We start from the raw sequence: 103,503 nt of genomic DNA on the forward strand, positions 1-103,503 counted from the left end.
CTAGCATGTGTCTCCACGAGGACGATTTCTAACTACAGGAAAAGGAAACCCACCTTGGTTAGGCGCTCTGGTTACATTTTTCTCTGAATTTTGTTAGCAGTCAGTCCTTATCGCATGTGTCATCAGAACAAAGTGAAAACTTCAGAGGAACTACTGAAGGCTAAAAATTCAGAAGAGGAAGTGACTTTTTAAATAAAAAATCTGACAATAATAGAGAGAAAAATCCATGAGAAAATGGCAGACACTGTTGGAAAAGTGATCTAATTCTCATATGGACAGCCGACTATCATATAGACAGCCAACTGCAAGTCTCCATGGATGTCGGGTGAACAATTGCTTTTTCTGCCTCTCTGTTACTCAGAAATGCTCTCCTGGTTTGAGAGCCCAAACCATGACAAATGCTAATTATCTAATCTTTTTTTTTTCTTTTTCTTAGAATGCATCACTTTTATTGTTTTAAATCAGTCTTTTCCATTTGCCTTGATAAATATAGCAATTTAAATCTCACTTCTGAGCAAAGCCCATTCCAAATTCTTCATGTTCTTCTATACCAGAAGAAACCACAGATTATTTTCTGTTTCTAACATGAGGTGCCAGCACATAAGTCTGAACAAATGGTTTGCAAATCCTAAACAGGATTTGATTCCGTTGAGCTCTGCTTCCTCTCCTGGGTAATAATATGAAAAGGTTTCTACGAAGGGTTTCACACTTTCTAAACCAAACCTGCTCTTTAGCCAACCAGATATTTACAGAACTGATCCAACGGCTGCTTGAAACTCTTCCTTCCTACAACCCACAAACCTCCCACCAACTTCCTTGACAGATGATACAGTCCAAATTCAAACCCTGCACCTTCAGTATCACACAGGCCAAGCTGAAAATTATAAAACTGTATTTTTTAAAAATGTTAAAGCCAAACCCAAGCAGATTCCAAGACAGATGATCAGAGAAGATGCTCTTATGATAAAGATTAGAGATTTGTCTGCATGGAAAATCTTGTTGCACAGTCTTGGGCTGTGCAATTCAACTTTATCATATATAGGGCATAGCCCTGTCTACTTCCTCCATGCACTGAGAAAAAGGTATTTGCACTTGCCTTCCTCCCCACTCCTCCAGGTGTGAATTCTGCCACTCCATCATAAAGTTGTGACTTCACACAGCAAGTGCAGCTGCGCAGCTTTGCCTGCGATTCACTAGCCAGTTTTCTTTACCATAACTGGTCACGAGCTGAGAAAGTAACCACAGCATCATTCAGAACTTTGCAGAGTGCTGTACTTTGAGGAGTACACAACATTACATGATATGATATACAGATGCACACCCATCTTATGAACTACAGACATCAGAAGACGTGTCATTTGAGAAGTCTTTGGGTGTATGAAAGAGCAGAGCAGTCACTAGTTCTCCGTAGGTGATCAGGGAGGATGGTCTTGAGATAAAGACTGGCAACTTGTAGTTATGTTATTCAACATCAGGGTCTGCTTTTTCCACATGCCTCCTGCCCAGTGCAGTTCTTGGGCTGTGCAGTTTAACTCCAGTAAAGCACAGATGATACTGCTCTGCCTCCCAGAGATGTGATAAAGAGCCATTTATTTCAAGATGGACAAACACCAAGGCTACAGTGAAGGGGCAACAGAAGCAGATCAATCTTGTCTCTCACTCTGCAAATTTAGTGCAGTTGAACAACTGCCCTCAATACAGGGAGAGAGGAAATAAGGCAGAGCTTCCTGGGGCAAAAGAAAGACAACTGGGAGAGCCTGTTCAAGGAATGGGGAGGTAAGAAGGGGATGGAGAGGGATCAGCAGCACAGAGTCTATTAGAGCTTAAATAGGAAGGTCACCAACAATTGATTTTCCAATTAGCAGTTTAATGAATGGTAGTTTAAAATTAAGTGTGCACTGCTCCACCCTCCAAGGTGCTTTCTTACCCCTCCATAATTCCTTCCAGTCACTGGCTGTCCTACTGTGGCGTAGGGCAAGAATGAAAGCCCTGAGAGCAGGCTTGTCACACTGAAAAACAAAGCTTGTGGGGGACATGGAGGGAAGGGATCCTAGGGAAAATGGTGCTAAGAGTCAGAGCCGAAGTGGTAGGGGGACATGGGATTGTTAATTTTGGGTGGAAATCATGAATAATAAAACCATGTTTTTGACTAGCGTTGGAGAAATGAAGGCCTTCAGAACTGGAATTTCCCTGTCCTGCCCGACCCCACAAGCTCAGGACTGGGGTCAAGAGGAAGCTGTGCTGCTACAGAGAAAAGGACATTTAAAAATTTTGGTTAGAAGACATGAGTGATAGGATCTGCATTTTTTTATATTCACAATTACATATCAAGATTAACAACCCTACTTAAAAAAATATTGATGGCACCATAGGGACTCAAGTTTAGCTCAGGTATTTATTTATTTTTCCTTCTATGTCTCTTCTATCTGTCAAATCTCTCAGGTTGGCACATATTTTTTAAAACTAAGTATCTCACTATTAGGACCAGGCCTATATGTAGGCATTGTCTGTATATCACAAATGCATTGAACCTAGTGCCTACGAACACCAGCAAAGACACCATCTGAGGGCTGGCAGACACTAGTGATACAATACTGGTACTGTATTGCTGATTCTCTTTGATCACATCACTGCAGCAAGTTAAACGCAGGTTTCAGTGCAATTCTATTAATTGTTCTCCAACAGCATTGGGGCAAATAGTACATATACACATCATTTGGGCTCTGTGCTTATTTCCTCTTTGCCACGATGATGGTTCTCCATGCTTGCACTGTGTTTTTTTCTACTTTTGTCAGATGTCTCAGGGCATTGATTAGCAGCAGCATGATGCTTTCTGGGATTTTCAAGGCTGCCCCAAGCATCTCCATCCTGGAGATTTTCAAAATCTGACAGGAGAAGGCACTTACCAATCCAATCTAACTTTGAATTTGTCCCTGCTTAGGCAAAGGGGTTACACTAGAGACCTCCAGAGTCCCTTTCAACCTAGACTGGTCTGTGATTCTGTGATGGCTACTTGCAGGCATTTTGGCCTCAAGTAGAGTTACTCCCATGACTGGGAGCTCCACCCTTTATCTGCAGGCCCAGAGGGGTAAGAACTGCAGCTTAAAATTCTATCTCAGGACTATGAAGAACTGAATCTAACCCAAGTTTCAGGTAATTAGAATATTATATCAGGGAAGCGTTTCTGTAATTTTAAAAGCAGCCATGGTCCTCTCCAGAGAAAAGGCAATGGTCTGGAAAGGCAATATGCCCCTCCATCCCCTTCCTTGATAACTAAACATTGTCTATATCCAAAATGGCTCCATAAACCTCCTTCCTTTCTTAATTATGCAATGCTGCAGAAAGTTCAGATAGTGGAAAATAGATACAGCTAATCTGCTCAGCATGATATTATGCAATGCACTGTGCCACAAGGTCTCCTGAGCTAGCAACATCCAAGCTGGGGCCCAGGAAGATCTGGTGTCAGCACTGTAGACCCCCTGTATTGTATTTCAAGATGTCATCAGTAGTTACAGAATGCAACCCACATGCTGGAGGAAATAGTGGATGCACATCTTTTGTTACCAGACGCTGACACCTTCAATTTGTTTTGTGTGAATAAACTCGTTTCACATCCAGAAAGCCAAGGGGCATGCCATAAGGCATGGTACAATGCCAGGAAATTCTCATGAAAACAAACAAACAAAACAGTCTGTTTGTGGCTCCAAGGCATTTTAACAGACCCACAGCAAACCTGGAAGGAGACAAAGCCCCTGCTCTGCAGCTTTCAAGTCAGCTGAAGGCACCTCAAAAGACCTTTCTTAGCTGCCATATGGGAGATGGGCTGATTCATTCCTTGCTAGGCAGGCCCACTTCCCAGGCAGTACCTCCTGCGCTGAGATCTGTGTGGGTCCCAGACAATCCTCCAAAGAATATGTGAAACCGCCACTGTGACTGTAAGATCCGGAGTACAGCTATGGGTACTAATGGCAGCATAGCCATTTGATTACGATTGATGTATTTGTGGCTCATGCTGTAGTCAGTCTTGTGATGACATGAAATGTTTCAGAACTCAGGGGTTATTTTTAGCAAAAAGCAACATAAAAAGGGGCAAGGGAGAAGAGCTGAGGTTTCTCCTGGGCATGGCTTTGTGACTTACAAAGCTCTGCTAACCCGCAAAGTCAGAGACCTTTGCCTCTCCCACACAGTATTTGCAACACTTTTGCATTAACTGGTAATTGAGGAGTTAGCAGTGCTTCACAAAGGTAAGTAGGAGAGTTGCTGCCATTCAATGCCACGTATTAAGTGAATGAGAAACTAACTCCAGAGGTGAGATACTGGGCTGGGGCCAAATTAACAGAATCGACCTGTGATGCAACACCATCTTCTCAAGATTTGTGGGCAATGGGTGTGGAACAGGCAGCTCCTCAGGAATCCTTGCTCTGGTGGTTACAAGCCCTCTTCTCGCCATCTCCTTACCCAGTGATTCCAGCCAGATTTCTAGGGCTGTTCAGCAAGCACGCTCAATTCCTTACTGGACATGTATAGACTGATGTTTTTGAAGGCTATGCTGTGGCTGTTTTTTGTGCAAACAGAAAACACCATGTCCCTAACAGCCTGGAAATGTCTACCCAGATTTCAAGTCCCCAGTCCAAAAGCAAAAATAGCTATATAGCCAAAGTAAAATTTTCAGAAAATACAAGTCAGGTCCCCAAAATCAAAGGGTTTTACTGGTTCTGGTCAAATTTAAGGGCCACAGTGCTCTGGCTGGACTGAGCTGCTCATTCATTGACTTTCCTTGCCCAGACACAAGCAAATATTGAAGGACTGCTCTCCCTTCTTACCCCAGTTGACACTTGCACTGTATTCCTGCGGCCCCATATCCTCTTGTCCCACCACCCAGCTGGTAACTGTGTAGTCAACACAACTCCCATTCCTGTATTAGCTCTGCAAGCTGCCCATTAATTAATTACAAAACTGTTTCTTCCTCTTTTCCCTTGCTTCCCACACTTGGCCTTGCTTTTTGTTTTGGTTTTTTTTTTTTTTTTTTTTATTTGTGGTGAGGTTTTTTTGCTTCTTTTTCTAAAAGCTTCTCTTGCTATACAGCTTCCTCTGTGCCTTGCAGGCCTCCTATGCAGTGCTCTCTGCTACTTGCAGTTTTGTCTGACTGTTTACACAGGGCTCTCATGGCGCACAGACATCTGCCACAGTAACATGACTGATCTGAAATAAATAGCATTTCACCTGTGAATTACATTTGAACTAAAGATTTCAGAAACAAAGGGGATGGATTATTTTATACACTCAGTCTTGCCAAAGTAATCAAGCCTTTATATCATGACTCATGTAGGTTAAAAAAAAAAAAAAAGAGCTATCACTAGATCAGTAACCTTTAATTGCTTTTGTTTCTCTAATGGAAATTTTTCACAGAATCTGAAAACACATCCTTGTGATTTGCCATGACAGGGAGTGCAGCTTACTGTAGACACATGATAGTGTACTGAAGGCCCACCTCACTCTCCTGCCCCCCATCGTACACCACCTTTATGGTCTCCCAAATCCCCTACTTGTGTGGAAAAAACAAAATTAGGAGTGCAGCTGTTCGGGTTGCCTTGCAGGGTACCGATAAGCCACCAGCACACCATCCGACAGGTTCTTGCGACCTCCCAGCCGATTTTTGCATCCTCAACGGCACTGCAGATCGGGTTAAGCCACCGTCAGGTTAACTGGAAACCTCCCCGTCCCTGAGCAGTGCAGGAGCGGAAGAAGGACGCTGACACCTGGCGGTTAAACTCCCTCATTACCTCTGCCCCGGAGGGTCCACTCAGCGCCGCCAAGCGCAAACCCCTTAGCGGTAAAAGTGACTGTTTCCCGCTAAGCACCGCAGTGCCTGGAGAGCCGGCGCGTCCTCCTGAAATCTCGCTCAGGCTTCAGCCCTTTCCTGCCAGGACGACCTGCAGGAGAGGGAGCGGGACGAGGACCAACCGCCGTCCGGCAACGCCGTAACCGCCTCACGGCCACCGCCAACCTCCCGCCCCGCGCATGCGCCGCCCACCCCATACCCCCCCCCGCTCGAGCGCGTTGCCATGGTGACGGTTGCCGCGGTGTCGGCGGCCGTTACAGCTCCCTCACCGACCCGCCCGGCCGCGCCGCGCCGCGCCCCGACCGGACCCCACCATGCTGCCCGCCCGCCAGCCGCAGGTGGCCGCGGCGGCAGCCCCCGCCGTCCCCTACAGCTACTGCAGCCGGCCCCGAGCCCTGCCCGCCCGCCCGAAGTACCGACCGCCGCCGGGCGCCGTCGAGCCGTGAGTGGTGGTGTCCGGCGGGTCGCGCCATCCAGCTCCGCGGCCTGCGCGCCCCGACCGGGCACCGCTGCCCCCTCCTGCCCTTCTTCGCTCCTTCTCCCTCGCCGCCCTTCCCGTGGGAGGGGAATCCTTCGGGGGAGCTTGCACCTCTGGCCTTTCAATGGCGTTCTGGCTCGTTTGAGGTGTTAGCGTACAAGTTGCAGCGCTGTAACCACCGCTATCTGTGCTTGATGTTGCAGAGAGAAGGAACCTGTTCGCTACGCAAACCTCATGTATGACAGGAGAGTGGTGCGCGGCAACACTTACGCCCTTCAAGTCATACCTGTGGTATGTTTTTTATGTAGATCATACTCCAGCTTTGAAAAGTAATAGGTAGGGCAGGAAAACTGTTCCTCATTAATAATTTTAACCACTGAGGTTGTAATTTTACTTAAAGTATCTCACACAGTCACAAGCTCTCCAGTTAAACTAGCACGAGACTGGTTTCAGTCTTTCTTCAAAGTACTTGGCTTCTCATGAACTTCTGTAGTTCGGATTATTTTTTTTTCCCATTAGGTACTTGATTCCCCCCCCCATTTCTTTAGTGTCTTGATGACTGACACTGCATCATCTGTTACTGTATGCATCCACAAGTGGTGTAAGTGAGAACAGCAGCTCTTGGGAAATGAATTCTTGCAGTAGACTTTGGCTTACCCTTCTAAACAAGCAGAGCTAGATGGTCCAGCTGCTTGTGTGGAGGCAAAAGTATTTTATTTATCCTGATACAGTAGTAAATGTTTTAGTGATATTTTATTTTCAGAGACTATTTCTATGTAGATACTTTGATCATGTAAGAGTTTAAAGCCGTCTGTATTTTTGAAAGCTACTTTGTGGTAATAACTTTGTGTTGTTCAGTAGCTGTTTCTTAGAGTGAATTTCACTCATGTTCTGTTTCAGAAGTTCGAAAGTGGTGTTCATTTCAATTCAATAACACAGTACTGAATATAAAAGTTAGTACAAGTTTCTTTTGCTTCATCAGCAATAAAGAACCTACAATTTTTATCTAGCAAACAATTCTGTTGATAATATAACTAGATTTAAGTCCACTTGACCTTCTTTACCTAGAAACTCTCACTTGTCAAGTGCAACGTCCTGCACCTGGGGAGGAAGAATGTAAAGCACCAGTATAGGTTAGGGGCGGACCTGCTGGGAAGTAGCTCTGAGGAGAAGGATCTGGGGGTTGTGGTAGACAGTAAATTATCCATGGCCCAGCAATGTGCCCTTGTTGCCAAAAAGGCCAATGGAATCCTGGGCTGCATAGGGAAGAGTGTGGCCAGTAGGTCGAGGGAGGTCATTCTCTCCCTCTACTCTGCACTGGTGAGGCCACAACTGGAATACTGTGTCCAGTTTTGGGCTCCCCAGTTCAAGAGGGACAGGGAACTGCTGGAGCGAGTCCAGCAAAGAGCAGCTAAGATGATTAAGGGATTGGAGCATCTCCCTTATGAGGAAAGGCTGAGAGAGCTGGGACTCTTTAGCCTGGAGAAGAGAAGGCTGAGGGGAGACCTTATTATGGCATACAAGTATCTAAAGGGTGGGTTGAAGGAGGATGGAGCCAGGTTCTTTTCAATGGTTCGCAGTGACAGGATGAGGGGCAATGGGCACAAGTTAGAACACAGGAAGTTCTGTTCAAATACACGGAAAAACTTCTTCACGGTGAGGGTGACAGAGCACTGGCACAGGCTGCCCAGGGAGGTTGTGGAGTCCCCTTCTCTGGAGGTTTTCAAGACCTGCCTGGATGCATTCCTGAGTAATGTGCTCTAGGCCATCCTGCTTTAGCAGGGGAGTTGGACTAGATGATCTCTAGAGGTCCCTTCCAACTCTGAAACTCCGTGATTCCGTCAGCAAGAATGAGACATTTTAATATACTTTATCTTGCAAAGTTCTGTAAATAATACCCACTTCCAAATAGCAACTGATTGCTCTTAGTGTGAGATGTCATTAGTGCATGCCTGTAAGCAGCTAGTGTACCTTATTAGTTTCGTGCCCTACACTCATTAAGGTGACTGAAAATTTAGGGTCAGGACCCAGAAAAGTATATCTGAAATGCTAGGTTTGTAGCATTAAAATCAAACAACCACCTTTGCTTTCCTGTAGAGAGAAATGAGTATCATATCCAAGTACAAAGTGTAATCTGCTTTGTGGGTTTTTTTCTTTTTCATCCCTGCTTAGAGTACCCAACCCAGTCCCCTTGAGATTCAAAGGCAGAGGGAGGCACAGAAAAGAGCACTGGCTAGAAAGCGTGCAAAAGAGCAAATGCAACCAAGAACACCTGAGCCTGTGGAAGGCAGAGAGCATATTCATGTGCAGACAGGTAAAAGGCTGGTTTTTTAAAAAAAAATAATCTGAAAACAAAACCTTGCTGATTTATATTCACTTAGTAAATTGATAATGCAGTTGGTAGAATCACATACAGTTAAGGTTAGAATCATAGAATTCTAGAATCAGAGGTTCTGTAATCCTTTCCATTATAACCCCTTATTTTTAGTTGTATTTAATAAACTTGGCTAATTAGTGACATTTTCCCAGAGGCTCTGTTTTTCAGTTTCCAGTGTATGTTCTTGAACAGTAATCAAGACTTCTTCATTTATTCCTTCCTTTTCCAGTATCATCAGAGAAGTTTGGTATATGCTTAAAATTTTGCTTAAGAGTGCAGTCATATGTAATAATAAAACTACTATTAAAAACTGGAGGACACACCCTAATTTAGAATACTAAACTGCCCTATTTGTGGGAAAACAAATTTATTTGTAGGAAAACCAAATTTTGGCAGTGGGGTAATCATGAGGTGAATGTAATGTATTGCTGTGCCCTCTGAAAATAATTTTAGATCGGACTGACTTACAAACTGGGAAAACAGCTGTGTTACATGCTAATCAGACATGGTGTTTGGCCTCTGGATGTTTCCTCTCCCACAGCCCCGCTGAACCTCCTACACCACCTCCAATGCACACAGCAGCTTTTCACCATTTGAATACTGCTGGACACAGAAGGAAGCTATCTAGTGTGAAAGTCTTGGTCTCATATCCTTACCACTGACTAGTGCAGATAATGTTAAGTACTCCACAGACCTAGGCTGGCCTATTTATCTCTGCAGCAGGAGACAGATGGTTATAATTCAAATCAAGCACATGTTGTTATAGATGTGTGGTTACCTCAAAGCCACTTCTGGTGGGGTCAGAAGTTGTTCTTTAAACCCAACAGATCCAGTGTTCTGGTTTGCCACAAACAATGGAGAAGAATATGTTTTCAATATTACTCGTAGTAGAGTCAGTCATTATCCCTTTTTTGAAATTGTCCTATCCCGTTGACTTTACCAAGAATTGCTTATTCTGCAAGGTGGGCTGAAATGGTCCAGACTCTGACTTGTAACCTACTAAGTGACATTCCATTTCAGACATAACAGAGAACGTGGCATCAGATGGCCTATGCAGCAAACTGATTTATGTTTTAAGTTGAGGTGTCTTTTTGAGGTGTCTTTTTTTTTTTTTAACTTTATTGAAGACATTTGATTGCACTCTTTGGATATAATTCACCCTGTACAGTCATCAAAAATAGTTGAGAGTTAAAATAAAAAGAATCCAACTTACAGCAGTCATTGTACTTTTATTTCTAGAGCTGTATTTGGAAGAGATTAGTGACCGGATAATAGAGGTTGATACAGAGTGTCAAACAGATGCATTTTTGGACAGACCAGCCACTCCACTCTTCATACCAGCCAAAACAGGAAAAGATGCAGCCACACAAATAGAAGAAGGAGAGGTATGAAGTGAAGTCAGGTCTGCAAGTGCTGTCAAACTGTGTCTCCCATACAAAACGCATTTCTGATGCAAAACTGAGGCAGAAGCAGAAAGGAACTTATCCTCACAGAACATGCAAAAGAAAAAAAAAAAGGTCCCCAATGTCTGCTGTGAGGTCAAGTGCAAAATTAAGGAAGATGCTTCTCCATGTGTACTCGTTCTGCTGCTTTCAGCTAAGGACTACAATGTGGAGAAATGTGCCTCCCTGTAGAAATAGTGTCCAGCTCGAGAAGGGGCTGGGAACCCAGAGATGAGCAGAAATAGGGTCCAGGTGAGGGCTCTGCTTCTCCCTGGCACAGTGGCTGCGGTAAGGTGTGTGGTGTCTCACTCCAGCCCACTCATCCCTTAGCCCCCAGCTGCATTCATGCTTCTTCCTTTGGCTGACTCTGGGCCCCCACCTGCACTTCTCAGGCCTGCCTTCAGCACAGGGGCTTTGTTCATCCTCCTTTTCTCCTTGCCAAGATGCTAAGAGCGATAATGATCAAGAGACATTTATCTCTGTTTCCCTGACTCCCATCCTCAGCTGTTTGACTTTGACGTTGAAGTCAAGCCGATCCTGGAAGTGTTGATTGGGAAAACAGTTGAGCAAGCTTTGCTGGAAGTCATGGAGGAAGAAGAGCTGGCCCGGCTGTGGGCACATCAGCATGCCTATGCAGAGCTGCGTAATGCAGAGCTTGCTGAAGTGCAGCGCCTGGAAGAGCAGGACAGGCGATACAGAGAGGAGAAGGTAGGACTTCCTAAGAGCAAAACAGGCCTGTCTGAATGCTCATCAGAAGAGACAAAACCATTTCCAGTACTGAAAGACAAGCTGTGAAACAAGCTGTATGTGCCCAAAAGGGTATTGTCAAGTTTGACATTCCTTAAAGCATTTTAGTGCCATACAGCTGCACTCTGCCATTTGCTCTCGTGCATCAGCAGTGCAGTCATGTTCCAGTGACCTGGTGTACTTGGACACCTGATTGAAAGGCCAAACCCAACAGTACCCTTTGGACCCGGTGCAGCTGTTACTCAAGCCTTTTCATTATAGTAACTGCTAAATGAATAGTCACAGAGCTTGAAAGTAAGAGAGGCACCTCCTAGTCTTTCACGCCCAATGCATGCACTACTGCATGTGAACGCATACCTCTCACGATCTCCAAGTATTAAGCTGTATTAGTACTATGTAGTAAATAGAAAGGGCAAGTCTTAATTACTCGCTATTCATCAGCCTTATATATTTGGGGTTTTTTCCATGTTTTCCTGGACCAATTTGAGTTTTAACCTCTAATTACATCAAATATGATATAAAATTGGAAAGATCAAAAGTTCAGGAAATCCTGACCTAACTTCATCTTATTCCAAGGCCAATGATCAGCTTTATCTGCAATAATAAAGCAAAGAGTCATGACATCAATGCATATTAAGGTATCAGAGAAGGGTTTCATTTAGCCAGCTACAAGGTCCTTATTTTACTGACTTGCCAAAATCAGAAAAAGTATACCAAAGGAACGTGTTTCCCTCTAGTCCTTGTGTTTTTTAGTACTCCATTGATTAAGCACAAGGTTGCTTTGAAGCACTTGTTCACGAGAAGTTTTTGTGAATGTTAAAGGCCATGAATATTGGTACTCTTATCTTTGCTATTTATCTCTCACACTGTGATCATTCTTCAAAGTCTAGATCAAAGGAGTAATGGCTAAAGGCCTGAAAGTTGTACATGCAATATTGTCTTGACAGGAACGTCGCAAACTCCAGCACATGCAAATGCTGCAGAAACAGAAAGAGACCACAGAGAAAATTGCAGCTCGGGCATTCGCTCAGCATTACCTGGCTGATCTCATTCCCTCAGTCTTCAACAATCTTCGTGACAGTGGATTTTTTTATGACCCTATAGAAAGAGGTTTGTATTTTATTTTATTTTTTTAATATGTGAACCGAGCATTATAAAGGTCAAAACAACCATAAAACATAGCTTATTGTCCTATGATTTAGAATAATGTCACAAGACTTTATTCATTTACACATGTGGCTGAAGGGATAGTTTCCAAACTAAAATTTTTAAAACAAATATTATTGGTCATCTGTACAAGTAGTAAAGAATAAGCAAGAGCTGACCGTGTTACAGTGAGAAGAGGTGCTCTTGAATTGAAAGGAAATAAATGGGTGGTTAGGATTGGTAGAGCAGAGAGAGAGAGAGATCCAAACTGAAGTAAATGTATATTGATAGGATAGGCAAAGAAATTTGTATGTCATTCTGAATCTTTATTGATTATCAGAGCAATAGATAAATTAGTCAATTATAATTAAGCCCTGAAAATAATTTTGGAGTTGTACATTGGTGACTTCTAAACTTTTGGAATCAGCAGCATTTCTTATAGGCTACCTTCTTGCACCCCACTTCCCCAGGCAATGCCCAGGTGCCCAGACCACAGCTTGAGAATGGATACACTCTCTCTGGAAGGAGTCATGGGGTAAATGCAGAAACTGAGTGTATTTTGCAAACAGGGCAGGCTTTGGGACCACAGGGTTCAAAGAGCACAAGAGGGAACAAATGCTTTCAGCAGGCCAGAAGCCAGACGTCTTTGGAAAGCAAGGCAGGAAATGTTATTCTTCTGACTTGTTCAGGGTAGTTATTCTCATCTCACTAGAACATTACTGTGTGTCTCATCTGTGCTAGCCCCTCAAGGGTGCCAGCCCCCTTTGAAAATCACGAAAGCTGAGAGGACTCTGGTCTACATCCATAACAGTGAGGAACCTCAGTAAGAGAGGCAGGAGATAAACCCAACACCACCCGAGAGATTTAATCTGGCTCTTGCAAAGCAAGTGTGTTTTGGCATGGGTGTTCGTCCCTTAATGATCATAGCAAATCAAATGAAAAAAAAAAAAACAAGATCCAATCACTTATCCTTAATAAAAAGACATTTTATTCTTTCTTTCTTCCTGCTAAATGCTTACAGATATTGAGACAGAATTCCTTCCGTGGCTGATGACAGAAGTGGAAGAAACACTAGAGAGGAAGGTTCTGGGGAGGACAATGCTTGACTGTAAGTTACTGAATCCTGGAGTGTAATCTGGGCTGCCTGATGTTCTTGATTGTTTTTCCCTAGTCAGAACAAATATCACACTTTACAGGGTCATTGTGAGTTAAGGTAGCAGGTGTCATTTTTAGCAAGAACTCCAAGTACCCATGGCTTTTTGTGGTGTTTGGTGGTTTTGGTTTTGGTTTTGTTTTTTTTAAACTATATTAAAACATTTTTAATGTTGGAAAACTACTACTACATACATCTAGGTAATTGATTTTCAGCTGAAATCATGTTAGTTTCAGTCATGCTGCACTACTCCCTCTCTGCTGGCTTTATTCTGTTTGAAGTGTGTTGAGGCTGGGACATGCAATACATTTGGCAGAAACAGAATGGTTAAAGAACACCAATTGTTTTCTCTGCTATCAAACTTTTATTTCTGATGTGTTACACGGCCATCATTGCTGTGCTGTTCTCTGTAGTGTGCCTGATTGTGCCAGCGGGAACAGAAAAGCTCATCCTGTCTACAGCTATGCGTATACTATGAAAGTCTCCTAACTTGTTTGTGTAAGCTCCCTGAGCTATGGGGTAATATGTTCATCCTACATGAAAGGAGAAGGATAATCATGGGCCATGGTTGACTGAGAAGTCAGGTGACCACCGCTTTTCATCAAAACAAGGGCTTACCTCCTCAGCAGTCAATAAACATGTCCTTGCTTTTGAAATAGATTAAAATATCAGCTGTCTTTTGGGGTAGTTCAAGCTAAGCATTCAGGTTCTTTTATTGGTCAGTCTTCAGAGGCCGCAGTTGAAACACCTGAACAATCCAAACTCTGTCTTGTGTAGAAACACAAAATTATGACGAATGCATGTCCGCCATGGTGGTCCTAGATCAAACCACTTTTTATACTCGTGTTACATCTTTCATTCCTGTAGTTTTCCTCCTGCTGTGATTTTGAGTTTGAATTACAATTCTGTTTGTTTCCTTTGGGTTTATTTTCAGTTTAACAAGGACCCTGAATTTTCTTTGTTGGGGTACAATTTGGATAATTACAGCTGGTCTGTTCGGTATTTTATCCTATGATATATGTGCCTGTATGTATACTTAAGGATCACTTCTTCATGTAGGTCTTCAGGGGGGAAAGAATTTTCTCTCCTTTTAAGTAAGAAGTGTTGTATGTGACTACTGAATAAACATCCCAATGAGAATGTTGCTGCAGGACACACTATTGATAAGAACATCTATCGTATTCCTGTTAAATCTTTCTGTTTAATTTTTTAACCAGATATTGTGGTCTTGCACCACTTCTAAGACACACAGAGCATCTGGAGCAGGCCAATAAGCAATATCAGCAGCCCCTGTTTTGCTATATACCCTCTGTATTTCCTGACTTAGACCAAATCACACATTGTTGAGTAAACATTATATCTGCAAAAGGAACTGCAAATTGGATTCTCCAAGTTTTGTAGAGGCAGACACAGCCTTGGCTGAGATAGTTTGTGGCTTCTTCCCCCCCGCTTACACAGAAGCATAGGAAAAATCTCTAAGGATCCATTTTTAACATATTTGAATGAAGATGCTCCTTAAAGAATTTATTTTGTTACTGTCCAATAAAAGAGCTGTGAACTACAAGGGAAGCACCCACGGTGTAAGGCACCTATGCTTGTCCTCTCAGAGAAGTCAACCCATGAATTAACAGTGAAGCTCCTCTTTGTACTTGTACATTGTCCTGTTTTCTGTGTTAATCTTATCTTCCTTAATTGTTGGCCTCTATTTTTCATGTTTAAATGATGTAAGTCATTCACTCATCAAGAGTGCTGATTATTTTTTTCTGTTGTGTTCTTTGATTTGGAAGGGGTATAATGTTTAGAAAAAATTACGAAGGCTAAACAGCAAAATAATAAAAAATAGGTGCTTTACAGCTGTTTTTCAGAAAGAGAAAATCTTTTGATGACTTGCATAGTTCCAGTATTTCCCACTGCCAAAACCATCATGCTGTGTGGAGCCTGGCTAGTCCTTGTTCCTGGCGGGATGACCCGCTTCGGAAGTGAGGAACGACAGTGAGGAAATGAACAAAATAATCTAGGTGCACCCTTTCAAATCACTGCTTTCAGTGTAAACCGCTCATTTGGCTGGAATTAGGCTACCACAGCAGAGATTTTTTTTTTCATTCAAGTATTCTTTCATTTTTAGTGTTATTTTGTTTTTTTTTTTTTCCTGTTTAAGAAGTTATAGGTCAGTAATACATAAAGTAATCTCAAATTATAGTTTGTTTTTTTTCCCCTCCATGTTTGTTAATGGTGGCTTTCTCTGTTTCAGCCTTGATTTGTTCAGTGGTTGAAAAACGCTTAGATGTGTTTAGCCATAAACCTCTGTCTGATCAGACAGAGGCACCTGCTGAAGAGCCCAGGCCAACAGATGCAGCACCCCAGCTGGCTGGTGAGACAGATGCTGCTGACCAACCAGACGCAGAGAAAGAAGAGACTGACCAACCTGTTGCTGAGGAACAGCCTTCACATCGCATCTCTTTCCAGTTAGAAGAATCAGATCAAGCAGAACCAGAGGATTTGGAAACTGATTAACAAGCAGGCAAGTCATCAAGTAAATGGAGATGAATGGCTTAGCTGAAAGAAGAAACAAATTCCTATCCGTTTACAAATATTCTGCCTTAGCCATGCTGAAGGATGAACCTAAGCAACAGCAGAGCATTAAAGCATGTTTTTCATATGTTGACATTGCTGATTTCAGGCTGTTAGAATCAAGACAGAGGTTACTAGTACAATGAATGGCAGTGAAATTCTATCCCCTTCTACAAAATCCAATCCATCAAAAGCCTGGGATGTTTACAGTTGAAAAGTAATGCTGTCCCCCACCCCATGCTAGAAGATCATGAGAATGACATTGAGACCGTCCTAATAATAACCTTTGCAAGTGCTTTGATAACGTTCTCAGAACAGAATTTCCTTACTTTCCCTATTTTGAAAGGTAACTGCTATGGCACTTAAATTAATTTCTTTTCACTCATGTTTGGCTCTCCTGAAAAACTTGGATGGACATGTTAGCAGGTAATAGAGCAAATGCTGTTGTTCCTGAAGCTCTTCAGGTTCAAAGAGTTATCTGCCACTGGGAATTTCTGCCAGTGCAAAATCCTCCTTGGCCTCCTGACTTCTGGAGCACTGGTGAGGGGCTGGAGCCATGTGCTAAGTCCAGCCTCAGTTTTCTTTGTAATTGTCCTTTCCTGATGAGTCACTGGAAATGGTACCAGACATGACTGACAAAATGTGCCTGCACTGCCACACGTGTCTGTGTTCACAGACCAACTCCACAAGTGGGGCATTCCCCCTCATAAAAGTACATCTGTGCTCCATTGCAGCAACATCATTTCCTTGCTAGCTGTGCCTGTGGAAAAAGCCTCGCCTTGTCCAGAGTGCTTTGTGCTACCTCTTCTCTGCAGGTTGGAGGAGATGTGTGCTAACCCAGCAGGCCAGATCCAAGTCTGAGTGGGGTGTCAGAAATGACACCTGTAGAGACAAGTACCAGCTTCACATCTCATACCCTCAAAAGGGATATCCAGACTTTTCACTGGAGCACTTGCACGTGTGGCTTCACAGGCAGACCCTGCCTTCCCTCCATCCTGGGTTGGGACATCCAGTGATAATCAGGGCAGCTGTTGCTTACACAGAAAAGCTCCCTTGGAAGGTGTCAGATATTCACCTCTCTCTGTAGGTAGTTGAAAATCAGAAGTAATGAGATGTAACCACCAACAAATCCACTCAGTGATTTCATGTAATATGAATGTGTTAAAACTGAGTGTCTGGAGCCACATAGTACAGATTGTAGACAGACACAACCATGGATGCTTTTCAAAGCTGGAATATTCCCCTGTAAACTCCTCCTCTGTTTGCTAAGTTGACAGTATTTCGACAGTGTGCTTTTTTTTTTTTCATTTTTGATTGCTTCCTCAAAGCATCCAGCAAAATGTGTTACATGTATGAAATTAAGATAATCGGTGCTCACTACATCTATCTACAAGTTTCTAAGAAGAATTTATTTTTATGCATATGACTGGAATTGAAGGCTTGAAATGAAACTCTGGTGTAGGCATTGAAGTCAGTGGGAGGTTTACCTCAATTTCAGCAGTAGCAAGATTTTGCATTTTTTTTTTTTTCCCATGATGATGGAGACTCCTGTCATGACTTCAGGTAAATCGGGTAAATAACTTCAGGTTAATTTTATCTAGAGAAATAAATAGGCTTTGTGACATGATTCATGAGAATTGTAAATGTTTCCGCTCATTTTTGGGACACTGTATGTCAGTTCTAAGGATTCCTCATTACTGAATGATTGTTTTGTCATGTATTTACAGGAGACTTAGCATAACCTAGGGGATTGCCATGCATTATTCCTGAAAAGATTCAAGCAAAAACTGACTCAAATATTTTGTTTTGGAACATTACAAGAGGAAGGTGATCACCTGGAATATTTTCATTTTTGTCACTCCTGCTTTGTGTTTGGTTGCTAGAAAATTTACTTGAAGTGTTGAATTATTCTATGAAATAGGTTGTGGCATTATTATGTATTCTTAAGTTATTATAAAAAAAATTAATTGTATGCCCTGCATTTTTACTTCATTAGAATGTATAGATACACCTCAAGCATTGTATATTGTGGTAAAGCTTGCTGTAACAGGTTATGTTTTTATGGGGCCATAGAGCCAAGAAGCTTTATACTACATTGGCAATTTTTAATTAATAACCCTGTACTTGAATTCAGCCCCAGACATGGGCAGGTTGGCAGAGAAGGGGATCCCTTGCATCCTGTTGGTCACTGGAGAAGTGGAAAACCATGAGCAACAGTGAGGAGGGGAAGAGGGATATGGGGTAATGGCATAGCTGTCACCTGTCTGGGGTGATGCCAGCAGACACGCAGGCCGTGTGGCACAGGCCTTGCTGCTGGAAGGGTGGCTTGGGGGCTGGCATGCAGGTGGCTAGAGGAAGCTAGCCGAGCCTGGGGGCGAGCACCACATTCCTCACACCACTTCCCCACAGGGCCCCTTCCTGATGCCCTTCCCCTCCAAATCCTTTTTCTCTGGTCTGTGTTCCCAGAAGGCGGGTAAGGCTGTGGGGTGGCCAGCTCTGCACCCACAGTGGCATGGGGAAGGCCCGGGGGTCTGTAGCTCCACTCCCTGCTCAGAACCACAGCAGCATCCCTCCAGTGTGTGTGAGTGCAATGAGGAGCAGAGACGGGACAGAGGGAGACTGTGCTGCAGACACTAGAGGGCAGGACAGGCCACAGGAATCTGACTGCGGAGACATGTAGAAAGACACTGATGTCACCTGTTTCACACCCTGCACCAGTGGTACCTGTCTGGACTTCCCTTCTCTGATAAACCCCAAAGGCATCGACCTTTTGCAGAACCTTCTCGTAACATGAGAAGTTAACACGTAGGGTCACCCAACATAGTCCACACTAAGATCATAGAATCATAGAATGGTTTGGGTTGGAAGGGATTTCTAAAGATCATCTAGTCTAATCCCCCTGCCATGGACAGGGACATCTTTCACTAGATCAGGTTGCTCAAAGCCCTGTCCAGCCTGACCCTGAACACTTCCAATGATGGGGCATCCACAACTTCTCTGACCCTCGTGGGTTTCAAGGCTTTCTAATTGCAGCTGCTGAGGGTTTCCATGTCACTGCTCAGCCCTGGGCTGAACCGTTTCAAAAACTTCAGCAGAACTGTTTCAGCCTGTCCTTTGAATGAGATTGGAGGAAAAATACATTTTGCTGCCTATATTCAATCAACTTTTCAGATGATAAGCAACTTGATAAGCAACTCTTAACACATCTGTGTGCTGGACCCAGGATGCAGGCTGCTGGGTGTTTTCTCCCAGAAACATAAGTAACTGGTCACAAAGTTCATTTTGGCATTGAACTGTGTCCAAAGGACTACTTGTATCATGGAGGAGTTGAGCTGGTACCTCTTCTAGTCATGCCTAGGCTGGGTACCTGTCAGTAAAAGCCTCAAACAGTGGTGTGTGTGTGCAGTGAGGGTTACTATCTTTGTATGTTTTTATCAAAAGCAGCTGGTTACCATATGACTGCATCCACATGTTTTCCATATATTGATTTCTCTGCAAAGAGCCAAAGCATTACTCCAACAGCCAGCTCAGCAGTTTAGCTCCATGTTTACTTCAACACCCACTTGAGAAGTGGGAAAGGCATTGAGACTTACTGCCTGGCCCTGATTCGGTTTGGGAATCCTCTTGATAGTGATGGACTGAACTGGACTCTCCACGTTTCTCCATTGCACACTGACAGACTGGCAGCATTTTGTTGAGAGTAAAATTCATGGCTCGTTTGCTGCTGGCAGAAATCATGGGTTTCAAAGACATGCAGAGAGAATGAATAAAAAGAATGCACCTATGAAAGTATTTGCTGTCTGGCTTATATGCATGTGTTAAACATGAACCTCACCTTATCCATCTTTAATGGCTACAGCCTTGGGAATCCACAGAAGCTGTATTACTTTTCACAACAGCAGTATACAGCAACAGCTCTGTGGTCTTCACAAAGCCATGATGATTCCTGCCCTCCTGCAGAAAGCACATTTAGACCAGTAGGACAGCCTTTGTTGTAGCAAAATAACTCACCGCTTTACTGGTACAAACTAGAAGCTAGACATGGCCTCGAGTACATTTCAGTGGTCTAGCTGTGATGCTGTTTTATTGCAGTATTATTCTAGTTATAAACCACCTTATGTTGCCTAACTCCTCCTCCTCAGCCCCCACCACAAACATTTGGCCCTCCCAAATTGCCCAGGCCTTGGTTATTAACATATGATAATATTAGCATACATATATTGTCACTGGCAGTTTAAGTTCATAAACTTGACAGGCAACCGTAGCAGCTGTGGTAGTGGCATATCCCATACTGCTGACTGCCATGGGGTTCATCATTTCTGGCAAAAAGTCTGGCTGAGAGGCTGATGCAATAATGCTTGAAACTGCCCTAGAAAGATTATTTTTATCTATCAGAGTCCTATCTGGATCTTGCAGCCACTGCTGAGATAATATATACTGTTAAAAATGACCTAACAGTGAAATTTGACTCGATAGGAATTATGATTCAATCATGCTTTGGCAACTGGAATTATATCTACTTTAAACATAGCTTTTTTTAAGATGATCATGTCAGAAAGTACTCATACGTATGATGGATTACAGGCTATGTCTAAAAGATTATTTAATGGGCAAATACCAGCAGGCCAACCATTACCATTTTAATTAATGGTAATTAATCAATCAAATACATTTGTTTCAAACAGAGTTATCTACAGTTCCCCAAAACACAGCATGCTGAATCACAGGACCACTGAAAGTTCCAGCTAGGCTGGAAGGGATCTCTGGATCCCTGGTCACCTGGTCCAACCTCCTCTAAAAGCAGGGCCCTAGATTAGGCTGGATTTTGACTGGCTGGGGTCTAGCACTGCTGAAATGGGTTTGGGGTTCCTGGTGGCCTTCAAGCTGAGCAGCTGGGCAGCAATGCCCCTTGCAGGTGTGAAGGCAACCCATGTCCCAGGTTGTGTCAGCAAGAGCATAGGCAACAGACCAATGGATGGCATTTCACCCTATTTGGCATTTGTTGGTCCACACCTGAAGGACTGAGGCCAGCTGTGGCCTTTCCCAGCTCAAGAGAGGCACTGAAAAATTGGAGAGGGTGCCGTAGAGAGCCACAGAGATGGTTAAATGAGGCAAACTTGCCATAGGAAGCAAGACTGAAGGAACTGGGTGTGTTCAGCCTGGAGAAGAGAAGGCTCAACTGGATCTGGTTACGGTTTTCCAGCACTGAAATGGTGGTTATGGAGAAGGTGGAAGCATTGTGGACCAGGGCAATCCCATGCACAAATACAAGCTTGAGAGCAGCCCTGAGGAGGACTTGGGGGTGTTGGTTGATGAGAAGCTCAACATAACCTGGCAATGTGTGCTCGCGGCCCAGAAGGCCAATCACATCCTCCTGGGTTGCATCAAAAGAAGCGTGGCCAGCAGGTCAAGGGAGGTGATTCTACCCCTCTACTCTCATGAGACCCCACCTGGAATATTGTGTCCAGCTCTGGAGCCCCCAATGTAAGAAGGACATGGGCCTGTTGGAGCAGGTCCAGAGGAGGACCACAAAGATGACCAGAAGGCTGAAGCACCTCTCCTATGAAGACAGGCTGAGAGAGCTGGGGTTGTTCAGCCTGGAGAAGAGAAGACTCCGGGGAGAGCTTATAGTAGCTTTCCAGTATCTGAAAGGCGCCTACAAGAAAGATGGAGAGGGACTTTTTACAAGAGCATGTAGTGATAGGACAAGGGGTAATGGCTTCAAACTGGAAGAGGGGAGATTTAGAACAGATATTAGAAATAAATTCTTTACTGTGAGAGTGGCGAGATGCTGAAACAGATTGCCCAGGGAAGTTGTGGATGCCCCATCCCTGGAGGTGTTCAAGGGCAGGTTGGACGGGGCTTTGAGCAACATGGTCTAGTGGGAGGTGTCCCTGCCTATGGCAGGGGGTTGGAACAAAATGATCTTTAAGGTCCCTTCCAACCTAAACCATTGCATGATTCTATGATCTCCACAAGGATGACAGGATAAGAAGAAACAGCCACGAGTTGTTCCAGGGGACGTGCCAGCGCCCTCAGCCTTCCAGGGTGCAAGTCTGCAACAAACCCCCAAGAAGCAGCAGCAAAATCGGTATCTGTTCAGGAAATTCTTAATGCTGTGAGGTGCCTTCCTTGGCAGTCGTTAATTACCACCAGTGCAGGTGAGGGGGTGTTGCCTGGACCCTTACAAGCACGGACAACTCCGTGCGGCCACAGCGGTGGCAATGCCGGCGGTGGGAAAGCCGCGGGCCGAGACACTCACACGTCGTTTTTAACGAGTTTCCCGGCAGCGCCGTGACAGTCCAAACCCGCGGCCGAGCTGCACCCCGTCCGGGCCGCTGCCGCCGCCCTCCCCCCGGCACGGCCCTCCTCAGCGGCCCGCGGCGGCTCCCAGCCACCGCTCCCCCCCTACACGGCCGTCCGGAGGGGCGGGGCGGGGAAGGGACGCGGCCGGCCCGCCCGCCCCTCGGCCCGGCCCTCCTTCGCCCCGCCCGCTGCCGCCAGGCGTCTCTCCGGGGCCGGGCACCGCCGCGGGGACGGGAGGAGCCGGAGCCGCTGCCGCTTCGCTCCCCGGCCCGGCGCTGGGGGAGCGGGCGGCGCCCGCGGAGCTGGGCCATGAGGTGAGGAGGGCTGCGCCGCGCCGGGGGCGGCAGGTGAGCGGGGCGGCGTGCGGTGGGCCGGGCCGGGGGCGCTCCGCCGCCCCGCAGCGCTGCCGGGCTGAGCCGGGGGGCGGCGGCGGCGGAGCGCTGAAGGGAGGCCGGCGGGCGGGCAGCGGGGCGCTGAGGGGCGGGGGCCGGGCGGGCGGGCGGGCGGCAGCGCCGAGTACCGGGACTGGCGGGCCGGGCGGGCCGCCCGCCGCCGCAGGAAAGCGAATTGCGCCACATGTGTCCGCCTTCAGGAGGAGAGTTTTTATTTATTTATTTTCCCCCCTTCTTCCCCTCAACTTTTCCCAAGCCCCAGCCGCTGCGCGGACTTTCCCGCTTGTGCTTCCGCTGAGCCTCGCACCGGAGCCCCGGGCCGGGCTCCCGGGCCCACTCCAGCCCCGCTGGCCCCCGGGAGCAGGAGGGCCTCAGGAGCGGGGGTGTAAGGCCGGGGGCACGTCTTTTCATCGTTCTCTCGTGCTTTTTTTCAGCCCCACAGCACTCACGGGGCTGTCACGGCAGAGCGTGGGGCAGCGGACAGGGTGCCTTCGAAGGGCCGTGGCAGCCCTCTGGCGTGACACTCAGGTCGCGGTCCCGCAGGTTTGTTCCTGCGTGAGGAAACGTCTGTGGGCCCGAACGCGTGCCCGCCGCTCGCAAGTGGGTCGCGATGCCTGCATCGAAATCCCACCCGACAGAAGCAGCCACAGCGGCGGGTTTACATCAGTTTTTCATCTCTCTTCAGCAGGGTGACAGCTTGATCTTGAGTCAAGTCTTCAGCTGTCATTGACTCTTACAGAAGGCACGGCTTTTTTTTTTGTTTTTTACTGTGGGGAAGAGAGATTTACCATATTATATGATTTATTTTTTAAGTACATAACTTTGTTAAATTTTAACTTTCAGTTGTTTTTTATTTCCCCATTAAAAGTTGCATACCATAGCCAAATAACAGTTAGTTTTTCTAGAAAGGTGAATTTGGGGCATCCAAACTCTTCTCTGAGGGCTGTTGCTTTCCCTGTGTGACTTGAGCATAACAAGTATGTGCCTCCTTACAAAGGAGGGCCAGTAAAGCTAAGTGCTTCTGTAGAAGATGTTTAAAGTAGTTGATGAAGAGCACAAAGTAGTAGCTGTCTCTAAAATGTGAATTTAAACATAATCTTCTCTCCTCAGCTGATACTTTTAATTTATAAAGGACTGTATAGGAAAAAATCCAAGCTATGTTTTTGGGTACATGATATATCTACACACGTATTTGTGTGTGGCCACTTCGTCCAACATACAGGATTATTCACATCACCTTGATGTCAAGGGTCTCCATGAATAAATACAAATGGTGCATACATTCTCTTTCCAAGAGGTGGTAAGAAGGATGTGCTTGGCATTATTGCCAGATGAGCAAATCCAGCTCTGACAGAATGAGGAAGGAGGAGGGTCACATCTCAGTATCGCAGTTGTAAAATTAACATCAACATGTGCAACCTGATTCTTGGTTGTTCCAGTGCTTAGCAGAAAATCTGGCTGTTTAAGTCTGAGAGATCTAATCATGCGCAGCAGCACAAAGTGTCAAGTGGTCCTGTCCTGGCTTGGCAACTTCTCCTGCAAGGCCAGAGTGTCTCTCTTTCTTGTGAGGTCTGCCGTACTGCACTGACCTTGCACATGCAGCACCTCTGTTGTGCTCTGACCCTTTGCTGGGGAGAAATAAAGATGCTGTCATTGGGAATTCCCCTTTGTCTGTCCTTTAGGTCCCTGTCATTGGTTTGGAGAAGCAGTGCGCGAAGTACCGCTCCACCTCTGTGTGTAGGAAGCGGCCATACTGTACAACATGAAATGGGGCTGTGCCGGGCAGGTGGCTCTGGATGAAACACGGGTAGTTCTGCTAAACTGGATACAGTGACAGGATCAGTGACAAATTGTATGATTATTATTTGATATAGTGTGTGTTCACTGCTGTGGTGCTGCTAGGTGTGCAGTATATTTTCCACCTTTAGTGTGCACTTACTTGCCCTGCATTGTAAGTCAAAGCAGTCAAAATCTCATTTGCAGACTTAATGGGAGCCGGTATAGATCCCAGAGTGATATAACTGTGTAATAGGCTGATTGCCACTGCGTTTTGAATTGTTGAGTGCTCTCAAGGTGTATGTCTGACATTTAAACAGGATGTAATCGTTCTGATCATGCAGATACTGAGAAATGATAATAGGATTATTTGTGTAAGAAGTGGAAGATGGGATGAGCGGGAATAAAAGCTAGAAATAAGATCAGAAGGACTGTATCCATTTCTCTCTACCTGCGCATCACAGTGAGAACAGTAGTGGGAGGTTTGGAGAGTTGGATACAAGAAAACACATAAACACAACAAAATAAGTAAATATTTCATAAAGGCAGAAGGTGCATTTATATCATGTCGTTAGTTCTCCAAGGTTAACCAGGTTGAAGCCTTAGATTGGTATCTTCAAGTTTATTTAAAATTGCTAATTTTTTAAGATAAAAATGAAGAGTTAAGCCATTTTGAGGGCATTGGTTGCATGTAGACTTTCTTTTAACGTGGACACTTGTTTTGCATTAATTTTGCAGATACGTAAGCCAGGAGGTCACAGATTCATGCTCTCTAACTAAAGACAATAACTCCTACTTCCTTTCAATTCCGTAATCTGCTCTGCAGGGAGAAGCTCCTTGTTGTGAAGCTCTGTGAGCACATGCATTTCTTCTCTCCCTGCCTGCCCTTCTGCCAGGACTCGGTGGAAGGGAAACAGTATAAAATAATTCCCCCCCCAGACCATTCACACACATTTATCCTACAGTGTGTTGCAGGAGCTGGGACCTGAGCTGCTGTCCCTTTCCCTCAAACTCCTAACTACTTGGCTCGTGATTAAAAACCAAAAACATCAACTACCACCCCACCCATAAGTGAATACACACACTGTACTTAAGACAGTGTGTGCTGGTGTTTGATATAAGTTTCATGTGTTTGAGCACTCGACATTACACCTAACTTTATGAACCTAAATAGTCCTCTTCAGTTAGAGCCGTCTGGCTCACAAGATGTTTGCAGAACCAGAACATATTTAAAGTACACGTTGCCAGCTAGTTCCATACTGGCTCACTGAGTTTTTATTTTAAGATGTCCCTGCTTTCAAAGATAAGCATGAAGCGAACGAGACTGCTCCAAATGCCATGGGAACAGCAGTCACACACTTCTACTTAAACACATGCCACCATACAACTGGCCACATCATTTCATTGTCATTAAACCCAGGAGAAACTGTTCTTTTCTTGCATGTGTGGAAAGAAGTAGGAAATCTCTTTAAATGATGCCAAGGATACTGCTATTTTATGATAATTAGCAGGAAATAACAAGAGATAGGACAGAAAGAAGGTCAGTCTACTTGAATTCTGTATGGGAAAATCTTGAAAGTTGATCATAAAATTTAATTCCACACATATTCTGACGGTAGTCAAAGAACTATTTTGCTTCTAGCTTTGCTTTTTTGCTGACTTACCTCTTTCTTCCATGCATTCTTCTGAATATGGGCTATTTGGAATTTGCTGTCAAAACAGTGTTTCATGTTCCAGATGTCTCTGACATGACTATGTAGAAGTGACAGTTCTTTCCAGTGGTCTTTGTCTGTATGCTTCTCATATTTCCTCTCTTTTCTTGTTTTTTTTTCTGCCTGTACTGATTGATCTTCTGTAAAATGGTGAGAGTTGCGGTGCTAAATGAGGATCAAGGATGCCTTCATAAACTAATTCTGTCTTGGAGGACAGAGTTAGATTTGCTTTTATCTTTCTCCTTCCTGCACCTAGAGCACTATTTTAGGAGAAGCTGTTTTACAAAGAAATTGAGATAGCAAAATTTAAGCTTTCCAAATAGCGTTAACTACTCATAATTCCAAGCTGGAATGATGCTACAATAGGGATTGTATCATAAGGCATTGATTTATAGTTCTAATGAATCAGAGAGGTAATTTGATCACATTGATTACCTCCCAGTGTTTTCTCCCATTCAACTTCCATGATTTTTCAAAGGACATCCCTGAACATACTGTTGCTGTATATTCCCTTGATTAAACCACTGAAAAACTGCAGTGGGAATAAAATGCAGAAAAGTGTGTATTTCTGGTCCTTGTGGTGGATCATAAAAGGCTTTAAAGTAAGATCAGTCATGCTGGGTTGGTAGCTCAACATCCTTGTTTGTTGTAATTTTTTCCTCTGGAGAGCCTCAGGTTTCAAGTGTAGAAAGATTTGGTTCTTTGAGTTGCTAATAAATCCTTGAAGATATTAGAAAAATATAAATGAAAACTCTAGTTCTTCTCTGTATCAGTGAAGAGTCTGAAGAAGTAGCTGTGCTGAAGAACCGTGTGCCTTTCATCTTGTTATTCTTAACTTAGTTGTTGCTATTGGACTATAAAAGAAGATGTAGGGGGTATCTCAGGACTATCACCACAGTCTGCTGTGAGTGGCATCTAGTCCTGACTCTGCAACAATTAAGTGCTGGGGAGGGAGACCTCCCACCTGTGGCTGACCCACAGGGGTCAGAAGGTAAGTGCTGACGTTCATCCCAGTCCAACTGCTGGCAGCCAGTCTTCTGTGTAATGTGGATGGATTCGCTGTCCCAACTGTTTTCTTCTGTCTCCTCCTCCCCTGCTCTGAGGGAGGTGGAAATGGGTCTATCCTAGGAGGATGCTTCTTCATTGCCTGGTTTATGTGTATCTTGGGGAGGAGCAGGGGAGTTGTCTCTTTTGTGTGGGGGGATACAATAGGAGAGTGGTCATCTCCTGGATGTCTAGTGTGATAGTACCTTTTTGTCTTACGTGGGGCGGTGGGGCTCCTGACAAGGAAACTTGTGCTTATGGTTAAGGTAGTTCTGCTGGGGGCTGCCCAGACCTGCGTGTTGCACATGGAGCTGTTGCAGTGCTAAGTATCAACTCTGTGCGCTGAGGGGTGTTGCAGATGACCTGCATGACCCAGACATGCTGTGTGGAATGGTCCACCACCTTTATTGGGCAGATGGCACCACACTTCATCTTCACAGCAACACTAACCATGCTGGGGAAAGTTGTGTGCTGCCAGTTTGGGAGCACTAGTCACTGCAGAATGGCAAGATTCATCCGCAGATTAGGAAGTTTGCTGCATTCATCCTGTTGGGAGGCACTGTCACCTTGTCAACCTTCTGATGCCATCACCTCTCAAACAATCGTCTGACAAACTGTAGCAAGAAATGCATTTGCAGCAAACACAGAATCGCAGCTGGTAGAGTGCATAGGGTGGTGCCACCAGTGTGGTCAACTGTGCATTGGGCATGGTCACGGGCATGGTGTAGGTCGGCTAAAGAGTCCTGTATTGTAGAGACACAGAGAGACAGCCACTGTGCCCCTGTGCAGTCCATCTGATACCTAAAGCAGACAAAGACAGGGCACAGCTTTTGCTCCAAGTCTTGTGCCATGGCACAGGTAACAAAGTCAGTGTAGGTGTGCTTTGCTGTTCTTCAGGGCATGTAATAGAATTGCACTTAGGAAGAAGCTAGAGTAGCAGTATCAAACCTGTGCTAGCATATACAGTAGCAAGCAAATGCAGTGCGGTGAGCAATATTATACTTTGCTCCTCCACACAGTCTCTTGTTTCCAGGTTCCTGTTGCTATGAATGGTGTTGAGGCACTCTTGAGGATAAGCAAGGATGTCTTCTGCAAGAGTGTCACGTATGTCTTTCAGAGAGAACTGCAATGGCAAAAGTCTGACATGCTTTTTGCCCATAACCTGTCACAGCAATTTTGTCAGTTTACTTCAGCTAGAATGTTATTTCCATCACTGCAGCTGTATAATGTGGTCAGCAGCGTTGGTTTGTCCCATCCTGCAGAAATAAGTAACGTATATGGCTTTTTTTAAAGATTACAATTAAAAGCGTTGCAAGGCTGAGCAATAAACAAGTCATTTATGAAGCATTAAAGTTCTGTTTTGCCAGTGCCTTGACAGATTGATGCCCAAAGAAGACACCAAGTATCTAATCATTATATTGTCCTGCAATAATAAACAGCGCAAGGACCAGGGAAGCACATGTTAAAGGCATAGATAAGCTAGTTCAAAGTTTATTTTGTCCCCAGAGAGGTGGATGTTCCTTCTTTGTCAGGTGGAATTATCTCCAGAGTCATTACCACAGATGCAGCGTGCAGAGAACCAAGAAGAGTATGAAAGGAAGGGAAGCAGTGATGGTGAACAGGGATCTGGAAGGAGGTGGTAAGTGAAAGGCAAAGGAAAGATAACGAAATACTGGAAAGTATTAGCTAAAGGAAAGTAGTTACTAAAAACATAACTGAGGTTGGATTGAAGAAACAAAAGAGAAACTCTTGGAAGAACAGTGCAAAAAACCCAGAGATCCATTTTGTCAACCTAAGAAGTTCTATTTTAATTCAATTTTTGTTTAGTCTTAGCAACCATCTCAACTTTCCATGCAGAGATGCAACCTTTGTAATGTTCTAGAAGCAAAAAGACTCTATGGATATGGTCCATGATGCCTTCTGGTTTCTGATTTTTTCTTGTCTCTTGGTGGGAGTCATGGCTGACGTGCATGACTGAGTGAGTAAAAGGCATTAAAACCTTTTTAAGCGATTAAGACAAGCTAAGAAGAAGTAACGTAACACTTTTCTGCTTCAACTGCACTTAGGTATCTCAGCAATCACCCATATTAATTAAACAAGTGACTTAATACCTCTCACAGTGAAACAGCAGCAGGTGATTTGCCTGCTGAAATCAGGTGATTTACCTGTTGAAACACTACCTTTTTGTTTTCTCGGGGCTTATCCGAGAAAAGACATGGGCTGCTGGCCAGAATCATAAAATAGTTTGGGTTGGAATGGACCTTTAAAGGTCATCTAGTCCAACCCCCCTGCAATAAGCAGGGACATCTTCAGCTAGATCAGGTTGCTCAGAATGAATCCAAATGCACTATGATAAAACCACTCCTCCCTCTTTTGGTGGAAGAGAAATTTGAAAACTAGCACAAGGTATCCGAGTGGATGCATCATTTGCTTCTTGTAAACCTGGCAGCCAAATACCCCTTCCTCGTTCTGATGGTGCCAAGCACTGGAAAGAGATTGCTCAGTGGTTGGTCCTCGGTGGTAGGTGCCAATGAAAGTAAGAAAAATTGTGTCACAGTTGGAGGGGAGGCTGTTATATCCCAAATGAAGGAGGATGAAAACAACAATTTCAGTGAAGTGTAACACAGCCTGTAGCACTGATTCATCACAAAGGCAGTGAAACTGATACATTTCTGCAAAACGTTTTGGTTTCGGTTAACTCAGCATATTCAGACAAAAGTAAGTTTTACTGGAAATATTTTGACTTGTTCATGACTCACTTGTTTTTACAAATCTAACATTCCTTTTCCCACAAAGCAAGTAAATAAGCAGGCAAAGCAAGCACACGTTTACTATAAAATCTGTGATCTTGAAATTCTGTAGTTCTGAAAAGTATTCTCTGCTTTCCCGTCTGTTGGGGGGTGGGGTGGGGTGTGAAAAGTTTCTTACCACTGTGGTGACACTCACAATGTCCTCGTTTGGAAACCTGTCGCATTGGATTTTTACTTTTGCTTGGAACAAAAGATTACAGAGGCATTTTGGGTCTCTTGGAGGTTGCAGATGGATTGTAATGATATTCTTATCACTAGTTGTGCCCAGAAAGGCTTCTGGACCTTATTACTTCTCGCATAACAGCTGCTAGTGACAAGAATAATTTTCACGCTTGGAAATCATCTTTACATGACCTGTGCTCATTTACATGTCGGTCTTCTCTCTAAAATATTCTTATTGTGAGCGATAGATGGAATCATCTCCCTTTTTAATGCATGAATTTGCTGTACAGATTTTTCACTGAGCCTGCTAAGGTATTTTTGGTTGATAAAAATGTATCCTAGTTTTCAAGCATTTATTAAATGAAATGAAGAGAGGCTACCCTGACCAAAACAGCGAGATCGACAAGGAAGAAAACAATTCAAGGATAAATGGGAGAATAAATTGGTTTTCCCTCTTTAACTTATTCTAAAAGAAAAGAGAAGACTGTAAGTGATTTTTTGCTGCAAGTTGTTCTTAGAATTTCAGTGATTCGTCAACATTGAAGTCTGAATCTCAGAACACTTAAGTCTTTGCAGGCCTCAGCACCCATACAGGCAGATATTTACAAATCTCTTGACCCCTAGCAAAGATGAAATACTGAGTTACAGAGTGTATATGAGGATGTTAGAGGTCATGTAACTGACTTGGTTGAGAAGGGGTTGTGGGTCTCAGTCCTTTAAAAAGAAAGAAAAATAAATTGTCAGATTTTTGCTAACTTTTTCATACCACTTTTATTAGCATTAAAAATACCAACATTTAAAAATAATTTTAAAATAGGACATGACAAAAATGAGTATAGGCTTCTTAAACTAATGGAAAACAGAATATAAAGTAAGGTTATTTTAAATATTTTGTACCCAAATCAATAAAACCGTTCACAAAATAGTTGAAGACAATATAGAACGAGGTCTGTAAAACTATGAGTAGGATATATTACTTTAAAACTTTTTTCTTGTCAAATTCACTTATTTTTTAGACTATGTAAGTCTCTAAATTGTCTTTATGGTCAGGGATTTGCGCTGATTACTTTATTAATCATCTAATTTAGGAAAACCCATGGTCAGGTTATAATTTTAAAAATTAAATTCCAACTTGATAGCAAAAATAGCACCTAAGTAGATACGTGACAAAGGTTGCTATCATACTTCTAATAATATATTTGGGTCCCAGAATCTTAAATTGCATTAAATTGTAATTTTAATTTCATTAATTTTGACAAGGTTGGTCTTCAAAAGTTGAATTCATGGAGTTTACAGGACAACATAAGAGAGCATCTTTGTGGAAAGTGTGACCTGTGCCTTCAGTTTGTCCCAGCAGAGCACCGACTCTTGAATCATCCTGCATCTCCCAATGCGAATCTTGTTAGCAAGTCATCAGTGACCATTTATTAGGAATCTGTTGGGGTTTTATTAACATAGTAGTAGATGCTGGAGACTAGAATGTCATGGTGCAACGAGTAAAGTACACTTCAGTAGTTTGTTGACTGAAACCATCGAAGTATTGGATAGTGGACACTTTTAGATAACCCGAAGTTCTTCCACTTCCAGACCTCACATCCCTTATGAACATCTGAAAGAATATGTTCATGTAGGTTTTATAAATTACTGAAATGACCTTCTGGTAACTTGGGGTGCAAATGTCAAATGTCTGAGTTGGTTGGGGCTATTTTTCATTAACTCACTGAACCATACTGAATGGATGTTTCAAATGTCAAAGTTGGAGTTGAAGAGGTCATGCAACTGGGTGAAGAAATAAGGACAAATGACCTCTCGGTGAACTTTTAATGAAAGGTTAGAGATCACAGGATTTTTTTCTATGTTATGGAAACAAGCTTTTCTATATCAGTATAAGTTTTAAATGAAGAAATGATGTTCTTTGCCTGTGTTGGTAGAGCCCTTGGAGAAGTTAAACAAATTCCAAGACTCTCTGAAAAAATGGCATACAGACAAGTTACTGTAATAAAAATGCTGAACTCCTGAAGTACTAGGTATATTTTTGTATCTGCCTGCGCTTTGCATTCATTAATCCATGGTACACCAAATTTCAAGTTCCTAATTTAGTATTGATATGGGAGTTAATGGTCACTTATTTTTAAGTGTATTTTATCATTCTGCGGAGGTAGTGGCGGAACTCTTCCTTTACCCGTCTCTACAGGGCTCTTCAGCGTTGGCCTTGTTATTCTGGTTTCATAATTCTTTTCACATTCTCCTACGCTGAATAAATAAGCTTGCGTAGATAAGAGCCAGTCTCCTTTAATTTAGTCAAGTTTCCGTTTTGCTGGAGAAAAGGGTAGAACTACATTACTGTTTGGGATGAAGTCTAAACAAGCACAAACACTGTGCATGTAATGCCACGGTTTTTTGGCTTTGTGTTTGAGTAATGTGCAAGAAATGTCACAGGATCCCAAGAAGGTTTGTATACCATACAATTAATGAGAAGGCTTTCAGTCCAGACCTCAGAAAGGCAGGAGTCCAGTTAGAACTCTGTGTTACAAGCTATCAGTATGGGAGAACATGAGGTTCAACTGCTCTTTAGTTGACAGTGGGGAGCAACTTTTTCTCTGTCTTTTATCTGAGAAATAGGTTACTGTGCTGAATATGGGTGATCATCCATTGTACTGAATCTGCATCTGTATCTACATTTATTCAACAATAACCTGTGAACCATGATTTGCGGATTTTTGGAATCGTATGGCTTCATAATCAAAGGAAAAAATAAGGAAACAACTAAGTAATATTTGGGAATACATGTAGCTTTCGTTAATCAAGCATATATGCAGTATTTGGAGGATTTGGGTATTTTTAGAGTCATGCATCGTAGGCATTCTAAGCACTGCTATGAAAATATAACCCCTAAAACTAGCATACCCTTTAAGAAAAGGCAGCAAGAAATCACTCAAGTTACTGTTTAATTCCAACAGAATTAGTCCCTGATGATTTAATGTACGGGCTCCTTTTCAGTAGTTTTAATAATTGCCCCTTGCGGGAGGTGTCCCTGCCTATGGCAGGGGGGTTGGAACTCAGATTCATAGAATCATAGAATGGTTTAGGTTGGAAAGGACCTTGAAGATCACTATGATCTGTACCAGAAAAAGTGGTAGACCGCATTTTTCATGCGGTATCCCACTCCAGCCAGTCCACCTGTGTGAACAGGAGTGAAAGGACCTGGGTGGTTTTGCTGCTGAGTTTGCTGTTGGCAAATCCAGCTGCTGTTGCAGCAAACAAATTGAGGGATGTGACAGGCAGCTGTTATCTGGTACAAGGCTTGTAGCCTTCAATTAAACAAATCAGCTACTGTTGTGTCTCTACCTCGAGTATTAAGTTCTTAGTGAAAACTCTTTGCTTATGCTTTAGTTTGAGTTTTGAGGGTGTATTAGGGTTATCATTGCTTCCTTCAGACTGCTTAAGCAGTTCTTTAAGTCTGAAGCCTTTAGGAGTGGATAAAGAAAATATTTGTAGTGGCCAAGATGCTGTTACCAAACAGTGGGACACACGATGGAAGAGCGTTAATTATGCTTTGATACATAATTTATGTATAGAGACATCCAGCTTTTATGAAGTAGCTAAAGTGGCAAAGCTGCTAAACATGTTGAAATAAACATTAAGATCATATGTTGCGTCTACAATACGTATAAAAATACCAATATTCTCAACATGAAATCCTTTTTCAGGTAAAACTGTCTCAATTTTACTGGTTTCTGAGTAAAATCGTCATTTCACAGCATTAAAATTTAAAGCTGCTGAAGAGCGAGAGCAAGATTCTGAAAGTGAAATTTGACCAAATAATTCGAGAAGTAATATTTACATAATATAGCAGCAACATTACACACTGCATTATATTACTGCAGTAGTACCATAGGATGCATCTGGATGATGATGTAGGTATGTGCAAAGTTTGTGAGCATCTGAGGCTGGGAGGTTTTAGATTACCATAATCTAAGCAAGATGGGTGAGGTAAGGTGTTGGCTTCCAGATGACAAATCTGTTGTTGTGATTTCTTGAAATTTACTGACATTGCTGAAGTACTGGGTAAATGCATATGCCCCTCTCTGGTCACGGGAGAGGCTGCTGCACAGTGCGGGAACTCGACGGTCCCCCTGTCCCCACTGTGGGTTTTGCTCACCTGCCTTTGGACAGCTGGCGGTTGCTACTGAGTTTTATTTGTAGTGAGCTTATGAAAGGAGAGAGTGTTAACGCCAAGGTTTTTGTAAAAGCATTTTTGAAGCCGCAGGAGACTTGTTGACTCTGTGGTAGGCTGCCTGGGGAGGATGCAGGGAAGGGAAGGGAAAACTCCCAGCCACCAGCCTGTCCAGCAGAGAGAAGTGGCAGTGCCCTTCCTGAAATGAGTGTTGGGATGCAGGACTGAAGCTGTGAAAAGAGTTTAGTCAAGGTATTGAGGGAGAACAGGAAAAAGTGCTTTTTCAGGCCTCGTACAAGTGGGTTTGTTGGTTTTTTTTTGTGCCTGTTCAGTCCTAAGCTTCAGAGTAGACCAGAGTCCTCTACACAGGCTCATTGAAATGGAAATGGTTTTGCTGTGGAATGCAAATTATTTTAGGAATGTTCCTGGGTCTTGAGGCTTTTTAAAACTCACACTTTTAAGATACTTTTTTTTTAAGCTTATTTTAACCAATTCTCCTAACAAAACAAGGATCCAGAAAGATGATTGGTGCCTTGACCCTGACCCAGCAAAATATGAAGTGTAGGCTTGTCTTCGCGTGTACAAATAGTTCCCTGCAGTTGTGGAAAGACATGGGAAATGCAGAAATGCTTTGCTGGATCACGATCAAAATGCTGAGTGCTTTGCAAAGCCAAACAACAAGAGCAGCCCTCAGTAAGGCAGGCTGGCATGAGATGCCATTTGGTATCATTCCCTAGGGATTTGTTTCCCTTTTATTACTATCACTTTTTAAAAATACTCTTTAATAGCATTTCTGCTGTTGTCAGGGCACTGGAGGTGGGCAGAGACTTGTACTTGATGCATTGTCTGCCATAGGTCTTTTGCTGACCAAAATAGACCAACATCGAGTGATAGAAGGCTAGGAAAATTTCAGTAAGAGACAGCGCCATATTTTAGAACAGGAAAAACTTGCTTAGAAACAAGAAGTGGGATTTATTGGACTTTTGTGTTTCTGGTATTGAGACACAGGATATAAAATGGATTTGCTTTTAATAAAAATTGTTTTTTTGCTTTAAACTGAAAATAGAGACTTGGATAGCTGCAGTGCATATGTGGACCATATTTGATGATGCTACATGTTGAGGTGATTGTAACCACGTTAGAATATTGATCGGTTGGTGCAGGGAGTGGAAAGGCAGGACTTTATGTATCCAAATTTAACACTCAGTATAGCTTTGGTAAAATAACAGCCAACTGATCCAAAAATAGGATGTCAATAGGTAGTCTTATTACCTGACCTCTTGAAGTCACTTGAAAACTGACAGTGCTCTTGATTGCCTGTACCAAGGCATTTGATCTGTAGAGATGCGTATATAGTTATAAAGTTTCTTTCAGCAGCAAGAGTAGTTTATATATTTGTATAGTATTTGTGTGTGTGTATATACACACTTCAAAACAATTATCATGAAGGTACACAAAATATTTTTTCTCACGTTAGAGAACATATTCTTCAGTGTGTGACTTTTATCTACCCACAGTTTGCCTTATGATTTTGTGCACCGTTCTTTTACATCTGCATAGTCCTTTGTAAAAGAGAGAGATGCTCCATGTATAATTTGGGGTTTTGATTATTTTTCCATTCACCATAAGAGTTACATTTGAAGAACTTCTGCAACATCAGTGAGCCAGATTTCTGGATCAGGGACACAAGTGTATATGTGTTGTATTGCTCAAGTTCTTTGCTTAATCAAGGGAAAGGTGCAGAATCCTGTACATAAAGAAAAACATTATAATGGCAAAGGAGTTATTCTGTTTTATAATTATAATTCCATGATTTGAAAAAAAAATTGTAAAAGTACAAGTATATGCTATTTTATGTGATAAATTATAAAGTGATTTATAATTTCATGTTTTCCTCAGTGAGGGACTCTACATGTGGTAGATGTCCAACAGTGAAATTCTGTGTTTTGTATTTGATGAGTTGTACTTAGCATCTACCAAATCCTGATTGTGGATGCACATGTGGGACTAACACAAACTTCAGAAAATCTACATAGGGTTCTCTGAATGGAGATTTTGGTGGTGCATATTCATTTTTCCCTTTTAGGGAAAATCATTTCTATATCATTATGATTTTCCTTCCTGTTAATGAATTCAGGAGAAGAGAAACTATGTCAGCAGAAATGCAGTGAGCCCAGCATGAGCACTAGCAGTAGCCAAAAGAGAACAAGCAGGGACAGCAGTGGAATGCTAATGCTGTGTAATAGATGCGTTGTCTCCTGAAGGTTTATTTTCTTCTGATGGATGCAACCTGAGGCATAAGGTATGCTGAAATTTAAACCCCAGCAACGAATTTCTGTAACAGGGGAAGAGAGTCCTTCCTGATTTAGTCTCAGTGTAAGTAGGTTAAGTGTGGTTTTCCTGTCACATCTCTGCTTGTGTATTTTAAAGACATTTGTGGCTGTATCACTTACTGTAGATGTCTTGAAAAAAATGCTTTTACTTGCGTTTTGCCTTTACTCAGTGAAAATGTGATAAAAGGTACTTAGATAGCAATGCCATCTATGTGGGACTGTTGTGAATCTGTAAATGGGTTGTCCTGGACCTTTTTCCAAGTATATGAAGTATAGCGGCATCCCCTTTTCAGCTGCACGAGGAAAGTGGACAGATGACTTCACGGCATCAGAAGAGTCTTCCGGTGACTGGTTAACTAATGCGTCTCTTTGGCATGCAACATGAAACCGAGGTGCATTTTTGAGCTGTGTAATGTCAGATCATTAGAAAGAGTATGCCTGTACTGACAATTGTCACTGGGTTTTGACATTGTTTTTGTGTGGAAAGCAATGTAAGGACTTCTGTAATAACGTCTGGGGGCTTGGGGGAGGCCAGATGATGACTGCTTCAGAACAGCCATGTTTCTGCTCACAGTGGATTCATAATTCAAAAGCTGTGATCCAGGTCTTTGTCTCTGCATGGCATGGGTCTCTTCTGCAGACAGCATGTTCTCTTGTCATCTACAGATGGCATCATGGTGCAACCTTAAGGGTATCACCCACAGTGTCATTGTGGCAGCATGAAAGCTTTTCGTGTTGCTGCCACTTATGTCTCTTCTCACATCGGTGCCTGCTTTTCCTCTGGCTTTCTGGAGCATGATGTCAGGGAACGTAGATATACCTCTTCTGGAAGAGAATCAGGTCAGCGGAAGAGCTCCATCACATGAACCCATGTGAGAATGCTGTGGTGTTACATGCAGGACAGCTGGCTAGAACAGCTAGTTGTAGTCTTATGTTGAAGACGTTGCAAAGGTCCCTCACAGAGCAGTTTCCTGGCCTCACTTGCCATGGAATTTGTCGTCTCCGGTGAAGATGAGCTTCAGGGCCAGCGAAGCAAGCGCTGAGTGGTAAAACTGTGTCATCCTCTTAGAAATCTGTAGTGACCTGCAGTGGATACGTGACTTTGGGTGAGAACTGGATTCAGAAACTTAAGCCAGGTATCATAATAGTATTTTCCAGGCACAGGAGGAGTAGAAAGGGGAGCCTTTGCTGCCCCTCTTGCTGCTGCTCAATGCGAACCACTGGTAAGCAAGGTAGTTATCAAGGCTGTTGTTGGCAGCCTTCGTGGATGTCTCGTGTGCATCATGAGCAGCCCCAGAGGTCCTGTGCAGGCTGGTTTCCCTTGCTATGCATTTCCTTCTGCAAGTTACCTTTCCCCTGGTGCAGTGGTGACCCTGATCCTCATGTAGGTCCTCCTCATGGACCAGATGTGGAAACTGGCTGGCTGATTTCAGTACTCCCATGTCCTCTGCATCAGAACAGAAGGGGTAACAGGCATTTGCGTTTCCCACTATGAACCCAGGATGTCCCAGGGCAATCCCACCACCATAATGTGTAGCCATCCCAAGTGAGACATGCCCACATTGTGTCTACTACAGTCACTTCTGAAACGCAAAATGCATAGGCTGTAAATTTGTGGCAATGGTGGAACAAGTAAGAAAAACAAAGCCTAAAATCCTGGCTACTACAAAATGTACTCTGCAAAATGTCCTTCTCCTTGATAGGCAGTGCAGAACCCATCCTCACTTAATCTAACCAGCGCATAACCACTTTTTACCACCACAAAGCATTGAACTTTTCATCATGCAATGTGCCTGTAATCACTGTTTTGCTATTTGTAGACAGTTAACCATCTATTATGCTTAACCCATCAAGTTCTATTCAACCTAAATGTGTAAGCTGATTTCCTGATACCTGAAAGCCTGTAAGAATCTCATAAGGCTTTGCCTCAAATTTTCAGGGCTGCAGTTTTAATATATGGGAAACATCCCCCACTCTGCTCCTCCTCCTCTTCTGCCCATTCACTGATGAGAAAGAATAGTATTTAAGAGCAGCCACAAACAGTTTATTTTGGCTATGCAGACAGCACAGCAAATTTGGCCAGTATACCTGCAACACTTCATATAAAGGTCAATGTGGTTTACAAGGAGTACAACCACAGAAAATTGGCCAATGGGACTGTTAAACTGAGGCCAGCGTGGCCACTTGCCAACCACCTAAGTTTAGATTGACAAGTGACCGATGTGGCCAGAAACCACCAGGCACTGTGCCTGGTTGGCACAGAGTAAGTCGCTACCCTGACTCTGCATGTGTTGCAGCCCCCTTGGCTGGGGGGCAATACACTGCACAAGAAGTGCCCTCGTGCACCAGAGGGTTGACCTTGGAGCAGGAGAGGGATTTATGGTGGTGGTTTTCTGCAGCTAGGAGGACAGGCAGTTCCTGGGTCCATGTTGAGGGTAACTGGGGAAGAGCTGGCATGGCTTATGAAGGAACTTGTAGTTCTGCTTACACTCCCTTGCCTCTGCAAATACATCTTGCTGTGCTTATCCTCACCCTATCAGAGATAACGTCCTGACTTATAGAGGAAGAGCAGTTCCTTGTGTTGGTGCACCTGCTGCTCTGTTGTTCTGCAGTGACTGAGATGTCCTCATGGAGGTGTTCCCTCTTGGTCTGCAGTTTCTGTGTCCTCCCCAAGGGCTGGACTTGGGCACTGTGTGGTTGCTGCTGCTAATGCTGCCTCATCAGAAGACTGTACAGGAAAAAAAAAAAGAGAAAGTTTCCCAGGATTTGATGGCCTGTGGAGGAAAACACTTTAGTGATTTATGGTTATAGTGCCCTCGTTCTCTGGGGCAAATCTTCTGCATCAGTCTTGTACCTTTGACCATGTCCTAGGAGGACTGTTGAGAATAGAGCTCTGTACAAGGTGACCTGCCTGTATGGGTAAGTGTCTTTAATGCCATGAGGAGCAGCAGGTAGATGGCAGCATCATGGGCCATTTCCTTCCTGGCTTCAGACCACAGGAGAAGGCAGCCCTGTCAGCATGGGCAAAAGGGATGGGAGGGAAGAGCCAACCTGTATAATAGCGCTTTTCTGCAGTGGTTTTTGTAGGTGCTTCTGAGTGATAAGTGAATGGAGAACCTCCTCATGCTTCTGATAGCTGCCCCCCACCTCAGCAGCAGATTAGCCTTTTAATTGCAGCGGAGATGTCTCATGGGTGTTTGTGTTGCTCTGAACCATGCTACTCTTCATCTGACTCCCTCTGCTGTCATTCTGACCTGTTACAGTCTCTGTGTCAAGAGGTATGGTCTTCTGTCCCAGCTAGTGTATGTGCTCCTTCTTCTTCATGCCCCCTCCTCTACCATCAAAGTGACACCACAGAACAATTAAACCAAACCTTAATTGCGGTATTCATGGATCACAGCATCACTGGAACGTGGCTGGATGGCAGACCTGTGGGGGATGGGAGAGGATGGACTGAGGCTGGACTTTCTCATGACAGAAGACTGCTGCAGACCAGATGTGGGAGGACACTGATGGGTGGACACTGATTTACACCTTATGAAAGGGAAGAGAGCTTGTGTTGTGGTAGTTTACCAGGTAATTGCCCTGCAGATTGAATGCTAGCAAAATTAAATCATTTTGCCTAGTAATTCAGTGAGGGGATGAAATCTTTATTAGTTGATGGCACTGCTTTGACAGTGACAACACATAGCCTGCTGTTTCTGGGGATGACAAAGGTTGGCATGTGTACAGTCGCATATGGATGCCATTAAAGTCCACTGTTCCCTTTGGAAGGCCTAAATTCTTAGAAATTAGCACCACAGACAAGTGACTCCATTCTGGCTGAGAGTGAGGCAAACTGCAGAGTAGTTTTTTTGCAGGAAGAAAGTGTTTTCTGGCCAATGAACATCAGACCTGGACACTTGCTGCTTAAAAAGCTTGCTCTCAGCATGGCTGTTTTCACCTGGAAAGAGGACTTGCTGATGCCCTTTTAGCGTTTAACTGCTTCTCTCTCACATCTACATATCCCAGTCAGAGATAAAAGCCAGTTTGTAAGCTTTGTGTTCACCGGAGGCAGCTGTTTTGGCACAGGACAGAGGTTACAGAAGAGAAGCTGATGTCCTGGCACTTGTGTTTCCTGCCTCATCTCATCTCATCCCTTGATCTCAGACAGAAGTGGTGTACCAGCAGCCTGCCTGTTCTCTGCCTGGCTTCTTGTAAAAACAGATAAACTGCAGTACTGTAGGACTTGATTAATTTGGTGAAACATAAGCATCTAGTGCTGTCTGAGATGCCCTCAGTAGCCCTACCTGGCTTCTTGCTCCTGGTCCAGGAGGCACTCTTTTTCCTGTCTAACCGATATTGTAGCTATCAGCTTCGTGTGGGTGCTTCAAATGTCCTAGGGCACCTCAAAAGACACAGGATGCTTGTGCATGAGCAATTGAAGCGTCTTTCCTTGTAGTGTCTTCCCTGCTGAAGGTCTCCGATGAGCTGCTCCCTGTCAGATTTATCACACTATGTGTGCATCCCAAAGGTGGGTGGAATTTGTTTGGTTTCGTGTTGAAAATACGAATTTTCTGCAATAAAGACTACAGTATACCTGTCAACTACCCCTCACCACCCACCACTGCAAATCATTCTAAAATGCAAAGCTTGTACTTCTGTTTGGTAAAGGCAGCATAGACTTGAAAGACATGTTTAAAGCATGTGAGAAGGAAAGACCAGGCCGCTCTTTATATTTCAACATTGGAACTCTTCCAAATTCCAGAGTGCAGAGGATCTATAAAATATATTTTCTTTACATATTTTCTTTTATGCTAGGATTGGCAATTTAAATCCTTGGGGGGTTGCTTATGTTGTGATGAGACACATGGTAAGATAGCAAGTCTGATTTACTAACTTTATGTCTTAGTCTTGGGATTGGGTGAGCACTTAAATGAGGATATGTAAGTTCATCAGTTGTTAACTTGCTAATGTAATTGGCATAGCTATTATGTTGCCCAGTAATGATGGTCTGTATGTACATCATTGCTGAGTAAATGCAGGGGGTATGCTCAGCATGACTGCTTTTGTGTGCAGGGACAAATGGCATGTCCTCAAGCTAAGGCAACAACTTAGGTGCTTACAATGGATCGCTAGAAGTGTTATTTTAGTCTTCTCAAACGTGAAAATGGCATTACAGTGTACTTGCAGGTTTCAGCAGATAGATGGATCTCAGCTTCCTCATCCTGCTTGTGGACAACCTGGCAGAGTCACAGCTTCTTCCTTGGCAGATTCTCATCAGCAGGCCACTGACTCATCTGCCTCATTGTGCTCTGTATTCACCTTATCTTACCACTTCTTTATGCCCCTTGAGTCTGTTTCCTTCTCAGTTCTCATTATTCTTTGCCATCTATTTTTCCTGTCATCTTTATTGCCTTCTTCCATACTCCTCTCTCTGTTCTCCCAACCAGCTCCAATTAGTTTGGAAGCATCTTACTAACGATCGTTGTGTTTCTAAAAATGAAGATGTTGTCTTTGACCCATTTCAGTCTGTAACAGAACACCATTGTCTTCATCAGAGTCAAGTTTTCACCCGAAGTCATATACATACAACTTCGAACACTGCCTAAAATTTTCAAGACTTGTACAGGACACAACAAAATGGCATAAGCTGATGTGATTAGTAATGTTGTTTGTGTGCCCCCTTATTATTACATGCTTTATTATTTCTGTTGCTCCAACTAGCCTTATCCACACATTGGGATCCCACTGTGTTGGAGGCTGCTCAGACAGCTACAGAAAAGACAGACTGTGCTCGTATGTGTATGTATAGTAAAATTTCAGTCAAAAACCAGCAGGTGAATGGGATGGGAACAAGATGAACAGAGTTCAGCACAAAGCTAGAAGTCTCCAGGAGTCTTTCAAGAGAGCAAATAAAATGTCTTGTCCTGTATCTAGTTAATATTCCCTTTGACTTTGCAAGGGTGAGGACTATTAAGATGAATACCAGAAATAGCAGGCTTAAACAAAGAATGTCATGCAATGGGGTAAAAGACACGGCACCTGAAAATTCTGTTTTAATAATAAATGTTAATGAAGATGTGGGATACAGTGAATTGCTCTTAATTAAAAGGTATTACATTAATATTGTCAGTCCACATTGTTTGTGAAATTTAATCATTTAGTAAGGAATAAAAAATAGATGTATTTAGTCTGTTCTTGCATAAACTGAAATTCTTCCTTGTTAGATTTCCCTAGATGTGTTCTCCTCATTTCCTAAAGAACTAAAAAACTATGCATATGATAACTAGCATGAGGTTTAAACATGAATAGTGCTAGTTCAGAAAACTGATCATTCTTTTTTCATTTATTTTATGTAGGTTTCCTTTGCCTGATCTGTAAACATGTCCACAGACCTGCTATGTAAGTACATTTCCGTCATCCCACAGTGATTTTTTTTGTACCATATGTTTTTATCAGATTCCCAGATGTGCTCATGATTGATGTCTTTTATCTTAAGTATAAAGTCTGCTTTTACATTTGCGTTTCTTCTGAGACATCTGTGGGACAATATTACCATTATAATCAACGGGATTATTCTTGGAGTAAGGCATGACTTAATGTGAGTAAAATTGTAAAAAATCTGGCCCATGTATAAGAACAGACTGGCTCATTGAGACTTAAAAAATTACAATTCTATCTAAAATGTTTTATCTTTCTTTGGCACAAATACCATCCCAGATGACTACTGAGTGATGTGCTTGTGGTTTTTTAATCACTTTGTGAATTTAACTCCTTTGTTTCTAAGGCATCATTATCCAAGTCACATCTAAATCTCACTCCTCATCACTATTATCCATCCTTCTTTTTCAACAGCAGAGAACATACAAATGGCATATTCCTGTACTTTGCTGTCGGAACTACCGCAAAAAAAACACCACTCAAGTCTCCCCGATACTCGCACGTTCTCACTCCAGCCTAGGCTCTCTGCAGCATTAAGCACATTTTCTATGCTTATTGATCTGATCTACGTGCTTTCTTTTGGAGTCCCTCCAGTGCCTCAGATGCCATTTTTTATTATTGCCTCCGAGGGCTGCCCAACTGCACACTGTGCAGTATAAGTGGGGGGGAATTTCAGAAACCCATTTTAGCAGTCTCCAATACTTCCTCACGGGAACAAAGAAAACGAATAATTTTTTTTTCAATAACTGTAATCTGTTAATAAATATAAAAACATTAGTGGCAGTCTGGCAGATAGCAGCTATCTGTTGAGGTGATGTCTGTACTTCAAGATCAAGTTATTTGTGAAAGTGCATTTTTTGAGCTTTATCTGCTAACTGGCAATTTTGGGGCATGTTTAAGAGCCGTTTAGATACAGGGGGAACTCTAAAATGAGGAATGTAATATGTCTGACTGTATTGTATGCAACAGGCAAAACTGCTGTCAGGAGTGAAATGTTAAAGAAAGAGAGGGCAGGGTGACTGCACAGTGGGCCTGGTCAGAACCACTTAAGACTCCTCAACTCAGATGTTTACTCTAGTTTGACTGTTTCAGCTAAGTTATGCCATGGCAGTTTAATTTTTCTCTCTTCAGCTCAGCACCTCTCTCATGCTTTCCCTAATGATCAGTTGGTTAGAGAAGTTGTCACCTGAGGAGAGGTTGAGGTAGATGGGTGTGTTCATCCTGCAGAAGAGAGGGCTCAGGGGAATTTAGTCATGGTCTTCCAGTAGAAAAATGGTGGTTATGGAGAAGAAGGTGGAAGCACTTGTGTCCACAAGGATGCGCTGTGACAGGGCAACAGGTGATGGCCACACGTTGCTTCAGGGGAGATGCCCGTGGATATAAGGGATATTTTCACCATGGGATCGATTAAGCATTGGAATAGGCTGCCCAGTGAAGTGGTGGAATTTCCCACACCGGAAATATTCGAGATACAGCTTGACAGGGCCCTGGGTAATGCTAATCTAAGGCCCTGCTTTCAACAGGAGGCCGGGCTGGTTGATCTCCGCAGGTCTCTTGCAACTTAGATAATTCTGCAGTCCTGTATTTCCTTGTGTCCTCAGCTATATTCTGTGCAATGATCAGTCATCCCTACCACCTGTCCCTCGTCTTCTCAGTATTGTACCACTTGTGCTGTGGCAGGTCCTGTGATACTAGAGGGACAGACATTTGTCTTCTCACTTGGAGACATGTGAATAGTGTTGAGGCAGTACCAGTGCTCCAGAGACTTCCCACGTTCCAGCTGGTGGGAGTACACATGCACGTGGGGTTTGTGACAGCCAGGTAGTGCCTTGGAAAAATGTCAGCGCACAAGATAGCAATAAAGAATAACACGGTATATCTGTACAGATGTGAAGTAACTCTAGATCTTTATGTCTGTTTTTATATAAATAAATAGTACAGGGCCAGCCTATGAACTTAGTACTGGCCTATGCTAACAGCCAACACCAAGATGTGTTTTGGGGATAACATCTACCAGGCTCTGTTCCAGGTCAGGAATTTGGATGTAACCAAACTGTTTGTGGGGGGAAAGGGAAGGAGGTGAGGAGCATTTAGACACGTGGAGCTGATGCCGGGTGGTCTCAGCACCAGGGAACAGTCTCTGGCTCTACTTAGTAGTAGACATGTAGCCTACCCACCCAGTCCCTACGCCTGACCACAGCATCGTCTTTCACTGATGCCTTGGTTCAATACAAGGTCAAATTCTGGGATTAAAAATCTTGTTCCAGATCACATTAATGAAGACTAGATATTTAAATAAAAAGACAAAAAAATCTAACCAAACCAGACCAAAACCCCTTAGATTCCTGGGGAAAAAATGCTGCAGTCTGGGGCAAATTGCACAAAGAAAATGTCATGGCTGCACAGTACAAGGGCTGCAGTGGGCAGATCTCAAACTCCAGCAGCTAAGTCTTTAAGCCTGTGGAAATAAACCAAAAAAGTCAACATCCCAGTGCAGTTTCGACACGATGAATTTGAGGTAGCAAGTGGTTCTCTGTTTTAGATGGAGAAGCTAAGGAAAAAAAGAGAAGTTTATAAAATCTCTGGCAGCTACTGAGGCTCGGCCGGTCGGGGAAGCAACGGACTTCCCCTTGGAGCTTGTTTTTCTTTTTATCCTTGGTTGAACTAGCGTGCAGTATATTATGCTGCCTGAATGTAGGGGTTTGTCACGGTTAGCGCTGGGGGCTGTCCCGGGAACGTAGGAAGGCAACGGGCGTGAATGGAGCACGCGGTGGTCGGTGGGGCTGGAGCTCACTCTTCGGGAAACCTGTCGCTGCTCCTCTTGGCCCGGCCAGCCAAAGCCGGGCAGGAAAGGAGGTGGGTCTTTGATCTCTTTGTTGTAGCTGCTCCCTGGGAATTTGCTGAAATCAATGCCCTGTTTTCCTGAAGAAATGAATGGCTATGCCTAACTAGCTTTGTGAAGCGCTGGGGAATTCACCGCTTCTGTTTATTGACAGCTGAAAAGGAGCACATGGTGCTGAATGGGTCCTCCTGGGGAAACAAAACAGAGCGGAGCTAGACTTAGTTGAACACAGGGGCATTTGGAAAAGTCTGCTGAAGGAGGATGGCACAGTTCCTGCCACCTTGTACTAGCATAGCCTGACTTTTTACTAAAAAGGCCATTTTAAATAAGGTAAGGATTGTTTTGATTTCCCATACATAGTGCGATTATGAAATGTTTGCACTTGTGTTCTCAAGTGCAGAAACAATGCTTGAATTGTATTCTGTCATGGGAAACACCTAAGTGACTCTTGTGCTGTTTCGAGCCTCTGTGTATGTTCATTTGTTCTTTATCTAATGGTGATTAATGAATATGAAATAATTTGGTGTATGGGTCTTGCAGTCGAGTCTTGACCATCAGTCATTTATGTAGGCTATTATATGCAGTTCTTTATGTCTTTGAGAATCAGCCGAATTGCATCAGATCATTTCTTGACTGGTACAAATCACTGCATTAATACTTAGGCACAAGGCAGTGACTAACAAGCGGGCCTGTCTGGTAGAAAACCTGGGAATCTAAAAGTCCTTGAAATGTAAGGATGTATTTCCAAACCTCTGTTTCTATGTGTGGACTCAGGGCAAGAGATGGACTTACACTACGTTTGCTGGTTTTAGATGTACAGGCTTTTTGTAAAGACAGCTTAATAGCAAGAGGAAGATGATAATGAAGAAGCAGTATTTTCTTCATGCGAGTCCAGAACAGTTTATCAGACCAAAGGAATTTGGTGTGTAATTCATATGTAAATTTTCTACTGAAAACAGGAGAACAAATTGCCAGAGTTTCTATATTAGTTTCTGTGGTGACTGGAGAAAAAGGTTTCTGAGCTCACGTAGCTACAACTTTCAGGTGTGGCCAACTGCAGGAAAAAAAAGTTAAGTAATGTAATTTCTTTCTTTGTCAGTTTAAGTGTAAGGCCAAGCTCCAAAAGGAATAATCGCTGTCTTGCAAATAGGAATTGCTGGGTTTGTATTGCGAACCTGCTTCAAAATGTCTGTGCGTGCAAATGGAATAATTGCTGTTGTGCAAGTAGGAATTGCTGGTTTTGTGTTGCGAACCTGCTTCAAAGTGTCTGTGCATGTGTGCGGTTGTTTGAAAACTCTTGAGTAATCCCCTTATTTCGGGGGACGTGCTTGGGAAGACTCATATTTTGTCAGAGTAGTTTGTGTTCCTCAGTCTGGCATTTTTGCTTTGAGTGACTTTGAGCTAGTAATTGTACTAGTTTTGTCTCATTTTGCTCTTCTCTGCTGCAGATAACTTATCTGTTTTTCTTGTAAGCATTTGGGCTTCATCTGCAAACATGCCTTCTTTAGAGTACTTTGCGATCCTGAAAATGAAAATACATTGCTTAACTGCAGAGCATCAGCATTGTTGCTTGTGGTGTCTGCCTTTTAAATTGCCAAGATTTTCAGAGGAAAAGGCAAAAAAGCAAATGCATTTACGATTTTGACAAAGAGGTAAAAACATTGAGCTCAAGCAGGCTGGTATTGATGTTTTTGAGTTCTATTGTCATTATTATTATCCAAATGTGTCAAGAGTGTTTTTTTTATCTTACCTAAGTATATTTATACATGACAGATGTTGTAAGATGCTAAAATTTAAAGCTAATTTTAACTTAACATTTAAGTTGGAAGGGGGGTATATTTTTAGGTCATTTTAATGCTATAGTCTAGATGTGTTATGAAAATGTTCACCAGTGAGGGATTCTGGGTAGTTGTAATGGTGTAAATAGAAAAGAATTATGGTCGTGAAAAGCTCAGTTGATCAGAGCTTTTTTAGTTAGTATAATGGAGGAGAGAGTAGATGATTCATGTGTGACAGAAGGTGCCGTTTGTTCTCTGTTACTTGGGTGATAAGGCAAGGCAGAGTGTGTTACGTTTAACTTACTGGACTGTCTTTAGACAGAATTGTGTAGGGGAAGTACATGGGCATGTTTTGGCTGGAGGGCTGTCCATTTGCCTCTTCTAACATCAAGGATCTTTATAAAATGTGAATACTGTTATGACCTATTGATAGTATTGATGTGAAAGGAGTGTAAAATAATTGATTTCCAACCAATGGAATAAGATATACCAAATACAAAGTGGGATATGTGATCATACACAGGTCTAAGTAGATGTGCGTGTTACGTGACCAGGGTTATACAATACATATCTGAGGAACGGTGCATTTCCCATAAGGTGATGCCTTTACCATCTGTTGGTCTTGTTCTTCAAGCTAGGAAAGTATGAAAATGGGAACAAATTCTTTGCAATTTTGCTTTGCAAGGTTGCTTCTTGGATTCTAGTAATAGACTACTGTTATTTTTATTTTTGTGACTTTAGGAAATAGTTTAAAGAAACTACAAATTAATCAGAAACAAATGTAAAAAAGTGTTCAGACTTTATTTAATCTCAAACGGAGCTGACTGTCAACAGGAGAATAAATAAGGCTTTATGGACATACATTATAATCTGAGTTTAGAGAGCTTCGTCTGCAGAAGAAATGCAATTTTTCTCCAATAATACTCTATAGTCACATACTTTCTAATTCTCTGTTTTAGAGAACTAGACTCAAGGCTGTCCTTATGCCTGAGGAAGGTAATTATTGTAAGGGAAACGTAGTATATTGCTGCCTAATCCATTGCTGCCAATGTTCTTAAGCAGTCTGTTAAAGAAGCTCAGGTGGACATAATTTCTTTAGTACGGTATCAGTCAAGACATTAGATAATTATCTTATGATTCCTATTGAAAGTCTTTAGAGTAGAAAAAAGAAGTATATGCTAGGTCTCAGGCAAAAGAGAACAAATAAATGGAAACACAGATACAACGCTTGCATGTGTGAGTATTATTTTCACAGAAAAACATTTTTGTTCAGCAGCATAGATTCCGAATGTCTGTGTTTTTTGGTGGTTTTTTTTTGTTTTTTTTTAAAGAAATCACTTCATGCCTTAAAAGAGGACAATAATTTAAGGACATAAAGGCTAAGGATGAGAGTCTCCTACCCGTTTTGTTCCCAGAGAAGCTGGGAATCAAGCGTCGAAAATTAGGCAAATAATAACAGAAGTTGCTGGCTGTGTCCTCTGTTGTGAGGGTGATGCATAGTAAGAGCTAAAGCTGTTCTTTTAAGCTGTTAATGGCCCTCTGCTTAGAAAAAAATCAATGCTTTTAAAAGACGACTCCTACATTTCAGTAAATATATGCTTTAGGATTCATTAGTCAAAAAAAAATTATTGGAATACCTGTAGGAGGTTTGGATAGTTCACTGAGAAAGTTAACCGATTTTCTAGTTTTATTCAGATTTGGGTTCCACTGAATGTAATATGGATTGGAAGTGTTCTTTCAGGATTGGCCCTCCAAGGTCTCAGCCCCTACCAGTCCTAAGCATCTGTGTATTCACTTCTCCACATGGACTGCCTTCTTTCATAATGTGGCTATTTGCACATCAGTAGAGCCGAGTTATGGACTTCTACCTGCAGAAGTGGGTCCCAGGGCTTTTGCACCGAGCTTTTATTCCCAGTAGCTGTAGCTTGCTTCATTTAGTTATAACTGCCTATAAAGACCTCAAGTTCTCCAGCCACAGGATGAGTACAGCATCTCTTTGCTCTGTCATGCCAGGCTTCCTCATTACACCCTACAGTAAACTCCTATTTCCTTCTCCAAAGCGTGTCTACCTGCCTGGTTCTTTCTACCGTAAGGAACTGGAAATATGTCCCAGCTGCTAGCGTCTTTGCTGGGAAAGTTCCTGCAAGTCCATGTTGAAAGTTGAGTCACAAGTGGAAGAGCAAGAATCGGTTTGGGCTGGTTTCCTAAGGAGAGGTGGCTTTTGTCACCGAGCTCTCCACCAGTGTCTTCCACATGACATCTGGACTTGGTGGCCAGTAGCAACCAAGTTGAGTGAAGGAGAGAGACGCCCAAGCTAAGGTTCCCTTTCCAGGGAATGTTGCAAGGGTTGGAAATATTTCAACTAATTAATGCTAAGCATTAGTCGTTAGAATTGCTGCAGTTCGTTTATCAGAATTGAAACTGTGGTGTTGACCTGCCACAGATAAAGTTGTCAACTATATTAATGCACTTGATACGGTGCGTGTGGCTTTGTGCATGTGTATTTATACATACATACATTTAAGAAGACATATATGCTTGGGTTTTTTTTTTGCTAGAACAAAAATAGAAGATTCTGGTGTCTGTGTTAAATTGCAGCAGTAGCATTAACATTATCCACTAAAAGGTCTGACACTAAAATAAATCAACTGTCCTGCCAAAAGTCTCCCCAAAAGAAAAGTGCTTGAGGCCAATTAAAACTACTCTTGCTGTAGGGGGATCTAAAATGTGGCCCAGGAGTCACAGGGTGCTTATGAGAAGTTTGAATATGACTCTCTTGATGGCTCTCTGTATTTCTGCGGACAGAGGGATTTTAGTTTTGCTGTCTGCAGTATTGGAGGAGTGCAGTTTGGACAGTGCTAGTGAAGACCTAAAGCAAGAGAAGTGTCTTAGCCAGGAGCCACAGCCTTGCGCTAGCACCAGCTGCTGCTGAGGCAGATGGGCACAGTGCAACAGGAAGGCTTGGCTCTCAGGAAGCTTTTGCTGGGCATTTCATAGGAGCAGGCTATGGTGACTGAGGCTGTTTCTTGTAAAAAAAAAAAAAAAAAAAAAAAAAAAAAAAAGCAGTTGTTTCTGTGAATTTGCTGTTAACCTCCTTCCCTGTCTCTGGATCTAATTTTATATGACTTCATGCCAAGCCAGTGGAGGGAGAGGGAGGGAGTGAAGGAAAAAAAAAAAAACAACTGAAAAATCCAACTGCGTTTTTCAAATTTGATTGTTTGAAATGTATTCAGCTTTCAGCAATGAGAGAAGTCTCTTTGTTCGCACTGATTAGAAGCTATTACATGCAAACTATGGGAAGTGACTTCACTTGAACTGTGCTCGTTATGTATACGGGTTCTGATAGCAACCAAACCCCATGCAGTGTACCAGAAATGTGACACGTATATTTTAGCCCCAAGAATAACTAGAAAAAGATTATTTTTTTAATTAGTTTTCAATTAGTCAATCAATGCTTTGATCTCAAGTCATTTTTAGATGAATGAACCTACCAAGAACTTTGATAAACGGGTTGCTCAGACTGCAGAGAGAAGTTAAGCTTGACAAACATACCTACACACTTTCCCTGCTGTTTGGTTTGTCTTTTTTTTTTTGTTTGTTTGTTTTAATTTAAGTTTGCAGGAAAGTCCTACAAGTTACTGCCCTTTCAGGTGTTCAAACAGTGAAGGTAAGTTGTGGGTTTCTTTTTTCCTCCAGGCTGTGAAGTTTATAAGATACAGCAGAGCACAGGTATCCTCTGCTATATAGGCTTTGTGGGAACCTTCTGAAGCTGCTGTGTGCAGTCACATTGCTGAATTTCACAGCCCATCTGCGTTCTTTGAGGTTTCTCTAACTGGTTTGCTCCTAAGATTTGCTAGATGAAGGACCATGGTAGAAAGCCTCGCTGGGGTTGGTGGGAGGATGACTCTCTATGGGAGGCTGGTTAAATTCCTTCTGGCTATGCCTGTCATAGTACTTCATGGTCTCCAGGCGAAAAACTTACTGTTCCCAGATGTGCTCGACTGTCATCATGATTGCTCCCTATTAGGAACTAGTAATGATTCACAGTCGTCGTTATCATTTGTATGTTTGTATAACAAATAGTTTCAGAATTCTGAAGAGTTTACATAGTTAAACTCATGTCTGCCAGGAAAATGCATGCATGCTTTGCTTTAGAAGTTTTCTTTACAGTCAGATAAGTGTTGAGCCTCCCTTCTAGAAGCATCCTTCCATGAGAACAGCTGTGCTGGACAGCATCATATTGCTGTAGGCAGGAGCGAATGCCTTGACGGATGATCTCCCACTGCTGGAGACCTGAGAATGTACCCTCCCTCTGAATCTTCTTTCCTCTCAGGAACAACGTAGGGGCACAGGGAGGGTGGAGGCGAGGTGAGGGAAGCTGTCAGTGCAGATCAGCATCTAGGTCAGGATGTCTAAAGGCTGGGCTCACCTGCAGTGCCAGGTCCCAGTTTTAGGGAATTAGCTCAATGTGCTTGTCTGACTGAACGTATGGGGTGGCAGTAAGGCATGTTTTCTGTTTTATTTCTCTGTTTCTGTCTCCAAATATAGTAACTCAGTTTTTAAGTTTTACATTTTAGTAGAGTGAGGTCATGTTCCTATAAATGTGTTTAATGTTAAGAATGATTGCTGGGATGTTTGCAAACCACCTACTGTTCTCCCCGGGGAGAGGATGCCCCAAAAAAGGCGTAGACATTCACTCACAGGGTGCTGCTTACCCCTGCGCAGGACCAGGACTCCTCCTCCTCCCTCTCCACCAGCATCTCAAGGGCTCTGGCCAACTCTCTTGCAAGCCTGGGGATGGCAGTCCTTAGTAAGGGAGCCAGTGTGCCCCCAGCAGCATGTCCCACAGTGTCTGCACTGGTGCCACCAGGTAGGGACTGTGAGGCTTCAGGGTCTCCGTGTGTCAGACGTGGGAATTCACTGCTTGAAATCTATCAAAAGTTTCCCTCTCAAGAGCTTTGGAATAAATCTCCCCTGCCCTCCGTTCTTTTTTTTGGGAGTGTTACTTTTGGGTGCAGGGTTATGAAAAATACAAAACCCGCTTCCCAAATAATAGGCTGTGTGGTGCATGAATGTGCAAGTTTTCAGTCTTTGCTCAGATTGTAAAGTCATCCTGGAGTGTGGTTTCCTGATTATTTATTTTATTATTTTTTTCTGTGCAGAGCTGAAAGTTGTAACTCTCTGCTAGTACAAGGTTCTGTTGTGTGAGATAGAAGAGACATGAAAAGGAGATATTGAAGAAATGTTCACCTATTTTTCTGTTGGACTAGGGATCAGTTATTACAGTTAAAAAATGAAAATGAGTAGAAAATTTAGCATGACAAAATATCAAAGGTTAATGGGATTTGAATAAAATTATTCTGAATTCCGGTAATTATAACAAGTTCTATTTTGCTATAATGTAAATAGGATTAACTATTAATCAGTTAAGAGCTTCAGCTCTTTTGTAAATGCACTTTGCACATCAAACTTGGGACATGTAAGGCTTCTTTCATAAATGTTTTTTACAGAAGAAATGTGTGGCAGTGGCCCACAATAATGGGAAAATAACTTGGGATTAACTGTTTGCTAATTGAGTACTTTGAATTTTTGCCAAATGAATTGTACTGTAGAACAAGGTTTTCAAGCTTTTCCAGCAAGGAGTGCTGCAGAGCAAACCACAGGGCAGGAAATCCTCATGTACCTTTGTGTAAGAAGAACCAAGACTGGCAATACTGCGCATGCAATTTATCTTAGGCAGAAAATGTCCACAAGGTATGTATGCAGCGTTCCGCTACGTGAAAGCTGAGCAAGGCTAACAGAGCAATACAGTTTTACTCTAGGATAAATTACTGTTGTTTGCTATGCAAATCTTATGATTGTAATTAGGCTGGGATTTGGACTGCTGTGTACACTGATCTTTGTTCCCTTTGCGCACGGGAGCTAATTCTAAATGCTGCAAAACAGCACAGCAAATGTCAAGCGCTGCTCAGCCAGACCGTCGTTTCTCGTGGGGCGTCTTTGCTCAAAGGGGACATTTTCAAAGGAGTGATTTACTTCTGCCTTCACAGGGGCATGTAAATTATACCGCAGGCGTCTTGTGGGGCACTGGAGTGCTCAGATAGTGTAAAGTCTCCCTTGAAAGTCGAGGTTGGAGAAAGCAGGAAGGACTGCCTGATAGGCATCTAGTTTTTAGCAAACTGTTTTTTAAAAAGTGGTGTTCTTCCGCTGATTGGTTAAGGAGCTGGTGGTATGTTGGAGCTATCACGACAGTGATTGCAGTTCCTAGTATGGCTATGTATAGCTCCCGTTATCTCCACAGCCGGACTTTGTGTAACCGCAGCCTGTGGCTCCTTGCCCAGGCTAATGAGCTCTCCCCGAGGCCGGGCTTGTGCCTGTGGGGGTGGCACGGCACTCGGACGGTGCTGCTGTTTTGGAAACTCGAGTTTGTTAACTGTGCTCGAGTCCAGCTTGCCCGCGCTGCTGCACCGGCTTGGCTACTGCTGGCCGTGGGAGCTTGTCCCTGTGCAGCGTGGCCGGCCCCACAGCCCTCTGGAGGACGAGGCAAGCTGGCCACCAAGGCTGCCAGGCTGTAGTCTGCAGCAAAGGAGAGCTGTCACCTAGACCTGGACTGGGGGGAGGCATCAGCATGGTGAGGACGGTACAGGTGAGCCACACTTGCAGCCCATTCTCCTCCCTGGGAACATGGCTGCCAGCGTTCCGGTCAGCCCATGAGGTGGGAGTGTGCCCTGCAGGCAGTGGGTATCATTTTTCCCGTGACCCAAAGGGCAGGGAAAAAGCAAGGCTGCCCACCATGCCTCCCAGTGGCTGGGCAGAAGTGGGCGCAGATGCATTCAGGTGCAGGGGTACCAAGCTGGGGGCATACAGGAGTTACACCCTTCTCTTAGCCCATCCAGCGGCGGTTTGCAGGGCACGGGCACCTCGTCCGTGTGATAAGGTGGAGGCTGTGCACCCGCAGCCCGGTCGGAGTCTGCACCTGCACCCGTGCCAGGCTCTTCTGTACGCCTGCCTCCCCACTGCTGCGTTGGGGTTCAGCAAAATAAAAATCTTAACCAGCTTGTGTAGTTTTATCTACAGATAGATAAAAAAGGCATTATTTTGGAACTTTTTCAGAATTGTTGCAAAGACGTAGAGAAAAAACGAAGAAATACCCTCTAGGAGACAATATAGCACTGCTGCTCTAAACATATAGTAAATGACACCATCTGGTTTTTAACAGCTTGTAACTCCTGTGAATCTTGTTTATTTCTTTTTGTTACCTACTCATCTAAATCACAGCAAAGAAGAGGAACTGAGGCAGTTTTACTTTTTTTTGCATGCTTGCACATTACCAAGTATTCCTGTAAACATGACATTGAATCCATTAATTTTGTTTGTGTAAATACAATTTAAGGGAGCAGGGAAACTGTAAAAGCATCAGGTGAGGTACTAAATTGCCTAACAAAAAGCAGAAAAGAATCTTCACAGAAAGTGATTTTTCTAACCAAGTATATTTAATTCCTAGTGCTAATACAACAAAGTGTGTGTTGTTTCCGTAGCTGGGTGCTTCGTATTTCAGAACAGGTTAGAGTGTGTTCTGAGACTGTTGAAAAAAATATGTTTTACTTAAGAAGCCAAGTTGAAAGGGGGCATAAAATCTGTGTGAGCTTTACAAACGGTGCCATGCTGCAGCTATGATAATGCATACATTCCTTCACCAATGGCTATGATAATGCATACATTCCTTCACCAATGGCATCTGTAATTTAGCATTGAAATACAAAGGATCGCAACTTGGTCTGTAATTATGTCTGAGGAAGAATGTGAACTTGACAGTTTTGTGCTGTTAGTTTTGGGGGAAGAAATTACAAGGGCCCCTGTTCCCCAGGGTAGTCCCTAAAGTTACTATATTTACAGTGATCCAGTCCTGTGCTTCTGGCACACCTGGCAATTTTAGTGTGCAGTAAATAAAAGAGTCAGAGTACTAACATGCTGGTGTGGGATCAGAAATACTGTGTAGTGAATGTAATTCCGGGATGCCTGTTAAATAACTAAATCATCTAGTTATTTTCATATCCCATGTAATGAAACATAGAAAATCCTAGAACAAGCCTTGGGCAGCTCTGGATATTTCAAGGTGCCAGGCAGTGATGCCAGGTCAAAATCCCAAGCTGTACTAGCAGGATGCTTAAAAAACACTTCCAGCTCTGCAGCTAATTTCATTCAGTGCTAGCTGACAGCTTCGTCATGCTGGTTAGGTGTGCCACCTGGGGAGCTGTCTCTGGGGCCACTAAGCTCGGTGGCATGCTCGGCACCTGTTTGGATGCAAAGCAGTCCCTGATTTTGGAGGAGTGCCTCTCCAGCACCCACACCACGTGAATCGTTTGAGACCTTACATCTTCGATCCAGAGGACCAAGGCGGGTTAGCTAATGGGGCACTAGTGCCAACTTTGGAGGCTGATGTAAGGGAGACCCTTTTTCCCTGCTTTCCCTTTCCAGCCTTCCCATGAACTTCCCACCCCGGGGCCTCCACGTTGGGCACTACCCCAGGGTGGCAGGAAGGTTTGCTCAGGAGCTCGGTAGTGATGAATCACAGAGGTATGGCATGGATTGATAAGGTCGTGTACTTTACGATTAGATACATCCTCCCTCTAACTGTGGTTCTTTGTCCCCATTCTGCTTTTGGTAATGTTTTTTGGCAGTTTGCATACAATGACTCTCCAAGCAGGAGCTGTTTGACTTGAGACAAAGTCTCTATTATTCTAGGTAAGCTCAGGAAGCCCTCATCATTTTGTTGCCCTCAGAAGACATAGATTGTTGGCAATTTATTTAAAAGCCAATGAAGTTAAATCACCAGGAAAATATTTTTGTTCTTGCAGCCTAGCTGTAGAGGACTTTCAGGTACGTAAAACGGCTTGTAACAAGAAAAGTCTGCCTTGCAGCTGTATTATTTATTTTTTGTGCATTTTAAGTGATGGCTGTAGAGTGGCATGTTCTTTATCTGTAGCGCTAGCAAAAGTAATCCTGTATTTCAGCTATTCATAGTGCAGGTGTGCAGTCTGGGAGCCACAGCTGAAGAAAACTATTACATGGTCCCCAAATTATTGAAAAATATTGACTACTGCAGTGCCTGCAGCCTGACCAACATGCAAGTCTACCTCCTCATTTAGAGTTGATGGAGAGCCCAAAGAACTCAGTAGGAATACCACAGGCTTAATTGGGGAGATTTTGGACTAGAGTCTCAGTGTCTAATTTAGTTGAGCACCTACTTGTGTTTACAAACTGAAACCTTTTTGAGCTACCCTGATTATGGCATTTATGGTGCTACTGTCCTTTCTTAAAGACCATCACCGATGTCTCTCCTGAGCCCTTACGCTTCTCTTGACCTCTCTTTGGCTACAAGCCCCTGTCTGTGGTGAAGCCTTGCCTCTCCTGCCCCAGTCTCTGCTACAGTGTCCTGTGGCTCCCTTGGACTATCTTGGCTGTTCTGGCTCCCCTCTTCTGCTCCTTATTGTTGCTTACTGAATAGACTTGCTCAGCGGAGTTTTCAGAAGTAAAACAAAACGAGGTAATCGTGGATGACCAATATCAGCTTTTGCTTTTAACTCAGTCTTAAAGTGTTGTTGACTCCCTGGTTTGGTTTCTACTGTCTATAAAGAGGTTTTGTGCAAGCAGTCCCATTTTTCCCATTGCCCTGTGTGACACCAGTGCTGGGATGACCTTCTGCTGGAGAGTCTCATTGCTTGGTTGTGTTACTGCTCCACATGAGTTTCCCTGGCAACCAGTTTGAGCTACACTGAACCAAAAATACCTCACTGCGCTGGGGAAAAGCCAGTTTGCAGACACGTATTTCTCATTAATGACTTCTCTGGATGCTTCGTGTGTTCAGCCTGCAGCTGTCATTGTTGTGAACCAATGCCTGGGAGATGCAGCGTTCCCCTTTTGCTTACTTCCACAGGCAGCACAGGCTATGAGAAGGCTGCCCTTGAGTGCTTGTCAACAGAGTTGTGACTGTAAGACCCATCATACTCGTTTTTCATGGTACACCCAGGGTCTTGTTTTCTACTGAGAATGCTCTGCAGACTCATAGTGAGCTTTCTTGGACTCCTTGGATCTCTGCAAATTACCTTGGTTATTACTAGCAACTTTGCCCTTCTCGTTTCTATATAAATACATGCATCTTGATTTTTAGGTGTGCATGCTGCGAGCTCCAGTTTTGCAGCCACCCTAGTCTTCAAAGGCACTGTTTGCAACACCTCCAAATGAACATGAGTATAAATCTTTGGAGGTCAGGACCCACCAAGTTGCACAGGAGAGAATGCACAAACTGGAGGTCTTCTTTCAAATTTAGTTCAGTTTTGGGTTGCAGATAATCTTTTCACTCCCCAGTGTAGAACAATGCTGTGAAGAAAAGCATTGGTAATTCAAGATGTGTTCTCAAGGTGGCAAAATTAGAAGAGACTAAATTGGAGAGCAGTATGTCATTTTTAGTAACAGGTTCCCTTTTCTGGATTTGTAGGGTGTGAGGACTGCGGTAAAAGCCTTATAGGAGAATGCAAACTCCACGGACCACTCATCAGGGCTAAAGATAGGGTTATTCCTAGCCGAGCCCGTCTCACCCTACCTCATTACCTCACTTTGCGAGTGTTGGAGCTACGAGCTGGAAACCAGCAGAGTAAGTATTTTAGCTCTTTTTCCCACATTTGAGAAAGAGGAGACAAAAGTCCTAACACAAGCTTGTTTTCATGAATAACTGAAGGCATAATCATTGGGTATTAACAGTATGAAGACTACTTTATTTTCAGCTGAGCACAGATAAAGCTCACATTCAGCTACTGTTTTTTATGACTGATTTCTAGTAACCTCAATGCATAGACTGATGGCAGGACATTAGCCAGAGCTGGTGTGACATTTAGCTGTGAGCAATCAGTTAGCTCTGTTCAGTCAATTCAAGTTTAAAGAATGTTGAATTTGTATCTAATAGTAACAGCCATGCACTATTACATATTTTTTTCTTTTCCCCAAGCATGCAAAACAGAAAAGAGTATTCAATGAGAGGTCAGAAACAAAGTGGGAAATAAGGTCCCTCACCCACTCCCTGCAAACTCAAAAGTACACACAAAAGAGCGCGTTAATTTACCTTTTGCAGCATCTTCAGTTCATATTATAGAAAGACTGTTGTTTCCTTCTGAGGCCAGGGCAGTTTGAATGCCCAAGCTTGAACAAGGGAACTACATCCTTAGTGTGCGAATTTTCCACAGCTACCTGTGTAAAATTAGTCCTGCCTAGATTGCATTTCAGAAAGAGAATGATGAGATGCCTGTTGTGTCACACCATTGGTATTAGGCAGGGGAATAACTAGAATGATTAAGATGGCTAATGTTGTGTTTTTATAGATTCTCTCCACTTATATTGGGAGAGAACAACCTCATAAATTATGCGAACAAGCAGAGCACTATGATAACTTGTAGATTGAAGCTTGTAGATTGAAGAGTATCAACACATTTGTGTTGCATACTCAGTTTAATACTCTGTCATGGATTCTAGGCACTTTTGCATTCAATGTAATACCCATTTTTAAAAAATCTCTGTACATATTTACATCCTTTTTAGGTTCTTCCCATTAGAATTATTTACGTGGGTTACTTGTCTAGAAGAAGAATTCGTGTGTTCTGCAGTATGTGTTTATCTCCATTTTCACAACTGTAAATACACAAGAAATAGTTTGTGGTGTCTATATTAATATTAGACTGGTCTTTTTTTATTCACAGTCCTTGGAGTCTTTGCAAAGAAAGTAATACAGAAGAGAACACAGTTTGGTCCTTATGTTGGTCAACTGTCTACAAAACTGACCTGCTATGATGAGAGCAGGCTAGTCCTGCAGGTAAAAACCCAGTGACTTATGTGCCTTTAACAGTTCGTATGTATTTATCTATTTTAACCAGTCAATTTGCCATCTGATCTAGTTAATTAATGGTACTTCTCATCTGTATGTATGAATGGAAATCACATTATTAGACAGCACAGCGTAATCTGAAGTACCATAATGTTCCTGTATATTGTGTTCTCTACAAGTTTACTTTCCTGCTTTCTAGTTGCACCACTTCCAGAGTGATTTGCCTATCAGACTAACAGCTCTTGGTAAACTTTTCACAGAGCATGGCTACTGAAAGCATCCAAGGATAGTACTGTCTTCGCAAATAAAACAAAAGGATTTGTGCTTAACACATTGCCACTGGGAGGGTTAATTTTGTTCAGAGTTAGCAATAGTGGCAGAAATAAGCACTAAAGCACCAACAGCGCAGGGATGGGGAAACGCTTCTTAATGATATGATTCTATATAAACTTTGACACACAGTGCACTAACTCAGTTTAGTTAGATTGTTATTTAGGGCTGGTACAATCCCTTGCTGCATGTGCAGATACTGATGGTTTCATCTGGACCGTGACAGTGTTGTTTGTACTTTATCCAGCACAAATAGCGGCCTCTCAGGACTAACCTAGCTTAGACATATCTGCATGCACATCCTTTCCCACAGGAATTCCCTGGGAGTGATAGTTGATCGTAATCCTCTACGCCCTGGTCTTTGCATTTTGCTGCATGGGGTCATGCCTGGGCACACCTCTCCATCACACAGCGAGTCTGTGGTCAAGCCACAGCCTCTGTCAGGGCTTCCCAACAGGTCACCATTCTTCCAGAGCCTGCATTTCCTATCAGGCCCTCTCACCCCCCAGTAGAGAGGGACCAGCAGCAGCTGTCCTGTGACATGCTTTATGTCTTCATTTGAGCTTTTACCAGAAGCTTGAGACTGGAAGACACTGTGTGTTATGGAGGAAGGAATAGATACAGATACTTCTGTAATTCTGTTTGAGAGCAAAAGTAATAGCTTCAGTAATTGCTGTGAACTTCATTTGCTCATAGAAGTCACGTGAACAGTCTGCCAGGAAAGTAACACTGTCCTTCTGTGGAATTTTCATGGCATTTTTCATTGGCACCAGAGAGGATTTGTTCTTCTCTGTAACTAGATTTCTTCCATCTTTTTATAGACATTTTAATTCTTACAAATGCAGAAACATACTTCTCTAACAAGCTTGCAAACATGGATGAGCTAAGCACCCAGTTCCTTCCTCTTCACCAAGCCATTGTAAACCACACCCTATCCTCTATCAGTCAGCTCTGTTTGCTTAAAAGTATACAGTGATAAGCACAGCTCTCGATGATGAATGGACCGTTTCTTCAGAAGAGGAGACTAGAGTCCCAGGTTTCATACATGACAGCAGTAGCTGCCTTGACTTCTCCCTAGCAGCATTCACATGAGTATGTGACCAAACTTGTCCAAGAGGCAGGTGTTCTCACTGGAAACAGGACGAAGTTAAATAAAGTAGTTCCCAGAAGTGGTGGAAATGCAACTTTTTTTTGCAATTAATTGCTCACTTACATGGTTTAGTAGAACAGATACATGCTGCGTTGACATCTGTTGTGCAGCTTCAGTTGTCCATGTTTGAGACTGTATTGCAGAAAAGCAACTGTCTTGTATGAGGTCAGGAGTGTTTGCCTCGTAGAGGCTTTCTCTTGGAAAGGAATCTAGGAAGAACGAAGTAAAGCAAAAAGAAAGATCTTTCTGGCACAATTGTTCATTTGTATTTACTTTTGCATTGTTAACAGGAAAAAGAGAAGACTGTTAAAATGCCATTATATTTTATGTTACCTCTCTGGACTTATTACACAAGTTACACAATTGTTCCATGCAAAATGTAGCGTTAATATAGCACTTTTGAGATTATCAAGTACTCAGGAAGTACATTAGGGCATAAAGCTTATCTTTCTACCTGCCTGCACTTAGTTCTTATAATACTGTCTTTATATAACTTAAAAATTATGAACTATACACTGGAAATACGTACAAAGACCTACAGTTATTTTAGTAGCTGGGTGCCTCGGCAGATATTCGTTCTTCACTTTCTTTTGCAATCAGTATTCTTTAAGAGTGATTTATTTCAAAACAACCACAATTTCAAAGGACATATGACCAAGACAGGGTAAATAACTGATAGCCATGATTACAAGTTAAAGAAAACTAATGTGCCTCTATACAGGACTTGGTTTTATCATATTCTTTCTCCTGTCCTCCCCCTTTGTTTCAGGTATTGAAAGATGGAGGGAAGTACTTTCTGGACACTCCCAATGAAGACTGTGGAAACTGGATGATGTTTGTCCGGCTAGCCCGGAACCAAGAAGAACAGACCCTTGTGGCTTATCAGCACTGTGGAGAAGTCTACTTCACAACTGTTAAGGTAGTTAAACCCACATTGCTTCACCTGTCATCCAAATGGAAATTTATAGGCAAAGGTTCTGAAAGGCTAACCCTTTTACAGATGGAAGATTGATTATATTCTGCCAACTGGATCTTTATTATGTGCCACCTTTTATATCACTTCATCCATAGTAAATCAAGCAGTGTATGGGGTTTTCCAGTAAAAGGCAGTGTGCACTTGCTGTTGTGGGTAGTGAAGAAACTGAGCAGAGGAAAACAGAAATATCATTGATGATGGCGGTGCTTAAACATGAATGTCGTAGAGTTCTTCAGTTCCAGATAGATACGTGGTGAGATTATCTAGCACTGTTACGTTCAACAGTACTTCATCCTGGAAAGAATCCACACATTCCTTCCTTTATTACATTTTTGGACACACGTCATATTCTGAGCACATTACCAGGTGCTCAGGAGCAGGGTGCTAAGTATAATCTTTATGTACTTTTTTCAGCTCTCATTAAATCTGAAGACTTAACTGCAGAACTTAAAATACTGCAATGTTGCCATGAAGTGATCAGTTTATGTTAGAGGTTCTGGGCTGCATCTTTGTCTGAGGAGGGAGGACAAAGTACTCTGTATTTATAAATGACGCGGGAACACAGTCTTTTTGTTGTTTTGGCCACTTTCTCAGGCAAAGCTTGTTTTAATCAGAATTTACTCTTTTGTACACTTAGGAAACCAAAGTCTATATGTTGAACATTCATTATTTATCTTTTTTATTCTTAAGTTAATGTTTGTATGCCATTGTAAGCAACAATAAAAATTTTTAAAAAGAGAGAATATTAGTCAAAAGAAGTTACCAGTGGGATTAAAATACAGCATTTCAGTTTCATTTCCAAGATTAGCATGCATTTCTGTGGGATAGTAGTGTTTACTTTTGTTCCTTTGGTTTTTTTTTTTTTTCTCCACCTGTATGATGAGAAAAATATTTATCCCAGTGATGATGTAAGTTAATAGTGATAACATTTTACAGCTTCAAATTCTTTTATAACAGTATGAAGTATAGTTGCTTTTCGATTAATATTAAAATAGTTATTTTAAAGTAAGAAAAAACAATGTAACAGTATATGCTAATCTGAGACATTGTTTAGGCTGTGTTTGAAATTCTGATGCAGTCCATACCATTTGAGATTTCAATTTGATTTTAAATGCATGCTATACTTTTAGAACTGACAGGATTCATGTACTGTATTTGGATACCGTGAATTGCTTTTCTAAGAAGTTGTAGTTACGAACTGGTAACATACAATTTCCAATATAATTTAAATACTATTGAACCAACTCTCTGCTGACTTCAGCAGAACTCTGCTTATTGGCATTAATGGAGAGTTGCATCCTGTATACTGACATGAAGAGTATCTTAGGATGAGGAATGTGTGTTGGAACCTTTACTGTGCTGTGTATCATAGGGAATTACTTTGGTTTTGTTTCTCCTAAGTCCCAGAATCATTCACGGCATCCTGCAGGTTTTGTCCTGGTCAGCGGAAGTGATAGCCTTTTGCTTCGCTTAGGCACACCCTGCTGGCCACGGCATGAGGCTGCCTGAGGGCCGATTATGAAGATACTTTCTCAAGATACTTTGAATAAAGTCAGTTAAGTTGGGATTAGAAGGATTGGCTCCTCTCCCCACTGTGTTTACAAAGAGATGGGATTTTGGTGACATGAAACTGCAGCTACAAAAGCATATATGTAAGTGGCGTACTAATAGCACTTTTAGCATACTTGCTGACCTGATGACTGCAGTGCTTTAAAAGTATAGAATTATGACAAAGTAAAAATCATCCATGGTTGCTGTCTGTCTGATCACAGGAGAGTTTCACGTGGGTGCTTCCATAGCTTTCTCTTACTGTCACAGGTAAGACAGTGTAAATGACAACTTGTAGTGGATTTGAAAACTGGTGTTTAATGTCAGTTTTACTGAGATTAGAGCTTTTGCCTTACTTGACTATTTTTCACTCTGATGCACTTTGCTCTCCCTCCAAAGTCACATTGACTAGGTCTCAGCTTCCCACAGAGGAGATCGCTGCTGGTCCAGGAATGTCAGGCAGAAAGTCATGACAGTATCATGCTGTGCAGCTGTTTGTGGGTACCGGTCTCAGGTGTCACTGGCCAAGGTCCCAGGGCATCCCCAAGCAGTTGTCGCTGTGGAGCTTCCCCAGGTTTGGTTTTCTCCATCTAAATAGACTATATGCAGGAGCACAATGCATGATCAGCCTACTAGTTGGTGGCTCTGCTACATGTCCTTTACTGAGTGGAGAATTCAGCACGTGCCATTACTGTTTAGGCCAGGTGTTATCAAAACGCACAGCCAAACATACTGGTTGTAGTTAGCAAGCAGGCTTGTGCTTGGGAGTTCAAAAGTTCAGTTTTCAACATTATACACACAATTACCTGTCACCTGTCAGCATTCACAATCTAAGTTGTCTTTCACCTACCATGCTTATCCAACACCGATGTTAAAAAATAGGTACATTTTAAGAAGTCACATTTTGTGGAATAAGACTCAGCTGTCCTCCTTCCAGGCTTGTTTGTTCTTTTTAGTGGCACATGTTTAGTTTAGTTTAGTTTAGTTTAAATAAAACTACAAGTACAGTGCAGATTGGCTCTACCCTTGTTGCAGCAACGTTGGTTTTTATTACAGATGAAGAAAATTGTGTACAGGGCCAGGGAGTCATATAAATCATGACCCCAGAGTTAGTTTTCTCCTTTGCTTTTAAATAACTAATGGATCTTTAACCAGTGAGTGTAATCACTCCTCTCTTTCTATTTGCTGTATTATTGACTGAAAATATTTGTCAGAGGAGGTCATAGTCCAGTCCAAGGAAAGATTTGGGCAGGCATGACTGGATGGGACACTGCAGATTATGGGCTCCCGTAGAACTGTGTGGGAAGGCTTCAGTGAAAGGAGGACAGAGGTACAATAAAGCACATGCATAACGAGCCTGACACATTAGAGCCACCACGTGGAAACGTGCAACTTTGACTTGCAATCCACATATTGATCAACTCTGCACCTATGCTCTGCGAGTGCAGCACATCCAGGAGGCATTCAAACTGTTGTGCTTTCACAATGCATTTTTCCTTTGCCTGTGCCCTATAGCTAAGTGTTGTGTTCATTGGGCTTCTGAAACATGGAGGAATAGGCATGGAATATTGCTTGGGAAGACTGCTGGATGTCTGGATATCACAGACAAATAGATCTCACTGAGCAAAGGTCATGAAGGCTGAGGCACTCGTCCTGCTGCTGTCCCCCAAAAGTCTCTGTACATGTGCATTTCTGCTTTCAGAAACACTGAAGGTGTCAAAGCCTAGTGGATAGCAAGGCTCAAAAAGTGCTTGAGTTGTCAAACTGTGTTACCAATAATTTAAACAGATTCAAAGAATGCAACTTGGATAAGGAGACAAATTGCACATGCACACCCCTCCGATCTTTAGTATTATTTGGTATAGGGAAAATTGGCAAAAGTAAACGTGCTATTTTCTTCCATTCACAGCCAATTGAACCCCACACAGAATTGAAAGTATGGTATGCTGCCGATTATGCCAAATTTATGGAAGCTTCTGCAGTCTTCATTAAAGAAGAATCTGATGTCTGTCCTTTGCCTCCAGTAGCAGTAAGTACCCCTAATCTGCATTCAAGCCATCACCAGACATAGTAAATTACAATTTACATGCTTTCTCTGTTATGTAACTCTGGTGATGCTAGAGGAGACCGTAGAGTAGTAGGCTAACACAAAGCCAAGAGCAATTTTAACCAAACAGCTACTCAGGGAAAGGCTGCTCTTCCTCTCCTGTGTTTTCTATCCAATGGAGCCATTAGATATAGCCAGAAGTAAGTGGCACCAGTGGGATGTGTTGGAAAGACTTAAGATTGGCATTAATTTGTAGATAACCAAACTGTCCAGCCTCAGACTTCCTTCTCTAGTTCCTCTTTGTTAGGCTCGGAGTGGTTGGTCAGATAACACACTGATTATTTTAGTCTTTCCTGTGCAATAACCTTCTCATCTAATCCCAGTACCTTCCCCTCTGTATAACAGGAGTCCTTAAACTGATAGGAAAAGTTTGTAAATGTTGAAAACATGACTGTGAAGATTGATACCTACACTAGAAGGAAATGCTAAACAGGGGAATATGATAGAACCAGGAATTCAGAGGTGCTCCAGGAAGGGAAGTAACCCCGTTGTTGCATTTGCATATGAGGGCTTTAGGGTATACCCCAGAAAGAATGGGTGGGAGGGCCACAGCATCAGACACAGATAAGGTAGAGGAGGGCTCTGTCTGTAAATAAGGACAGAGTGGACATAGCCTCACCATGTTCTCCGGAGCAAGCTAGCCCAAGAGCAAGGGAAAGTAAGGACCGTTTATGAGAAGCTGAAGTAAAATACAGAGACAGCTAAGCAAATACATGGTTGTGTATTAATTGGAAGTACATTTCATCAGTGACTGGGATTTTTTGTAATTGTTTTTCATTTGGAATTTTTAAAATGTCAATATTTAAAGTCAATTCAACCGAATCCAGTAGAGTTCTTATTTCCACAGAAATAATACCTCCAAATAATGCATTCCTTGCTAAAAAACTTTTATGTTTTAATGCCTCTAAGTCAGGATAGGCTTGAGATCCCCAACACTCAGGTGTTTTGCATCAAGTTTAAGAAAGTTTAATGCCAGATGTCAAGCTAAGTGAGGAAGTCTCTCTTTAAGGCATTAACCATTACTGTCTGGTAAAATACGGAGTCAGCCCAAAACATAAGGAAATCCTGTATGGCTAAACTACATTTATGTGCAGAAACACGTTCAATTTTTGTATGGTTGCAGTGGCAGATAAATTATGTCAGTCTAAGGATAAAGTACAATTTGAAACTGCTTTTATGATTAATTCCATAAAAGGAACAAATGTAGAGGCTTTGAAATTCAGTAAGCACAGATAAACAAAGGTGAAGGACTCAGGACTGTTACAATAAATGCTCAACAAAAACATGGAAATCAGTATTTAGCCAACCATTATTTGTTCCTTCTAGTTTATAGAGTCCTAGAGAGAATCCATTTCCAGCTGAATAGCTGTATGGTACTACATTGAAGTATATATCGCTAGGGACAATAACAGGTCTTGGAAGAGCCCAGGAGAAGATGTAGGGTCAGTGAGAAGAATATGACCTTTCCTTAGAATGGCTATTAAGAAAGACCTGTTTCTGTTCTCATTGCAGAAAGAGCCCCTAGACCCTTGGATATGCTCCAGCTGTAGAAGCACTTTTGCAACTTTTGCTCTGCTAGAATCTCACCAGTGCATCCACAAAGACCGAGTCCTTACCACCAGGTTCAGACCACCGAATAAATTGGGACCTGTAAAGGCAAAAAGCAAACTCAAAGGGAAACTGAGAGGAGCAACATTAGGCAAAAGCATTGCCCAGTGCTACGGGACGATTTCCTGTTCCTCTGCTGCAAAGCTTAGCTGTGCCAGCTCAGGAAGCACTTGTGATGCTCTTGTGAGGTTTATACCTAAATGGAGAAATGGCCGGTCTTCACTGTTGAAGGGAAAAGAAGTGAAGCAGACAGACAGTTACCCGTGCCGACTCTGTGGGAAGATATTTGATTCAATTGACAAGCTTACAGTCCACACTTACGCACACAAAGGGGAGCGTCCCTACAAGTGTTCACAGCACGGATGCACAAAAGCCTTCATTTCCAAATATAAACTGCTCAGGTACAGCTCTGAAGGCACTCCTTTTCTGGTGGGTGTGGGGGGAAAAGAAACAAGGACTTTTTTTTTCTCAAGTGTCCTAGTGACAGTTAATCCCCAAGCTCCAGTTTTTATTATTCCTGTTTTTGTAGAATTGGAGAAAATTAGTCTCCCTCAATTGCAGTGGCTACCCAAAAAGATTATGGTGAGCAGTTTTAACCTATAGTATGCTTTATGATTAACACCTTCCCCACCAAAAACGTTAGGCTTTTACTAATAATCTGAGAACTTGTGAAAATGCCTTCCTTCAAAAGTGCCAGTTTTTTCAAGTCTTGAAGCTGCACTGTGTACTAGAGTGAATGTAAATACAAATAACTTTTTTCTTTTTTTTTTTTGTCTTAGGCATTCAGCCACTCATTCTCCACAGAAATCTCACCAGTGTGGCTACTGTGAAAAAACCTTTCACAGGAAAGACCATCTAAAGAATCACCTTCAGACTCATGACCCTAACAAGATGGCCTTCAAATGTGAAGAGTGTGGCAAGAAGTACAACACCAAGCTAGGCTATAAGAGACACTTGGCTCTTCATGCGGCCACCAGTGGGGACCTTACCTGTAGGGTATGTGCCCAGGAGTTTGGCGGTACTGAAGTTTTGTTGGAACACCTCAAAAGCCATGCAGGGAAACCAGCTGGTAATACCAAGGAAAAGAAGCATAAGTGTGACCACTGTGAGCGTCACTTCTACACCCGTAAAGATGTGCGGCGTCACATGGTAGTTCACACAGGCTGCAAAGACTTTCTATGCCAGTTTTGTGCCCAGAGGTTTGGGCGAAAGGACCACTTGACTCGCCATACGAGGAAGACTCATCCACAAGAACTGCTGAAGAGCAGATTACAGAACGGTGACTCAGTGGGTCTCCTTGACCAGCTTTTTCCATTCAGACTGAAGGAAGATGCCGGCATACTGTCCCCTTTTCCTGAAAGGGTCTCTGTGCAGAATGGGATTTTGAGTAGTTCAGAATCGGAGGAATACAACTGTTCACATCTTGATTCCCAGCCAAGCTTACAAACTGCTCTTCCCCTTGAACCTTCTCCTCATTTGCAAAGGATGGGCTGTGCAGACAGCCTTCCAGCTGTCCATCCCACACCATGCTCAACAGCCATTCCTGCCAACCTGAACCTTCATCAGCCTAATAAATATGACCTTAGTTCTACCTCATTTGCAGCAGGATCCCTCAAGAATCTACCGATAAAAGTGGATGTTAAAGGTTACAATGTGCATCTTCTTGAGGACCTGCCATTACCAGAACCTCAGTCTCTCCACAAAATCAGTCTGGAAGAAGCTTCCTCAGGGCCTGTAGGGGATACTAACAAGTACCCAGTACACAAGGAGTCAGAGGCAGCAGCTGAAACTATGAGCCTGCCTTTTATGGATCTCACTCATGTGATGAGTTTCTGGCAGCTCCCACCAGGTGACAACCAGAATACTACTGGGGACATCACAATGGCATTTGGTTCAGAGGAACCATCACACAGGCTGAATGGCCTTGGCCAACAGCAAGGTCTTCAGCTAGCAACTGGTGGGTTGGCCATAAACCAGCTGCATCATCTTCCTCGCTCCTTTCCATCCACTACAAATTCTGTAACGTTGCCTCATTTTCACCATGCCTTCAAATAACTATCACCATGTTTGTTTTTTTTTTCTTTTTTTGAGACTGTGCTTCTTACTTAAATCTGTTAGGATGGGGTGGTTTTGGTTTGGTTATGTTTTCTTCTTAAGAAAAAACGCCCCAAATGTTTTCACAGCACGTTATGAACATGGTAGTTAAATTCAGGATGTTAATAAACAAGAAGCTCTATTTTTCATACTACTATTAGTTTTTTAGCATATGACAATAGTAGAACTAACCTATTTCCCTCAACATCCTCTATATTTTTGTTTCTTACCTTTCATGCAAACAACTGAATAAATATCTTCAATGATAGCAAAGCATCATAACAGGCACAATAAAACTCTGGCTGCTGCGGTAGGAGAAATAGGATTAGGGTGAATGGGAAGAAGGGGGAAATCACAGAAAAATCATTTTAACGAGCCATAAATCACAGCAAATTTATGCACATGGCAAATGTAACAAACAATTTCTCAACATTACATAGATTTCTGTTAAGCACTTAATTACTGAACTTTATGAATCTTTAATTCAAATTGGAATCATTCCAAGAGTAAATCTTACCTCCTTGTTCCACTTTTTTAAGTGAAGAAGATCACTTCAGCTGTGTGCATCTCCTGCATTTTTTCCTAGGGCTGGAGATAACTCCTACTTCTGCATGACTGTGTGAGAACCGATGTCTTGTATATGTGCAGTTTTCAGAATGGGAAGTGAATTGTCTCAAAGGTTAGAGCAAGGTATAAGCACGGGTCTTTCTCTAGTAAAGCACTTAAGCATTTGCTTAAATTTAAGCATACATTATCCCATTGGGTCAGCAGCTTGATTGATTTAACACTCAATAAAAACTAATGCTTCCTACCTAAGGGGCGTTTATTCACCTTCTGTTGATAAAAATGGCCTTTGTTTAGTCTGGGAAATTACTATTAATAGTAAACATCTGAAATGTGGATTCCTTCACAGAAAGCCAACCCTGGCCACGCAGCCTGCCCAGGGGAGCCTGTGACCAAGCAGGACTTCTTGGGGAGCAGGTCCATGCGAAGAAGGGTGGGGTGGTGAGCTCACACTTGGCCCTGTTCAAAAACCAGGTTATGGAACCAGCCTCACAAGTGTCGCCTAAAATTAGTGGGTGTAATTGAGGCCATTTCAATCACAGCGGTTTTGCTCAGTAGCACTAAGACAGCTGCAGTTGGACTTGCAGCCTTTGTTTCTTCCAAACCAGAACCAAGGGGACTTCTGTTTCCTGGGGTAAATTGTCCATGTATGTTTCCAGTTAATGGTGTGTTGGTATGACAGTCATATCACCCAATGCATGAACTAGCAGAAATTGCAAAAATCACATCTCCCAGTAGATGACATTATTAAAAAAAACCCACCTAAATTCTTCACGGTTTACTTTCTTGCCTAACCTATAAAAAATAATCCTGGTTTTAGCTGATGATGCAATTACTAATGGATCCTGTTGCAGCTGAAACAGACACAGACTTCTGAATCTGAGTAAACTGTCAAACCCTGAGTGAGCATGTTCTCTTATCCCCAATTAATCACAGGAATATTTCCAGATGCCTTCAAATAAAAAATATTTTTTAAATGATTGCTGTTTTGCTGTTAATGAACTACAATGATGCTGTACAACTACAATGATCTGAATATTCTTACAAGTTTATCAGTACTTAGATTAAGGAAAGGTTGTTGTATTGTAGTTCATGCAAGACTATTTTCTTCAGATACACTGTTGAGGGGTATTTTTTGGTATGAATTTTTTTGGCATGAGGCAAACCAGAAGGAATTTTAATATTCTTGTAATGACAGCGGCAGTAGGAAGAGCGGGTACTGCACAGTCACGCCCAGTTAGCAGTTATTTAAATTACGAGATCCAGAATAGGGAAGAGGTTGCAAACAATGTTATATGCGCATTCTGCAGCTAGGCTCGTGTTTTCATATCCAGACTTGGACAGGGGTGTGTATATTCACTTACTGCACTGTTTTCTTTCTTCATGCAAATTGTATTCACTTGGCTTCATCCAAGCTTATGTACTTGTAAAAAAAAAAACCCAAAAATGGACAAAAAACAAAAGCCTCACAAATTTTGTAGCACTGTCTGGTCATATACTGTTAACAGACATTTTTTTACTGAAATATATGTCTTTGAATTAAAACGTCATGTTGAGAAGAAAATGTTATGCAAACGCTGAGCTAGATGGGGGCCCAGCGTTGTCTGAGCAGCTCGACTGTAGCAGGGTGCCTGAGCTCCCAAGAGGGGTGCTGCTGCCTGACCTCAGCCTCTTCTGAAACCTGGAAAGATGCATTGGCGAGAGATGTTTATCGTACGTAACTACAGGTTAAAGACTGAGTCTTGTTCAAGTAAAAAGAACCACTTTTGATATTAAAACACTTAAAAAAGCACACCATGATGGTGGCTACCAAGTAAAACACACATTAAATGTGTTATACCGCAGCTTTTACCCTTCAGTCCATTCAAATTTATTTTTCCAGATTCTTGGCATCATAAATGTAGAGGAAGCTGATGATGTCCCATCACAAAGGAAGGCAAATTATTTCAAAAGGTCACGTTTGCAGAAAAGTAGTTTTGTTTTAAAATTCTTGCAATTCAGGAGATACCCGCGAGTCATCTAATACATAGTATAGGGCTGGACTTTCTCATGGCTTTTGTTAGGGAGGCTTTTGTGAGCGTTTTTGAGAGGCCATCAGTAGCTCAGGCTCATGAATACTTTGTTTCTGGGCAAACAAATTATTCAGATTCAGTAGACCTGCTTGGTGTGGGCCTGAATATTGTATTTCTAAAAGAGCAGTAGTTTGGTTTTGGTGGGGTTCAGGTCACAGGCAAAGCAGTGCTAAAAGAGAGGTGTGGAGGGATGGCAGCAAGTCCTCGCCTGAGCTTACCTGTGGCATCTGAGACAATGGGCTGGCAGGCATGACTTCAGCCAGTGATGGTGGAGAAAGTAGCAAGAGCTGCAGGACATCTCTGGTGGCGCTGTCTTTTGCTTATGCTTATGCTGTAACAGCACCGGAGTGGGGAGCGGTGGCCTGGCACATGCTGTGGGTATGGTGGAGGAAGAGGGCAGCCCCACCAGCAGCCAGTGCTACCTCCTCTTTGGAACAGCCCATTCCTCCTCCAAATGGGGAGAGGAGGCTGCAAGGGGAGGGGAGGCTGCAAGGGGAGAGAGGACGCATGGGGGAGGCAGGATAGACCATGGCGTAGCACCTAAGGGACAGAAAAAAAGCAATCTGACCCAGTTCAAGCACTGGCCCTCTGGGGATGTAGGGATATCTTACATCATAGTAGCAATAAATACACTCTGTTTCTGAACTCTGCTTGGAAAGCTGTAGAAGCAGAGTGATACGTGCCAACTAAACAACAGATTTACTATCATCAAATGATACCATAAAAAAAATAGAGAAATTTAGCACATGTTTGCTCTCATGGAAAAACTTTAACTGATTTTATAAAGAGAAGGAAGCCATGTAAACCTGAAATAAGGAGCTAAAATTATACTACGTGGAACAAAAGACTGCCTCCTCTATGTAAAAAACCCCAGCTATTTCTAGTGCTCAGTTCCCATCCCCTATCAGAAACCATGCTCATTTCTTTGGTTTTATTTACCAAGTGGTCCTCTTGGGACTCCATTTTCTTAACCAATGGGTTATGGTTAATTCCCAAAAGTTCCCAGCCAGTCTGAAATAGGATGGTAAGTTCCATATATTGATGATTGATTCATTTTCTGCTAGCACAATTTTAAAGTAAATCATCTTCAATACACTGTTCCTGTCCTTATAGTTACGTTTTCTCTAAGACACTGGGAAATGATCTGAGGAATTGATACCAAACAGCTCTACACACAGAAATAATGGGGGGAGGACACTCCAAACATGGTAAAACTTGCTTCAACTTTTGAGGGTTCGTTTATTCAGGTGTAGAAGAAAACAACTGTGGTAACATTGCACAAGATAGCCTGGTATGGGGTTTCCCTACACGCATACTTCTTCCTGGATTGAAAAAAAGGCAAGAAGTACTGCTTTTATGTATTTGGGCTAATTTCATGCCTGTTGTTTCTAAGACTGTTCAGCTATAGGGGTTACACTTGTTTCAGTGTCATCCTTTCTACAGCTAATCACTATTAACCAGAGCCTAAGTAGAGTTTAATTAAAGTCTTTAAAGTCTGGTATTTATCATTGCTGTGTCCAACTATTTTTCATCTTCATTTACTTTATAAACATTTAACAGCCAAGAAAATTCCTTGTGGATTTTAATTGAAAGCCTTATTGGGAACTGTTGGGCTTAAAAAACCCAAACAACCCAACATATAGCAACACTGAAAGTTTGTGCAAGGTGATCCAAGGCTGGTAATGGATCAGGTGGCCAAAAAATAAGAAGGCATATGCCTCTGCAACATTTCTGTCTTATCAATCAATTTCTGAAAGCAAGTGAAGTTTCTAATGTGAGAATGAGATTTGGGTTTAGTTAGTCTGAACTTGAAGTGCTTTGAAGCTGATGCTCAGCAGCACACAGCCACTTATCAATCACTAACATTTATCATTTATTGTTTATGGAAGATTCTATTAAATACATACATGAAATACCAAAATGCTCATTTGTCTTGTTCAATATATCAAAGGGGGGGGAGGGGGAAATCACAACATTGGAACTTCTTACATTTTCTTGAAACCATTGAACGAACCACATCCATCCACTTTTAGGCAATCAGATAATTAAATTTTGGCAACTGATATACGAATAATCTCACAGCTTTACAAAGGACAGCATAAAAAGCTTTGTAGCCTAAGGGGGGGAAAAAAGTGAACTTCAGTTTGCTTATTTTATTGAATGTGACAGCAGTAGCACTTGGAGTGGAAGAGGTACTGGAAAATTGTGTTGCTTAAGGTCTTCCATAATGCTTCACAAGAAAACCTTAACACATCCGTGCCGACCAGCCACTCTATCTTCTTTTGCGCATTTGCGGTCTGAAAGCAGCAACAAGCCATATACTTGTTATTTGCACAGAAACAGCTTTTATATTTTACTCCATTTTACCTAAGAAGGTTAAACCTCCGTCCTCGGGAAGGTGATGGAGCAGCATATCCTGGAAACCGTTTCCAGACATTTTAAGGATGAGAACATTTACTTGCACCACTTGAAGCCAGTTTTTCACGTCTGCTTTCTCAGCCGAAAAGCAGGCTTGGGTAGCACTGAAGCTGACCTGTCACTTGACCAAAGTGCTCTGTGAAGCACCCGGCAAAGCTCAAGTTTTACAGAAAACACAGCAGTTGCCAACAGTCCGGCACCTACAGGCTCACCCAGGCCAGTCGCTTCCACAGTTCCCTGGGACATGCAGGACACTCTCCTGTATTTTAGACGGTAGTGTGGATGTCTGTCTCGGGGACCTGCTTGGAGGCTCAGGCTGTCCCAAGCCGCTGTGAACTGGCTGCAACTACAACCCCAGTGGTAGCTGGACTCACCAGTATCCCAAGGGAAAGAAGTGTCTCCTCCCCAAGCCTGTCAAGCCCTGAGTTTCAGAGCTCAGTGGCTAAACCTTGAGAAACATGATGGTATCAATAAATCCCTGTTGGTGGTCTGTGAGACCCTGCATGATAACCATAAGAGCCACTGCAGCATTAACACAGTCACAGGTAACCCAGGGAGTGGAGGACACTAGATGAAACCACTGGGTACCATCAACAGGTTTTCCTGTAGCTGGAAGAATCGAGGAGGTAGATAGAGCTGATGATGGCACTGTGGACTGAACACCACCTTGCCCATTGCAGACTTGCCCACAGCTGAAGGTGGTTAGCCACGTACCAGCAGCAATCAAGGACAGCAAAAACTCCACATAGTAGGATCCTGTAGACTTCAAATGTTGCAGTGAGTCTCACAACAGACTGTTTTGTGCGTATTACCAGTCATGCCACACTCCAAGCATTCTTACAAGCTCATCTCCCAGGCTCAAAATATCTTGCCAGCTACAGGGAAGCTGTCTTGGCCACATTCCCTGCCAGGATCTCATTTTCTGCAGTGGTTTGCATCTGGCAGGGGTGCAAGGTGCTGATCGTCTGAGCTATCTCCTTGTACAAAACAGCACTACAACAACCTTAAGCAGGGGCTGGAAGGCTGCCTGGCTGCTCTGACATGGCTCTGCATGGCCTGAGATGGGAACAACTCTGATTGCATGGTCTGAAGTGCAGAAGCACCAAACATCGTGGTCTGGGAAAGTAAACATTGAGGAGAAGGTAGAACCTCCGCACCATCATCCTGCCATAGTGATGACTGAAATGGATGCTGGCATTTTCCTTGCTTGGACAACGGAAGCACATCATGAAAGCACAAGACCTGCTAGGGAGGTTTGTATTATCAAGCAGCAAATCCTCTCAAGATGCCCATTGCGGCAGAACACAGTCACTGCCTACTTGAGATGGAGCTGCTCCAAATCAAAGAACATTTAACACCAAAATGAATCTTCTCAGCAGCCTGTACTGGGGACATGAGGAGCTCTGCAAAAATTTTCAGTGCAATTGATTGCTTTCATTCATACAAAGAAGTTCATACTGCAAACTCTGCAACAGGATATCGTATATATGCAAAAGCAAATGATGTCCTTTTATGTTATTCTGTTGAAATAATAAAAAAATACATATATATTTCTTACCCAAACTGTCCTGAAGATTTTTTTCCAGGAGATATACCCAAAGGTTTTCTGGCTTTCTGCAGTGTTCCTGGAGAGTTCTCTGCAGATCACGATTTAAAATATTTATTGGCCATAAAAAATTATAACCTACATAAATTCAACATAAACCCCAGAAACGTAGGGATCAAAGGTAGTGATACAAACAGCAGGATGTATTATCATTCACAGGTTATACTACAAATAATCGTTAAAATAACTTGATAAAACATTTTCTGAACATAGACTAAGTACGGGTCATGATTACTGGTAGCAATGGGTGCTGGCAAGCATATTGTATGATATCCTGCTTAGATGGAACTGTTTTAGGCATGTGGTGGTGGTAATTTTAAGGCTGAATCAACAGGGGGAAAGTCATATAGAATGAAAAACGTACAAAGTTTGACGCTTCATCTGAATGGACTTAAGAAAAGATAGAGAAGATGGAATAAATCTTAACATCAAAGATTAAAGGTTATGGAGTCCTTTATGGGACAGAAGGAATCTCACACCCAGGCTGCATATTTTAGATCTCCATATACACTTCTGTTTGAGGACCTCTATTTGAAAAGCCCCTCCTGAGAACACACTTGAAAACCTTTGTGTATACACTCAGTACAACGGATCGGGATAATGACTTGGAAAGCCATTCAATAACAACAACAGCCACTTGGAAATTTGTGACCCTTCTCATTTCTAACAAGTGGTGTACAGAAATGAGTTTAGGATTTCATGTCAAGGCCTGGACTTGACAAAAAAAAAACTAAACAACCAACCAACCAACTAAACAAAAACCCCAAACCACAAAACATGAAAACCACAAATAAAAAAAATTCAAACTTTATAATTCTATCAAAAAAATGGATTCCAAAGCCAAGGGTCTGCTTTAAAAGTGCCACCCCCCATCTCAAGTACATCAGAGTTTGTTATAAGAAAAACATAAATATGGCTAAGTGGACTCCTTACCTGGCCTAGGTTTGTCTTTATTGGCACCTTCTTGTACTCTATTCTGAAGCGATAACACAGCAGTTGTTAAGGTTGGGGGTTTTCTCTGAGTCACTGGTTGCTTGCCCTAGTAAAAGAAGATGCAGAGTCCACACTCAACTCTAGCAAGTGGCTTACAGAACCCGGTGACAACTCCCCAAATCGCTGTTGAAGCAGTGCTAGGAAGGAACAGGAAAAAGGTGCACCCCTTCCCACTTGGAAGCCATTTTTCCTGCCCAAAACAGGTAAAAGATTTTCAAATATGTTACAAAAAAAAAAAAAAAACAACCAACCCCAAACAACTCCTCTAGAGGAGCTGTTTACATTATTTTTTTTCTGTAATAAAACAGAAGCTCACTTCAAGACACTGCCAATTACCTCCACTTTTCTGATTCCCCAAAGGGGCTCAGCCTTTTGGCCTTGTGTCGAGTGACCAGGGAGTAAATCAGCTATCCATTTGCAGGGAACAGCAAACCTGCCAACAGCGGGCAGCCCTAATGAACAGGAAGAGTTTCCCTATATATTGCAAAAGCTGCCAGGTTTCTGCTTCCCTGCAGCTGTTACCCTGGAATCCAGTTGCAGAAGAGTGAAGAAATTGTTGTCCAACTTTTTGGTACTATCATATTCTGTCCCTTTTGATATCAGACAAAGGGCTCCAGTTTTGGGGAACTCCTAGCTGATGTTCAGCATGTATCTTGTCTTCAGAATTTAACCATTTCCCTGGAGTCTTAAGTTTTATATTCACATAGGTCTTTACTCACCATAAACTACAGTTTGGCAAATCTGCCTCCAGGACAAGACGAGTGTGACTGTGTTTGCTTACCAAAGCCTGTCTGGTGGTCTTTGTAGCGAAGGCACCGTGGGCAGCTTGTTCTTCACAAAACTTTATGTGCCTCTGTGCTGCAGCCTCATTAAATCTTCGTGAGCAGTGTGGACACTGAATATAGTCTGATCGTGAGAAAGGAACAACTTGTGTCACAGTTTATATGCTACAGGAGAAGATCTGCCCTGCTTTACTGAAGCACCCAAGATGTAGTTCAAAACCTGTCTCCATCGGCAAGTGACCATCGTGAGGCCCCATGACATCCCAAAGTACAAACTTTGGAGAACTACAAAAACCTCCTCTAGAACAGCACTTGGGATCCAAAAATACATGCTTACAGTATTAACCCAACAAACAGTAACTGCTTTCAGAAATAAATCCCTGGGGATTAATAAAATCAGATTTTATTATCTTTGTCCTATTCCCACCCCCAACCTCACAATTAACATATCTGCAGAAGTGATACTTAGAAATTCCTCAAGTAGTCTAAACAAACAATTTTAAGACTACTTTTGAAGACTGGTCATTAAGATTGTGAGTCATTTTCACAAACCCCATTTCCTTTGCACATTGACAAAACGCTGCTTAAGAAGTTGTGCACATCCAAGAGCCAGGTTGCTGGGTGTGAAGCAGCATTGTGAAGAACACACAGCGGTGCTTCCTAAAGTTGTTTTTCACAGAGTTATCGTCCTGATTCTGCTTAAAGCTGTTCAGCTACACTTATCACTGGTGCAGTCCTACTTGTTTAAATTAATGGTTGGTGTTTGGCATCAGCCCTTGCTGTCCTCAGACCCTTCCTCCCCACCCAGTGCCTTTTACAAAAGCAGCCCAAGTATGCTTGTGTATATTACAGATATAGCATCTTTACAAATCATTTCTCCCAGTAACAACCCAGAAAAGGCGGCCCAAGCAGCCCCCAAAATCCAGCCCCAGACCAACAGTATGGGCAGAATGGTTCTGAAGACAGGAGGAGAGGATGAGACAGGGCAGACGCCCGGCTGCGGGGGACCTGGCTGAGGGACCTGGTGCTTCAGGGGAGAACGGAGAGCTTTGGGCTCTGTTTGGAGGAGGAAGAGAGGGAAGGGGAACATCTCTCTCTTCCCCACAATCCACATGCTTTCTCTCCAGTCCTGTAGTACAGGATATACATCCTCACTAGGCCCCTCAGCAATTTGTCTTTCCTAAAAAGCACTTCTCCAGTTCCTTTCTCCACAACTACCACTGCCCTTGCACAACTTGGTTTCCTCCAAGAGCGAGAAGGAAAGGGAGGGGTCTGCTCTTAGAGTCAGTAGCGTCAAACAAGAAATAACAGTCATTAAAGAATTCAGCAGTGGAAATTCAGAGAGGAGCTTGACCCCAATCAAGGAAGGAAGATGTGTCCCGCTGCTTATACCACATCGCTGTCGTCTAGACGAGGAGAAAGGCTGGAATTGCGGCAGCTGGTTTCGCTATCAGTCACGAATTCCTGCTTTGGAAGTGAGCCCAGAGAGCTCCCCTTTTCCCCCTCCCTCCCTCCCTCTGCCTTCCTAATGCAGGCGGGACTCCACTGAGACCCTTTCCAAGATGGCTCCCATGTTTCATAAATCACATGTCGTGAGAACTACTGGCTGTATGTGCATCTTTTAGGATGGCAATTTCTAACAGAGTGAGCTCTGTGCAGAGGCCACACTTGATATTAGTAGTAAACCAGGCCGGCCTTTTTCTAAATGACATCCCCTAACTACACAGGAGAAGGGAACAGTGGAAAGCCACCACATGGGAGTGGGGAAGCCTGCGAGCACTACAGTTGTTTTGAATGTTGAGGGGATGTATTTCACTTTCTGTTATACTGTAGTACAGCCTGTGCTAGAACACAGGTCTCCCGATTCTCCTCCCAAAGCACTGTCTAATATCAGACCCCAGACTTGCTGCCTTTAACCTTCAAAGGTACAATTAGTTTTCTCTTCCTTCCCACCACCTCTGCATGGCTCTCCTATTCGATTTAAGCCAAGAAATACAGCTGAAAATTCAAGAGTACAGAGGGAATTAATGCTCATGTTGTGTTGTGCCGGGGGGTGCAAAACTGAAGGCCAGCTGTGAGTGATAAGAGATGACTGCTTTACCAAAGATTGGTACAAGAACGTTAATAAGATGAAGTAGACCACAAACCTGGATTGATGCTTGGTGGGGGAGGAGGTGGAAGAGGGCGGCCCTCCTTCAGAGCTTTTGTGACCTGCTTGGCTGATTGAATAGCATTAATAAAATCCTCATGGTGCTGCCTCCAGTTAGATTTCTTCTCTGGCTGTTTCTGTAATGGAAAAAAAAATGAAGACACAAACTCTATTTCCCCCTTGCAAGGGACAGAGAAAAATCTTAGAGTGAGGGTTCTTCCTTTCTGAGGGAAAGAAAAAAACATTACAAACAAAAGAAGTGTGCTTTTTTTGAAAGGCATAGGAAAGCTGATTTAGCCCTTTGCTGTCTATTGACAGCACCAGAAGATGGATAAAAGAACATTGCCCTCCAACAAAACGCTGTGGCCATGGCAGACCAAAGGGTGCTTAAGAGGGAATAGAAAAGACACTATGACAAACACCTTCCCTTCTCCTCCACTTGTCAGATTCTTCTCGCTTTAAACCTTTGTGCACTTCTGTTTCTTTCTACAACAATTTTAAATGACATTTTACATTGGCAGTCTGCATGGATACCAAATTGATAGTGATTTGGCATCTCTGGGTAAAATTATACACATGCGTGCCCATGCATATTCCCCTCCTCCCCAACAATACTTAAAAAAACATAAAAATTGCTCCAGTAAGAGCTTAAGCCTCTTCCCCTCCAGCTCTGTAAATAAGTTTGATTTAAATGCATTTTTAAACCCTTGAGTTCAATAGCAGTGAGCCTCCATAGCTCCATAGATTTGGGGCTACTGACAGCTCTCATGTTCGACCTGAGGTATTCATGCACCAACTGTCTTGGATCACATTCTCTTTCAGATTTAAGTGAAGAGGAAGCTGTCAGAGACTCGTATAGTCTAAAATACACAGATGAACATCTAGAAGAGCAGAGACACTTATGTGCCCAGAGTAGTCATGACACCTACAGGTTTGGCTTCTAAACAGGGAAGTATTCTCAAACACTAGCAGCACAGGGAGGGGGAGGAAAGAATTTGGCACCCAGTCAAGCATATATGTGAGACTCATCCACAACATCCAGGCTTTGTCCCTGGAGGAAACAATAGCACTACTGAATGAAAGACTTCATATGGAGATAACACACATGCTTCAATTTTAACTGTACCTTTTGTGGGCACTGGTTCTTCACAGTGGTGATTTCTGTTCCCCGCAGTCTCTGTTTCAAAGAGCTGAAGGGTTTGCGCTTCTTGTTGAAGACCTTCTTGCATATTGGATCATGTCTCAGCTGGGATGTGAAGAAAAACAGTCGTTTGTGGGTTCAAGTCATGCTTTGTTAATGATGCTTCCTTACGCAGGCTTTAAAATTACTTCTATTTGGGAGCAGGGACCTGAAGCAGTATTATTTATTTTGGGTTTCGTTTAACTCCTGAAGGAGTTCAGCAAAACTTTAAAAAGCTGTCCAAGTACAGCTGCAGTTTGACACAAATAAGACGTAGAAGACATTTCCAGTGTGTTCTGCTCAGGGACGTGCTGGAAGCCAGCACAAATAACAGTTTGCAGAGAAGAACAGACTGGGTCTGTGAACAGGGACAGTCCCTTTGGTCTTCTACACCTCCCTGCCATTTATTCTTTCTTGGTTAAGAGGGAGATGAGACCGATCCTGTTCAAGGGGCCGATATTTACATTATTAGCTCTTTGAGTTTAGGTAAGTATTCCAGACTGGGGGGTCCCCTGACGAACAGGGGCACTGTTCATCCCACCAGCACCACCGAAACAGCCCCAGCCCCAGGCTGAAGGGGAGCAGCTGGTTACCAGCACGTGTAACCTGGCGACTCAGAAGGAAAAGCAGATACCACCCACAGCTGAAAGCCCAGGGAAGTTTTAGGTAGGTAGATACCCAGTGCTGAATTTGTGCAAGAGCCACACCTCTTAAAGGAGGCTTTAAGATCAAAAGCGTCTCAGATTTTAGCCTCAACCTCACTCTTCTGCAGCAGTCCCCTTTGTGAGGAACACTGTGGAAGTGAGGGCCAAGCTGCCTCCTCTCTGGCGTGCTGTGGATCACACCTATTTGAGCCCATCTGCTGCTGGTAAAGAGCCCATTCCTTTCTTTCTTACTCCCCCTTTCCTGTTCTCAGTTATTCGTCTTGATCTTCTCCTTAGTTTCTCTGTGCCATCCCTTAGAGGTTAACTTCCCATAGGGGTTAAGCTGCTGCTGGAGCAGAGCATTTCAGTTACAGCTCAGCTGGGCCAAGCAGCAGCTCCTACCACAACACACATTTCTACATTCTCGTTTCTCTTTGAACTTTTCTACTCATGTGCTTCGCGTCTTTATCTTCTCTTTCTAGACGTTTTTGACAGCAACCTTGAAAGGAGGATTACTCTGCAGGACCGAGAGGGCAGCAGATACCTGTCTTGCTCACCAAAGAGCCCACCAGACCTGCATCATCGGGGCATGGAGAGGCATTACAGGGCTTGTATCTCACTCTAGTCATAGTGACAAGAAACTTCCCCCTTCCCACAAAACTTAGATTATATTCTCAAATGATTTTGCGAGATTAAACCATCATGTTCTTCATGTACCTGATCTGAGATACCAAACGTGGAACTACTAACATGGGGTAGTTCCATCTTTGTCTCAGCACTCAGTTTCTCAGCTTTCAGTGTATTTCTCTTGTCTATTGGTTTGGTTTTTTTTTTTTTTTTTGCTAAATCAGTTTTTAGTTCTATCACAGGGCTGATCTGATCTACCATAGAGCCACAGGATCAGTAATGCGGACAAAATAAAACAAACAAAAAAATCAATAATAAAAAATGGAGGAGGGGTGGGGTGCGTGCAGAGCCCCCCCCGCTCACAGCAAAACCCCGCAGTTGGGTTGTGCCAGGCAAACTGTGCAGCCACCCATTTAGTTGGTAATCCAGGGATCAGGGAGGTCAGGGGGAATCTTTTCATTCACTTCAACAGGCTTTGGAACAGAGCCTGGCGCCTGCATTTATGCTGTCAAAGGGACTACTTATCAGATGGTTTATTAGTCTATTTTTCCCAGGAAGCCTGAAATAACAAATTCTGCCTAGAAACCTGGAACACAAAGGAAGCTTCAGGTCAGTAATTCACGTCTCACCAAGAGATAACACGCTATTTTAAATGCAATATATAGTAAACATCTGGGTTTGAACAAACAGGTAAATCAAGATAGTGCAAGATTGCAGATTAAATCAGAGTATTCCTGTGCACGTTCATTAACTTTCTAATCAAGTTCACTAACAAAAGCAGTTACTAGACCATTTGCTCTTTTAAACATGTGTTCAACTCATTCTCTAGCAGCAGCCACCTCCTCCTTCCCCAGCGCTCACCACCCCTTTCAGCTAAACACATTGACATTCCCATTTAAAAAAAAAAAAAAAATGTTTTACCAGAACATCTTGTGCAAAATGTCTTCCACAGGTTGTACAAGGAGCCAGATCTTGCCGTCGGGCAGCTGTGCATAATGTAAACCACACAAGAGTCTCAGTTACACAGTAGAGGACAGCTTGACTCCAGCAGAGCCAGCGTTTGGACTGAGCCCTTGCTGAAACTGTATTTCGTTGTCAGAAGGGGACATCTGCAGTCATGTGCCAGGGCTGCCTTTTGCAGAACTACCTTATTTATCTTGTCCCTACAAAGCACAAGCTTTCCTTTACTACCATGGACCACTTTTTATTTTCCACATGACTGCTCAGCTATGTCCTTTCACAATGGCATCACGGTTGGGCCAGGAGATGACGGAAGAGTAATCTCAGGTTCATCGCTGCCTAAATTCTGGGAGGTGGGCTGGAAAGCAAGAGCAGGTGATCCGCACCCAGATTTATTCCATTTCATTTGTAAGTCATCAGGAGGCAGCGATATCCACGCTCAGCGTAAGCCATCGCTATTCCAGAAAGCGGCAGGTGGCACTCTCATGCGTGGCACAATCTTCATTCTTAAGACAGAACGTTTCCATGACGCACTTAAACAGCATTCCAAGATGATTTTACTTAGATGATAAATCTGTGGGGATTTTCTTGTTTTTAAATTAGTATTTTTTTTTTTAAATAGGTTTTTAAGTTACATGGAAAGTAGTTTTAAGCCTTTCTGACTCCAATGGCAGTCACATATTCTCATTTTAGAGCAGGGACATTACTTGTATTAAACAAAACCAGGTTTTAGGAAAACTTAAACAATAACAAAGAGCTTTTTTCATAAGACTTGTAACCTACAGAGGGAAAGACTTCTAAGTGTTCCTTACCTGCTCTTGCTGAAACAAAAGAAATCCTTGTCTTGCTGAGCAGCAGCAGATGTGCGACTGCTTTTGTTTCTACCTTTTCCTTCAGATTATACCATACTCCAAGGCACAGAGTTAAGGTTATTAGCGTTCCATTGGTTACAAGTGTAGAGGAACAAAGCAATTCTATAACCTTTTTAACTCTTATTCTATTGCCTCCATTTAAATGTCTTTCCACTTTTGCTCCCATGCAACATCTTTCTGTGTGTCTGTGCTTAGTCTGGACTACACTCTTCCTTTCAAGCGTCTTCTTCTGCCTCCCGCATCTCTTTCATTCTGTTCTCATCCCCTCAAGGGATTGACTGATACAGTTTTGTTTTGTTTTTTAAACTAAATTTAGGTACAAGCACAGTATCACTGAATCAGCAATGAGAAGTCAGAAAAAAGGACAATTTGCCCCAGAGGGTTACTTTAGACATGTACAACAGCAGCTGAGTTAAAGACTAGTAAAAAACATGTGCACTGTCTTCAGTAAAACATTTTCCTTTCCAGTAAACCTCAAAATCACATTCCATCCAAACCACTGAACAGCTTCTGTTACCCACTTGTTCCATTTAACTCCTTTCCTGGTATCTGACTCATCTCAATAGAATGGTTTCTCAAATTTCCTCTTCTGCGTTGCTGTCAGGAGTCCCGAGTACTAGGTGATCAGTCTTCATTACTCAAAAGCTCACAATTTAAGTTACCGTGCATCAGCAATTACATAATGAACAGTTATGACGCAGGCAGACCCTGCTTAAGCCTGTGAAACACATGAAAACTAGTACAGGAATCAGCTAAATGAAAACTCTGGGACTTGTTCTAAACTTAGAAATGATATCTACTGTTCTGGTTAACACAGAACTCTTAGACAACTTTAGAAAATGAAGGCTTAATCTAGATACGAAAACTGTACTGACACTTCAGTTTTCTAAGCAGTGATCAAGAGACTTGAAGCTTCAACGCCTGTTTATTCCCTTCTCAAACCATGTTACTTTATCGATTAAAATATATTATAAAAGCCTTCTTCCAATAAAAACAAGTTTTTCTGTATATTAAAAGGCCTCATCAGTCCTTCTGTTAGCTTGTCTCCACCTAGTATTCACAAAACTATTTAAGGAATATTTAAGATGCTTTGAATTTGGTAGTAGTCAAGTCACTCTACTGATACATTGGTTACTGCGTTCCTTACCAGTAAAATGGTCATCTTTTCACCCAAAGGCAGAAGGTTGCTCAGTGTATAGTCCTAAAGACCTAAAGCTGAGGGGTTTTTATGAAGACAGGAGGATTCAGAAGGACTGACTACAAATCCTGTTCATTTCATTCACACGTATGGACTGGTCACTATCAGAATAATTCAGATGCACAGTACAGAAATTAAAGATCACACCAAGCCTGCTTCATCTTCAGAAAGTCTTTGCGACAATTGTGGTGGGTCGTAAGTTAGTATTTCAATAAAACCAAACTGAACGCAAGACGTGAAGAACAGTATTTCAGGAAAATCAAGACAACGGCTATTTGCAACATACAGTATTTTTCTAAGCATCTGCTGTTTTGCTTGGCATTCTACTCGGACTGAGTACTTTCAGCAAAACTGATTTCAACAGCACCAGTAAGGGTCATTGACTACTGCAGCTGCAACACTTGTTGCAACAGATTTTATTTGCTAAGAAATTTAAAACTCAGGTTAGGTAACAGGGGATGTCTACCTACACAACAGCTTTTCAGACACCTCTGTTTACAAAAGGTTATTTTACATCTTTTATAATAGTACCCAAACAATAAATAACCAATCCAGAAAAGAAAAAAGAAAAGAGCAGTGGTTGAAAACTCTGTGACTTACAAAACTGGGCTACATCAAGGCACTATATTTAACCATCAGTATAAAGGAGAAAAGACATAAATGAATATATTGCTTTGTAAATGGAAATAATTTAATAGAAGAATCTAATCAGATCAAAGCTGTAGGATTCTGCTGATTTGTTGAATACATTTAACAAATATATATATATAAATTCTCCAGTGATAGCTTGTACAAAAAATATCTTTTATAATTTTAATACATTTCTACTGTAATTAAACTTTGCAACAGTTGCCATGTCACTCATGACAGAATAGACATCACTAATACATTGTTTTATGTGTAACTTCATTTCAGAAAGAATGACAAGTTACTGGGTCTTGTAACAGTAATATCTGAATAACCCCCTCTGTGCATGACTGGCAAAGCTCTGAGTTAGCAGTTCCCTTCTCAATACAAATGAAAACTTAAATGATGTTTCCACAATAAGTTCCTCAGTTTCATCAAGACAGCTTCAGTCCTTGAACGTTTTGTTTCAGATTGAGCAACTCTTTTTCTTGCCTTGTTTTCTCTAATTTGAAGGCCAACTTATTGGCTTTCTTCTCCATTCTGCGTTCCTGTGCATACAAATAACGACAAATATATAAAACAGGCATAACATGCAAAAAGAAACCATTCTAATTAACAGATCTAGATCATGAAAACAGCAGTAATCTGGACAATATTATTATTAATTTGACTACTAGTAATTAGTGCCACAAATATGTGTACCACCAGAATTATAATCTTTAATTAGCTGAAGCTTCTAATATGCTGGCAATTTCTGTTCCTAAATAAAGCAACCAGTATATCATTGTTGCAAATTAGATTTTTCCATATTTCTTTCAGAGACTTTTCACTTTGTGTGATCTGAAACATCACAGCTTCCCTAGATAATAAGGAAATGAGGGTCCCTTCTGAAGTTATATATGTAATAGTGGCCACAATAACAGACCAAAATTTCCATATAAGAAATTAGGATGGCAGGAGGTTGACTTTCTTTGCAGGAGATTTTTTTTTTTTTTTAAAGAAGCAATAATTAGTCCTTTGAGACAAGCAAGTTTTTCCCATTAATTTCCAGACACAAGAACAAATGAGCTTTAAAAAAAGTTTGTAAGACAGAATTCAGGTAATGTTTTTGCAGGATCTTATTTAAAACAATGCGTACCTTTCGCTCCTCTTTTATTGCCTGTTTTCTAGCTTTCCGATCCTCTTTGCTCTCGTCTTTGGAACGGGGCTGTGTTGATGCTCTTGGAAGGTCACTGCCATTGATCATTTGCATGCGTTCAATCTGCTTAGCAGTAAGACCTTTCTGAGGCAAGATATGTAGGGGAATTCCAGTCTTCTGGGAAATTTTTATTGGTTTGGGCTAAAACAGAAAGTGCATACATATTAATGGTCACTAGCTTTCTTGCCAAGAAGTGCACATCATACTGCCTTATCAGTATAAAAACATTAGATTCAGATTTAACAGTAAAACACGTATGTTTCCTCATACTATTTTCTTCCCTCAGAAGAATGCACATCAATCCCAAAGTAAGAAATCAAAACACACCTGTGATCTGAATCTGGCCTCCCAGAACAAGAAAAGTTTCTCCCTATTTAAATATTACTGAATATTACTGAAAAAAAAAAAAAAAGACCAAACAAAACTTAAGTAGTCACTTAATATTCCTTTATAAGTTTTCAAGAAAAAGAGTTTCCTGTCAAAATCTCACACATCTGGAACAACAAGCTGTGCTCTAATGATGGGGAATGTCTGGAAGGCCAAAGAAGTAGAATAAATTGTTTCAAACCGCAGAAGGGAAATGGAAACCTATTTTGAAGACAAAAACCCTAATATGTGGTTGTGAGACACAGATTACACAAAGGTACATCACAGATAACAAGAAAGTAAATTCCTTGCTCTCTACATTTCTGCCTATTACAGAAAATTAGAACTTACTCAACTTTCTTTCTAATAGAAAAAAATACATCCAAACCCTTCTTCAGTGAAGAAGTAATACCAGAGGCTAACACCTTCCCCAACCCTCTTTTCTGCTCCCTCCTTCTTTTAAAAACAGATATCCATTGAGAAAACAATCACTTTTGTCTCAAGTTTTCCCAAGCCATATTGTTAGTCAGACTAAGTTTAATGATTTTACCTTTGATGGCTCCTTAATAAGTGTTGGGTGATTATATAAGTTTGAATATGTACCTATGTCAAAAAGAAAGAAAAAAAACAACAGTGAAGAAAGGCTTGCAAATAGAAATTAGGTAAATTTATTACGAATTGTACTACCCCTTACTCTTTGAAGATATAAAATTACAAGAATTAAGTTATCCACACAAAAGCAGTAGTTTTATCTCACAAGAACTCCTGCTGTTTTGCTCCAGAAGCATAAAACATTTTACCTAAACCACTGCAAGCAAAGTTCTGAGATCGCCTATCATCTACTTTGAAATCCTAGGAACAAACAAGCAATCTCCAAAATACTTACTCAAAATGGATTCGCAATCCCACTTTTCTTTTGGTTCCTCAATAACTACAGCTACTATTTCTTCCTTTTCTTCCTCGCTGTCTTCATTCGCGGGAGAGTCTAAATCTTCACAGGGTTCAAGAGCATCCAATTTTACACAACTTTGAAGAAATCCAGAAAAAAAAAAAAAAGGTTTATCTCTTCTTGAAAACATGTAATTATGTAAACCCAGACTCCCCTCAGTAAACCCCAAACCAAAGAAAGCTATTCCCAATGAAACTTACAGCAAAAATAAGTTTCCTTAAGTAAGCACCCCCAAAATAAACTAAAACATTAGGACAAGAGACATAGTCAAAAAAAAGTAGTATTTCTGCATTTCAAAAGTATGTGGCACACAAGATTTGTGACTGGAGAGCGAGAAGAGGATGTACTTTTTAGTCTGTAAGCGAGGCACCTCCAGAGGCACTTTTGTACTCTGCTACTGACCAGTCATCTTTCACAACAAGGGACACATTACTGTATCTTTCAATCAGGAAACACAAGACTAATGTTGAGAACATTTAGCCATTTAACTTTGGGATAATATCACCTGCTTTAGGACAAAGTGAATATACTGTGGAAACACAGTCTTACATGGACACAGCGTTGCTTTATAAGCACTGATTTTTACTGTGCTCCAAACAGTGGTACCCATGCAATAGTTGCCTGCAAGTTTATTATCATGTAACTAGGTATATAGTGGAATCACCTGCGTACCAACAGGACAGAATATACTTGGCTAGAGTCTGTTAAAAACAAAAGTAAAGGTATAAGGAGAAAGGTATGTTACACCAAGAAGGGAAAGGAAGAATGCCTCTAGGTATTACTTACACTAAATTCAATACAATTACACAAAAGAAGCATAATCTCACATAAACCAACAAAATGCCTCCATTTAATTTTATCATCTCCTAAATTAAGATTGGCATTGAGTGACATAAAAAATGGGTAATACTCATACGTAGCTGCTTTTATTGTGGGATGCAATGAACTGGAAACAACATACCCAAACTTTCAATACAAACACAGGATTACGTAACTACTTATGTGAAGCAGTACTTCTGGGAATACATACTTCTTCGCTTTCTCTTTGTAGTAATCATTCAGGACTTCCTGCAGTCGAGCATTGTCTGTGTTAATATAGCCTTCTAACTCCACATTATCCAAGGCTCCGATTTCGTCTTCATCAAATTGTTCAAAAAACTACAATAAAGAAGTGGACATATGTAATTAGATTGCATTTGTCGTGAAATTTTTTGATAACTTAAAGAAGATCTATGCATTTCCCTCTATTTGCCCCTTTTTCCTCTCCCCTCTCATTTGCTGAACAACTGCCAAACACATCTGCAGTAGGATTTCCTCCTTACTGTCAGTGTTCTTTCCACATGGGAGTCACAAAGTTATCTTTTAATAATATTTAAATCAGCTTCTGGAAAATATTTCTTATTCTGTTGCATTATTTCAATCTGTACATTAAAAAGCCTGTCAGTGCCCAGGACAAAAGTTACAATGTATTTCCACTGCTCTGACATCATTTCATGAATGCATACTTGGCACAGTGGGGAGAAAGGGTGAAACAACTGAATTTTTACCAGGCGCTTGTACACGATTTGCAATGTTGAACTGAGCTTCTCACACAGAAGTAACACCAACTCTAAATGCTCATTATAGTGACGGGAATAGTTTTGTTTAACTATACCAGTGTTAGGCCTTTATTAAAAGAAAAAATTCTCCCTTTTATTTAAATATTACTGAAAAAAAAAAAAAAAGAACTTAAGTAGGCACTTAATATTCCTTTACAAGCTTTTGAAAGGAAACCTTTTTCTTGAAATCTCACACTTCTGCAACTAACACTCTACCAATCTGCCATGGTTTGGGCTGGGTTGGCCACTAAAACTATTTAACACAAGCCTTTTAGCACACACAATATTAAATGTGGAGTATGTGCAAAGAACAGCTGTTTGATGCCGTGACTACTGAAGGCAGTAAGAATTTCCACAGGCATACAGGAAATGAATCAAAAGACAAAGAAGAATTTAACACCCTTATGTTTAACAGTTATGTTCTTGGGCTGCCTCACCTTCTCAAATCTGTCATCCAACAGGGTTAACTGCTCATTCCTTCGTATTACCGAAGATGTCATAGAATACTCTGTGAAACGACTCCTGGTTTCTTCTTGCATAAAAAGAAATTCTTTTGGTTGTCCATTAACCCCATCATCTGATAAAGGGCCTTCTGAATCATAGTCTTTATCATTACTGCAACTATCCTCCTCATCACTATCTTCCTCCATATCTTCCCATTCATCTTCATCCTCAGCATCTGATCCCCTTAACAGAAGAACGAAACAATTTTAGAATACATGGACCTTTCCACAGATCTGTCCAGTGCAGGGTTATCTGAAACAATCTGGCAATAATATATTTAAATCTGGAGAGGCAAACATAAAAAGTGATTACTTTCAAGCCAGTAAAAGAAAAAGAAGTTTAGCAGTAACAGTGTTGCCAAAGTCAGCATACTACTACTTTTGTCTGAAAGCTGAAAACATATCTGACAACTGTTGGATCACACATCTGCACACTGAGAGTGAGGTTGTGTTTACATTCAGCTATACATGTCAAAGTGGAAAAAGAAAAATACTAGCTGCATTCTTGAGTATTAAAACTTGCAAAATTTCTCACTGTTCATAAAATGATGAGAATTATACCAAAACCTAAAGAAATAACATGAAGTGGGGTACCATGTAAAGCATTTGTAAAGGTTCTGGAAACACCCGTTAGCCTTCACTATCATTACTGATGTATTGTAAATACGATAGATGATAATATTTTAAATAGTTCAAGAATCCCATTATTCCACACATTGCATATATAAACAAATACACATAATCCATTACCTCAAAGTAACAAATGAAACCTGTCTCTTGCATAACATGTGAAAATTTGTTTTGTAAGCTACCACCCACTTAACACAAGGTAATACTTTTTTCCTTTAAAACACCTAAGTATGCAATTTCAAATCTGAAACCACTCTTGCTTCCTACAACAATACATGAAATAACAAATAGCATCTATTTACATATGACAAACAGTTGTACAAAGCTTTATGTACCCTTTCTGTGGTTCATTTGCTTGTAGAACAAAATCATCTTCCAGAATATTTTCTGGATTGTCAAAGTCAAAATCATCATCAAGAGCTGCAACAATATCAGGGTCAAAATCCAGCCGTGGTCCTAGAAAATTTAAAAAAACAAAACCAAACCAGCACAAATATGTAAGTTTCTCTGACCTTATGAAGCTGCTTTCCTGGATCAAAACCAATCCAACTAGACTGTTAATTTGCACCAAGGAAAGATTAAACCTAAGAATCACAAAATTCCTCAATAATATTTGTAGATTTGATACAAGCCAGGGCAAGTCACCAGCCTCTTGTCAATTTTCCTCATCCTGCAAAGAACATTTTTGGAAGCTTAAGACTTCTGGGGAATGTATTTTAATATATTTTACTTAGAATATTGTAGAAGAAAAAAAAAGTTAGAGTACTGTATATCAACCACCCTAGCTCCCACTCCCTAAAATTACCTACATTACAAAAGGTCAGAAAGTGTTTTCTCTACTGCAACTAACAGAAGTCTCTTTAACATCCTTCTATCAGGACAGAGAGAACTACCACAATTAATTCCTGTTATAAAAAATTGATAGCTGTGTGATAGTAAGTGAATGTTCAGTGCAAGCATGGATACACACTTACAGCCTGTAGCGCCAAAATAATACTAATGAAGGAAAGCAAATACCACTCCACATTTGAAAAGAGAAATTTTAAGAGTGACAATCCAGTTCCAAATGTGGATTCAAACAGATGGGAGTAATAAATCCCCAGCAAAGCTAAGAAGCTAGTATTAGTGAATCACACAAATAGGTCTAAAATTGAAGCATGGGTCTCTTATAGATCATTATTTATGTCTGCTATTGAACCTGTTCTAAACCAAAACTAATATGACACTGTAATCAAAGTCATAATTGCCATCTAGTACCTACATGGCAACTCATGTTACAGAAAGGTAAAAGATTTAATGATACCTGAAACAGGAGCAGCTTTATTTAACAAGCCCACATCCTCTTCAAACTCTGTGGCAAATACCGAGGAAGGCAACTTAATGGACGGAGCCTTAGAAAAAGAAACAAAAACCCAGTATCACAATGTACTTGTTCTCAGTTGCTCATTTGAGCTCACATTAACAAAAATATGCAGATAATCATGTGACTGAAAGAATAGTTAAGTAGCACTCACAGAGTTTAAGACAAGTGCTACTTTATTGGTGGAAAATTTTCAAAGTTATGCAATGAAAGCTAGCTAAAGTGTTAGCAATGTTAATTCTCATGTCGATACTCTCCAGTTATAGAGACAGGAGTTTTGTGTCTCTGAAGCTTTTTAGATAATGGTTGTATAGCAGGCACAAGGAAATTTGGGGGTTTTTTTTGTTTGTTTTGGAGAACACTACCACACATTTGAAACTACTCCTTTATTGAAAGGCTCATTCAAAAATTAGTAACATACACACCTAAATTAACTTTAAATTTTATGCAGTATCACTACATAAAGTATTTCTGACCAAGAACAATGGTTTCAACTAAAATTACAGTATTTGGTTAAACCAAACTCCCTCAATTAAAAGTGACTGACTGGGAACTGCATACTTCATTGCTTGAAATTACTTATTGATTTTCCATTCCAACATGATCTAGCATCATGAAATTCCACAAGTTACGCCAGCAATTGAAAAGTCCGGTTTTATTCCCTCTGGGCTCTCTTACATTTCACTTTAAAAGCATGGTGTACTGCTAATACAAGCTGGTATATTCATAACTCCCAGACCATTCAAAGTTCTAAAAATCTTAAAAACAAATGCTAACTCCAGAAAAACATGACTTGTTCAAACAAACACCTTTGTAAGCCATCTCTGTCAATAAAAGCTTGTCAGGGGTACACAAAGTGTTTTAATGCTGCAAGCAAAATACCGTTCATCAGTAAACTTTGGCTTGCTAACTTTTGTTTTTACTTGCAGGAAAGTCTGATTGTAGGTCAAAAGGATCCTGTATATATCTAGATCACAGTCATGATAACACTTGTTGCATATGGTTAATGTGTCTACAGAATGCTAAACTCCAGAGATCAGCATAAGATTATTATGAGCAAAAATACTACTTACTGGAACTCGCTGAATTTCATCTTCTATGTGCCCCTCACTTGTGACAACAATTCTGCTTTGCTGTCCACGCACAGAAGGGACAAGCTCAGAGGGACCAGAGGCTTCTTTCAGATGCTGCAGATAGTCATAGTCATCATCAAAGAAGACTCCGTACTTCCGCTGCTCTTCCCTCCTTTGCTCCTCATGCCCCTTGGAATTGTAAAAATAAATACATTTAGTTACTTAAGTCCATTTAAAACTTATTAGTATAAAGAAAAGTAAAACATCTATTGAGAATGCCTGAATTATAAAGTCCTTGTAGTCCCCTCTCCACTCATTACCCTAACACACAGACAATCAGAACGTTGTAACCATCTGGTTCAGCTTTCGGGTGCTGTCTAAGCAGGACCTTAAACAACTTTTTCCGTAAGTAGAATAACTAACAAAGGCTGTTTTTTCAGGGTAGGTCAGGCAATCTTTGTTTTTGTTGTTTTAATAGGTTTATATCCCTAATGCCAGTTAGTCATCCTTCAACCCATCAGGTAGTAACTCACAACTACCAAATTCCTTACAACACCCCCTTCTTTTTAATAAGCTGGACTAAAAACTACCTTCTCTCAGGCTATGTTTTTGAATTGTATGATTGCATACCCACTCTCCTCTCCTGCCACATTTCTTATCTGAATGAACCTTAATATAAAAGGTGAGTATTTACCTTCTGTGTAGGCAGCAGAACTCTCTGGGGTGCAGTATCATCAGCAGCAAGTGGATCCCTCTGACTTCTGTGCACTAAGTGAAATGTTACTGCTTTCTTCTTGTCTATGAAGGGTTTCTTTTTCTTGTGTGGCTGCAAAAGGACATTTGGTTAATTATAAAATGAAGTATTAAATACACCTAAAAATAATCTTTTGCCTGGAGTATGCTACTGTATTCCTTTTAAGGCAATGTCTTATATACTTAGAGACAAAGCAAAAAGAGACTAGTGATAGCTTAACTCATCTCACCCCATGCACAACAGCCATTTCATACGTTCCAATAGCACACGCAGCTGTATTCAGCTGCAAAATGGCAATATATCGGTACAATAAATATATGATTATAGCATATACACCTTAACAGGTAATCCTAGAAGAGAATTTTTAAGTAACTACTTTCTAAACACTGGATCAAATCTGAAAAAAACTTCATCCAAGAAACACTGGAAATGGACATAAGGAAATACATCTAGACATACCTACCTTCTTGAAAATTGTTTAGACAGCTATTCTTACACCAGTAATTCGGTATCAACCATGAAAACTACGGACTGCACCATTACACAGACATAGCTCTAACATCAAAAGCATACCTACCTTCTGAATCAACATAAACCTGAAGTATTCTTTACTGGGTGAAAGCCTTTCCTACACGTTAGCGCATCTGACTTGGGGAAATACTTTTAGCAAAACTCCCAGCTTTACTTACCTACCAAAACGCATCAATAGCAGATATACACAACTTGGAAACCACTCTACAGACCTACTCTATCTTCTTTATCTGGTAACTTCAACTATACAACATGATACATATAAGAATTCAGAGCGCATCAACTGCCACCCTTTTTTGTTAAAAAAAAAAAACCAAAATGCCCTTTAAAAATCTTATGCTTGGAGCAAACATAAACAGAAACCAAGAAGTTTTCAGAAGCAGGCAACGCGCTACCCCTACGAACACACCCGCTGGCGACTGACGGACGGTACCAGCGAGGTGCCGGCACCGCAGGGTCGCCGCGGCGGGAAGGAAAGATGACACCCACCCCCCTCCCGGCACACACCGCGGGGCGCCGCCTCAGGCCCCCGCCCGGGCGCCCCAGCGCGATGTTGCAGACAGACCGCCCCTCTGCGGGATGGGAGAAGCGGGGCCGGCGCCGGGGTGAGAGAAACCTCCCGGCCCGCCCAGCCAGCAAAGCGGCCCGCGCTCCGTTCCCTCCCCCCCCTCCCCCGCTCCAAGCCGCGCTACGGCAACGGCCCTGTTGCAACCCAGGCGCTGGGGGAGAACGCCCACACACGGCAGTTCGCGAGCCGCTGGCGGCCCCCCGGTCCCGCGGCCCCCTCCTCCTCCTCCTCCTCCTCACCATGGCGCGGGGGCAGGCCGGGCAGCACGCGCTGCCCGCCGACGAGGGGAGCCGCTACAGCCGCTGTCGGCACCCCGGCGGCCCTGCTCGCTCGCACGCGGACCGGCGGTCAGCACCTCCCAGCTGCCGCCTCCATCTTGGGATAAACCAGTGACCAGCGGAGGGAAGGCGATAGGCCACCAGTCCGGACAGGTGTTTTTTTTCCCCCAGAAACAAAAAACACGAGAGTTTTCTCAAAGTTAAACAGCATTTTAATAAAAGGGAGGCTTCTCCAACGCAAGTAGGGTACTTTATCCCACCGTCCAGAGGCATATTTTCCTTCTTCTCCCCCCAAACTATTGGAGAATGGTTCCGCCCTCAATGGCAGAACGCTTTGCAGCAGGCCAAAGGGCAGCCCGCGTGCGCAGTGCCCGCGCTGTCGCTGGCAGGGCGGGGAGAGTAGCGGGGCGGGGTTCGCCGGCAGAGAGGCGTGGCGTAGGGCTCGGGGCCACGCCCCCTCCCCCGCCCCCCGGGGCGCCCGTTGAGGTCCTACGGGAGAGCTGCGGAAGGACTTTTTACAGGGACAGTAGTGATAGGACGAGGAGTAATGGCTTCAAAATGGAAGAGGGGAGATTTAGAATAGATATTAGGAAAAAAACTGTCACTCTGAGTGTGGTGAGGCAGTGGAACAGGTTGCCCAGGGAAGTTGTAGATGCCCCATCCCTGGAGGCCAGGCTGGATGGGGCTTTGAGCAACCTGGTCTGGTGGGAGGTGTCCCTGCCTATGTCAGGGGGGTTGGAACTAGATGATCTTTGAGGTCCCTTCCAACCTAAACCATTCTATGATTCTATGAAATAATACGTCTTCGTATTAACAGTGTTTCACCATATGAGTTCTTATTTCTTGTGGTATGACACTCTGGCTGTATAAATTATACCAATGCCATGTAGCATGCCTGTGCACAAACACACAGACACACACCTACATGCTCCTTGCTAAGAAAAAAAAAGAATGCTTGATACTCTGGGAATATGGTGTAAAGCTGTTTTGTTACATTAAAAAAAAAAAAGTGTAAAACAGAAGAGAGCAGTTTCTTCCACGTGCATATAGAAAATTAAAACAATAACAACTATGGAAAGGTTGTTACTGAAAATTAAGAAAGAATTGTCCACATATTATGTGTGTATATGTATATGTGTGTATATGTATGCAGCTAAATGTGTATATATATTTGAGTGGATTTCATTGTTTTTCAGTAGGTGTCACTAAAGCTTCAAAAGAGCCCAGATTTTCAGTCTTCTGGCTGTTGTTTTCTGAAGTCTTGCATCTTTACCACCAAGTTTCATCACATCACTCTCATGGAAATGTACAAAATAATCTGATCTGGTCCATCAGTTAAAACGACTCCTGTACTTGCTCAGAGTTTTCTGTCTTGCTTTAACTCACATCCCCAAAGCTGTATTTCCTGTTTAGATACTAAGCATTCAAGGGGAAGGATCTATATTATACGTTCACACTGTGATTAAAACAACAGGCTTCCTTATCACAGAAGATTGATAATGTATGCCAGTGGTAATACATCTGGGGATTAGTTTTAAGATTGAGAGATTAGCAATAATAAGCATCATTTTGCCTCCTTTGTTGATAAATAAGGGTGAGTCATCTCATTGGAACTGATTTACGATATAGGAAATTCAAAATTTAGTATCACGTGTATGTGAAATGTGTATGACAGAGTCTCTCAGATGGAGATTCCACTTAAGCTTCTAACTTTGTCTAGACCTGACAAGGCCATCCATCCCACTGTACTCTCATTGTGTTCTCTGCTGAGACACCCTGCAGTTTAAACTCAGCGAAGAGCATCTACAGAGACTGAGGGGAAAAGTACTCAGGTCACTAACCACTTCTTTTATGTTTATGGAAGAAGAATGGTCAGCATTGGAGTGGTCTCAGCCACTTGGAAAATAGTATGCTGGAAGCCCGCATTTCCTTAGCATAATCAACAACTTGCTTTCCATGTGAGGAAATTTATGCTAGTAATTTTTCTCTTAGTTCTTGCAAAGCAGAAGTAATTACAATGCAATTAAAAAGCAAAAATTATTGTCAGTTACTTTCTAATGTTAAAAGATTGACAGACATTCTGCAGACTACATTGAACCCTCAGCTGTGCAGACCTACATTGAACCCTCAGCTGTTCAGACTACTGAACCCTCAGTTTTGTCCATGTGCAGTAGGTGTAATTCTGCAGCAAATCTGCTATCGATGAAACAAACTAATGAAAACCACTTCTTGCTGATAAAAAAAAAAGGGAAATTGGGAGCATAAATTAGGTCTTTGAACCATTGAGCTACAACACTAACTTTGTATTTTTAAAATAACTACCACCTCTTTGAACACACCTCCACATGAATACACCACCCACTACCCACCCAGCTACCAAATACGTTTGAAGGACTCCCAGAATTCAAAGGAAGGCTTCAGGAACCTTCCTTCATCTCATTTCCATGCAGAGGGATTTTTAATTTGGTCTCTAGAGGCCACTTTCCAATAAGTGACAGCTCTCTGAAGTTAGCTCCGTTATACACGCCAGTGTACTTGGTAGAGATTCAAGAACAAAATAATTTCTGTAAATGTTTTCTGAACAATTTTATTGAGGTAATTTGCTTTGTTTTATATTTATATATATATCCATTCACATATATCTATAATTCAAAGAGCTAAACAGTTGTCTAAGGCACTTGGAACTGTGCACAGCAGAGTATCCTACAGTACTGTACAACTAGGCAGCACACTTTTTTTTTGCTTGTTAAATAAAAACACCATAAAAGAAGCATAATATATGTCCTGTATAAAAAGATAACACATATTCTACTTTTCAGATGACAATATTGGAATATATTTTGTGTGTGTGTGTGTGTGTATAGGTATATACTACAGTACAGATAAAACCCCAAGAAGCAGCTATCATTAATAAAATACAATTCCAGTTATTTACATTCACAGATATCAATACACCTGTGTAAAATGCAGTGTCAGATCAGCAACTTCTTTGTAGCTACCATATTCAGTCACACTAAGTCAAGCTGCCAAAATACACGTAGATGCATTCATTTTATAATTGTTATGTAAAATACATACTGCATAAGCTGAAAAGTTATCAGTATTGATTCTCCACAGCCTTATATCTTTTGAAAATCATTAGACATGTGGAAAGTACATTTTCAAATGCCACCAATTCTAAGCTGATAATGTTTCAGGTAGAGTTTTTATAGTTATCAATAACTATCCCGCATGACGGGCAGCAGGGAACCAAGTCTTGCCTTATTTTCCTTGTAAATAGGAACATGTAGTGAAATTCAAGCAAGTTATTTTGAGCAGAATTTGTTTCTATTTTAAATCAAATTAATTTGTTTCTATTTTAAATCAAATTAATAGAAATGATAATGTCTAAGAACTGGCCCAGAGGCTATTAATAGGTGACGGTCTCCATTATGTGCTGCAAAATTTTGATTCCAACGAATTCATGTGAAAATTTCATTTCAGGTGATTGTGGCCCTCTTATAGTATATTCAGCACCTGAGAACCTCCTGGCTTTACTGGACCCTCATAAGACCCTGCTGGAGCTTCACCACCTGCACTGGTGTGGATGGGTTATCAAGCCCTCCTTCCTGGAGTCATCTCTTAGAGGTGTCCTTGAAGACTTGATTGGAAGATGCATGTGCACAAGGATTCCTACTGAGTAGTACCTTGTCCCAGCGTATTGCAGCTCTGCCAGGGAAATACACGTTCTCGAATGCCCGGTGTTTAAGGTACAGTTGGGTGTACGAAGCACAGCACACTAATATTGCCGATGTTTTACTGTTTGAGCAATTGTTCTGTACAACGCTGGGAAGGGATGCAAACTTAGTAACTCCTGAGTGTACAGCGATGTGGTCTGCAGCATTCTTGCACCTCTCCTAGATTTGCAGTTTGGTTGTAAATGGAATCCTATTTCTCTTTTAGGAAAAAAAAAAATAAATCTTAAGAGCTATTTAAACAGTTTCAGGCAATTAGCATGTAGCATCTTCACACCCTTCCCACCCCTACTCATACAGTTAGATGCCCATTCAAACAAGCCATTGTTATCTTTTTGTTTCAAATCACACCAGCTAAAATAATCGTCCAAAACACAGTATTTCTTTAATTCCAAAATTTATACAAGTTTACAAATCAATATACCACCACACAAAGTAGTGAAAGGAAGAGAAGATATGTTCAGCAACATTTTACTATTTTATAACGATGTTCAAATATGGTTAAATTCAACATAGTATTGCAAGACTTTTTTAATATAAAGAATTAATGATTGAACAAGGAGACACAGAGAATACCATTACTTTCTTTGTTCCTATCCAATGCAATATTTAGCTCCTAGAAAATAATGAAATATTGGTGAAATGCTGTATCTAGTTCATATGAGCTCTATTTCCATTAAAATCCTAAAACAAGATGGGAACAATGACAAAGTGAAACAAGACCTTATTAATCATTAAAGTTAATAAATAGAAACCTGCCAAAACATTACAGTGAAATATGTTATTTTTACTCCATCTCTCCCCTTCTCTATATAGATACACTTCCATAAGTCTGTAGGTTTTCCCCCGATCTCTGTTAAATAGAAGCTTTAAGCTATTCTGGGGGATTCACTTCTTTTTTAATTTGACCCTCAAAATATTTTAATATTGGCCTAATAAAAAACTTTCAGAATTGCCTTTTTTTTGTTGTTCATCAAAAGCTAGGTCCCAGCAGCGAGCATTGCACTGAGCTTTGTACAATAAGAATAAAGATAGCAACAATAACGGAGCTAAATGTGGGAGCTCCTAAAGACAGGAGGCAAGTTTATTCTGGTTATCACCCTGAGTATGTCTTTGTTTTAATTTACAGCAGTGGCACACATCTTAACTCCTTGAGATACGAATAAAAACAGATGACATGAAAGCGTTAAAAGATGCCGTTCTGGTATACCTGACAATTTAATGCAAATGTAGCCTTTTAGCTTGGTTTACTTTACCATTAAAGCATTAGCAGACATAAGGACACGAGCTCATCATAGTCTAGTCTCTACTTAGGATGAGTGCTGAGCCAGACCTGTCCTACTGGTGCAGTCTGCCAGGTACCGAGGTGACGGCGTGGCTCTCCCTACCCTGGCTCCAACCCGCTTCCAGCTGCAGCCGACGAGGGGGTTTCAGTTGATTCCCAGGCTGCCAGACTAGATCTTCCTCCCATTTCATGATGATACAAAATTGTGGCTCAGACTGTATTTATACTCAGGTTAAACGACAGCTAATTCTCTGATGTAGCTGTAGTATTACGAGTCACAGATCTAGGTTTGAAGCATCTCCGCTGGAAACAAAGCACTAATCCCACCTGGAAGGAGGAGTCTAATTTCTGTAATATCAGGGACACTTTCATCGCTTTGTTTCACATTTTTCCTTTGGCTTTCAAGGAAAAATAAGCAAAAAAAAAAAAAAAGTGGTCATCTGATACAGTTTTTACATGTCAACACTGAGGTTGTGGTGCGTCTCTAAGAGCTGCTCAGTGTGGCCAAAGCGGAAGGTGGGGCTGCCCTGCCCTACACCACATCAGAGATCGGTAAAGTCCACCACAGCATGGGACGCACAAGACTGTATGTAAATGCTTAAACCAACAAAGAAATACAATCTTGTAGACCTACAAATGTCTGTGAATACTTTCAGTGATTTTGAAGAGACGCTGCTCCTGGTCCTGCCTTGTTTGAAATCACCGGTCAAAATGGCATTTAGCTTAAATGATTGTTAGCATTTATCTTAAATAAGTGATTTTTTTTTTTGTACTTTTTGAATCAACACATACATCACAATTAGAGGAAATTCAGATAGATTATTTTTCATTTGAAACAACTAATTTCAGTTATAAGGACTAATATGTATTATCTGAAAGAAAAGAGAGATGAGAGACATTCTAGAACAATTTCAGTTTGTTATGTGAAGAAGAAATTAGGATTTGATAAAGCGTCCATTCTTCTGCACGCACAGCAACAAGCTGTGATGCGTGATCCTACCCATAAATGTGATGTATGAGGTAATTTCAGAACCCCCTGCTTCAAGCTACTCATTTTCTCTTTGTGTGCATGTAGACATCTGAGTTCATAGATGACGCTGTGGAACATAGGTATCTGTGTCAGGTTTGTCATATGTTGTGGATGACATTTAAATGATTCGTCCAACTTGACAAAAATTAACACATTGATCCCTTTTTGCCAGCTGGACTGTACTATGCGTTGCATGGAAAATGCTGTATTTTCTTTGCCTTTTTAACATACTTTTTTTCCCCTCACTCAGGGAATTGCTCAGGACTTAGCCTGATTTTTCCCTTCTAACAGGCCTGCAGCACAACAGGCAGTTAGGTACATGACATATTATTTCCAACAGGCTGTTGTAGCAACTTGGAGACATTTGAAATCATCAATACAGAGGACTAGGAAATACAGCAGAAACCAACTTCAGGGAGCGCAGTAAGGTAAAGCAAACGCTTCACTGCACATAGTGACATACCAAAATCTTGTTATTTTTTATCGCATGGATTGCATGGATAACACTTTACAGCTGTCAATTTTGGGGTTGTTCAGCCTGGAGAAGAGAATACTCCAGGGAGACCTTCCAGCAGCCTTCCAGTAACTGAAGGGGGCCTACAAGAAGGCTGGAGAGGGACTTTTTACAAGGGCATGTAGTGATAGGATGAGGGGTAATGGCTTCAAACTGGAAGAGGGGAGATTTAGAATAGATATTAGGAAAAAAAAGTTTTCACTATGAAGGTGGTGAGGCACTGGAACAAATTGCCCAAGGAAGCTGTGGATGCCCCATCCCTGGAAGTGTTCAAGGCCAGGTTGGATGGGGCTTCAAGCAACCTGGTCTAGTGGGAGGTGTCCATGCCTATGGCAGGGGGGTTGGAACCAGATGATCTTTAAGGTCCCTTCCAGCCTAAACCATTCGATGATGATGTTTTTTCTGCCAGTTGAAATTTGGGATATAAAAATAGTATCTACAATTCTCTGTGTGGGTACAATACACAATGGATAGTTTATAGTTCTAATTCTGCAAGTATACTACGATTTTACTTAAGTTCCAATAAAGGCAACTCTTTTTGTACACTTACATAAATTTGCTTAAGTAGTTTGCTGAATTGTGGGCCAAAGAATGCATCTGATTATTTATCATCAAAATAATAAGAAATTACATAAGAAATTAAAGCACCTCTATCCAGACCAGTATTCTGCCACTAGCAATACTTTAAAAAACCCCAAACCCAGAAGGAGGACAGGGGAAGACTATGTGATACCTCACCTATGCAACCTCAAGTCTTATGGCAAAACACAGTTTGAGGAAGTCTGAGCCAGAAGTTGTATCCTCATCTTTGTGTTTTCACTCTTAAACCGAGAAGGTGCCACGTGTCTTTCCATCTATGCTCCAGGCCTAGTATAGAGGAATGTTTTCTTGCAAAGTCAATTCATTCACTTCACCCCAAGAGTTTAACGACTTTTCCTTTGCTTGTGTAACCCGTGTGTACCCTGGCATGTGAGTGGAGCTACTGTCTTATATAAAGTTTATACAGTCTGACCTTGCTTTTGCCCAAGGTAGTCTGCCTGTGCAACAGCCATCTTTCTGCCTTTAGTACCTTGGCTGCTTTCAAATGTTTCAAAGTGATTAAGGCAACACTGAGGTCTATTTAATTGCTCCACTTGTTTCCTTTGAAGTGAAATACTGTTTTATACTTCAAAGTCAACATGGTAGGCCTTTATAGGATTTGGACACACATTTCTAAATTTGGCAACAACAACAACAAAACG

General features: G+C 42.0%; 4 protein-coding genes and 1 long non-coding RNA gene across 5 annotated transcripts; 3 read left to right on the forward strand and 2 right to left on the reverse strand.

Moving 5' to 3' along the window:
* Positions 1-6,156: 6,156 nt before the first annotated feature.
* On the forward strand, positions 6,157-15,699 carry RSPH3 (radial spoke head 3; the record flags this gene model as incomplete). Its single annotated transcript, XM_082481791.1, has 8 exons — positions 6,157-6,284; positions 6,524-6,611; positions 8,493-8,634; positions 9,937-10,082; positions 10,644-10,847; positions 11,834-11,996; positions 13,054-13,140; positions 15,437-15,699. The coding sequence occupies 8 exons, from the start codon at positions 6,157-6,159 to the stop codon at positions 15,697-15,699; spliced, it is 1,221 nt and encodes a 406-aa protein (XP_082337917.1).
* Positions 15,700-22,276: 6,577 nt separating this feature from the next.
* Positions 22,277-58,125, forward strand: LOC309670426. Its single transcript, XR_014269007.1, has 3 exons — positions 22,277-22,376; positions 42,810-42,852; positions 58,010-58,125. It is a non-coding gene; the product is annotated as an uncharacterized lncRNA (long non-coding RNA).
* Positions 58,126-61,695: 3,570 nt separating this feature from the next.
* On the forward strand, positions 61,696-70,845 carry PLAGL1 (PLAG1 like zinc finger 1; the record flags this gene model as incomplete). The annotated part of the gene is made up of 4 exons (XM_082481143.1): positions 61,696-61,785; positions 65,300-65,419; positions 67,010-67,506; positions 67,885-70,845. 4 exons carry the CDS (start codon positions 61,696-61,698, stop codon positions 69,158-69,160), a joined length of 1,983 nt encoding a protein of 660 aa, XP_082337269.1. The 3' UTR covers positions 69,161-70,845.
* A 3,850-nt stretch (positions 70,846-74,695) lies between these two features.
* ZC2HC1B (zinc finger C2HC-type containing 1B) lies at positions 74,696-84,624 on the reverse strand (the record flags this gene model as incomplete). The annotated part of the gene is made up of 7 exons (XM_082480720.1): positions 74,696-75,009; positions 76,793-76,898; positions 77,634-77,758; positions 79,782-79,920; positions 80,910-81,029; positions 83,156-83,220; positions 84,588-84,624. The coding sequence occupies 7 exons, from the start codon at positions 84,622-84,624 to the stop codon at positions 74,696-74,698; spliced, it is 906 nt and encodes a 301-aa protein (XP_082336846.1).
* A 1,040-nt stretch (positions 84,625-85,664) lies between these two features.
* LTV1 (LTV1 ribosome biogenesis factor) lies at positions 85,665-95,788 on the reverse strand. The gene is made up of 11 exons (XM_082480460.1): positions 95,661-95,788; positions 94,263-94,394; positions 93,569-93,757; positions 92,439-92,526; positions 91,471-91,591; positions 90,440-90,689; positions 89,435-89,562; positions 88,342-88,481; positions 88,006-88,058; positions 87,030-87,230; positions 85,665-86,439 (listed from the first exon to the last, which is right to left on the reverse strand). The coding sequence occupies exons 1-11, from the start codon at positions 95,661-95,663 to the stop codon at positions 86,326-86,328; spliced, it is 1,419 nt and encodes a 472-aa protein (XP_082336586.1). The 5' UTR covers positions 95,664-95,788; the 3' UTR covers positions 85,665-86,325.
* Between the last annotated feature and the right edge of the window lie 7,715 nt (positions 95,789-103,503).

This window comes from Vanellus vanellus (assembly GCF_965231255.1).
Source record: "Vanellus vanellus genome assembly, chromosome: 3".
NCBI lineage: Eukaryota > Metazoa > Chordata > Aves > Charadriiformes > Charadriidae > Vanellus > Vanellus vanellus.

Excerpts from the sequence above, each read along its gene's own strand:
- LTV1 (XM_082480460.1), bottom strand. Across the intron at positions 92,527-93,568 it reads ATGAAATTCAGCGAGTTCCA|GCTCCGTCCATTAAGTTGCC; the intron begins GTAAGTAGTATT and ends TCTTTTTCTAAG. Across the intron at positions 88,059-88,341 it reads GGATTGCGAATCCATTTTGA|GTACATATTCAAACTTATAT; the intron begins GTAAGTATTTTG and ends TTTTTGACATAG.